The 121,577-nt window shown below is 36.2% G+C and overlaps 4 protein-coding genes and 1 pseudogene across 29 annotated transcripts; 4 read left to right on the top strand and 1 right to left on the bottom strand.

The window, feature by feature from the left end:
* The first annotated feature begins 33,792 nt into the window (after positions 1–33,792).
* Positions 33,793–41,214, top strand: LOC145815448 (calcium-dependent protein kinase 26). 2 transcript variants are annotated; one of them, XM_082912145.1, is made up of 9 exons: positions 33,793–34,369; positions 34,781–35,642; positions 35,988–36,131; positions 36,217–36,369; positions 36,873–36,988; positions 37,978–38,145; positions 39,511–39,735; positions 40,051–40,199; positions 40,712–41,214. In XM_082912145.1, exons 2-8 carry the CDS (start codon positions 34,874–34,876, stop codon positions 40,171–40,173), a joined length of 1,698 nt encoding a protein of 565 aa, XP_082768271.1. In that variant the 5' UTR covers positions 33,793–34,369; positions 34,781–34,873; the 3' UTR covers positions 40,174–40,199; positions 40,712–41,214. The 2 variants fall into 2 exon arrangements, with proteins under 2 accessions (XP_082768271.1, XP_082768272.1); XM_082912146.1 differs by having other exon boundaries at positions 33,811–34,369; positions 34,777–35,642.
* Positions 41,215–52,309: 11,095 nt separating this feature from the next.
* On the top strand, positions 52,310–62,141 carry LOC114288931 (CMP-sialic acid transporter 4). 14 transcript variants are annotated; one of them, XM_082912157.1, is made up of 18 exons: positions 52,311–52,568; positions 52,998–53,083; positions 53,282–53,345; positions 53,467–53,530; positions 53,627–53,738; positions 53,938–54,017; positions 54,138–54,213; positions 54,308–54,408; positions 54,748–54,819; positions 55,314–55,362; positions 55,451–55,493; positions 55,751–55,830; positions 58,852–58,892; positions 59,489–59,548; positions 60,449–60,484; positions 60,626–60,674; positions 61,593–61,687; positions 61,841–62,141. In XM_082912157.1, the coding sequence occupies exons 2-18, from the start codon at positions 53,081–53,083 to the stop codon at positions 61,890–61,892; spliced, it is 1,077 nt and encodes a 358-aa protein (XP_082768283.1). In that variant the 5' UTR covers positions 52,311–52,568; positions 52,998–53,080; the 3' UTR covers positions 61,893–62,141. The 14 variants fall into 14 exon arrangements, 10 of the variants coding, with proteins under 10 accessions (XP_082768281.1, XP_082768283.1, XP_082768277.1 ...); XR_014358381.1 differs by lacking the exon at positions 52,998–53,083 and having other exon boundaries at positions 61,593–61,762; XM_082912151.1 differs by lacking the exon at positions 52,998–53,083 and having other exon boundaries at positions 55,451–55,492; positions 55,792–55,830.
* Positions 62,142–74,802: 12,661 nt separating this feature from the next.
* On the top strand, positions 74,803–79,486 carry LOC145815471 (pyrophosphate--fructose 6-phosphate 1-phosphotransferase subunit beta-like; annotated as a pseudogene). The gene is made up of 4 exons (XR_014358401.1): positions 74,803–74,814; positions 76,009–76,105; positions 76,194–76,331; positions 76,817–79,486. The product of XR_014358401.1 is annotated as a pyrophosphate--fructose 6-phosphate 1-phosphotransferase subunit beta-like (transcript).
* On the top strand, positions 74,992–101,265 carry LOC114319034 (putative protease Do-like 14). Of its 11 annotated transcripts, none has more exons than XM_082912161.1 (13): positions 74,992–75,111; positions 76,009–76,105; positions 76,194–76,331; positions 76,544–76,583; positions 79,528–79,801; positions 80,223–80,283; positions 80,391–80,462; positions 80,611–80,659; positions 80,798–80,928; positions 89,810–89,930; positions 99,328–99,420; positions 100,549–100,674; positions 100,984–101,265. In XM_082912161.1, the coding sequence occupies exons 7-13, from the start codon at positions 80,413–80,415 to the stop codon at positions 101,020–101,022; spliced, it is 609 nt and encodes a 202-aa protein (XP_082768287.1). In that variant the 5' UTR covers positions 74,992–75,111; positions 76,009–76,105; positions 76,194–76,331; positions 76,544–76,583; positions 79,528–79,801; positions 80,223–80,283; positions 80,391–80,412; the 3' UTR covers positions 101,023–101,265. The 11 variants fall into 11 exon arrangements, with proteins under 11 accessions (XP_082768287.1, XP_082768285.1, XP_082768290.1 ...); XM_082912159.1 differs by having other exon boundaries at positions 76,444–76,583; XM_082912164.1 differs by having other exon boundaries at positions 76,444–76,583; positions 80,391–80,467.
* LOC145815452 (uncharacterized) lies at positions 84,248–86,365 on the bottom strand. Its single transcript, XM_082912171.1, has one exon. It carries the CDS (start codon positions 84,757–84,759, stop codon positions 84,331–84,333), a length of 429 nt encoding a protein of 142 aa, XP_082768297.1. The 5' UTR covers positions 84,760–86,365; the 3' UTR covers positions 84,248–84,330.
* Positions 101,266–121,577: the final 20,312 nt, after the last annotated feature.

Raw genomic sequence — 121,577 nt, 5'->3', positions numbered from 1 at the left:
ATATGTGTATTTTTGGATTTATTATATACTTAATGATGTCGACTATAATTCTATTACCATATCATTTTAGGTGAATTTATGAGTCTTTAACATTTCTTCCGAATTTATAAAAAAAAAAATTTATGGTGCGTAACTTTTTCTAAGCAGATAAATATAAAACAAATATTAAGATAATTCTCCTATCTAAAAAAAACTATTAAGATAAGTCCCTGAATTAATAAAGAAGTAGAAGAAAAAATAAATATATATATATATATAAATGACTAATTTTATTAATACATAAATCATACTCGTATAACAAATGATCAATTTTATTAATAAATAAATTATTAAGTAAATTAACAATTTCTAATTGTATGAGAAATATTTTTTGATAATTTATTATTACATAAGAGAATTTTTTTCCTTTTGAGTATTGTATTAAATTAAAATTACAACAAATGATAATTGTGATTTTTAGTATTATAGGACCGATTTATATTTTAAACAAACTTTATGTATTTATAATTTATCAAAAAATAAAATATTTATATTTTATAATTGATCAAGAATATTTGTATAATTACAAAAAAAATTATTTCATAATTGATTAAGAATATTTATGTAATTATGAAAAAATTTATTATATAATTGGTTAAGAATACTTATATAATTAAAAAAAAAAAAACCTTCATTTAACATATAAATTATTATTAATAAATTATTCAAAGGAAAGGATAAAATCAAAAACAAAACTCAAACAGTTAACCCCATCGATATACTGGAACTGTGCGCAGTACAATCAAACACAAAGCGAGCGTTATTTGTTTGTTTAGGTACCACCTGGTGGTGTTTTGGAAAGTTATTTTTTGTTTTTTTTAATTTATTTTATTTTTTTTGAGTAAAAAATATAAAAAGTAATGAGATCTAAAATAAGTAAAAAATTTAAAGTTGATTTTTTATTGACTTTTCAAAAGACCCCGTAGTGTTATGATTGATGAAGCCATAATTTTATGTTAAGTGATTAAAAATATAATAAATATGATGATTTGTGATTAATTAAAACTATAGTCTCGTGTGTCCCAGACTCAACAAATAATTTTTCAAGCGAGAGAGTGACGAAGGAAGCCCCTACTACTGAAACAAAGTGTGGGCCAATAGTGACAGCTATCTTTATCAATCCCCATTACATTATTATTATTATTATTTTTTTTTTTTGTAAATTACCTCCACCTCTCAAAAGTTTATAAAAAAATCTATCACTCCTACTTTTTTAAACATAATTACATTTGATTCTTTTGAGATTTTAATTTATATGATATTTTTTTATTAATAATTTATAAATTATATGAATGAAAAGATAATATTTTATATTTTTTTTATTTAAATTTTTTATTTCAATGTCTATTAATTGTATACAGTAGTTTTTATCGTTTTAATTTCACTTAAAAAAATAATTTAATATAATTATGTTAAATTTATTTCAATGTCTATTAATTATCTACAGTAGTTTTTATCGTTTTAATTTCACTTAAAAAAATAATTCGATATAATAATGTTATATCTAGGAACTCCTCTTCTCTGTCTTTCCTCCCTCTATTTTTCTTTTAGGTGAAGTTGCTATCCATTCACTTTCTTCTCTTTCTTTTTATTAACATCATCTTCATTAACACACTACTTAACAAATTCATTGAGGAGAAAATACAAAAAAAAAAAATGAACAAGAAAAAATGTTAACTATTTGTGTAAGATAATTGATGCCACATCCAATTAATTTAAAAAATCTATGTTTTAATAATGTATTTCCACATTTGTTTTTATATAATTTTAATACATAAACCTTTTTTAAGGTAAAAAACATTTTTCACACAAATTTCATTTAATTCTTATTTTTAAATTATAAAATTAAATTATTACATTTTAACTCATTTTTTAACATATATTCTTATTACTCACATGTATCTAAATGAAAAGTACTTACATGAATATATTTTAAAATTGATAACTATTATAGATTTATAATTTAAATGAATACATTTACTTATAATAATATAATAAAAGAGTTAAATCTTATCTAATTGAGTGTATAATAAATTAAAAATTAACACTTAAATTAAAGAGGGAGAGAGAGAAGTAGAAATCTCAAATATTTTGAGAAGAAAAAAAATAGCTCAATTTAGGCTAAAATTCACAAAAAGACAAAATATGCTAAAATAGCTAATAAGACAAAATATCACATCAAACCCATAATCATTTCACTTTTTCTCTCACAAACATCACATCTAACCACAAAAAAATTCAATCATCTTTCCAAATACAAAAATTTTAACCTACTAAAATAGTCAAAAACTAAAATAGCCTATTAAAATAGTCACTTCCCAAACGAGGCCATAAAAACATTCTTAAAATTGAATGGAGATATGCAGCGGGGGTTGCGGGGCCCAAACAAAAGGATTCCTAGGTATTGATTGCTGGTGTGGCCCAGTCCAGTCCAGGGGTTGGTTTGGAATTGATTTTTTAACTTTTTAGTTTTTTTAATTTGGAATTAAAAATTTCACTTAAAATAATTTTTTTGATTTTTTAAAATTTTATGAAAAAAATAAAATAGCTATAATTTAAATGTGATATGTTTTAACGTAAGACTTATTTAGGATTGTTTTGGGAAGATGGTAAAAAATAATTTTTTGACTTTTAACCAAGTTTTTGGTTTTTTTAAACAAATGATTTGAAAAGTTGGTAAAAAGTGACTTTTGACTTTTTTTTATTAATGTTTGTTTATGATGTCAAATCATAATAAAATGACCAAACTACCCCCATTTATTTAACATATTTACAACTTCACCTATGTAACACATTTTGACCCATGAGGGGCAAAATTATAATTTCACCGTTGACTAAAAACTAACTTCCCAAATGAAAAAAGAGACAAAAAAATTAACTTTTAACTTTTGTTACTAACCAAAAAAAGTGACTACAAACTATGTTGTCAAAATAGATTTTTTTATTTTAGTCTCAATTCACCTCTACCCAACTTCCCAAACAAAAAAAATTAAGAGTTCAGTTATAAATAACTCTAATTTCTAATCAGCCTCGTATGATTTCTAATCAGCCTCGTATGATGTGATGTTTTAATTTATTTATTTTTTTTAATTTTTATTTAGACCCAATTATCGATCATTTCTGCTTCCCAAATGAGTGCTGAGTGGGCATTATTTAGCAGCTTACACGCAAGCATGCAGGTGTCGCTGAGGTAGCTGCAGTTACAAAAGTTTAGCGACGGTCCCATCCATCACTTAGCTTGTATTTGATTCGTTATATTTTTGAGCAGCTTGCCTCTGTCTTTAATTTGATTGGACGGTATTTTTTGATTGGTGAGAGTGCATTACGGGTTTTGTTTTAATAATTCAAATCGTTAATATGTAATATTCATTGAGTAATATATAATTCTAAAAAATTACATTAATCAGATATCGATAGCTATGTGATCAAATCAGTTTTGTATAAAAAAAATAAACGGTAAACAAATTAACGGTTAAAAAAACTGATGAGATGAGATAGCTATCGATATCCGATCAACGTAATTTTTTATAGACATATAATACTCGACGAGTTCTACATGTTGACCTGTTTGGATTATTAAAATAGGATCCATAATAAATCTTTACGGACCGAACAGCACCCTCCAATTCGATTAAAGACTGAGGGAGGCTGCTCTGTTTTGATAAATTATATTTACTTTTTTTGAAATTTTTGACAATGGTAGGGATCGTTTTTTATATAATTTTAATAATTACTTTAACTTCTTTTATTTTTAAAATTATTATAAAAATAATCTGAATCAATTAAGTTCGTACAAACGATGTTATTTAAGTATAAGAATAATTATATCACCTTTTAATTTACACATAAAAAGACAAAAATATTCATAAATCAAAAAACCTCATTTATTATCGATATAGGTAAATTTTATTTACTTTTTAAAATTTTTTTTGCATATATTATCAAAAACTCATATATATTTTAATATTATTTAATTAAATTCTTAAATTTCAAATAATATTAAATCAAACCCTTAAATTGTTAAGATATTATTAAAACATTTAATGGAAAAAACTTAATTAATTTTCATTGATAAAATACTTTAAAATAAATAATCTCTCTAAAATTAATATTAAATAATATCTCTATAATTTAATATAAATTTTATTTCACAAACAACATAAAATTTATCATTTTAAGTAATGTATTTATTATTTGATTTTTTTTAAAGTTGAAAGAAATGGATTTATTTTTTCTCAGCAATTTGCATTACTTATTTATTAATATGTAAAAAAAAATATATTATTTTATATTTTCTCAATCATATATTATTCTTAAATTTTAACTTTTATCTTTGAGTCACTAAACTTCTAGTCGACACATATTTAAAAGAAACACAGGTCAATATTTCTTACATGACTAAAAAAGTTAAAAAATAAATATAGAGGTAAAAAAAAATCTGAAATCCCCTGAGGTTTCTATCAATTAAGCCAAACCCATTTAAATGTACTAAATTTAGTTTACCCTATTAAATATGTGAAATTATTATTTATTTTTCATAACTTTTTCAAAATATAAATGTAATTTCGTGACTATTTTTTTTCACAAGAAGTTTTTGAACTTTTATAAATAAAAAATAAAATAAAAATTTAACCATTAATGAAGGTGAAAATTTAATTTTAAGATTTAATTTAATAAAAATAGTTTAAATGATATAAATAAAGATGAAAAAAAAATATTTTAAGTATCATACATAACAAATTAATTTATTATTTTATTTTTCTCAAATAATTTCTCCATTCAAGTAAAGATTAATTTTAATTTTAGGTGTAAGAAATGACAAATTTTTTGAATTGCTTATTATTCTAAAATAATTTCTTAATCCTTCATTCTCTATAAACTAATTTTAATTTATTGCGAGGCAATTATAATTTTTTTACTTATATATTTATCTTTTTAATTTTTTTAATTATGTAAAAAATATTAACTTCCTTTTTTTAAATATGCATCGACTAAAAGTTTAATAACTCAAAGATAAAAATTAAAATTGAAAAATAATATATGATTGAGAAAAGATAAAATAATATATTTTTTTTTTTTTACATATGAATAAATAAGTAATGCAAATTGCTGGGGGGAAAATAAATCCATTTATTTCAACTTAAAAAAAATCAAATAATAAATCCATTACTTAAAATGATAAATTTTACGTTGTTTATGTAGTTTGAAATAAGTTTTATATTAAATTATTAGGATGTTATTTAACATTAATTTTAAAAAAAATTGTTTATTTTTAAATATTTTAACCCCCTGTGATTTACCCCAAAAACACAGAATCCCCTCGTAGTTTTATTTGTAACACTTAAACCCCTAGACTTTATACCACGTTGTAATTTTTGACGGACGTAACAGAAGTGTACAAAACGACATCGTTTTGTGCACCGCCTAATAAGAAATAATAAAAAAAAGGAAAGAAAGAGAGAGAGTGAAAATTAGAGAGAGGGAGATTGTAACCACAGAGAGAAACAAACACTTTCCCTTTCTCTCCAATGGCCAAAATCAAAAACCCAACAAAATCACCACTCAACAGCACCACTAGACCTCTTAATATTCTCTAAACCACAAAAAAGTAGCCCAAAAAAGTACCAGAGAGACAATGAAGAATCAGAGAAGCACCACTGGTCGACCTGCCATATCACATGGAAGACCCGCCGACAACGAACTAACCACCAGTGACACAACCCAAACCAACAGAGCACTCACAAAATTGCCAAGGTTGTTCTACAACCCAGCCGAAACACCAACTGGCCGGAGAGCTACCAAGACCCATAGAAAAGACTGCTAGAGCACAAACCCAGAGACCACACTGTTAATATAATCCTTCTCTCTCTAGAACTAGAGAGAGATGCACACCTTCAGTCGAACCACAAAATTGGGACATGAAAGCCTCCCAGACACAACTAGAGAACTCCCAAGCAACTATAATTCATAGATGGCTATCAGAAAACAGACCGCTGGCGAACTCCTTGAACACCTAAGCACGCAGAAGAGTACAATTATGAGCTCAAACAAGCTGACAACCCAATTCACCCTAGACCAACCCACTAACAGGGGCAGGCCAGTCGAGTTAAAGAAAGAACACAACAGCCATAATCGAACAACCTATGGCCAAAACAAAGGAATAACTGCGAAAGCGAAGGCTGTAAAGAAAATGAAAGCTTTGGCAGTTGTGGAGTTCTTGAAATTGGGTAAAAAGGCGTGGCCAATCAATTAAAGCGTGTCGTTGGTGAGTTGGATGAGACCATTGGTGTGGATCTCTGCAACACCGCTTTGGCTTATGTTGTTGTTGGTGGTAAAACCCTTGAAGCCATTGTAGATGAAGCCATTGTTGAGTTGAGAAAGAACTTGGTTTGTTGAGAGGAAGAGAAAATGCAAGAGAAAGATTGATTTGGCCATGAAAAAAAGGACAGAGCTTAAGCACATGAGGGAGAAGACAGAGCTCAGAATATGTTACGATGTGATATGATCTACTCTGTTCCTAAGAGTGATTGTAGAAAAAAGAAATCTCTCTGGCTACAATATCTCTCTCTCTCTCTCTCTCTCTCTCTCTCTCTCTCTTATGTTTTTTCTTTATTCTTTTTTATCAGGCGGTGTGCACTTCTGTTACATCCGTAAAAAATTATAACATGGTATAAAGTCTAGGGGATTAAGTGTTACAAATGAAACTACAAGAGGGTTCCGTGTTTTGGGGGTAAACTATAGGGGGTTAAATTATAATTTACCCTAAGTTTTTATTTATTTATTAAATGATTTAATAATGTCTTAACAATTTAAAAATTTTATTTAATATTGCATGAAATCTAAGAATTTTATTAAATAATGCTAAAATATGTATGATATTTTGATAATATACATACAAAACTTCATGGAGGTGAGTGAAATTTATTACTTGAATAGATAAGATAACTAATGGGCAATTTTGTTATTTTTTGTGTTATAGCCTATGACATTAGTATTGTCACGACCCAAACCCGCTCCTATAGGTTTAACGTCGTAACCAACCAGTAATCCTTGGATTACCCAAGGCCTCTGAACAGAATAACATATAGTTAGGGGGTTGCGGAAGCAAATATATGAAATATATGTAGTCCATTGAGCTGTGTTGACATACATGGAACATAAATTTAAAACTTGTATAAACTATATACATATATGACGTCATATCCACATAAGTCTTGCAACACCGTACAAGGCGTGAGGATGAACAAAAACAGAAAAAAAAAAAAAAAAAAAAACATAAACGTTCTCAGCATGATACACAAAACAAACTCTTAGCATGGTCCACAAAACTTGACTTCTATAGATAGGAACCTCCTCAGGAAACACGGTGGCTGGCTGACTCCAAAAATCTCCAGGCAACAGCCTAGGCCTGGTTACGCGCCTACTCACCTACATATATAATATAAACAGTAAGCGGAAGCCTAGTGAATAATAACAAAATAAAGGGTTAAATGAATGATGTCCCACCAGATTTAGAAAATATAAACAAATTCATATTCATATTATCGTTTGAATCATATATAAAAATCAAAATTTATGCTTGTTCATATGTGGTTCATCCATTTGCGCTAACAAGTACAGAGCAATAAGGGTTATACTTGTCAGTTCCATAAAGGAACCTCCGGTACCGGAAACAGATAACATGCTTGCCAGTTCCACAAAGGAACCTCCAGTATTGGGAACAGATAACATACTTGCCAGTTCCACACAGGAACTCTAATACTGGGATACTTGCCAGTTCCACAAAAGAAACCTCCAGTATTGGGAACAGATCATACACTTGAACCACAGAATTATTGCCATGAGTGCTTGTTAGAAACTGGACAATCATTCATTGTATAGAGCATAACATTTCATAAAACAGTTCTTATTTCACATACAGAAAATAAATAAAGTTGAATATAGTTTTATTAAGTTATTACTCACAGATCGCTCCAAAGCAAACAACAGAGCAAACAAATCAGGTAACTTACGGCACATGACCTACACAGATACAGAACGAATACGTACTGAATTACACACCCGAAATTATTAACTCAGTTCTTTCTTTTTTAGGTGTGTTTCTACCTCTTATTCTCATTATTATGTCTTAACTAAGGCTTAGGAATGCCTAGGATGCAATGAGGATGCCAAAACATGTTATACAACACTTAGACAGATTTGTTGAAAATAGGGTCCTCGCTCGAGCGCAGCTTCCATCGCTCAAGCGGAGGTCTAACAATATGTGTGGTCACTCGAGTGCAACTTCCTTCGCTCAAGCGGTCTGTAAACTCTGCAAAAGTATTGGTTACTCGATTTTCTCGCTCGATACACGCTTGATGGTTGCTCGAATATGTGACTGAAATCTTCACTCGAGCGCAACTCTTGTCACTCGAGCGGTCTGCAAAACATGGAAACTTCCGGAATCATGCAATTTACGCTCAAGCCAACTTTTTGTCACTCGAGTGGAAGTGCAAAATACTGAGTAGTCGCTCAAGTGAAGGTTTTGTTGCTTGAACGGAGAGGCAGAATCCTGGAATTTCCAGATCGTTCTTTCCAGCTCAAAACTCAAATTCAATGTTGAAATTCATGTTCTCTTGGGCCAAAAACTCATGGAAACTTGTGTAATCTTGGAAAACATTGGGAATTCAAAGTCATTTCATAAAATCAAAGCCCAAAAGCATGCCAATTTGAGCAAAATAAAACTTGAAATTCATGATATACATATGTATGTAATTTCTTCAAATTTAAACTTTCAAAGCATGCTCAAACAAGGGAAATTAGTGGAAAACATGATAAGGTCTCATGATTAAAGCAAAAACATAACATGCGTGGAAGAATTACTTGAAATCAACTTCAAATTCATGAGAATTATGCATGCATGAAATGTATGAGTCAAATTCCTTAATTTCTAACTTAATTCTCAAGTTAAACAGTTTGATCTCTTGAATTCATGCAATACACTCTAATTTCTTGTTGATTTCACATGTAATTTAACTTAAGGTTACAAAATGCGAGTTGAATCCTATAACAACCCCGACCTCTGATTAATGTTAACCCATGAATAAATAAGTCTAATAAGAAATAAGATGAAATCTTGAGTTAATTACTTGTGCATTGCATTATTTGTGTTTCTATCTATCTATCTGTAGACACCCCAATTTTGACCGGCCCCAAGACTTGGGCGCTTTCTTTTGATTATCCGATGATGACAATTAGAATGTGTTTCTCACAGAATCCTTAGTAAGAGAGATGGCATTTGAACTTTAATCCTAACTTTCACCATTATGGCCAAATTGTTTTAAAATATTGAATATTTCATTAGTTTAGTATTTTTGTAATAATTTTATGTGTTTGTTCATATTTTTGGTATTTTTATATAAATTGGCATAAATGATATATTTTATATATATATAAGAAAATAATAAAAAGCCGACAGCCAACACGTAAAAAAGCCACTCGGATCCCTTATGAAAATGAATCCTACTTTGAATCGTTTAAATGCTAGGTCGTTCCCCTCAAGTGACGCGTTGCGCCTGCCTCTGGGTGTTTCGAAAAGTGAGCAAGGGGCGCCGCATCGACGCCTGGATAAGTGAAAAATGGGCAAAGGTTTCCGCGCTTTTCTGGACGAGCGCGGGTAAAGAAGCTAGTCCAATACTATAGGTTTAGGGTAGCCACTTGGAACATAGGAACCTTAACTGGTAAGACGATGGAATTGGTAGATGTTATGATTAGGAGGAGAGTTAATATAGCTTGCATACAAGAAACTAAGTGGACGGGAGAGAAAGTTAGGGAAATTGAGGATACCGGTTTTAAACTATATTATAGTGGTAAGGATAGACGCAGGAATGGTGTAGGAATCATAATTGCCAAGGGTCTTGTGGAAAGTGTAGTGGCGGTCACTAGGAAAGGAGATAGGATTATGCTAGTTAAACTAGTTATTGGAGGGAATATAGTGAACATTATTAGCGCATACGCCCCTCAAGTAGGGTTAGATGATCAAACTAAGAGGGATTTTTAGGAGCAAATGGATGAGATCTTACAGGAGATACTCGTAGGAGAGAACCTGGTTATAGGTGGAGATTTTAATGGCCATGTGGGCATAGATAAACTAGGTTATGAAAGGGTGCGTGGTGGATACGGTTTTGGTGACAAAAATAAGGCAGGAGAGAGTATCTTAGATTTTGGGTTGGCTTCTGACCTGGTGGTGGCCAATACTATGTATAAGAAGAGGGAGGAGCATTTGATAACCTTTAAGAGTGGATTAGTTAAGAGTCAAATAGATTACTTCTTAGTGAGAAAAGTGGACCGCCTAAAATGCAATAATTGTAAGGTGATTCCTGAAGAGAGTCTGGTCTTTCAACATAGGATTTTGGTACTAGATTTATGTTTTAGAGGGCAATACCAAGCTAAGAAGGCTGGTGGGCGTCGTAGGACTAGATGGTGGGACCTAAAAGGGGATAAACTATAAACATTTAAGAGGAAAGTACTTGGGACTTAGAAGGTGATGCTAACACTATGTGAAACTCGATGGCCAATTGTATGAGGAGAATCTCAAGGGAAGTGCTTGGAGAGTCGAAAGGAACAGGACCCAGCTCTAAGGAAACTTGGTGGTGGAGGGAAGAGGTTCAAGCGATAGTTAAGGCAAAAAAAGAGTGCTTTAAAAAGTGGCAGAAGGATAAAACTGAGGAAAACCTTAAGAGCTATAGATTAACTAATAAGGAGGTCAAGAAAGTAGTGAGAGAGACCAAGTTGAAAGTATATGATGACCTATACACTAGACTAGATAGTAAGGAGGGAAAGAAGAGGGTATACAAATTTGCTAAGATACAAAAGAGGAAAACAAGAGATTTTAATCAAATAAAGTGCATCAAGAGTGAGGATTCTAAGGTATTGGTGAAGGATGATGAGATTAAGGAAAGATGGAAGAATTATTTTGAGAAACTATTAAATGAGAAACATGGAGGTACGACAATAAGGGAAGAAATAACTAGTAATACGATAAACCAAGACTATAGGTTCTATCGCAGGATTAGGAACTTTGAAGTGGAAATTGCACTTAAGAAGATGAAATCAAATAAGGCTTTAGGACTCGATGATATCCCTATTGAAGCTTGGAAGTGTTTGGCTAAAAAGGGAGTTGGTTGGTTGACTAGGTTGTTTAACAAAATTCTATTGACTAGGAACATGCCAGATGAGTGGAGGAAGAGTATTTTAGTGCTAATCCATAAGAATAAATGTGATGTCCAGAATTGTAACAACTATAGAGGAATCAAGCTAATGTGTCATATAATGAAAGTGTGGGAGAGGGTGATGGAACGCTGATTGCGAGATATAACAAAGGTGTCAGAGAATCAATTTGGGTTTATGTCTGGTAGGTCAACAATGGAAGCGATCTATCTTTGGAGGAGAGTAATAGAAAAGTATAAAGAAAAGAAAAGAGACATTCATATGGTGTTTATCGATCTTAAGAAAGCATATGACAAAGTGCCCCGGGATATAATATGGTGGGTGTTAGAGAAGAAAGGGGTGACAAAAGGTTACATTGACGTGATTAGGGACATGTATGAAGGGGTGGTGACCACCATTAGATCGCCAACTGGAGAGACAAATGAATTTCCTATCACTGTAGGGTTACACCAAGGATCTACCTTAAGTCCTTATCTTTTTGCTTTAGTTATGGACGAGTTGACGATAAATATTCAGGATGACGTGCCATGGTGCATGCTTTTTGCAGACGATATTGTGCTAGTGGATGAGACTAGAGAAGGAGTTAACACAAAGTTAGAGATTTGGAGAAAAGCTCTTGAATCTAAAGGATTTCGGATAAGCAGAACTAAGACAGAATACATGGAGTGTAAATTTAGTAACAGTAACAATGAAAGTAGAGGAGAAGTGAAGATTGAGAACCAAGAATTGCCTAAGAGTGAACATTTTTGTTATCTAGGGTCGATTATCACAACAGCGGGAGAGATTGATGCAGATGTGGCCCATAGGATTAAGACGGAATGGTGTAAGTGGAGAAGTGCGTCTGGGGTATTATGCGATAAACGAATACCCACTAAACTAAAAGGTAAGTTTTATAGAACGGCTATTAGACCAGCTATGTTGTATGGGACGGAGTGTTGGGCAACCAAGAAACAACATGTAGATAAGATGAGTGTGGCTGAGATGAAGATGCTAAGGTGGATGTGTGGTAAGACTAGACAAGACAGGATTAGGAATGAGTGTATTCAGGAATGGGTAGGAGTAGCACCGATAGAAGATAAGTTGAGAGAGAATCGTTTGAGATGGTTTGGTCACATTCAACGGAGACCAATAGAAACAGTAGTGAAGAGATGCGATACTGTAACGGTAGATGAAAGTGTTAGGGACAGGGTAGGCCTAAATTAACGTTGACTAGCATTTTAAATAGAGATATGAATCTACTTAATTTGACTAATGAAATGGCCTTTGATAGGGCCGCGTGGAGAAGAAGGATTCATGTAGCCGACCCCATTTGATGGGACTTAAGGCTTGGTTTGGTTTGGTTATGTTTAGTATTTTATATATAGTTATATTATTATATTATATGTTTAGTATTTTGGTATAAATTATATATTTGATATATTTGATATATGATATTATATATATTATAAAAAAATAATAATAATAAATCATTTGGTGTCGATCGACCCTCGGCTGCCAACATCAAACATCAGGCATATATATATATATATATATATTTATATTATTATTATTGTCTTTATATTATTATTATATTATATGCATATAGATGAGGCATATATTATTATATTAGTATTATATTATATTTTGCTTATATAAGGACAAAGAAGACGAGGCTCAACAGAGGGCAAAAAAAATTGATTAAAGAGAGAGTTAGAAAGAGTTTGAGAGAAAAGAGAGAAAACATTAAACATTTCAATCTTGAGCCAAAATACTTCCAAGCTTACATAACTACTGAAATTCCTCATTTCCATACACCAAAAACACTCCAAAAATTCTGATATAGCCAAAGATCAATTGCCTTGATCATAAGGAAGAGTGTTTAGTGATTGAAAGTGAGAAAAATTAGGGAGTTAGCCACTTTCTACACCATAAACTCCATAATTTTGAATTGAGGATTTGAGAACACACTTCTTACACTTGAGGGTGATCAAGAGGAAGTTTGTGAACTAAGGAGTTCATCATTTCCTTAGAAGGTGAATTTCACAAACCTTTCATTTTCTTGCATTTCTTACTTATTTGGCTATTTTATTTTGATTTATTATTATATTGTATATTGTTGCAATCTAATTGAAAGTGGTGAATTGATGTCCCATATATGTTGTTTTTAGCATGAGAAAGAGACCTTCCATACTAAATGGTTTAATCTCTTCGGAGGTTCATTACCAGGGCATTACATCTCTCTCATACCAAGAGCAACTCTTTGTTTGACGTTTTTTTTCATTTAGAGGATTTAAACTCACCATTAGACTTAATGAATTAAAGAATGGATGGTAATTTAAAATTGAATAAATAAAATTGAGGCTAAAATGTGCAAGATAATAATTTGGCTGTGTTCAATTGGACGTTAATTGAACACATGGAAACTTGAGGCAATTTATACTCATTAATGATGAAATAATTCAAGTTTCCAAGGTCACTACTTCCCTTGATCAATTCATGAAAGGGATGATGTTAGAGTCATATTTTGTTGCATTTATTAAACTTGCACACTTTGATTCACAAGCCATCATGCAATGAAATTGCTTGAGTTAGTGGTTTGTAGCTTAAGTTTACTTCTCCTTTGATTCGTTCATGAAAATGAGGGGTGAGTTGTGCAGACAACCCTAGGAATGCCCTGTGTATGCTCTGTTTGTCCTTTGTTGCAACAAAATGAGCTGGGTAGCAGTGGCCGGCAAGCCACTTTCCATGGCTAGCAGTGGCCGGCAGACCACCTTTGATGGCTGGCATTCCTTACCAGTAGCCATCCGGCCACTGATGCAAAATTCAACAGTGTGTTCCTTTGGAGGAGTAAAGTCATTCTGGAAGTAGGCAACAGTGTATGTGTTCTATTATATAACAGAGGCTCTCTAGAAACAAAACAATGGCTTTTCGGGTGGAAATCGGGCATGCGCATGAACATTCCTCGCTTCCCGAGGCGGAGTAATTAGTTGTTTAGCTTACTTACTTCTTTTAATTATACTTGTGTTGTTGTAATTATTTAATTAGCTAAAGTAGTTAATTAGTTATGAGTTAATTTATTTCATTTGGTTTGTAATAGTTAATTAATTAGCTTAGCTTAAATAGTTAGCTAGTTAGTTTATTCATTCGGACTTTCCTTCGTAAGAGCATAATGTTGTAATAATATGTATATCTTCCAACACCACGTCTTTCTCCCTTTTATTTAACTGCTTATAATGGTTTGTATAGGGACATTGCGTTTAAATTAGCATTCTTCATGTTTGCATCTATTTGTATTGCATGCACCGAGGCTCGGTTCATCATTCCACCTGCATTGTTAGTTTAATACTTATTTGAATACGTGCTTAAACCACATGCTATCAATTGATTCATATGCCATGTTAAGTAACCGAGCCTATTTTAGATTGCATATCTCATGTGTTGCATTAGTCATATTGCATAGTTAGGAATCATATATTTTTTCTAACTCTCTTATGTCTTTTTGGCTTAGAGTACGAAGTGAGCCTTTACTTGCTTTAGCATATTGCATGAGTGTGATTGTTGTCATATCTAGCATGCTTACCATGAGGCTAAGTGCTTAATTGATATACCTGCTTGTATGCCTGTGGATGAAGGCTAATTGCTTGAATTGGAATAATTTGAGCCATGCACATTTAAGCCCACTTTTTAAGTGGCAAATTCAAACTCTTTTCAGAAAACAAACATAACTCAAGTATTCCAATTTTTCCAAGTTAGTCTATACTTGTATATGCGCATCACATAGTAACGCTAGATTAATAACCGGAACAAAAACATATAATGCAAAGAGTTTGATCGAGGGAGTAGGGGTGCTTAATTCATGACCTTCCCCTCTCGTACCTAAGTTCTCGAGCCGAGACAATCTTGATGATGACGGATACATGGCCTTTGGCACGAGTCATGGGTTTCCTAAATTTCTCCAAAATAAAACATTTAGGTGGTGACTCTGTATCTAGCAAAACAGTCCGTTTTTGATAATTTGATTCAAAATTGATTTTCCAAAAGATTCGCCGAATTTGAACTCTTTGGTGTCTATCTATTTCACATTGTACTTGTGGAATCAGATTCAGAACCGCAGGAGTCCGATACTGTAGGGCTTATTTCGACTTCTAAAAGATGGCGCAAAAAAGTCGAGCTACATTATCGTAGAAAGATCTGTTTGCATTTCTATTTCTTCTTATGAATTGAAGGCCCTATCAGTATCCGATCATGAAATTGACTTGATATATGTGTCATTTAGGAATTTTAAATTTGATTTGGAGCAATTAAATTAATGTCCAATTGAGTAGTTTAATCAAAATTTAGCTAAGCCACAAACTAAGCCTATATAAGACCCATATGAACTCATTAGCTCACTTTACACTCTCCCATCACCCTACCTTGAAGAGAAAACGTGGGAGAGAGAGAGAGATAGAAGAAAGATTGAGTTTAAAGCTAGGAAAAGGGGGAATTGCTAAGAATTGTTGGAGACTTGAAGTTTCTACACTTGTGCAATTAAGACTCTAGGCAAGAATTTTGTCCTTAAAATTTGTAATCAAGACTTTAATACAAGAATTCTTGATAATTAGGCTAAGTTATTGTCACGACCCAAACCCGCCCCTATGGGTTTAGCACCGTAACCAGCTAGTAATTCGAGATTACCGACGGCCTGCATAACAGTAATATAGTAATACACAGTACAGGGGTATGGCGGAAGCCAAAACAGTAAGTAAACAGTGTCCAATGAGCTGTGACAATCTGTATGCAAAAAGACTTTTCATACATATATACAATCAGTGCAAAATAGTTTGTACAACATTTACAATCATCTAGGTCAGGGACTTAATCCCTATTAAGACAGTACAGTACAGTGTTATCAGTCTATACAACATTACAAAAATAGATACAGAGACAGACGGGGGAAATTAAAACACCTCTAAGCCATAGCATGACAGGCTTGGAACCTCGCAGTGAGGCACACAGGTTGGCTTGACAAAACTGAAATTTACCCCGACGCTTCTAGCAACGGTCCGGTGCCTGTACACCTACATATATATATGAGCAGTGAGCTAAAGCCCAGTGAATAACATAATGCGTAGAGAGGTTAAGAATGAATGTCCTTATAGTTTTGAAAACAATCATTTCAATCAGTATGTCAGTTATTCAGTCATTACAGTCATATGTGGTACATCCAGTAGCAAAACAATACAGTAGGTCTTATCAGACCGAACAGTCAGTTGATGGCCATCTTATCAGTAAACAGTAGTGGTTCCAACATGGGAACCAACAGAGATCTCTGTAACAGTAGCAGTAACAGTAACAATAGTTGCTAAGGATGCCACAATACAGTTCATAATTAGTACAGTTCAATTGTTCAGAAGATAATCATATTTGAACATATCTTTACGCAATTGTTACTCACAGAGTTCTGGGCTACAGTTAAGCTAGAGCGCGTCCTCAGATGCCAACCCTACACAGTTACAGAGTGAACACACACTAAGTTCACAGTTGGGAAAATAATAACTTAATCCCTATCTTGACTCGGTGTGGTTCTACATCTATATCCTCATTAAGATGCCTTAAACTAAGCCTAAGAATGCCTAGGATGAAATGAGGATGCAAAGATGCACTTGAAAAGCATTTTCAGAATTTTCAAAAAACTGGGATTTACGCTCGAGAGTAGGTTACGCCGCTCGAGCGGACATGCAGACAAAGGTTTCCGCTCGAGCGCAGACTTACCCGCTCGAGTGTACTGCAAAACAGTCAAAAGTGCTGGATAGGTGAAATTCACGCTCAAATGGGCGCTCGACTCCCGCTCGAGCGTAAATTACCCCACTCGAGCGGACTTCAAAACAGTGTAAAGTGCTGGGAGCACGAATTTCACGCTCGAACGCCAGTCACCCCACTCGAGTGTGAGTTCAAAATCTGGAATTCTCAGATTTGAACCTTAAGCTCAAATCAAGTTTTAAAACATGAATTTTGATCCTCTTGGGCTAATTTGCTGGAAAAGATTTGTAAACTCATAGAACAACATGTGTCAAAGGTCAATTGTAAAACCAAAGCCCCAAAGGAAGATCAATTCAACTGAATTTCAAACCAAATTTCAAGAACATAACTTCAATTGAACATGCAAGACTTTAAACAACTTTCAAGCTTCAATTAATTGCTCTAATGAGCCAATTGTTCCAAAAAACAAGATGAATTCATGAACCTTAGGTAGAACTTGGACATGCAAGTAATAATTTTCCATGAAATCGACTCAAATTTCGACAATGAAAGCATGCATGCAAGATCTATGCTACAATTCAACACATTAAGCCAATTCTAGACTCAATCCCCTAATTTTGACATGAATCATGCAAGAACAAGCTCAATTCATAAACAAGAGGGTGATTATACTACCTTAGGTCTCCAATGCAAGATAAGGAAGCTCAATTATGCAATCTCTCTTCACTTCCTTCAAATCTCCAAACTAAAATTGATGAATTCAAGTTGAAAACACTCTTTTCCTCTCACTCTCTCACTCTAGTCGGCTATGCTCTCAAAATGGCTGAGGAAGAGTTGTGTAATGCAAGACTAAGTCTTAGACAAAGTTTGGTGTAGTGGCCTACTCAAATGGCAAAGTTGTAATTAAAGCCAATATATGTAATTTATCAATATTGATCCAATGTAATCATACCAAATCAGTTTTCAAATAAACACACCATAAAATCATGTAAATTCTAATGATCAGAAAACATCAATCGATTCCGGATTCGGCCGCCGATAAGGCCTTCAATTCGCAATTTAAACATAAAACATGGACAGATAATTTAACGGTCAAACAGATAGAAATGCATTTAAACTAGTACATTCAATCAGTCAGTTCAGTATTTCAGTCGATTCAATTATTTAACACAATCAGTCTCAGTTTAACAGTAATCAGTGGTGAGGGTTATTACAGTTATGCAAGAGATAAGCTAATGAATTAGAAATGAGGGTCATTCCATGCATGCATGCATATATCATGGCATTTTGGGTTTGAATTTCACTCAAGTCATACTTGCATGTGTCCATCTTGGACTTGTTTTGAGAATTCATCACATTTCTTACCACATGACCTTAATTGATCATGTTTTGGAAGCTTTAAAGTCAAGATAAAGCATGCATGTTATGTTTTCAAAGAATGGAGTGTTGTTTTGCACAATTGGTAGGCTTTCGGCCCTTGATTATGTGAAATGATTTTGAATTCACCATGTTTTATCCATTTACAAGTGTTTTCTCAAGTTTCCTTAAGTTTTTGGCCCAAAAGACCATGATTTGCAGTTTTGAAATTGAATTTGCACTTGGCAGAGCAATCTGGAAATTTCAGATTTTGCCTCTCCGCTCGAGCGATAGATCCTGTGCTCGAGCGACCACTCCGTGATTTGCACCCCCGCTCGAGTGACCTATAGTTGGCTCGAGCGTAAAATGCATGCTCTTAGAAGTTTACATATTTTGCAGACCGCTCGAGCGACAATAGTTGCGCTCGAGCGAAGACCTCAGTCACACGCTCGAGCAACCATCGAGCGGTCATCGAGCAGAAATTTCGCATAACCAGTACTTTTGTAGAGTTTATAGACCGCTCGAGCGAGAGAAGTTGCGCTCGAGCGACCACTCACATGTTTGGACGTTCGCTCGAGCGAAGGAAGTTGCGCTTGAGCAAGACCCCTGTTTTTAACAAATTTGTCTAAGTGTTCTGAATCACATTTTGGCATCCTCATTGCATCATAGACATTCCTAAGCCCTATTTAAGATAGAATAATGTGGAAAAGAAGTAGAACACACCAATATAAAAAGGAACTAAGTTACGATTCCGGATATGTGATTTTGTATGTATTCGTTCTGTATTTGTGTAGGTCATGTACCGCAAGTTATCTGATCTGCCTATTCTGTCTGTTTGCTTTGGAGCCATCTGTGAGTAATAACTCTGTGGTCGTCGGTATCGACTATGCAAATTTGATATGTTATGATAGTTAAACGGATGTACTACAAATATCTACTTATGATTTATGGATAAGTATGTGGGTCTGAATTTTGTTTCTGATATGAAATCTGATATGAGACATCATTCATTAAACTCTTTACTTTGTTATTATTCACTGGGTTTCGCTCATTATGTATGTATATGTAGGTGACCAGGCGCGTGACTAGGCTCAGTGAAGATTGCCTAGAGAGTTTTTGTCAGCCAACCTTTGTGCCTCCCGAGGAGGTCTCGTACGTTTTGTAGTCATGTTTTGTGAACGTATAACACTTTGTTTTCTCTCCGAATTGTAAACAAGTTTCCTGTTAACTGTATATTGGGCTAAGTCCCTTTTGGCTATATCTGTAATCAATGTGACGTAAGACTACTACATTATGGCGTCACGTCTATGTGTATAAGGTTTAAATTTTTTTTGTCTCATATATGTCTCCACAATTCAATGGACTATGCATGTTTCTTTATTTTCTTCTGTAGCCCCTAATTATAAGTTATTCTATTCAGAAGCCTTTGGTAATTCAAGGATTACTGGCCGATTACGACGCTAAATCTTTAGGGGCGAGTTTGGGTCGTGACAAATCCTTACCTAAAGTTGATGTTAAGTGTATAACTAGCTACAGTTCTAAATTGCCTTCAATGCTCCAACAATTCCTAGTAATTCTCTCATTTCTCTAGCTTTTTTATTTCAACTTTCCTTCTCTCTCTCTCTCTCTCTCTCTCCCCCTACGTTTTTTAGCTATAAGGAGTATGAAATGAAGGTATAAAATGAATTAAGGGAGTCAAAGTAGCCTTATATAGGCTCAATTAATTATTCTAATTTAATCGTTCCGAATTGAATTTTAATTAAGCCTATCATAAAATTCTAAAAATTCCACATAACACATATACCAAGTCAATTTCATGATTGGATGCCGATAAGACAGATATAGCCTTATATAAACTTGATTTGGGTTAATCACATGGACACTAATTATTCTAATTTAATCGTTCCGAATTGAATTTTAATTAAATATATCATAAAATTCTAAAAAATCCACATAACACATATACCAAGTCAATCTCATGATCGGATGCCGATAAGACAGATATTCCTATAATAAACAGATAGAAACACAAATAATGTATCACACATGCAATTAATTCATAATTTTATCTTAATTACTCATTAGGCATGATTAATCATGATTTATTGGTTAATCATAGGTGGGGATTGTTACAAGTATGATATCAGCAAATTCAGTTAAATAGCCTAACAGAGGGTAATACCATTTTATATAATACTCACTTTCATATGAGTGAGTTGGTTCCTCTTCTGTCCGCAATCGAATTAGAGGATACTGTTGGCCTATAATGGATCTTGTTTCAAGTTTATCTTAAAGATTGAACTTGTTTAATGTGTAAAATTTATCGAACACATTATTTTTATAAAAAATTATGTTGATTAGATATGGATAATCACTTAATCAAATTATATTTACGTCAATGGCAAATATAATTTTCAAAATAAATTGTTGACACAAATATAATTTAATGAATGTAATTTTTTTAAGAATAATATACTTAATAGGCCTTATACATTAAATAATTTGAATCGTCGAAAAAAATCTTGATATGGGCTAGATCAATAGCTCCTTCCAATCTATAAGTGATGGCGGAGAAGTCATTGTCCATATTAGTGGTGTGCAAAATTTTAAATAATTTAGCTGAAATCTCTAACATTGCATAAGCAAAATTTTAAATAATTTAGCTAAAATCCTTGACATTGCATAAAATGAAATTATTCGCACTTTAATGACAATCATATGACTTGTTTCAAACTTCAACTTTTATTTTCATATTCAAGGTTGTGTAACTGGTAGCATATATATTTTTCATATTTAAGTCAAACTAATCGGCAAGTTTTTTCTTCTTCTTTTTACTATACATAAATGAATGACATGTTCTAAATTGCAATAATTTTTTTAGACCCAAAAAAAAAACCTAAAATGAAGTTAAGCTGTTTTAAAGTTTCATGGATTTAAATACCTTTAAAATATTATTTTAAAATTTATTCACACTAACATAGATTATTACAGGTAAGTTGTTGATTAATTTATAAATTAACTAATTAAATCTCAATCTATTGTTACATTAGTCTGAGGCCTCGTTTGGAAAGTGAGAGGGTAATTTTTGGTGCAAATTGGGCCGAGCTATAAGATGAATTTTGTGGCCCAAAGTACGGAGGACTGTGTAAAAGAGGCTGTAATGTTACTTCGGCCCAATAGGGACAAAGTTACTCCGGTCGAAAGAAGAAGAAGTTACTTCGGCTTAGGAGTTGTAAAGTACTTCGGTCCAGAAACAATTTGGAGTTATACCGGTCCAGAATCGTGGGTTCAGTCTGAACGTACTATGGGTTGAACAGGAGAGAACCGAGGTAAGGAAGAGTGAAGGGAGAACCGAACCAATGATAGTCCGGCTTAATCTGTGGCTCGGCATATCCAGGTTTATCTCGGTTGTATGGAAGTTCGGCCATGATGAAAACCATCCCACTTGGTTTAAGCAGTGGGGGGGGTGTAAAAGGATAAGCATTATCCTTTAGGAGTATGAATCCTAGGAGGACTCTGCATGGAGAAATAAAAGTCCTACTAGGATTGGGCCACTCGAAACCTATAAAAACTCACAAGCATTACCTTGGAAGGGGGTAACAGCACACAACTTACAATTTTGCTTCTTGAATACATTGAGCTTTGTCTATTTGTCAAGTTTTCTGACTTAGGCATCGGAGAGGTTTCCGGCACACACCCGCCGGCTAGCTCACATTTGTGTTTTCAGGTGACAAAGCGACGTCGTACGGAGGAACGAGGACATAGTCAACAGGATTATACGAGGAGAATTATTTCTTCCCCGTACAATTGGCGCCGTCTGTGGGAAAAACAGACAAGAACAAAAACCTCTTGACTAAGCTTCTCCTTTTCTCAATCAATGGCACACATTGAAGAACTACCGCAGTCCGCCGTCGACGGGCTAACTCCAGATGGGGGTGCAAGGCGTGAAGGATTACCCTCTGTCCCTCCTATGGCGGATTTGGAGCCCCAACAACATAACTCCAGGAGGGGTGGCAGGGGAAGGCGGAATAACAGTCCTCGTCACTCTCAGAGTCCCGACCGGCAAAGACGAAGGATTGACCCTCAAGCCCTGGAAGATCGTGTGAAAGAGCAAGATGAATTGATAAGAAAGATGGCGGCGGACATGGAGGCCTTGAAACGCCAGATGAAGAAAAAAGAAGTGGCGACAGGAGAGGGGCGCAAAAACAAGACCCTCCCTCACCACTCAGAAAATCGTAGTAGGAATACTACACCCTCACAAGGAGAAAGCAGAAGCCTCAGGACAGGCGACACTCAATCCTTTTCTTCCAGAACTCGTCACTCCAGGTCTGAGAGGACGAGATCTGAGAGATCATACACTGAAGGGAGCACGTATTGGCCCTCGCACTCGCACCAAACCAGATCTAGACAGACAGAATTACCCAGATCATCCGACCTACGAACCGTGCTCGAAGAGAAAGCACGATGCAAGGAGGATGCCAGGGCAAGGGATCCACATAGGGTTTCAGCCTTACAGCGGTTGGCTCCTCGGACGCATGGAAGCGTCGAGGTTGGAATGCCAATATCGCGCCCTGCCTATGAACCAACGGACAAGGCATTAGCAAGACTACAGACTTCACCGTTTGTTCCAGCAATCGAAAGCGCGCCCCTACCATCAGGCTTCCTTCAGCCGAAATTCACCACATATGAAGGGAAGACGGACCCATACTCACACTTGAGCCACTTTCGCCAAGTCATGGCTGTATACAGGCGAAACGAAGTCTTGATGTGCATACTCTTCCCGTCAAGTCTTGGAGACCTCGGCCTGACTTGGTTCGAAAAACTCCCTGAGGGCAGCATAGCTTCTTGGGCGCAATTGGCAGAAGCCTTAGTAACAAGGTTCCGAACAAACACTAAAACCCCGGTGGAGATCGACCAGCTTCTCTCCATCGACATGGGTGAAAAAAAGACCCTCAGATCTTACAACAGTCGCTACTGGGAGACATTCAATCAGATTGGAGACTGCCCCACCAATCTTGCCATTGCGCAGTATAAGAGAGGCCTTCCAGTCGGGAACAGACTAAGGGACTCGATCACCATGACGCCACCCCTCACTATGGAAGCCCTGATGGAAAGAGTGCACCAGCACATCAGGGTAGAAGAGGATGGCGCACGAGCCAAAACAAAATCAAGTGCGACCGCAGTACCAGAAAAGAAGACCTCAGCAAAGGTCAATGCTGTAGATCGCCAGAGCAGAAACGGACGTGGCAGACGAGATAACGGAGAAGACCCAGATAAAAGGTGGTTGAGAATCCGAACTGCCATAACCACGGTGTTTAAGAAACCGATATATCGGATTCTTAGCGAAATAAGAGATGAGCCTTTCGTCAAGTGGCCAGCCAAGCTGGGAGAAGCTCAGAAAGACTATGACGACAGATCACGGTGCACCTTCCACAAAGAAAAGGGGCACTGAACTGAGAATTGCACGCCACTAAGACAACACATGGAAGAACTGGTGACAGCAGGCCACTTGGACAAATATATTGAAGGAGGGACACAGCCAGCCCCCCAGGATCATAATAACCCCAATGGGATGCCGATCGACGCCCCACCACAAGGCATCATCAATGTAATACATGGAGTCTTTGAACCTGAGCGTGTATGCGAGCTCAGGGGTTCAATCAAGAAGGCTGAGCACTTTAAGGAAGTGTTAAGTGCCCAACCTGCCATCAAGAAAGGAAAGACAGAGGCAACAAATGTTATGTCCTTTTCAAATAAGGACTTGGATCGAATATACTGTCCTCACAATGATGCTCTGGTCATCACTCTCCGAGTCAAGGATTTTGACGTCAAGCGGATTCTGATTGACCAGGGTAGTTCATGTGAGATCATGTACTACGACACATTTAAACAACTGAAGCTGCAAGACAAAGACTTGGCGCCTGCAGTTTCTCCCCTAATTAGATTCAACTCCATGCCAGAATGGCCTGTCGGCAAAATAATTCTTCCAGTCAGAGCAGGAAGTGTAACAAAACAAGTAGAGTTCTGGGTGTTGAAGGTCCCCTCCACTTACAACATCATCTTGGGCAGAACATGGCTGCATGCCATGCGTTCGGTGGCGTCATCCTACCACCAAGTAATGCGGTTCCCCAACGACACCGGTATAATTGAAGAAGTATATGGAGATCAGATCATGTCAAAACAGTGTTTCGCCACGGTAAATGGCAGCCGCGCTACCAAAGGATACGTTCATTCGGTGGAGGAACCTGAAAGTAATGAACTATTCGCGGACGTCGGTAAAGAGGCTGATCAGAAAGCGGTGGAGGACTTGGTGGAGGTAAAAATAGATGAGAAGAACCCGGATAAGTTCTTCTTGCTTGGCTCATCGTTATCCAGCACTGAGAGATTAGAGGTCTTGGAATTCTTGACCTCTAACATCGAAGTGTTTGCCTGGACGCCCTACGACATGCCAGGCATTGATCCAAACTTCATCAGTCACCAACTCAATGTCCACCCATCCGCCAGACCAGTCATTCAACGCACGCGTAGATCGGCACTCCACCACGCGAAAATAGTGGCGGAAGAAGTAGGCGGCCTGCTGGAGGCAGAAGCAATTAGAGAAGTGCACTACCCAAAATGGATCTCCAACACAGTCGTAGTGCCAAAGAAGAATGGCAAATGGCGAGTCTGCGTCGACTACAAAACAGTCAACAAGGCCTGCCCAAAAGATAGCTTTCCTCTACCAAGGATAGATCAACTGGTGGACCTGACAGCAGGGCACAACCGACTTAGCTTTCTGGATGCATACAGAGGCTATCACCAAATCGCCGTGCATGAGCCAGACCAGGAGGTCATGTCTTTTACAACTCCAAGAGGACTATACTGTTACAAGGTCATGCCCTTTGGCCTAAAGAACGCAGGGGTGACATTCCAACGGATGGTCACCAAGATGTTTGAACCATTGTTAGGCAGAACAATGAAGGCTTACATCGACGACATGGTGGTCAAAAGCAAGGATGAGAATGACCATCTCAAGGACTTAGGAGAGATGTTTGAAGTCCTGAAGAAGCACAAGTTACGCCTCAATACATCCAAGTGCGCATTTGGAGTAGGATCTGGCAAATTCTTGGGCTTCCTTGTGACCAACCGGGGTATAGAAGCAGACCCCTCCCAGATCAAAGCAATCCAGGAGTTGGAGAGACCAAACTCAGTCAAAGAAGTGCAGCATCTCACCGGCATGGAGGCTGCGCTCAACCGGTTCATAAGCAAGTCATCAGACAGACTACGACCATTCTTCCAAGCTTTAAAGGCCAAGTTTGAGTGGGACGAAGAATGCGACCGAGCTCTGGAAAGCTTGAAGGAGTACATGTCTTCCCCACCATTACTTGTTACCCCACTACCTGGTGAAGAACTCTTTTTGTACCTGGCAGTCTCTCAGCACGCAGTTAGCGCAATGTTGGTTCGTGCAGAAGGAATACAACACCTGTCCATTTTTTATGTCAGCAAGACATTGTTGGGAGCCGAAACAAGGTACTTGCCCTTGGAAAAATTAGCATTAGCCTTAATGATGGCCTCCAGGAAATTGGCACACTACTTTCATGCCCACACCATAGTCGTCCTCACAGCCTTTCCATTAAAAGCTTTGTTTGAGAGGGCGAACTTTTCTGGGCGAATTTTGAAGTGGGCAGTAGAGTTGGGACAATTCGACATCAAGTTCCAACCCAAGACCGCAATAAAAGCCCAATCTTTGGCAGACTTCGTCGCAGAGTTTACTCCTGGAAGTCATCATATCTGCCCAGTCGACCTAACTAACACAACCGAACTAGGGATGGAAGTTGACGCCGGAATAGCGCAACCCCTAGAAGAAGGTAGTCAATCAAGCGCCAAGGCAGACCAGACTAAGGACAACAAGGAAGAGTCAAACAAAGGCTCACCAACAGTACAAACAGAGGACGAAGGGCAGACAGCAAGCATGGACCTTGAAAAAAACACCATCCTTGACCCCACGACATCATCTGACCCCTCCACTTGCTGGAAACTATTCGTTGGAGAGATGTGGAAGCTCTTTGTGGATGGAGCATCCAATCGGCATGGTGCAGGACTTGGCATAGTCCTCATCTCTCCAGACGGCCTGGTTGTAGAGCAAGCAATCAACCTTGGCTTCCCAGCATCCAACAATGAAGCGGAGTATGAAGCGCTTCTCGCAGGACTCAAGTCAGCACATTACTTAAAGGCCACCGAACTAATGGTCTACAGCGACTCGCAGCTGGTGGTAAATCAAATTTCTGGCGAATACGAAGCAAAGGATGACAGAATGGCCAAGTACCAAGAGCTGGTCAGAACAGAGATCAAGAAGTTTGATGTAGTAAGGATAGAACAAATTGGTAGGGAGGAGAACAGCAGAGCGGACGAACTAGCAGGCTTTGCCTCAATGGCTGATACATCCATCCCTCATCCATTACTCATCGACTACTTACCAAGACCAAGCATAGAAGACCCCAAAGCAGAAGAAGTATGTTGCGCAGAATTAGGCCCCTCTTGGATAGATCCCATCATCCTGTTCCTAAAAGACGGCATCCTACCAGAAGAGAAAAAAGAAGCCAACAGAATAAGGGCAAAGTCGCAGCGATTTTGGCTATCTCCATCTTTGGCATTATACAAGAAGTCATTCTCTGGGCCTTACCTAAAGTGCGTCCATCCCAGCAAAGTATAAGCATTCTTGTTCGAAATACACGAAGGAGTGTGCGGAAGCCATCAAGGGGGAAGGTCGCTAGCTTACAGGGCCATTTCACAAGGTTATTGGTGGCCATATATGCAGGCAGACTCAGAGAAATATGTAAAGAAGTGTGAAAAATGCCAGAAATTCGCACATCAAATTCATCAACCAGCAAGAGAACTCCTACCATTGACTAGCCCATGGCCTTTCGCAATGTGGGGCTTGGACATAGTAGGACCACTTCCAACAGCGCCTGGCGGCAGAAAATTCTTTCTCGCAGCAACAGACTACTTCACAAAGTGGGTAGAAGCAGAAGCATTGGCATCAATCAAAGAAAAAGATGTGAAGAAGTTCGTTTGGCAGAATATCATCACTCGGTTTGGCATACCAAAAGCACTGATCTCAAACAATGGTACTCAGTTCGACGGCAGAATCTTCAGAAGCTTTTGTGAAGAATACAAGATAGAATTCTACAATTCTACACCGGCATATCCTCAAGCAAATGGGCAAGCAGAAGCATCAAATAAAGTCGTCCTGGATGGACTAAAGAAAAGGCTAGAAAAGGCAAAGGGCAAGTGGGCGGATGAACTTCCTCATGTTTTATGGGCTTACCGCACCACACCTCGGCGATCAACAGGAGAAACACCATTTTCCTTAGCCTACGGAATGGAAGCAGTAATCCCACTGGAAGTTGGCCTCCCCACAATTCGAAGCGAAAATTTTGATCCAGACTTGAATGGAGAATCCATAACACTGGAACTCGACCTCGCAGAAGAAAGAAGAGAAAGAGCACTGGTTCACATTGCTTCATACCAACAAGAGTTAATCAGAAAATACAGCAAAAAAGTACATCCAAGACAATTCAAGATCGGCGATTGGGTACTGCGAAAGGTAATGGGAAACACCTTGGTACCAGGAGATGGCAAGTTAGGGCCAAACTGGGAAGGTCCTTACAAAGTGGTTGGGTTAGCAGGCAAAGGGGCATACCACCTAGAAGACAAGGACGGCAAAGCAATCCCTAGGCCATGGAACACGGCCAATCTCAAGTTATTTTACTTTTAGCTTTTCCTTTTCAAAAATGTGTAATTTTTTCTTTCTTCAATAAAACAAGCGATTCTTTTTCAGCATAAAATTGTTCTTTGTAAAAGTTAGCTTTAGTAAAGATAGGAACATTGTAAACATTGTTCTTTAGAGGTTGGCTGGATTAAACCAAACCTTTATACTCTTCGGCCAAAGTATAGGTATGGCTGAAGAGTGGTTGGCTGGAATAAACCAACACCCTTCCTAAGCCCAGGATAAGGATCCAGGCTGCAGAACGTTTGGTCGGAATAACCAAACATTGTTCTAAGTTAGCTGGAAAAAACTGACTTAGAGGTTGGCTGAAATAAACCAACTCTTGTACTCTTCAACCGAAGTATGGATATGGATGAAGAATGGTTGGCTGGATTAAACCAACTCTTTGTACTCTTCAGCCGAAGTATGGGTATGGCCGAAGAGTGGTTGGCTGGAATAAACCAACTCTTGTTACTCTTCAGCCGAAGTAAGGGTATGGCTGAAGAGTGGTTGGCTGGATTAAACCAACTCTTTCTACTCTTCAGCCGAAGTATGGGTATGGCTGAAGAGTGGTTGGTTGGAATAAACCAACTCTTGTTACTCTTCAGCCGAAGTAAGGGTATGGCTGAAGAGTGGTTGGCTGGAATAAACCAACTCTTGTTACTCTCCAACCGAAGTAAGGGTATGGCTGAAATTGGATCGGCTGGATTAAACAAACTGAAAATTCCTCAGCCGAAGTAAATATGTCGGCTAAGGAGTGGTTGGCTACTGTAAGTATAGTTTAACCAGCTAAAACCGAAATAACAGTTGGAGTAATAGAAGACATTACAAGTGCAAGCATATGAATCAGAAACCGGAATAAGAGTCCAACAAAATTTTCATTCATTAAACAGTAATTACAGAGGGGCATAGCCCGGTTACAAAGGCAAAAGGCAACAAAAAGAGAAAAAGTACAGAGTCAAGAGAAGAGATCTTCAATTTCGGCGTCAAAGGCAGCATCAGCGTCAGCATGAAGACCGGTTTCAGGCGGAAGCTCGGTGTCGGTAACAAGGGTGGTTTTGGTCGGAACCACGGCTTCACCAGGCTGATCAACAGCTACGTCTTCCACCATAGGTTCCGACCGAACTGTCTGATCCACATCAACAACGGAGCATCGTCAGAAGCAGAATCTTCATCTGAGTCTGAGCCCTCAAGAAACTGTTGCTGTATGACATTTGCATACTCCGCAAGGGATTTCGGTATAAAGTAGGCTGGAGGGTCGAAAACCTCGGTTTGAGGATCATGACCGAGCTTCTCAACGGCTCCCCTCCAGCCGCACTTAAAGAAAAGCTCCTTGGCGGCCTCACATTGTTTGACATAAACATCTTCTGCCTTCTGGAAGCCTCTCTTTTCGGCCTCTTTGGCGCTCTCATTCGCCTGGGTTATTTCGGCGTCTTTTTTCTTTTCAAGTTTTAACAGCTCGCGCAGGTACTTGTCCTTCAGAACAATGGCAGTCTTTTGTTTTTTGGCTTCGGCCGAACTAACCATTCCGGTCAGTCGGCCAACCTCACCTTGGAGTTCGGCCATTTCCTTTCTGGCCTCCTCCAGCTCGGCCGCTTTCGCCTCAGCCTCTGCCGCTGCTTGCCTAGTTACTTTCCTAAGCTTCAGCACTTTCCTATGGGTGATTTGGTTTTTCTGAAGGGCCTGACAAAGCAAAGATTTCCCTTTAAACCGAAGTAGAAGTTGAAAAAAGAAAGTAGACAGCAAAACGACCGAAGTTGCTTACCAGAATCATGGATTTTGTCGTTGACCGGATGGCCTTTAGTTCGGTATTCAGTTGTTTTTGGTGATGCTCCATGTCTTTGGGGAGGCACACACCCTTGGCCAGATTGAGGGCCAACAAATGGTCTTTTTCAGCAACAACCGAATCTGTATCTCGGATGTCTCGGTCGTTGAAGGTAAGTTTTGGGGCCCAGCTGCCGGTAGTTCGGTCAGAAGGTACCAGTTGGGGGCTCGGTGGCAAGCTCGGCGGAAGTACGAGCTCTGCTTCATCAACCAAAATTTGTTCGGTCTCAGCAGTCCGGGCGCGCTTGGTTCGGCGAGAAGAGGACGGCTGTTGAGAAGGGAGGGCCACAACAGCAGGTTGCGATTGGCTGGGTGGTGTTACTTCGGGCCTAGTTGTTTCGGTCAGAAGGGCCCTGACTCTGCTTTTCTTTGCCATCTCTTCTTCTGCAGTTAATGGAACAAGTCGTATTTCGGGCAGGGTTGGGTCCGGTTCAGATGCGTCTTCAAGGAGGAAATCGGTCACTCGGGCTTTTCGGCGACCGCTATATCTGTAGGTCGGCTCAAAGTTTAGAAGCTTAGCCCAACTCCTTTCTTCAACACGTAATGCGGCTCGGAGTATGTTCAGACTTGGGTAACTATAATAGGAAGCAAGATGAGCTAAGTCTGCAAAAAGGATACAAACTGTTAGATCGGTTGTGACATTCGAAACCAAAGTACAAGAAAAAACATAAAACCGAAGTAAACTCTACCAGGTTTTCCTTTCTTCCAGTTAATACTTCGGCCTGGGATTTGGGCTTGCTGATCTTCAAAATTGCCCGATACCCAGAAAAAGTCGTCATCATTAACGTCCTTATCCGGCGTGTCTTGTATTATCTTTTCTCTACGGCGGCGTATCCTAAGGTAATAAACCCAGCCATCTTCTTTGGAACCTATGGAGTACTGGTGGAAGATTTCGGCTAAACCGAGGTTCAGGCCTGCTTGGCGGTTTAGCTCGGCTATACCCATTATTATCCGGTATGTATTGGTGGATAGCTGGGTTGGGCATAGTCTGGTTTGCCTAAGAAATTCACAAATTAAAGGCTGGACTGGGAACCTTAGTCCGGTCTCTATTATTGAAAGCATGGTAAAGGGTACAAAGCCTGCCTCACCCCAGGGTATGATATCCTTCTTGGCAAGGGTAAGGTGTACATCGTCTGGAATACCATAATCCTTTCGGAATTCGGCCATGCCACCAGGGGTCTCTACCAAATATCTATACTTACCCATCTGGTGTATAATTTACGAATAAATTATATCGGTGCAAAAATCGTGCTCAGTAGCTCGGTTGAGCGCACACAGGAGTGCCTGGGTAACCTAAGTCTGCAAAGTAGAAAACAAAGGGGTTAAGCACTGATCATTGGACCATGCTACAAATTAAAAGCAAGATACAAGAGCCCTACTTCGGCCTTGCGAGCTGGTTCTACCTCGGTTCATCAAAAGGATTGATAGCTCGGTTTGAGCAGTTCATCGTCTAGGGGCAGCTTTTTGAGTTCGGTCTAAAAAACTAAGAAAGCTGGGTTAGCCCCAAAGGCCTAAACCGGTTGATGTATGAATAAAGTTACTTCGGTTGAGCCTCTAGGGGCAGCTTTCTGAGTTCGGTTTAGAAACTAAGAAAGCTGGCTTAGCCCCAAAAACTTAGTTCGGTTGAAACCAAGGTTCCTAGTTTAATATGTTCAAACCTCGGTGATCTTATTTCGGCTAAGGTGAATCAGGAGTTGGTAACCCACTGAAACTACTGATTCTTCCAAGTTTTAGTTCGGTTATTTGCTAAAGTGATCTACCTATATAAGACGAACAGTATCCTAGTTTGGTTGCTACAGGATTTTGGATCTAAGACTAGTTTTCTACGAAATAAATCCACACACATGTGTTCTACAGTTGAAGTTCTTCTTATAGAAAAACAGCAACAGCAAAGCAGAAACGGAGGAAAAATGTTTCGCAAAAACATAGAAAGCAAAATATGAAAACAAACAAAGCGAGGAGGTTAGATTTGCTTACCAGAGTAAGAAGGAAGGAGCTTGAAGATGGAGGCAGTGACAGCAATGGAGGGCACGAACACAGCTAGCTCAAAATCAGGGCTCAGGAACAAGAGAGAGAAGAAGAAGGGAGTAGAGTAAATGATTAGAAAAATGAAAGGGTGGTTTTGTGAAAGAGGAGAGAGAAAAAGCGGCAAAAAGGGGATTTCGAAGTACGAAGGCGGCGTGGTGACAGCTCACAGCCTATCAGAACCTGCCACGTGTCATTGGAAAGTGAAGCGTTACAGTTAGTGATTGAAGAGACGTTTTGACCGGACAAAACAAAGCCCGGAGTAAAAATTAGCTCGGCTTGAAAGACTTAGGAGTTTTTTTAGCTCGGCTGGAGACGCTAAAGGGTTTTTAGCTCGGCTGGAAAAGCTTAAAAAACTCCAGCTCGGCTAGTAGACTGGTAATCCCAATCATGCTGTGCAGATGGAATTAAGGGGCAATTGAGAGGGTAATTTTTGGTGAAAATTGGGCCGAGCTATAAGATGAATTTTGTGGCCCAAAGTACGGAGGACTGTGTAAAAGAGGCTGTAATGTTACTTCGGCCCAATAGGGACAAAGTTACTCCGGTCGAAAGAAGAAGAAGTTACTTCGGCTTAGGAGTTGTAAAGTACTTCGGTCCGGAAACAGTTTGGAGTTATACCGGTCCAGAATCGTGGGTTCGGTCTGAACGTACTATGGGTTGAACAGGAGAGAACCGAGGTAAGGAAGACTGAAGGGAGAACCGAACCAATGATAGTCTGGCTTAATCTGTGGCTCGGCATATCCAGGTTTATCTCGGTTGTATGGAAGTTCGGCCATGATGAAAACCATCCCACTTGGTTTAAGCAGTGGGGGGTATAAAAGGATAAGCATTATCCTTTAGGAGTATGAATCCTAGGAGGACTCTGCATGGAGAAATAAAAGTCCTACTAGGATTGGGCCACTCGAAACCTATAAAAACTCACAAGCATTACCTTGGAAGGGGGTAACAGCACACAACTTACAATTTTGCTTCTTGAATACATTGAGCTTTGTCTATTTGTCAAGTTTTCTGACTTAGGCATCGGAGAGGTTTCCGGCACACACCCGCCGGCTAGCTCACGTTTGTGTTTTCAGGTGACAAAGCGACGTCGTACGGAGGAGCGAGGACATAGTCAACAGGATTATACGAGGAGAATTATTTCTTCCCCGTACAGAAAGTATAGCAAAAAAATCATTACACAAGTCAAAAAATTAACAAATTATACAAAAAAAAGTCAAAGATTTTGTTTTTTTTTTTATATATTTTTTATACGTTTTTTTGTTTTGTATTGATAAAAGTAAAAAAATCACCTCAAACATATTAATTTTTTTTTAATTTCATATTTTAATAAAAAAAAATTAAAAAATTAATAAAATAACATATTTTCAAGAAAGGCATAAATAAATTTAAGAGCAATATTTGAAAAGAATATTTTGAAGACTTATTACAAGCATGCACAGGATGAAAGTTGATACGAAGTGAGGTGGTAGGAGGAGGAGGATAAAACGTCAAAGGGTGTGCTTAAATTTGGGAGAGTAAAACATGCTGCCCGCCCATCTAAAATTAGCTGGGTGGGCAACATATTTGACCAAGCAAAACCAAAGGCAAAAAAGGCCATCCATTCCTGGCTGGCTATTCATGTTCTACTTACTTACTTACTGCGCACGTGGAATAGGGAAATGAATAATGACTCTTCCCCCATTTTCCAATCAATGGCTGAGCAACACTCCAACAGCACAAATTAAACATTTTATTACAATTTACACTCCGAAATATACTCTCTCCCTCTAAACTCAAAATAAACAAAACAAAAAAATAAAAATAAAAATAAAAAATCCAAAATTTGGATCGAGGTCAAAAATAAAATAACATATGCAGAGGAACCAAAGTTTTATACCTCTCTCTCGTTCCTGGAAACCGAGTAGATTAGATTGTCATTATTAATCACTTTATATTTTACTATTTGATTAGATCTTGATCTGTAAGTAAAACAACAACACATACAGACTACAAAGCTGTGCTGTTATGTTATGATGACGTGAAAAATACATAAAACCGCGTTAGGATGATATATTTATTGATATAAAAAGAAAGAGTGAGAAAGAGGCAGAGCAGAGCAGAGCTGGTCAGCACTCAAAATCCTCCGATGTTTCTTGGCAAAACGGCCTAATCTAATCTAATCTAATCTAATATAATATAATAGGAAAAGAAAATATAAATATTACTCCTATATATATATATATATATAATACACACAGAGAGAGAGAGAGAGAGAGGCCTTGTGAATTCACGGATTTATTAATAAATGTGGCGGTGGAGAACTTGGAGTTGGAATTAAGAGGTGCTGGAGATAGACATCGATTATCATAAAAATCATCATCATCATCATCTTCTCCATCGTCATCGTTCTACGTGATCTTCGCATCAAAACCCTTTCGTTTTTTCCACTCACCTTCTTCATTTCACCTGGTATTGTATTCTCTTTCTCTTCTTCACTTTTATCATCTATACATTTCTATTTTTTTTGCTTTTCCACGTTTTTTTTTTTAATTTTAAAATTTTCTTGTGTTATTGTATCTGGTCTTTAATCAGTCGTAAATTATTTGTAATTTCGTAGTATGTTGTTGTTTGAGAATGAATCGTTCGCATTTTGTTGTTTAAATTGATGTTAACCAGTCCGGTCTGATATCATAATTTTTCATTGTTACTTGATACTCATTTGTTTGCTTTCCAAAGCATTGAATTGAGACAAGGAAAGAAAAGAAAGAAAGAAAATAAAAAAATAAAAAAATAAAAAAAAACCTGCTATATTATTTGTTTCTGAGTTTGTGATCGGAGAGATTCAGGCCTTAAATTTTTTAAATTTTGTTTTGAAGCTAGGTTCAGCGTAATTGATGAGGAAACAGTGGAATTGGATGAGAGAGGGTCTCTGAACAATATAGGGAAAGGGGAGGGGGGAATTGTGATTGTTTCATGGGCAACACATGCCGTGGATCTTTTGGAGTAAGAACTTTTCAGGGCTACAATCAGCCCGAAGACCAGTCCATCTCCAAGCGGAACACTTCTTCTAGCCACTCTAATCTTTCCGATGACTCACCCAACAGCTTGAACACTCAACAGCTTATCGCTCAAGAATTCTCCAAGGATTACCCCAAGAAATACAATAACAGTAAACCCTCTTTTATTATTTCTACAAAAGACGGCATCATGAAGCGTAACACTGATAACCAGGCTTATTATGTATTGGGTCATAAGACTGCCAATATCCGTGATCTTTACACATTGGGTCGTAAATTAGGGCAAGGGCAATTTGGTACTACTTATTTAGCCACTGAGATTTCCACCGGCATTGAATACGCATGTAAATCTATCTCCAAGAGAAAGTTGATTTCGAAAGAAGATGTGGAGGATGTCAGGAGGGAGATTCAGATAATGCACCATTTGGCTGGTCACAAGAATATTGTGACCATTAAGGGCGCTTATGAGGATACCTTGTATGTTCATATCGTGATGGAGCTTTGTTCCGGGGGGGAATTGTTTGACCGTATCATTCAGAGGGGACATTACAGTGAGAGAAAGGCTGCTGAATTGACAAAGATTATTGTAGGGGTTGTTGAGGCATGCCATTCACTTGGGGTTATTCATAGAGATCTAAAGCCTGAGAATTTCTTGCTGGTTAACAAGGATGATGATTTCACTCTCAAAGCCATCGACTTCGGACTTTCAGTTTTCTTCAAGCCAGGTAAATTTGGGGGCATTAGGATTCCCCTTCTGAAGCATTCAAATGAACCAAATCAAAAAATTTTGTCATGCATATTCAATTTTAAAATCCTTTTGTTGGACAAAAGTTTTATTCTCTAGGTATACATACCTTCCATTTTAATGGCATACTTTCGATTTGTTGAATGATTAAAAGCAGAGCATGTGCTTTTTAATTGAAATCTGCTATCCCTAGATGGTAAAGAAAAGATTAAATCCAATTTTGTTGGTGTTCTTGCATGTAGTTTTCAGATGTCATAGAATGTACAATAAAACAGTGAGTTTAGTGTTTTTTTAAAACCACATGCTGTTCTTGATGCTACTTCAGGTCAGGTCTTCACTGATGTGGTTGGAAGCCCCTATTATGTTGCTCCTGAAGTGCTTTTGAAGCATTACGGCCCAGAAGCAGATGTCTGGACAGCAGGTGTCATACTATATATACTGCTAAGTGGTGTACCACCCTTTTGGGCAGGTATGTTTGCTTTGTTACATGAAACCAGCATAAATTTTGATTTTTGCCTGCAATGTGCTAAATGTTTATTCTATTTGGAGTTCAGAAACACAACAGGGGATATTTGATGCTGTTTTGAAGGGACACATTGACTTTGAATCAGATCCATGGCCCCTTATATCTGACAGTGTTAAGGATCTAATACGGAAGATGTTATGCTCTCGACCTTCAGAACGGTTGACTGCTCATGAAGTATTGTGTATGTTTAACTTACTTCGTAATTTATCTTCAGCTATTATTGTGACCCTCTAATTTGGATGGATATATCTAAGTTGGATACCCTTGTGATGATTAGTTGCCATGAAATTCAGTTCAAAATACTGACCAATGACCATATATCTGTAACCAAGTTATTGATTAATAGCATAATTGTCCGAAGGCATGTGTATATATTTGTGGAGGGTTTTTCCAAAATAGATTTATAATCACCTTTGAATTTATACTTAGATGATGACACAATGTGGTGAGATTATGGTGCACTCTTAGGCACAAGCTATTGATTGTTGTGATTTGCACCTATTGATTGGTGTGATTATGGTGCACTCTTGTACTTTCTGAAGGAACTTGTTAGGTCAAGGAAATTGACCATAGAAAATATCTATGGTTGACGAGATCATTCTTGTATTTGGCAATGCTCTTTATTTTGACTGAAGTAAAACATTGATCGGATTGAGATATATTTATTTCATCACAATTATATAGGTCATCCTTGGATTTGTGAAAATGGAGTTGCTCCTGATAGATCTCTGGATCCAGCTGTACTTTCTCGCCTCAAACAGTTCTCTGCAATGAATAAGTTAAAGAAGATGGCTTTACGGGTATGTATATGACAAGATTATTTAGTATGAATTTTGTGATATGTGGGGTACTTCTTCTACCATTTGAGGGATGGAGTGCCTAGATCAGCCCATTTGACTCCTTGTAATGTGTCTCTGACATTAATTTAGATACTCAACAGTATCGACAGAGTTCACTACTGTTATGTCTCTAAACTGTGATTGGGGAACCTATTTCATTTTTTTACTTTATTCATCTTTTCCTTGGTTGGCTTGTAGCTTACACATTAGCATTCATACGTATCATATTGTTTTCTAAAGTAAATTAATAAATACCCAGATATGTCTATATCTTGGATAGCTGATGTGCTCACTCCAAATGCTTATAAAGCATGAACAGCATGTCTGTTTGCAAGGATAATCGTAAGTCTTGTATAACAAGTGATCCAAACTTGGTAGTTGGTGCATGTTGAAGCATACTAAACCACCTATTATTTTTTGCCTTCTCTATGGACCCCTATGAGGCTGCACTCCCCATGCTTCTGAGTGATTGTGATGATAGGTACACTTGCTGATACTGCAAAACATGGCCACCCTGGATAATTTGTTATCTGTTTGGAATATTTGAAATGGCTATTATCTGCAGCAGCATTTTGGTCTGATGAAATGGGGGGATGTAGCAAAACTCCTCTCGTTTTGTGTGATGTCTTTCTTAATTCTGAATAATTGGAGATCAAACAATTTTTATAGAACGTTGTAAATTAACTCATGCACATGTTTACGTGTATAATTTTTCGATTTCTTCTGCTTGGGGTTTTCAGTTGTTCCTTATATCTTTCTAATTTTTTAAATCATGAACCCATATATAGGGAATTTTTAAAGGCTTGATTCACTTAACGCGTAGTTTGGCTTTCAACTTAACAAAACAATTTATACTTAGATGTCAACTTGTAGCAATTTCCTTTATTGAGACATTAACTTGGACCTCTATATGACACAAAATTTGAACTTTGTCTGTTTTGTGCCATCAGGTAATAGCTGAAAGCCTGTCAGAGGAAGAGATTGCTGGTTTAAGAGAGATGTTTCAGGTAATGGATACTGATAACAGCGGTGCTATCACATTTGATGAGCTCAAAGCTGGTTTGAGAAAATATGGCTCTACCTTAAAGGACACGGAGATACGCGACCTTATGGATGCGGTAAGACAGTTTTGCCTAGTATACTCAGTCTCTTTTGTTCTAAGTTTTGAATGGTATGCACCCGTTATTTCCTACTTTGTTTTATTTTTAATGTGTTATCCTCTGCTTCTTTCTTTTCTTCTATTTCATAATTTTTTTTGTTGATTAAGGTTAAGTTTTGTGATTCACTGGAATAACGTACATAACCTTGGACTAACCCTCTCCATTTAGGAAGATTGGGAGCTGTATCATTTTATTGTTTTCTTCAATAAAATTTTACTTTATGATAGTAATTTGTCTCATGATGTTAGCTACGGGGAGGGGATTAATAAATATTGTGTTAGTGGATTACATACTTTAATATTGTGGTAGGAATGATTGGTTGTTTATTGTTTAATAATATTTTAATGTGATTGTAAAATCTTCAGTGATGTAGGCAATAATTATGTATGGAATATGGTGATATTTTCCAATTATGATAGATTTCTAAACCATTAAGAGCCTGTTTGGGTCGAACCTAAGCAAGATGCCATGCAACATGTTGATTATGATGTATAATACAATACAGACATCCTCCTTTTTAATGGTCTTAGGCTTGCCTTACGGAGTTGTCTGCTAAGAAGCATGAACAAGGATACGTGACAAGACATTGACATGTAAAATTTCAAAAAATGCATGACGCCATATGCGGGAGATACGTCAAAATATATATATATATATATTATGTGTCATATATTTGAATATTATACATTTATACTATGTCAGATATTTATTCTGATTAAATTTATCAACCTTGGGTTTGCTATTCCGGTGAAAACAAAAAGAGGAGACCGGGCCTTGTTTAGTTTGTTTTTCAGAAAAACTTTTGAGAAAAATTCTCTACAAATAAAATTTTTAAGAGTAATCAAACTAAACAAATTTTTTCAAAAAAAATCTCAAAATTTTGTTTGGTTACCTACTTTCCGAAATCACTCTCTCTCATACACATCAAATCAATCACTTTTTTTAAAACTCTCTCTCCAAAACAGTTTTCCAAAACTATTTCTGAAAAAAGCCAAACCAAACAAGTTTTCGTACTTTTTATCTCAAAAATTACTCTACAAACACAAACCAAACACACCCATGTGTTCCTAGTGTGTCCAACTGAAAGAATAAAAAAATTAGACACTTTCTCCAGTGTGTTTGACATGTGTATGGAGCCTGTCCGACATGTGTCGACACCGGTACATGACCTCTAGAGAGTCGTCCATGCTTCATAGGTTGTCTGTAAATTGCCTTGGGGATTTTGGTTATGAGGGTGACTATGACCTATAAGGTTATTGTTCTTGTTTTGTGTATGTGCATGTTACACCATTTGCATTTCTGAGCAGTCATAGTTGTTTCCAGGCTGATGTGGATAACAATGGGACCATTGATTATGGGGAATTTATTGCTGCAACAGTTCACCTCAACAAGCTAGAACGAGAGGAACATCTCATGGCAGCATTTCGATACTTTGACAAAGATGCAAGCGGTTATATTACAGTTGATGAGCTCCAGCAGGCTTGTGCGGAACATAACATGACTGATGTTTTCCTTGAAGATATAATTCGAGAAGTTGATCAAGATAATGTAAGTCCACGTACTTGAGGGGATCAAACCATTCTTATCTTATAAAGATATTGGCAACTGCTGAGATACTGTTTACTGATTAAAATGGTGTACATTTTAAGTTAGATAAATTATTCTCTTCATATGTGGTCAAATTAAACTTGATGATCCTTGGACACACTTAAATATCTTTTGACAGCACATTGTATGTTTCAAACATGTTGAACTGTGGATCCCTTGCAAACAACTTTGATATCATGTATTGCAAAAAATTGCATCATTGTACAGCATTAAACATATTTATAGTGATAGATTCTGATTTACGTGTTCTTTCAGGATGGAAGGATTGATTATCAAGAATTCACTGCTATGATGCAAAAAGGTAATACAGGAATCGGAAGACGAACCATGCGAAACAGTCTAAATTTGAGCATGACAGATGGACCAGGAACCCATTAGCTTCCTAGTAGATGCATAATGTACAGGTACTTTTCAACTGAATTTGTACATTTTTGGGTATGAGGACAGGGTTTGAAGGGGCTGAAGGTTTAAGTGTTAGAAGACATCTACTTGGCTCAGAAAAAATGTAAAATTCATTGTAATGCTTTATTTCTGAACACAAGTTAGAAAAAAAAATTGGAAAATTTTGTCCTGCATGACTGTAGTGTCATAAAGATCTAAAGATCTAAAGATGTTCATTTGTTGAGTATGAATTTTGAAACTAAAAAGATAAAATGGCAGCATTTTGCTTATATTTTCAGCCACTAATAAATTTTAGGGAATTTGCATCAGCTAATTGTGTTATTGATCTTCTCTCCACACACACACAAAAGGTAAGATTGCCTACCTACTACCTCTACCAAATGTTGTTGTAATTAGCAGCCTTGTGCAGACTGGGTACGGCTTTATTTTGGGAAGAACATGTTCACATTTGTCCTATGACTTGGTTGTCAATTTCGTGATAAGATTGCATTCTCATGTTCTGATACATTTCCAGGTTGTACAGCAAGGCAAGTATGAGATTTGGCAGTAAAGTTGCTGGAGATCATTTTTGGGTTCTCCTCTACTTTGATAGATTTGGAAGTTGGGGTGTTACTGCTCAAGCATCTGAAGAGTCTTGCTTGAAGTTGCTGTATAACTGGAGAATTTGTTGTGAGCATTGTGAAGTTCAGCTTGAAGTGATACAACTGTTCGGGCTGCCAAGTTATTTTGTGGTGTTCTTTGCCTTTGCCCTAGGCATAGATGACTTGGGATCTGAATGGTTCCACTATATTAAATGTTTTTTATTTTTGTTTTTGTTTTTGTTCCATTGTTTGGATTAGTCAATCAAGAGACCTTTGAAGATCAAACATCTCATGAATGGGACGTCGTGTGACGGACTGCATGTGGAAGTTTATTTATTAAAGGCTATACTGGAACATGAAACTAACCAAAAAAAAGAAAAGAAAAGAAGATAAAAGTAGCCATTACTACTTTGCAATGGTCATTGTGGTTTTGTAATTCCTTGTATTGCTATGATGTTTTACATGATTAAGTTTTTTTAAAGACATCTGAAGGGTCACCGTACTGTAAGTATTTTAAACAAAACTGTATATTAGATTGCCTTGAACAAATAATACATCACACAAATATATAGAATGCTAAATCCTAATCCTAAGCAAAATACACCATTGATAGAGAATGCTATTAGATATAGAACACTAACACTAATTCTTAATCTTAAAAGGAAAAGGAAAACGAATACTACTATTCTCACATCCCCGCTCAAACTCAAAGTGTTTGAGTAGAAAATACTGAGAGTTTGTCAAGAAAAAATTGAAACCGAGCAGTGGTGTGAGTCTTGGTGAAGAAATCAGCAAGTTACAGAGTTCAAAAAACAAAAGGAAGCGAGATAATGCCAAACTGTAGATGCTGACGGATGAAATGACAATTTGAATAGTACTTCAGTTGTCACAATAGAGAGAGGTCGGGGAAGACTGAAGGACACCCAAGTCAGATAAGAGACCACGAAGCCAGACAATTTCAGCAGTAGCATGAGCCATAGCACGATACTTAGTTTCAGCAGTAGAACGGATAATAACAGTTTGTTTCTAGCTTTTCCAAGAAATCAGGGAATCGCTAAGAAACATACAGATACCAGAAGTAGATTTACGATCATTAACATCGCCAGCCCAATCAGCATCAGCATAGGCCACCAAATCTAACAAAGAAATAGAAGAGAATAGCAAGCCCTGTAAGATAGTACTACGAAGATAGCGAAGAATTCAAAGCAAAGCAATCCAATGTGTAAAGCGAGGAGCAGAAACAAACTGACTGACCACATGGACAGCATAGGTAAGATCAGGGCGAGTAACTGTCAGATAGACTAAACAACCCACAAATTCGCGATATAACATAGGATCGTCCAGAGGAACACCATCAGTAGTATTAAGCTTCACATTAAGCTCAATGGGGGTATCAGAAAGCTTAGTGTCAGTAAGTCTTGCACGATGGATAACCTCGTTGGCATACTTAGCTTGGGATAGAAAGTAACCCTTGGGAGAAGAAGCCACTTCAATACCAAGATAATACTGTAATGGTCCCAGATCCTTCATTTCAAAGGTGCGGAAAATATGCTGCTTGACCTTAGAGATAGCAGTAGGGTCAGAGCTAATGATGATCATATCATCCACATATAGTAAGAGAACAACAAAACCAGTCGAGGTATGTCTCAGAAATAAAGCAGAGTCGGAAGCAGAAGGATGAAATCCAAGCTTGGTAATAGCAGTTTGAAAGCGATCATACCAAGCACGAGGAGACTGCTTCAGACCATACAGAGCACGCCGAAGACGACAAACTTGGCTAGAGAAATGGTGAAGACCAGGAAGAGGACGCATGTAAACCTCCTCAGTGAGATGGCCATTAAGAAAAACATTCTTAACATCCATCTGATAAAGAGACCAAGAACGAATAGCAGCAACAGAGATCAAAGTACGGACAATAGTCATCTTGGTAACAAGAGCAAACGTCTCCTCATAATCAATGCCATATTCCTGGAAGAAACCTTTGGCAACCAGATGAGCTTTGTAACGCTAACCATCAGAATGAGTCTTGACTTTGTAGACCTATTTGCAACCAACTAGATTCTTACCAACAGGCAAAGGAACCAACTCTCATGTATTAGTTTTCTGTAGAGCAAACAACTCATCCTCCATAACTTGAACCCAATGAGGATCCTGACAGGCTTCCTTGTAAGACTGAGACTCTACAAAAGAGTGAATAGCAGACAAAAAGGTACGATAGGAAGCAGAAAAAAAAGTATTAGATCAACCCAACCTGTTTGGAGGATGACGCGCTCGAGGAGGATATCAGTGTGCAGCAGGATCAGAGTCGTCGGAAACATGAGGATCAACAGTAGGGGGTAGAGACAACTGGTGTAGGAAGAGCCTTGCAACGAGAATAAACTAACAATGGAGAAGGAGAAGAGGCCAAAGGAGGAAAAGCAGCCAGAGGTGAAGTAGGAGGAGAAGATAGAATGAGCTTAAGAGTAACTGTGGAGATGTACTCATCAGACGAAACCTCAGAAGGAAATGGATCAATATGAACCAAATCCTCTTTGGAAACAGGGGCGGTGAGAGGAGGAAGTTGAAAGTAAGATAGACGTTCAAGAAAGACAACATGGCGGGAGACATAAAGGCGACGAGAAACAAGGTCATAACAGCGATAACCTTTCTGAGTGAGACTATAACCCAAAAAGACACATAAGACAGACTGGACACTAAGTTTAGTCTTATCTTTACATGGTAAAAGGACAAAACAAGCAGACCCAAATACATGAAGGAGAGAGTAATTAGGAAGTTGAGAAAACAGAGCCTCATAAGGAGACAGACTAGAAAGAAGAGGGGTAGGCATACGGTTGAGAAGAAAAGCAGCAGTAAGAACTGCCTCACCCCAAAACGGAGCCGGAACGGTGGCGTAGAAAATGAGAGTCCTAGCTGTCTCAAGGAGATGACGGTGTTTACGCTCAGCTCGACCATTTTGAGCAGGTGTATCAGTATAAGAAGTTTGGTGAATAGTACCCAATTTGGCCAAGTATTCACAGAATTCAGTTTTAAAGTATTCCCCACCCAAGTCAGACCGCAACAATTTAATAGTAGACTCAAACTGTGTAGTGACTATAGACTGGAAGGTACGATATATCTGGTAGAAGTCAGATTTATAAGTCATAAGATAAACCCAAGTGCAACGGGTGCAGTCATCAATAAAAGACACATAATATGCAGAGCCCCCTTTAGTAAGAACAGGAGAGGGTCCCCCAGACATCAGTATGTACAAGAGAAAAATGAGAAATAGAAATAGAGGTACTTTTATTAAATGGTAAGGTTGACATTTTAGCAAGTTTACACCCCCGACATTCATCAATTTGACTAGGAGAAACTTTACCCAACAACCTTGACTGAGCTAAAGATTGTAAACGGTCAACAGACAAATGACCGAGGCGAGAATGCCATAAGTAAATGTGACGCCCCAAATTTTTTTTTGGACATCATAATAAGATTTAGGACTTAAAATCAATGTTGCCATCAAACATCACTAATATCCATTAATTAACAACCCAAAATTTTTAAGGTTTTCAAATTACAATTCCAATAGAACTTAAAACTTGGTCTCGGTACACAAAAAGAAATTTAAAACCACTGCGAAAGAAAAGGTAGAGAAATATAGGAAATGGCTTGTGGAATATAGGGACTCTTCAAGCTAACCAAGGCTGAATGTCACCTTGCACGGCCTCGGCGTTTCCTTCGTTTTCTTCGGTACCTGGCATAAAACGCCAGGGCAACGAGAATGCCAATGAGCGACGAGCTCAGTAATATACTACAACCCGAAAATACCCACCCCGATAATAATACTCATAAATAATAAATATCGTATAATAACAAAATAATAAGCAGCATTTAATAAGCATAACAGAAATGCTAATAGTTAAAATAATAACAATAGACAAATAAATAAAAATGACAAATGGAAATAGTGATTCATCATAAGGAAAATGCATGCTTTTCTTTCTAATTTCTCTTAGATTCAGTTAATCAGGTAAATTTAAGTAACTCCCCGCGGAGCACTATTTCCACTCAACCGCTAAGCAATGGCCACGGGCAATTCTGACTCCCCCTTGGTCAAATATTCAAATGTTACTTACTGTAACTACCAATGATGCCCACGCACCAGGGTTATGTACCCGAGTCGTGACATCACGGTCTGCCCCAAGGGAACGGTCTATGTTGTGACACCCGCACCACCAACCTTATATCGCCTACACCGATAAGAGCCGAAATACCTTCCCGTGCCATGTTAGGGTTCGCAACTCACTTGCGCAAGATTCTAAACCGGGCTCACCCCATCACTTGTAAACTTTAATGCATCTATTCAATTTCGTGTTTCTTTACTTCATCAAATTCACATTTTGATGCATGTGTGAGTTTTAGTTTGAAAACTACAGTGACATAATGTTTATATAGCACAACACAATCGTGTATGACAACCAAAATAAATATGATAGAATGTCTTAGGAATTATCACCAAATTCCGTAGGAATTTACACACTACTTCTTTCAGCACTGTATGGTAAAAAAAAAAAATATGAAACCCATACCAAACGATGTTCAACCATTACGATATTTTAAATGGTGCTAGTTCATTGAGTTAGGAAAATATTCCGAGAAGAATACCAGAGCTAAAAACGATTTTAAAAGGGAGAATTAAATTTTGGAAGAAAACTGGTGTTTCTGGGACAGTGAGATATAGTACTTCCAGCACAGGTGATCTGTGTTGGAAAAATAAAAAGCGGCCTCAAACGGTGTCAAAAGAAGGTATGGTTTGAAGGGCTTGTTAGATACTTGAGTTTATAACATATTTCCAGAAGGATTCGAAGACTGAAAATCAACGGAAGATGGTCAAATAATTTTTCTAAGAAAACTAGACAGATTCTGTCACATTTTGGAAAAATTGACGTTTCTCTCTCCATACTGAATAAACAATTATGAAACTAGCGGCGTTTGAAAGGTAACTTAAAAATCTAATTTTTCTGATTTGAATCACTTGAAAATTTATTCTGTGGAATAAACGGTGACCTGGTAAATTCAGCATTGCTGCTGCCGCCAAACAGCAATGAAGTAAAAATATGTATCCAGGCCATGAAAACGTCAGCTCAGGTGTTCTGTGTTTGAAAAATAAAAAGGGTATTCAAACAGTGTCGAAAAAAGGCATGGTCAGAACGGTTTGCTAAATTTTTGAGTTTAGAACATATTTCCAGAAGAGTGTGAAGACTGAAAACCAGTCGAAGGAGGTCAAATAATTTTTATAAGAAAACTGGACAGATTCTGTCACATTTTGGAAAAATTGGTGTTTCTCTCTCAATACTTAATAAAAAATTATGAAACTAGCGGAGTTTGAAAGGTAACTTAAAAATCTAACTTTTCCAAGTAGTCGTGCAGAAAAATACTATTTGTAGAGAAAATGGGACCTGTTTGAAGTTGCTGCTTCTGCTGTGTTGTAAGTGATGCTTAGGGAAAGTATTTGTTTTGGTAAGAAAATGGTGTCCGATAATTTTGTAAAAATTTTACACAGTGTACAACATCTAAATATACTTCCAGTATACACAGATTTTTAACATCAATTAATTTCAATTTATTAGAGCTCTCTTTTCGCCCGATAAAGTCTAAAACAGTGAGAAAAATCTATACTTCAAGTAAAGGGGTCATTCTCATCTCATTTTACTCTTTTTTGCAAGATTGTTTCAACAATGGAGAATATTAATTACATAAAAAGAACAATAGCTAAGCCATATATTTATATCAAGAAGGAATATGAAACTATAGCACAATGAAATTCTCATCCTATCAAAGTTTTAAACATGCATGGACTATGTTGCTATAGATGACTTAACCATGCTTAGGCTTGCATATATATTACATAAATTCAGTTAGAAGAATCTAAGGGAGGGTAGAGGTGATGTATTCTTACTTTAGTGAGGTAAAACGATCCCAAGTGTTGGCCCTTCTTCCCTTCTCTTCTTTCCTTTCCCTCCCTCTCTCTCTTTTCTCAGCCGTGTAGTACAAAGCAAAGGGGCTGGATTGTGTTCTATATGTAGGAGAGCTTGGAGAATTTAATTTATTTTTATTTTATTTTCTCTTCTTTGCTTGGAATTGTCATCTACAAGTATGGGCTAGGGGTTTAGAGTATGCTTGCATGCCATAGCATGCCTTGGCAGCAGCTTTATTGGGCAGAAATCAGCCCAAAAAAATTCTGACTTCTCCTTCTATCTTAGGCACTCTCATCCAATGGTTTAAATGGTAGCTGGCTGCTTGCAGGTTGCTGCCGTGGCTGCCTTATCAAGGCTTGGAATGCCATTGCATGCTCACCTCTTAGGGAGGTTGAGTGTGCACTTGGGGAAAATAAGCATGCAAGCCATGTTACCTAGATAAAGAGAAAAGGAAGTGGCAGTCAGCCACTTTCCTTGCAACTTCGTCATTTCTTTTTTTCTTTTTTTTTTTGAATTGAATTGAATTGAAATTGGTGTTAATACAATATTAATATGTATATATAATTTATTTATTTGTTTACTTATTTATTATTATTATTTTCAACTGGATGGTTTTCTTCCTACTGAATTCTAGCTAGCTTATTTACTATCAATTTGATCCATTTAGTTTTCACAACTGTATTTTGATACAGAATTTTAATCACATCAAGATAAATAATTTTATTTAAAAGAATTTAATATTGATATTAATTATGGTCTTACTAATATTATAATTTAAAGGTTTAACAATCACTATAGATTGGCTTAATATTATTATAAATAAACTAATTAGTTGTCTAAAAATTTAGGTTCTTACAGTAAAACTGACTCGACTGAGAATCTAACTGAAATGAGAAAAGTGCAGCTGGAGAGGTGGATAAGGGGAGATGCAAGCTTTCGATCACATAGAGGTCTCCAATTCTACGGCCAGTCTCAATCTGCTTCTTGGACACCCAATCCTGCACACAACAGACAAAAGAGGAAAAGATAACATCAAAACCAGGCGCATCAAGTTCACTGATAGATAATAAACTGACAGATAACTGAGGAACATAAAAACAGAAGAAATAGTAATAACAGACATGGCAGAGGGTAAGACAGGCCCAACAGATATAACAGACATACCAGATCCATTAGCAGTATTAATAGTAATAGGAACGGGTGGGGGAATACAATTTTGAAGTAAGGAAATGTGAGGAGTCATATGATGAGAGGCACCAGAATCAAAAATCCAGACAGAAGAAGAGATACCTGAAGAGGACCCAAGCAAACTTGAATGAAGAGAGGTAAGAGCGGAGGCAGATGGGGATGACTGAGAGGTGGACAGAATATGCTGAAGTTGTGCATCCTGAGCACTCAGGGAAGCCAAGACAGGATCGGGAGCCGGAGTAGATGCAGTATAAGCAGCAAGAGGTCGGAAAGTACCCGAAGTAGGACTACGGAACTGTGTCTGAGAAGACGGAGCAGGCAAACGTCCCTTTTTGGAACAATTGTTCTTCCAATGACCCCTCTGATGGCAGAAAGCACACTCATCTGGCCCTAATGGTCCTCTCTTGGGTTTCGCAGTGGCCTGAAGCTGATGAGCAGGAGGGGTCGATAACAAGGGCGGCTTGGTAGGAGCCAATAACACAAAATGAGGCAAAGTCTGACTGGCTGTCTTAAGACGGGTTTCCTCAGAGAGGAGTTCACGAACAATAGCATCCATAGAGGGAAGAGGAGATTGGTGAAGGATGCCACCTCGAATAGCCTTATACTGAGGGGAGAGAGCTGTTAAGAACTGGACTAAACGACCCTGTTCCCGAAACTCAATATAAGCGTCTAGTATCTTGAGACTAGGTGGTTCCATAAGAGCCAATTGATCCCAGAGACCTGCCATCTCAATATAAAAGTCCTGAATTGTTTGATCCCACTAACGAGCACTTTGAATAGTTGTTTCCAACTCATACTGCTTGGCAAAGTTGGACTGCTGATAAACACTAAGTAAATAATCCCACACTTTCTTGGCAGTACTGTACTTGGAAAACATCATTCCAATGCGGTCATCCACAGAATTATGAAACCAAGTTAGAACTTGGGCATTATCACAATCCCAAGTGTCACAAGAAGACATATACCCTTCTACCTTCGGGTCCGATGGACGAGGAGCAGAACCAGAAACATAGTCCCATTTTTTTTGACCAAGAAGAAAATTCTTCATGACACTGGCCTAATAGACATAATTGCCACCAGTGAGTTTACATTTGATGGCTTGGATTTTAGTATCCGATATTGTAATAAAACAAAATTTGTAATAAACAGACAAATATGAGACTTTAGTGCAATAATCCTGAAATAGGGTTTTAAATAGAAATAGCCAAGTTGAAGATAGAGAGAGAGAGACTGAGGCTGAGAAGCGAATCAGACAGAGATCGTGAGGAAGAGAGAGGCAGACGAACCAGAAAGCCGAAGTAGATGGCTGCGAATCGGATCAGACAGAGATCGCGAAGAAGAGAGAGGCCTTCGTGAGACGAACCAGAGAGGGCTAGGGTTTCGAACCCTCGTGAGTCTGGAGGGAGAAAAGTCGCGACTCCGATGGTGACAAGCCAGTCGAACCAGAGAGGGTTGATGGTGATGACCCAGACAAACCAAAATGTCACCACTTAGGGCTGATCACGAACCAGAAGAACCAAGGAGGGGTCAAGATCGATGACCCTTTGACCAGCGAACCACGATGGTGATAAGCGAAGCAGCTAGGGTTTTGAACCTAGCTTTGATACCATGTAAGTTTTCTGAACAAAACTATATATTAGATTGCCTTGAACAAAGAATACATCATACAAATATATAGAATGCTAAACCCTAATCCTAAACAAAATACACCACTGATAGAGAATGCTATTAGATATAAAACACTATCACTAATTCCTAATCCTAAAAGGAAAAGGAAAACGAACACTACTATTCTCACAAGTACATGTCTCATTAACAAGTAGTCCCACCATGAAACTGGCCGATAATTTTTGAACTTGCATGTTCTCTGAAAGATTGTTGAAGTACTCGGGTGTTATGTGATGTGATATGGCATGGGTATAAATAAAGTTCTAGACAAACACATTTTAGTTACGTTTAAATTATAAATTTGAATAAAAATTTAGAAATTAAAAATTCGGTTAAGAATTTAGAAAAAGAAGAAATATGTGAATGAAATATAATTATATTATATTTATACTTCATTCATTTTTAAAAAATTTATCTAAATTCATGATCTAACTCATTCTAAAGATGTCTCTTGAAATTGCTAGAACTAGGGAACCATTCAAACACAAATTTTTATCAAGAAAAATGCTATTCATAAAAATTTCTAGAGTTTTGTTCGCAATTTTTGTACAAAATGATATAAATATGAATGTGAATTTTTTTATTTTAAAACAAAATATCAATCTTGTAATGTTTGTTTTGATTCATTTTCTTGTAATGTTTGTTATAGTTATTGTTTGTATCAATATAATTTTTTCGTAAGAATACTTTGCATAAAAAAATTAAAGAAAATAATAAAGAGTAAATATGAATGCTGCTATTAGCATCTAATTTATTATTTTAAATTTTCATTTATAAATTTAAACTCTTAAAAAAAAAATTCCCCTCCTAAATAATATCAAAATTAGTCTTTTGAAAATTTTACTCCTACTCAAATATACACCCCTAAAAATCATAATCTCCCAAACCCCTAACAAAAAAAAAACTCCCCAAAACTCGTTCAGTGTGTTTTGTTTGAGTTTTTTGAATTAAGCTTTTTGAAAATTAAGTTTTTTACTTTTCGTATTTTTTTAGTGAATATTTTTAAAATTTTAAACCTTTTTTTTTTTTTTACTTTTTTAGATACATCTTACTTAGATATGTCTAAAAAGTAAAATATTTTTAAAAAAATATTTTAAAAAATTAATAAATACACAAAAATATGAAAAATGTACTAAATTTTTGTTTTTTTGTTTTATTTATATTTTTGGTATTTAGTGAATCTTTTAAAGATTTTTTTTTACAAAAATTATACTTTTTAAGTGTATTTATGTTAGGTGTACCTAAAAATTTTAAAAAATACTTAAAATATTTAAAAAATTCAGTCAAAAAAAAAACAAAAAAATGAAAAACAAGAAAGTAAAATTTTCTGAAAAGTGTTTCTAAAAAATTCAAACCAAGCAAAGTGATCTCTCATAACGGTGGAAGAAAAATATTTCTAAAATGAATAGATCGGTAATTTTTATAATTTTTTTATTTAGATTTTTTAAAAAATTAGTAAAACATATCTTTCCAATTTTATAAAGTAGGAGAAATCCAAAAATAATTTTTTTATTATCTAAGGTTTCTCAATGAAATTTCTCTATGATCATATTAGAAAAAAAAAAATTTCTCTGTGATCATATCAGAGAAATTTTTTATGTGAAAATTAAATTTCTTTGTGTCGGGGCTGAAATTTTTTTGATTCGGACTAAAATTTCTTTGAATCGAACACAAATTTCTCTTAGTTAAATTTTTTTGTGAAAATATTGAGGGATACCAACTACTATAAAAATATTATATGTCATCATCTTATAAAATCTTAATATTAGAGATTTGTAAAAAAAAAATTCTAGATTTTTTACAATATTTCTTTTGTTTTCAAATTATATTTAAATTTAAAAAATAACTAAAATATAAGAACAAAAGTTCGTTAATGACCACAACGACGCCGACGAAAAAAAACTAAAAAATTGTTTTAAAAAGTTTTGGGTTCGTTTGGTTTGTATTTCTGAAAATTTTTTGGGAAATTTTCTCTACAAATAAGTTTTTAAAAGTAATCAAACCAAACAAATTTTTTCAAAAAAATTTCTCAAAACTTGTAAACCAAACAAGTTTTCCAAACAAATTTCTCTCTCTCACACACATCAAATCAATCACTTTTTCCAAAACTCTCTCTCAAAATAATTTTTCAAAATATCTTTTGAAAAAAACCAAACCAAACAACTTTTCGTACTTTTTGGCCTTGTTTGGTTTGTGTTTCTCAAAAAATTTTGGAAAAAATTCTCTACAAATAAGTTTTTAAAAGTAATCAAACCAAACAAATTTTTTCAAAAAAATTTCCCAAAACTTGTTTGGTTTACAAGTTTTTCAAACAAATCTCTCTCTTATACACATCAAATCAATCACTTTTTCCAAAACTCTCTCTCAAAATAATTTTCCAAAACATCTTTTGAAAAAAATCAAACCAAACAACTTTTCGTACTTTTTATCTCTAAAACTCATCTCCCAAATTCAAACCAAACATACCCTTTACTATTTTGTTTTTGGAAAACATGCATTCCAACTTCACCACGGCCACCAAGGATTTTTTAGAGTGAAATTTTACTAAAATTTCTTAGAGTATTATATTCTATGGTTGAAATTTACTGACAAATCACATTAGAAAAATTAATGTGACTTGCCAATAAATTTCAACCCTATAATATATCACACAAAATCTTTTAAGTAAAAATCACTCTAATATATCACACAAAATCTTTTAAGTAAAAATCACTCTAGCGGATCGTTGCTCCACCGGGGCGGCACCACAATTTAGATCTTTATTTATGTTCTTTCACATTTCTTTGTCATTTGATTTGAGATCTTTGGAATACTCTGGATGAAAACAAAAAGCTTGCAGTTCAACACTACGCTTACAACACTACACCCAGAGAGAGAGAGAGAGCGAGAGAGAGAGAGATTTGATTTTGGAGGGAGGGGCAAGAAAAGAACAGCTGATTCGCTCAGTCCAATGGAGTATCGAAAAATCAAAGATGAGGTTTTGCCCCTTTTTCTCCTTTTCTTTACTCTAATCCGTTGATTACATGATTACAGCTTGCAATCAATTTAAATCAACCCTAATAAACAAAACTTAGCTTCCATTTCTTGTATTGTATCGTATCGTATTGTATCTTCTCAATCTTATAATCATCGTTTGTCCAATTCGATTATCTGCAATCTCACATGCTTCTCTTCCCTCTCTGCTCCAATACAATTGATCAAGTTTTGATGAATTCATTTCTGATGCCTACTACAACTAGTTGTACTTCTTTTGATTCATTCATCCTAATTTTCATTTTTCTTAAACTTAGGCCATGTGAATTCCTCTTACTCTTTTCTTTTATGCTTTTTGAAGTTTTTATGCTGCTTGCTAATAATCTTAACAACTGTTTTCATTTTTTGTTGTTGTTGTTGTGATTTCTTCAAGTTGCTTAACCTTGTGGGTCTTAAGATCAGGGGCGGAACCTACCAGCCCTATGAAGAAAATGCAGGGCCAGATTAAGCCAGTACATGGTACGGGCTGATTCTGTGTAGATAGATAGATAGATAGATACACATACCTAATACACTTTAGTTGAGTTATCCCCATTGAATAGTCGTATATATGTTTTTTTGGTCTGTCATTTTCTTTATGTGCCAAGAAACTTGGATTATTTCAAGCACATTCAGCTCCTTCTGCCTTGTGTTTCCATTGATCTATGGAACTTTTAGGATAAAGATGAGGATGCAATCAGTGATGATATAGACAACTTACTCGGAAAAGCTTTTTCAGGTGGTATGTTTTCGTTAAAGCTCAAACTTGAACTTGATGAGCAGCCCCGCCCAATGAGTAACCTATCATGCTTTTCATGTAATCTGCATTCCTGTAGTCCTCATAATAACTATTGACCTTGCAGTTCCTGTTGGCAACATGGCCACCTTAGGAGGCAGCTCTAGTGAACAGTTGAAGTGGAGGTGCAAGTAAGACCCATTATTCAATTCTAATGCATCACGCCACTCCTATTGGTCAGATTAGAGAAAAATCATCTCTTTAACAATACTTCCTTATTGTTATAGGTCAATTGTTACACTTGCATTGACTGCTCTAACAAGTTCACAGGCTATACTCATTGTCTGGTCCAAGAGAGCTGGAAAGTACGATTACAGTGTTACAACTGCAAATTTCATGGTGAGGAAATAATATTCTCCGGCTGAGATGGTTCAAAAGACATGAACTAAACTAGCACTGTTAAGGCTATTATGATTATTTTCTATTGATAAATGTTAAGGCTGTTATGATTATTCAAGTTATAGTAGGATAGGATGATCATAGAATTGATGTTATGAAAGTTAAAGTTGACTTTCTTGCTTCATTCTTTTGGAATTAGGTAGAGGCTTTGAAATGTGCATTATCACTTGCAGCCTTGGTAAGAATCTGGAGAAATGAAGGCGTTACTGATGATAACAGGTCATTTCTTTCATCTCTTTCTCTCTATACATTATTGTTTTTTTCCTGTCCCTCAGTTTTGGAATATGTGAATCTGCTTTGGCTAAAACTGTGTTCTTATACATGTCCTGATGCTATTAGGTTGAGTACGACATTGGATGAAGTTAGTGTATACGCCATACCAGCAGCGCTTTACCTCATAAAAAATTTGCTTCAGGTAAGTTGCATTTCTTTTCTTTTCTTTTCTTTTTTTTCACAGGTGGCAGTGGCTTTGGCCTTCCTGATTTCTTAAACATGACTTTATCTGGCAGTATTACATCTTTGCTTATGTGGATGCCCCGGGGTACCAGATACTGAAGAACCTCAATATTATCAGTACTGGTGTGTTATACAGAATTATTCTTAAGAGGAAGTAAGTCCTCCTGTCATTTGCACTAGGAATTATGTTCTTCATATGAAAGAGGAAGTAGAAAAATTGAAAAAGTACAAATTTTTGAGGTTAAATTCCATGTCAACATAAGTTTTTTGGTATCATCACTAATATCCATGAATAGAAGGATCCATGAACCGAGCTTTTTACCAACTAATGAGAAGTAAACTGAGCTGGCAATGCCAATCTGAGTAGTGAGCAAAGAACAAAATATTTTTTCTTTTCTTTTCTTTTCTAGGTTTACCTAAGAAGAAACACTGAAATGAACAGGACATTAAGATTCTTGTTAGATGTTGTGCTCTAGTTGTTATTTTCTTTCAGGTTAAGTGAGATTCAGTGGGCTGCCTTCATTCTATTATGTGCAGGGTGCACCACAGCACAACTGAATCCATCGTAAGAGTGACCTTGATCATCTTTTAATTGTGCTCTTGAGGGGTCTTCAAATTTTATTAGTTCAGATTTTGCTGACACACGTCATTGTTTCTAGTCTATTTAGTACAATGGCCTTGAAACTCTCTTTAAGGCTGTTGCTCGATGTTTCAATTGGATTTGCATGTATGCTGAATGTACATGGTAACTCTAGCTTGTGGCCTGAGTGTTGATATAAAGTTTTGTAAAATGTTTAATGTAATATTCTGCTTATACCTAAAAGTATTTCTTCAATGTCAATTTCTCTAATCATGTTTTTGTGTTTGAGGACGGAGGAGGATTGTTCATTGCTTTCTAGTTTTGGATTGTTTTATCATTTAGAATTTCTTGTTGTGTTTTTATTTGCTTTTTCTTACAGAATGACATTGTTTGTGCAGTTCTGACTAGTAGTTTTGGATTGTTTCGTCATTTAGATTGTTTGTGTCTTTATTGGCTCATTCTTACTATTGTTTGTGCAGTTCTGATCGAGTTCTTCAAACTCCTTTTGAAGGTTGGGTGATGGCCATTGTGAGAAGCTTGATTCACTAATTGAAGAGAAAGCTTGAGTTTTCTTATTTTTTCGTACTTATTGTAACATTCAATAATTCCCATGCAGGTCATGGCACTTCTAAGTGGTTTTGCTGGAGTTTACACAGAGGTAAATACTTTGACAATGTTTCTTTTATTGTCTGGAACTGCAGTTCATGTTTAAAGCATGATTACTGCTCAAATGAATTGCTCAGCCAACAGTATATAATCAGGATTGCTTGGTTTTGGTTGGTACATAGTTAGTTATGTTAGAACTCCCAAGTGAGTATCTTAATTGATGCTGTGCCGGAAGGAAAGTAGTGGGAAATCTCAACTGAGTACCTTAGTAGTCATTCTTGTTATTATGTTTGCTTCTGTATTCTGCAAGCTATAATTAAAAAGCGTCCTTCAAGGAACACAAATGTGCAGAACTTCTGGTTATACGTCTTTGGGATGGGCTTCAATGCTGTAAAAATATATGTATTATTGATTGATATCTGATTGATGTTGTACAAGATTTATTAATTACAATTCCTATACAATCTATATATAGAAGAAAATGTGGTAGTAGGTGTAGTGGAGGTGATAGTGGGTTAGGTGAAGGTGTAGTGGAGGTGATAGTGGGTTAGGTGAAGTGGAGTGTGTGGTGAAGTGGAGGTAGGAGAAGTGGAGTGTGTAGTGGAGTAGGTGAAGGTAAAGATGGGAAATTCTAACAGCCCCCCGCAAACTCAAGGAGGAGAGAAACTAACCAACTTGAGTTTGGAGAGAGTAACAAAACAAGAAAATACATAAAAATAAAAAAGGATAGGAGACACTGTATGGTCGTGTCAGACCGTTGGTGAAGACACTGTATGGGGTGTCATAACGTTGTAGAGGACACTGGTGGTGTCAGATCGATGTAGAAGACAGTTTATGGGGTCATGTCGGACCGTTTGTAGAAGACAGTTTATGGGGTCATGTCGGACCGTTGTAGAAGACAGTTTATGGGGTCATGTCGGACCGTTGTAGAAGACAATGTTGTGACAGTTTACGGAGTCTTGCTGGACCCTTGTAGAAACTAACCGGAATCAATGTCGGGACAGTTTACAGAGTCTTGTCGGACCCATAAAGGAGCTAACCGGAATCAATGTCGGGACAGTTTACAGAGTCTTGTCGGACCCATAAAAAATCGCATCCTCAAAAGGTGCGCTCAATTTTTCAAAAGGCGTGCCATCAAAAGGCGTGCCCAATCCATAAAAAGGCGTGCCATCAAAAGGCGTGCCCAATTCATCAAAAGGTGTGCCGGACATGATGGCGAGGCACGTGGGCGCCTTGGCTTGCGTGCCCGTTTGTCGGCTGGTGGTAAGAGGCGCGCGATGCGCGTGGCTGCCTCGACTATTTAACCAAGGTTGAGGCGGAGGCTGTGCAAACCAGTCTGAAACCGCCGAAAATCCTTTGAAAAAACTCTTCCGTTTCTGAGAAAGAGATTCTGGAACACTCTGTTGCCATTCTGTCACCAACCCTTCCGAACATTACCAGTCTGAAATTGCTATTTCGCTGAAACACTTAGCAACCCAAAAAACATGGCCTCGTCTTCCCGTCCAGCTACCCAGAACCTGCTCACGCTCTTTCCAGAACTGAACGAGCCCACAGGAGAAATAACTGGTGCGGTGTCCAGTGAACCGCAACCAAACACCTCTGGTTTTGCTCCATTGAACTTTCCGATGCGGTCGGTGGAGCAAAAAATGGCGGTGCAGTCGGATGTGGAGGCCAATCAGTATACTCTGAAGGCATGTGTGGAAAGCATGACGGCGGTCACAAACTTGTCGAACCGGCTGCAGAGTAGAACAAATGAGGTGCAGCATTTAAACTCCCAGCTGGCTCTGCTCCAACGCATGTATAAGGATGCGCGAGCAGAGATAAGTGTGCTAAAGACAGAAAACAAGGAGCTGAAGCGGAAGGCCACCGTGATGTTCCGATTTGGAGGGCCGCCATATGCTGCAGTGGAGGAGTATGGGGGAGTGAACGTGCTCGGTGGACAAGGAAGCACTGAGGCAACACCGGCAAGGGCCGCCCAGGACGGAGGCAAGAAGAAGAGACCTGCGGCAGAGTAGAGAAGAAAAATCCCACTGTTTCGATTTGTGTTGTTGGTTTTTTTTTTTTTTTTTTTTTTTTTGTGTAAAATGGTGATCGGGATTGATCCCCGGCATGAAAAAATGACAAGTGTGTGGAATGTTTGTGGTGTTATTTGGTGTTGTTGTTTTGTTTAAGAATAAAAACAAAATAAAATAAAACAACGGATAAAGAAAATAGATAAAAATATTTGGAGATGCTCACTAACGAGTTGTAGAATAAGGAAATATTGATGGAAAAAAAAGAAAATAAAATAAAACAAACAGAGAGATAGGAAAAATATATTATAATAAAAAAATATAAATATATATATATATATTAAAATAAAAGAAAAGGGAGAAATAACGTGGTTGTTTTTTTTTTTTTTTTTTTTTGAATAAAAAAGAGAAGATAAAATAAATAAAGAAAGATAATGTTGGGGGGGCGGTGGTGTAGTTGTTTACGTGTGGCTTTGTGTACTCATGACTTGACCAAATAAAATAAAGCAAAAGAGGGGACAATAAAATAAAGCAAAAGAGGAGACAAAACCATGTTTACGTGTGGCTTTGTGTACTCATGACTTGACCAAATAAAATAAAGCAAAAGAGGGGACAATAAAATAAAGCAAAAGAGGAGACAAAACCATGTGCTCTGCTTCACCATCTCCAAACAAGAGAGAGAAAGAGGGAAATACTGGCTTTCAAGAACAAGCCGCTTTCATTTTCGTAAGAACGACTGTTAAGAATGCAACTCTCTAGGCCATTATATGTCATTATTCTCTCTTGTTCATCAAAGTCAAGGCTAATCTCTCTGTCCCGAGAACAGCAAGCCAGTCTCCTTCTCATGATCATCATCTTTTCTTGTACCCTAGTTGATCTTCACAGCAAATTTCAGCGGAACCCAGATAACTGGTCTAGTATATTCCAAAAGCTATGGCTATGCACCAACCCCTTAGATGAAGAAATCGAAGAACAACAATCTGTAGAGAAGTCTGGAGTCGGGACTTGTTTCAGAGCTGCATCTGTAGAGAAGGTATGTATAGAAAATTTTAGTAGACTAGGTTGAGGTCCGGCGGGCGGCTAAGGTGAGGTTGCCGCCCGCCGGGGAAGCGAAAATATTAGGTTCTAAACCTGCTCTGATACCATGTAAAAATATATGTATTATTGATTGATATCTGATTGATGTTGTACAAGATTTATTAATTACAATTCCTATACAATCTATATATAGAAGAAAATGTGGTAGTAGGTGTAGTGGAGGTGATAGTGGGTTAGGTGAAGGTGTAGTGGAGGTGATAGTGGGTTAGGTGAAGTGGAGTGTGTGGTGAAGTGGAGGTAGGAGAAGTGGAGTGTGTAGTGGAGTAGGTGAAGGTAAAGATGGGAAATTCTAACAAATGCTATTGCAATACTGATTCAAGATTTTGATGCTGTCATGAACAAGTAATTCTGAAATGCTCTTTGTTTTTATTCTGCTTTTGGATTTGACCATGATGACCTCTACAAAGTTTTGAGTTCACCTTCAACACATAGCGGGTTAAACACCGCATATGTTAAGAGTTTAGGTGGGTTACATTTGCATCATGTAGTCCTATGATTGTATTTAAAAATATTGAATAAAGTGATTTGGATGATAATTGGGATCTTTATCAATGAGAAAGTAACTTTTTCTCTTTTCTCACAATATATAGGTATGTCTCCTTGTGGCATGTTATTTTCTATTGCATCTCATTAGCCCTGCTTTGAAGTATCTCGATACTACAATTTCCAACTTCCCTGCCTTACAACTACTAGAGAAAACTAGAACAGAAACTAAATGTCATTTCTTTTGAGGAAAACAGAATGGTGGTTGCATTCTCTCTCTCTCTCTCTCCTTTTCCTTCTTTTTGGCTTGACTTCATAAGTTGGCAGATTCAATATGTTTTTGACATGTTTGTCTATGACTAGTTTGTTACTTAACTAGTCCAGTTCTCCTGTTGCGGTGCTTAAATGAATTCATAATTTCTTTATATTTCATGAGTAAAAATTTTCTTTTACAGGGGGTTCTTCCACGGATACTCATTAATTACAACTCTCATGATTCTTAACCATGCACTAAGGTAATAAGATTGAATTGGTATCATCCATCGATAGCTTTTTTCCTTTCTAGTTCCAAATTTTCTGATTTGATAGAGATCACTCCCCCGTAGGAATGTGAACATTTGGCAAATTTTGTAGATTATTATAAACTCACTTCAAACTTCTTGAGGTCAGATATTCAGACGGGGTTGAGGAAATGTTTATTGCTTGCATTGTTGGTAAACATTAATGGACACTAGCCTGTGCAATGTGTGGTAGTAAAAGACACAACTTGTACTAAATTCATTATTTATTATTCTAACGGAAATTATTCCACTACCTTAGGTTGGGTAATCTCAACTATTAAGTGGAATAAAATTTTCAAGCATGTCAATTTCTACAATTATTTTATTAGACAGTACCATCTCATAGATATATGTGTAGTATATAAATGAAATGTGGTCCCAACGGAAAAGTCGTTTCCATCAAGGCCAATTTTTTTTATAAAGAATTTTACAAAGAATACTGTATGTCAGAACCACTTATTGGACCATGGTGAGAGTCCATGACAGTTTTCTCGTACATTACTGGTTTTACATCATCTATTTGACTATCAGTTGTGACTTTGATAAGTGAGATGGTCTCTAGCATGAACTGTCCTTTTTTTAGTTTTCTGCCATGCATAATCTTGTACTGAATGTCCTTTTTCTGCATATTACTTATTTAAATAAAAAAAATCCTTTTTCCCTCTTAACATAATCTAATACTGTGAACTTCATAATATAAACTAGTTCCTTTTTGTAATTTAGTTTTTAGTTGAGGGATTTTTTTTGCTCCTTTTATTTGTAAGTTTTTTTTTTTTGGGGGGGGGGGGGGGTTTCATTTCCTTTTCTGAAAGGAAGAAAGGGCATCCATAAATTTTTGTTGATTGTTGGCTGTAGTAAAAGAATGCACCCTGTGGAGCGCCTGCTACTTGAGTAAATCAATTCACTTAGCTAAATAGCTCAATTACATATGAACTTTGGTTTTTCCTGTTGACTTATGATTAATTTAAATAGTTCCATTTTACATATCTAAATTTATTTCTTCCAGTATGAATTAATTTGTTATCTTTGCAGTGGCATTGCTGTATCGATGGTCATGAAGTATGCTGACAATATTGTGAAGGTGTGTCTATGAATATTACTTTGTATTTGTATCAAAGGTGCACTAGTTCGCATACTGTGCCTGCATAATGTTCTACATTTATTCATTTATGATGCAAAGAAAAGAACTAGTGTAACTAGTATGTGTTGGCTGGAAGATGGTTAAGTGTCACTTCAGTGTGGAGGCATGCTCCGCCAAACAGTATGCTTGCATGGGGCTTTCCTGGATATTGCCACCTAGTGCTGTGCCTTGACTTGAGGCTAGCCTTGACTAGCACACGTGGCAATAGTTAATTGATCTAGGTGTCACCTTACAAGGTTGACATGTGGAATCAAGATCTCTTGGAGGAGCTAATCTGGCAATGGCGTGGCCAAGCCACATGCATGGTGGACCCATGTACCTGCACTTGTCAAAAAGAAAATGAATTCTTTGTGTCAGTACACACTGAAAAACGTGTTATATTGTTTGGTTAGTTAGCTACATATATTGATGCTTCATTCTTTAGCTAATTTTTAAAAAAAAAGGTGAAAAAAGAACAGTTAGTAAGAACTAACAAGTACATGCCATGGATATTGGTTTCTGATAGTATTTGACAGGGCAACCCACAAAATGAATGAACAGTGGAAGTGATTCCTGAGATCTTGTCCAACATTTATTCATGTTTTAATTTGCAAAAAATTGTTACAGATGGATCAATATTGCATGGAAAGAAAAATTTACAACCATGTCGATGTGGCTGCATTTCTCACTTTATTGTCAGTCCAGTGTATGTCCATGTAGCAATAACTGAAATCTTACTGCTTTTGTCTGCTCATTCTGCGCTCAGATCATCCATGTGTTTGGATCTTTGAATACGATCAGTCCATTCTTCTGCACACTATTACTTGTTTTATAAGTATAGTACTCTTATTTAGCTGCACTGAATCTTGCGGCTTGCAGGTGTATTCTACTTCAGTGGCAATGCTGCTGACGGCAGTTGTTTCTGTGTTCCTATTTGGGTTTCATCTCTCCCTCGCCTTTTTCCTTGGCTCCACATGAGTACTTTTAGGCTTAGTTATTCAGTGGATTTAGAGCATCATGCTTGGTATTCATTCATTTGTACATCAATGGTTTGTACTAAATTCTGCACTTCTGCCATGTTCATGAAATGCTATGGGACTAACTAGCCTTTTTCCATTGTGAAACAGCATTGTGTCTGTCTCAGTATATTTACACTCTGTTGGGAAGGCACAAAGATAGTGATGACCCTTCGGCTAAGCCAAATTGCATTGTCAATGTACCGGCTAATATTCTGCAATATATTTGTTTCTTTATTGTTTTTCCAACTAATTTTCTTGAATTTACCAGTACAAAGCATCTGTTTAGATAACACGTGATCAAGATTTTATTTTATTTTTTCCCTAATGTAATAGCTGCCATTTTTTGGAGAACAATATTCTTTTTGACTGTTCATTATTTACGACCTTATGCAGATTTTTCTTTTAATAATTTCGAGCTGTCTAGTCAAGTCTCATTTTGCTGGTTGTATCACTTGCTAAATATTTGGAGTCTGATGTCTCCCTGGATTGTAAAATAAGTTGGTTAACAAATGACAAGATTCAGATTACATCATATCCTCTTCTGTTGCATCCGTGATGTACGTTTATCTTACCCCTTAAGAGGACGGAATTGTCCAAATGTTGATGGCATTTTTGCTTGGGGCAGATCTCAAAATTGTACAATCATGATTTCCAAATAATTTAGAATTGGACTTCTTAGAATTTCTCATTCTATTACTATTGATATGATACAATAGCCCCGTTTGGTACAATTTATAAGTAGCTTAAATAAGTTTTTGGCTTAAAATAAGTCATTTGAGAGTGTTTGGTTGAGCTTACAAGAGATAGATTATAACTTAAATTAATTGATGTTGAGCTAAAAGTTGTAAGCTGCTTTAGAGGCGGCTTTTTTTTTGAGCTTATGCGTGCAGCTAGTTATAGAAGGGTGAAATGACTTAAATGCACCTTCAAAAATTCAGAAATTATCGAAATACCACTATATAAACTTGACATTCAAACATTGTTCACGTCCAGAGAGAGCGTGAGAGGCGATTTCCGGCGTTTGAGAGAATTTTTGGCGACTATTTTCGGCTAAGATTTCAAGGAGTTCTCTTTCTATCTCTCTGGCGTTGGTTCGTCGCGACGTTCTCTCTCTGTCTCTCTCTCTCCGACGTTGGCTCGTCGCCATCGTGATCTGTCTCTCTCTCCCTTTTTGAACCGTTGCAATCTATCTCTCTCTCTCTCGCCATCGCGATCTGTCTCTTGTTGTTGGTTTCTCTCTCTCTGTCTCTTGTTGTTGGTCTCTCTCTTTCTCTTTGTGCCTCCGTCGTCGTCCCCCATCCCCCTTCGCTATCAGCCGTGCAGGGCTATCTCAAATCCTAGTGCCGGCTCATTGTAGTTGTGCCTGCTGGAGCTAGGGTCTCAGTTTGTGTGTGTGTGTGTGTGTGTGTGTGTGGAGGTTTTCAGTATTTTTTTAATCAAAAAAATAAAAAAAAAAAATAATAATAATAATAAAGCATTTTAGCTATGAATGAAATAAATTTTATATTGATTGAAAAAATGAAAATAAGCCATTAATTGACACTAATTAATTTATAATGAAAAAATGAAATAATTTTATACTAGTTGATTTATAATGAAAAATTGAAAATAATAATTTATAATGAAAAAATGAAAATAAGCCATTAATTGACACTAATTAATTTATAATGAAAAAATGAAATAATTTTATACTAATTGATTTATAATGAAAAAATAGAAATAATAATCTATACGAAAAAATGAAAATAAGCCATTAATTGACACTAATTAATTTATAATGAAAAAATGAAATAATTTTATACTAATTGATTTATAAAGAAAAAATGGAAATAATAATTTATAATGAAAAAATGAAAATAAGCCATTAATTGACACTAATTAATTTATAATGAAATAATGAAATAATTTTATGCTAATTGATTTATAATGAAAAAATGAAAATAATAATTTATGTAATACTACTTATATTAACTTTTATTAATGAAATAATTTTTAAAAAAATTAAAACTGAAAAAATTACAAAATAATCATTTTTATATTATATAAGGGTAAAAAGAACAATTACATATCAAAAAGTTATTTTACAGCTTATCAACCAAACACTACTCTACTGCTTAAATTCATAATGTCACAGTTGCACCAAACAGATTAACAATCTATGTTCACAGTTATAAATTATAATATGTTAAGTTATAATCTATAATCACTTTTTCATAATTCTACTAAACGGAGTAATATATCTCGTTATGGAGTGCCACATCATATACATTATATATGATAAATATTAATGGTAAAAACAAATGATTGGCCTATGATTTTTGTTTTTAAAAAATATTACGTAATGATGCCTTCAAAAGATTGCAGATAACAGTTGCTTGTTTTTACTTTCATCGTTTAAAAATATACATTATACGACATTGGGTCGTTAACTGAGGTCTCGTTTGGGGACTTACTTTTTTAGTTAAAAAGTCAAAAAATTATTTTTTTAGCTAAAAAGCTAACAACTCATACCAAAAAGTCAAAGATTCTCTTTTCTTTCTACTTTTTGCACATCTTTTCGTAATTAGCCAAAAAATCATCCCAAACATATAAGTTTTTTTTATCTACTTTTTAACTAAATAGCCAAAAAGTTACTAAATTAGCCTGTTCCCAAACGAGGCCTGAGTGTTCTATAAAATGATAACAATGTTGAGAAGAGGAAGCATTGCATTGGGGAATGTTTTAATCACTTGTAGCATTTTAGATTGCATTTGATTTAGGTTGTTGATCCATCACATTTATGGATGACAATTTGAACCCGGTCCGATGGGGACTTGACCCCTCAATCTCAAATGGAGCGGGTTTTCCCCAAAAAATACCCTCGACGGGACAGGAATGGTATTCAAAAATCAATTCCTGCCGGTAACGGAAATAAGTGTCCCAACCTCGTACCCGGCCTGGTTTTATCCCCGATGTGAAATTACTATTTTACGCACATATACATATATATATATATATATATATATAAACCAAATAAAGGGTCTCACTTTTACTTCTCTCTCTCTCACAGTCGCGTCTCTCATCTCTCTCTACCTCACTCACTGACTTCTCTCTCTCTCACACAGATCCACCACAACCGCCGTCCAGCTCACACCACCACCACCGCGTCTCTCATCCACTCCCTCTCTTCTCGACGTCGCCGACCATCACTCCCGTAGTCGCCCAATCGCCATGACTACCACCTTCACAGCCGCAATCTCTTCTGCGAAACGACCTCATATTCTTTGCTTCGAACACGCACAGCTGCCCTACCGAACACATCGCCGACCACCACTCCCAGAGTTGCTTAGCTGCAAGATCAGATCTTTTTTTTTTTTTCAGATTTGTTTCAGATCTGTTTCACAAATTTCAAATCTGTTTCAGATCTGCCTCATTATACACAAATTTCAGATCTGTTTTCATTATTATACAGACCCCAAACAATTTCAGATCTGTTTCATTATACACAAATTTAATATGTTTTCATTATTATACACATCTGTTGTTCTTGATGATGATGATGATGTTGTTGTTGTTGTTGTTGATGATGAATTGTTGTATTTTCTGAAGTTTTTTTTTTTTTTTGGCCAAGGAATGTTTGTTGGAACAATCTTCTGTGTAAAATAAAATAACTTGAAATAATTCAAACAAAATAAAATAAAAATTACAAAATTTATTTTGTTGAACCGAATAGATAATTAAAGGCCAAGTTGAGTGTGTGACACTCTATCCTTAAGACAGATTCGCCCCGCTACGGTACTTACGGTTGAGTAGCGTCTATCTCCTAGGATACAATGATCTTCACAAATTGTAGTAGTACTCCAAACAATTTGTTCGGCGAACCAAACCTGTGTTCTAACTCTCTGAAATTTATACTAAAACTAATATGAAGAATAATGCAAAAAATGTAGAATTTGGGACAGCAAAAAGACAACAATCTGACTGAATTTTTCATCCTCCGGACTGCTAGAAAAAGGCTGTATATATAGCCAAATATTTAACCCGAACAGGTACAAATGAATCCGAATAGGTACAGTTTGAAAAAAAGAACAGACCGTTGCTAGAAACAATTTTTCAAACTTTGAAAAATGTACTGTTACAGACCAAGTGCAAAACTGTTGGAAATATTTTATTATTAAACTATTTAAATAGTTTTATCAAACAAGCCATTAAGTGGAACAGTGTGTACTAACTATTTGGAAAAATATTATTAAACTATTTGAATAGTTTAATCAATAAAAAAAAAAGGTACAAACTTTGGGAAACTAAAATTTGAATTTAGAATTAAATTAAATTCCCACAATTACAAATTTTAGGAAACCACTTAAGAATCCAAAATTAGAATTTAGAATTAAATTAAATTCCCACAATAATTTTTATTGAAAAAATTCAAATGAATTTTATCTGAAAATTAATGTTAGACCTGAAAACGGCATCAACTTTCCACTCACTCATAAATGGTTTTGACGTTCCGTCTTCACCGTGTGACTTGCCACGCGGCAAGGAACACTTCACCTCTTCGAACCCATTTAAAAATTATGCCTATATTAAACCATTAAAAAATATGCTTATATTAAACCATTTTTCCAACAATCCCCCACATGAATGGAATTTGACTGAGAGAAAATGCAACAACATGATCTAATAACAAAGAGTACAGAAATTGGAAATATTCTGCAAAGGATAGGTAGCTTTTGGCTTCGAACCTTCCCTTGTGAGACATTATCGGGTTTACTAGTTAACCAGTGAACATGATGTCTTGAACTGTTCAGCCGTTTGTATAAACCAAGACAATAGAACTCACACAGTATATCTCCAGACACAGTTTAGTTCTCACTATTGTGTTCATTTTGGTCCTGAACAACCTGGTCTTTCATGAGTGCTCTAGAGAATTGTAGCCCTTCACAAATCTCATAGAACCGGCCTAGTTCACACTCATATAGGTGATTCTTATGAAGAGTATCCTATCATACCCCACTAGGTTTACCTAGATATAAGAATCATTAAAATTTTACTTAACCTAAAACACTGCAGACATCACTATTTCATTCTAGAAATGGGTAAGAGTTAGACTCCTCAGTGATCCTTCTAAGTCAATCACAACTTGGTTGTGTCCTTTGAACCTTGATCTTAGGATCTCCAGTCAACTAGGTTAAGTTGCCGTTGTGGTAACTCTTATTTAATAGACTTAAGTTCCATTCCCCTTGATGAATTCTCAACTAACTCTCTTGCTAACGCTTTGGTTAGTGGATCCGCTATGTTGTCTTTAGACTTAACATATTCTATGGAAATAATTCCATTAGAGAGTAGTTGTCTCACGGTGTTATGTCAACGACGAATGTGTCGTGATTTACCGTTATACATATGACTCTGTGCTCTATCAATTGCAGATTGACTATCACAATGTATGCATATAGCAGGCACCGATTTTGGCCACATTGGAATATCTTCAAGGAAGTGGCGAAGCCATTTTGCCTCTTCCCCAGCTTTGTCTAATGCTAAGAATTCTGATTCCATAGTAGACCTAGCAATGCAAGTCTGTTTGGAAGATTTCCAAGATACAGTCGCTCCACCAATAGTAAAGACATACCCACTGGTGGACTTTGAGTCTCTAGTATCCGATATCCAATTTGCATCACAGTATCCTTCAAGTACTGCTGGATATCTTGTATAATTCAGCCCAATGTTACGAGTGAATCGGAGATATCTTAGAACCCTTATAATTGCTTTCTAGTGTTCTACTCCCGGATTACTCGTATACCTACTTAATTTACTTACTGCATAAGCTATATCCCGGCGAGTGCAGTTCATCAAGTACATTAAGCTTCCAATAATTTGGGCATACTCTAATTGAGAAATACTTTCCTGTACATTCTTAGAAAGATATAAATTAACATCTACAGGTGTTCTAGCAAGATGATCATCATCTTTGCTGAATTTGTCAAGTATTTTCTCAATGTAATGAGATTGTGACAAAGCATATCCTTCTGATGTTTTGGTAATTTTCATACCAAGAATTACATCAGCAATGCCCATGTCCTTCATGTCAAAATGTTTATTCAACATTTTTTTGGTAGTTTTAATCATGTCATTATTACTACCTATGATGAGCATATCATCTACATAAAGACATACAATGACATAACCTTTGTCTGTGTTTTTAATATAAACACATTTGTCACACTCATTAATTTTGAATCCATTTGACATCATTGCCTTGTCAAATTTCTCATGCCATTGCTTTGGCGCTTGTTTTAAACCATATAATGATTTAACCAATTTACACACTTTCTTTTCTTTTCCTGGAATAGAAAAACCTTCTGGTTGTTCCATGTAAATTTCTTCATTTAATTCACCATTTAAGAAAGCGATTTTCACATCCATTTGATGAATTTCTAGATTGTATAGAGATGCAATGGCAATTAGCATTCTAATGGATGTTATCCTAGTAACCGGTGAGTATGTGTCAAAGTAATCAAGACCTTCTTTTTGTCTAAATCCTTTGACCACAAGTCTTGCCTTGTATTTGTCAATTGATCCATCCGCTTTCATTTTCCTTTTGAAAATCCACTTGTACCCAAGAGGTTTACAACCTGGTGGCAAGTCCACTAATTCCCAAGTGTGATTTTGCAAGATGGGTTCAACTTCACTGTTGACACCTTCTTTCCATAAAAGAGCTTCAGGACTGGACATAACCTCTTTAAAAGTTAAAGACTCATTTTCTAACAAATATGTTAGAAAATCTGGATTAAAAGATTTTGAGGTTCTAGCACGTTTACTACGCCTAAGTTCCTCTTCCTCATTTTGATCTAACTCTTGTTCTTGATCATGTTCTTGATCCTGACTATTAATAGCATCATGAGATCTCTTATTGTTACTAGTCTCTTGTCGAGTCTTATTTGGAAATACATGTTCAAATAAAGATGCATTCTGAGATTCAATAATAGTATTTACATGCATTTCAGAATGTTCTGATTTATGAATCAAAAACCGATATGCACTACTATTCTTGGCATAACCAATGAAAATGCAATCAATGGTCTTAGGACCTATCTTAGTCTTTTTAGGACTAGGAATAGCCACTTTAGCCAAACACCCCCACACTTTTAAGTATTTGTAAGATAGTACTCTTCCATGTCACAATTCATAAGGTGTTTGATTCACTTTCTTTCGGGGTACTTTATTAAGTATATAATCAGTAGAAAGTATTGCTTCTCCCCACAAGTTCTGAGGTAATTCAGAACTGATTAATATGGCATTCATCATTTCTTTTAAAGTCTTATTTTTCCTTTCAGCAATTCCATTTTGCTGAGGTAAGTAAGGAGCGGTGATTTGATGAATTATTCCATGTTCTTTACAAAATTCACCAAAAGGTGATTCATATTCACCACCTCTATCACTTTTAAGTTTCTTGATTTTCTTACCAAGTTGATTTTCAACTTCATTCTTATATTGAATGAAAGTTTCCAAAACTTTATCCTTGGTTCGAATTAAATAAATATAACTATATCTAGTATAGTCATCTATAAAAGTGATAAAATATTTTTTTTTTCCCACCTCTAGTTTGAATTGATTTAAAATCACAAATGTCACTATGAATTAATTCAAGTGGTTCCGTACTTCTTTCAATTGAATGAAAATGAGTTTTAGATAATTTTGCCTCAACGCAAATTTTACATTTATGATTTGAATCAATGTCAAATTTAGGTAAACATTCCATAGTAATTAATCTACGCAAAGATCCATAATTAACATGTCCTAATCTACCATGCCATAAATTTGAAGACTCAAGCAAATAAGAAGAAGATGTATTATTATTAATAACTGAAGATACAACGGTCATTACATTTAACTTGAAAAGGCCATCAGACATGTAACATTTTCCTACATACATCCCATTCTTAGTAAGTACAAATTTATTACTATCAAATACTAGCCTAAACCCATTTTTACTCAACAAAGATCCGGAAACAAGATTCTTGCGAATGTCCGGTACATGCAGCACATTGTTGAGAGTGAGTTCCTTTCCAGATGTCATCTTAAGTACAATCTTTCGTTGTCCTTCAACTTTGGAAGTTGAGGAGTTGCCCATAAAGAGTTGTTCACCATTGTCCACTGTAGAATAAGATGCGAACATCTTTTTGTTCTCACAAATATGACGAGTAGCACCAGTGTCCACCCACCATTCTTTAGGATTTTCGACAATATTTGCCTTGGAAACAACTGCAGAAAGATTGATGTCATCGACACCATTGGAAATATTGTCCACTTCGGTCATATGGGCTTGAGCAGGCTTCTTGCTTGTTCTTCTTTTGTTTTTGCCTTTGCTACAACAATCTTTCGCCCGATGTCCTTCTTTGTCACAGATGTAACATTTGCCATTAAACTTATACTTTTTATTTTTCCCTCGTTTAGAGCCTTGTGATGAACTTTCTCCAAAAGACTTTCGTTTTTTGATTTTTGAAGCATGTTCCACCACATTTGCCTTAGACTCCATAGGATGCTTACCAGTCCGCTTTTCAGATTTGCGATTGTCCTCCTCAATTCTTAAACGCACAATTAATTCATCCATAGAAATTTCTCTGCGCTTGTGTTTGAGGTAATTCTTGAATTCCTTCCAGCCTTTTGGTAATTTTTCAATTAAGGCTGTAACTTGAAAAGATTCACTGAGAGATATGCCTTATGCGTGAATATCATGCAGAATGAGTTGGAAATCTTGAGCTTGGCTGATCACATAAATCAACCATTACAAAATCCAGGAATCTGCCAACCACAAATTTTTTTGAGCCGGCATCTTCCGTTTTGTATTTTTTCTCCAAAGACTCCCAAAGTTCCTTTGCTGTCTTGATAGGACTGCAGACGTTGTATAATGTGTTGTCAAGTCCGTTCAAGATGTAGTTCCGGCAAAGGAAATCAGCATGTTTTCAGGCATCAACCGCAGCAACCACTTGCCGGTCAGTTTCATCCTCTTTCAAGATAGGAGCATCTTTACGGAGGAAACGAGCCAGGTTCAGAGTTGTAAGATAGAACAACATTTTCTGTTGCCATCTTTTAAAGTCAGTTCTTGAGAACTTCTTTGGCTTTTCACCGTGATTTACCGGTACTGTTACAACATGAGAGGGGGTTGGCGTCATTGCAGCCACCACAATTGTACTTGTTTGGACATTAATTTCAGTAGTCATCAATTCTAATTTATAAAACAAAATTATAGTTAGAATTTTCTATAAACGAAGAATGAAAAAAGGAAACAAACGAAAAATTCTGTAAACAGAATAATTCAAATCTGTCTTAAGATTGTTGGAACAATCTTCTGTGTAAGATAAAATAACTTGAAATAATTCAAACAAAATAAAATAAAACTTACAAAATTTATTTTGTTGAACCGAATAGATAATTAAAGATTAAGTCGAGTGTGTGACACTCTGTCCTTAAGACAGATTCGCCCCGCTGCGGTACTTACCGTTGAATGGCGTCTATCTCCTAGGATACAATGATCTTCACAAATTGTAGTAGTACTCAAAACAATTTGTTCGGCGAACCAAACCTGTGTTCTAACTCCCTGAAATTTATACTAAAACTAATATGAAGAATAATGCAAAAAATGTAGAATTTAGGACAGCAAAAAGACAACAATTTGACTGAATTTTTCATCCTCCGGACTACTGGAAAAATGATGTATATATAGCCAAATATTTTACTCGAACAGGTACAAATAAATCCGAACAGGTACAGTTTGAAAAAGGGAACTGACCGTTGCTAGAAACAATTTTTCAAACTTTGAAAAATGTACCGTTAGAGACCAAGTGCAAAACTGTTGGAAATATTTTATTATTAAATTATTTAAATAGTTTTATCAAACAAGCCATTAAGTGGAACAGTGTGTACTAACTGTTTGAAAAAATATTATTAAACTATTTGAATAGTTTAATCAATAAAAAAAAAGGTACAAACTTTAGGAAACTAAAATTTGAATTTAGAATTAAATTAAATTCCCACAATTACAAACTTTAGGAAACCACTTAGAAACCAAAAATTTGAATTTAGAATTAAATTAAATTCCCACAATAATTTTTATTGAAAAAATTCAAATGAATTTTATCTAAAAATTAATGTTAGACCTGAAAACGATATCAACTTCCCATTCACTCATAAATGGTTTTGACGTTCCGTCTTCACCATGTTACTTGCCACGCGGCAAGGAATACTCACCTCTTCGGACCCACTTAAAAATTATGCCTATATTAAACCATTAAAAAATATGCCTATATTAAACCATTTTTTCAACAATGTTCGGGGTCGGGGAAACCCGATCCCCGTTAGGGGGCGGGGCGGGGGCGGTGATAGGTTCCCCGTCGGGGATCGGGACCGGGGCCGGGGGAAATTCGACCATCGGGGATCGGGGACGGGGAGTGTGATCCCCGGCCCCGCCCCACCCTGCCCTATTATCCTTCCTAATCACACCCGAGTTTGTCAAGCTCGAAGTGTTTGAGTTCTCCTGGTATTGTTTGTTCATCATGGAGATTAATAGAAGTTTGGAGGTCAAGTGAGATAATTTATTTTTTATTTTTAACGATTATACGTATACCTCCCAATCAGTCAGAGTTCTTAACAAGCATGTAATTTGCTGTTTCCCTCTCAATCCCATTTTGAACTAGTCAGCACAGAAAATAAGATAGTCAAAAAAATGATCATGGTCATGGTCCTAGCCATGTGCCATCGTAATTTAATTAAAATAATCATGGTTGGATGGAGTGATCTTCAATTTCATTCACTGGAAAAAATTCACTCTTCCTCGACTAAAAAGAATTTCCCGCAGTTTACAAAATCAAAGTATAATACTCTCTCTTAATTATTGCACTCAAGTCATCTTTCAAGCAAATAAAATGAATTAAACATTTCAATACTATTTTGTTTTCATTAATCACCGGCCTTTCTTCCTAACACTAAAATAGATCGTAGCTCCAGGTATGCACCACTTGTTCATAATCTAATGGGACCTATATCTACATATTAATCCATCCAACAAGAATGAAGATCCCTAAACATAAAGTGGCTACTGTGAGCCAATAATGTATTTTTATCCTTGGAATTGATTTATAGAAAAAAGAATGGATTTTGTCTAAAAATGTGAACACTTGATTTTTATAAAGAGGAAATGGAAATGGTGTGGGTTTTATGGAGTTGGAATGATGATGATGATAGTGGTGGAGTTGGATATGCATTATCATTCCTATTTTGAGATTTTGGGAAGTATATCTTTATGGGACATTATCTATCTGTTTAGAGATATTTGTTTTAGACTATCGGTGAAGGATAACTATGATTGTTGTAGAAACTGCATGAAAATTAGATGAATTGAAATTAATTTCTTATCCATTTGCATCGAGCATTGTAACATATTTAACACATTAAAAATGTTTATTGTTTTGAGAAAAATTAGTGAAAATATTGGTGAATCTAGATAGGAGTGCAGTTGTGGTACTATGTAGCGAATAGGTGCCGAGTCTTCCGGTTAATACTGGTAAAAATGGCAACTGATAATGTTTATAGCTTACTTGCAGACATGTCCTAGAGATTCTCAGTGTTATATCAACTGCCCTGTTTTCTATTGAAAAGGAAATGATTGCATGAATTGTGATATAAACTTGGCATTGCATGGGTTTTTGAAAAGAAATATAAAATGTTTTGACACGAGTTTTGCATATGTATTCGCCTTATAACTCTGTCAAGATTCATACATTGTATTAGGATATCTTTACTGGGTTTTGGCTCACTCTATGTGAAAAAATATTTTCAGGTGCTGATGATATATCTCCGCCAAGGCCGTAGCATAGGAGGACTTAGAGTCAAGAGCTTCTTGTTTTGTTTTTGTTGTATTTATTTTGTACAAGTCTAGGGCTTTATATCTATTGAGTTTTAAACTCACTTTGGTTATAATCAAGCATCGACTTGGAAAATTGTAACTATTAAGGCATTTATTTATCTGTTTTACTCTTATTTCATATCTTTTATGTATGACACATGGTTTAGATTCAAAGTTAGTGATTATGAATGTATGATTGCATGTGTCATATTTTGTATAACTGGATCATATGAATGTAAAGAGATCTTATTATGAAATGTATCGTTAATGGATAATTATTGTGTAACGAATTATTGTCATTATTTTTGGGGCGTTACATCAACCATTTGATTACCTACACTTCTCCAGTAATGACAATGAGTGAAATTTTTTCCGACAACCACAACTTCATGAGACGAGAGAAGTATAATAATAAAAGCTCAGAGGAGGTTTATAACTTTGATGGTGTTCTTAATTCATAAGAGATAACCTTGTAAGGATAAGTTTCTTTAAAAAAAATGACAAAAATAATAAAAACTATTTGTTATTTTTTCAAGATTGAACTTCCTAACATATGACCAAAATTCGAAAGCACAGGTCTGAACATTGTTTATTTGTTTGAGAACAAATAACCGAATATTTCTTATTTGTTCAGAAAGAGATAACTGAACATTATTAATGAACCTTTTCCAAACTTTAAAATCACAAAATCCAAGTAAAATAAGAACAATAATTGAAATTGTTAGAGAATTCAAAGAAATTCACAAAAGAGATCACAAAACCAAACTAATGGTAATGGAGATCGTAAGACCCAAAAAAAAAGAATTTTAAATCAATAACAAAAGAATATTATATTTATTTTCTCAAATTATGAACAAATATTTAGAGATGGAGTAATAATTACTTTTGTGAATTTTGTTAGGGTTTTTGGGAGAGAAACTTTTTAAGATATGGGGGTGTGCATTCAATTGAGTGAATGTAACGTTTTTATAAGAATAATTTTGGTATCTTTTAAAGAGAGAAAATAAACTTTTTAAGTTTTAAAATTCATAAGTGGAAGGTCTAAAATAATTAAGAAGGTGTTAATAGTGTGACTCTATTATGAATACAAAAATGCTGAAGAGCTAAACAATTCTACAAAATATTTTATCAAATATTTCATATAAATAAAAGACTCATATAAAATTCACATTATATGAGACATTTAACGATGGTACTATATGTACTAATTAATATATAAATATTAATTATAATATTATTAATCACATTATAAATATCAAAAATATCTTAAATTATATCACATATTAATTAATACATCAATTAATATGTATATAACATTATTCGACATTTAATAGAAATTTTAAAAAATATTTTGAGCTCTGTAACATCACAGTTATAATATGAGTAAAATTGATATTAGAGTATTCAAACAAATCATTATAAAACAGTCTCAGCTTCCCTCTCTCGCCTCCCCCTTCCTCTCTAGCTGCTCACGGCGCCGATAGCATCACGGCCCCTGGTACTCTCTCTCTCTCTCTTTCTCTCTCGTTGGAAGACACTCTAGTGTTCTCCCAAGTAGTACTAGTCTTCAAATCAGATGTATACAGTCTTTACTTGCTGTATATATATAAATTCAAACTTTTTATGGGTATTCTTTCAACCCTTTTCTACAGCATTTTTATGGATTTTGTATAGATTTTAAACATCCTTATTTTGATTTGATTCAATCATTTTGTGGGTATTTTTCAACCTTTTTTTCTATGTCATTTAAGATTATATATATAGAGAGGGAGAGAGACAGAGAGAGATTCAGAGGGCGATTTTTCAAGATAATTAATGTTAAAGCTACTTGCTTTTTGCCATTTTTTGAATAACAAGTCGTTTATTTTATTTAAATTGAATTTGGATTTCTGTTTCGTTATTTCTGTATTTTTGTTTTTGGGCTGTTTGTTTTGCTAGTTTTGTTTGTTCAATGAATTATTTGCCTAAAAAAAAGGAATGAACAAGGCAAAAAAAAAAAAAGAAGAATTGTTTTGCTGGAATTTTTGTAGATACCGTGGTTCAATTTTTTTAGGTATTGTGGTTGGAATTTTTTAATATTTGATTCAGATTTTGTAATTTGAATTAGTTTTCTTCTTCTTTGTTCTTCAGACCAAAAATAAAAAATAAAAAAATAAAATTCACAATTCAAAGCCGTACAGTTCAATTTTCAGCCCTAGTCCTCTTCAGCCCAATTCATTTATTTATTAAACTCCAGTGCTGCTGTCAGTACCATCTTATGGGTTTATATGCTTTTTTTTCCCCAATTGGGTAATCTTCTTTTAATTCTGTGTTTGGTGTGTTTTTTCTCCTTTGGGCTTCTTCAGTTTTTTGTTTCTCCCTATGTTGTCTAATATTCTTTTTCTTTGTTCTTCAGACCAAATATATGGAGGTTGATCCTCGCGATCATCGCAACAAGGAAGAAAAAATAGCAAGCATTAGCCCATGGAAACGGAAACACCCTGAAACTTGGGGTAGGTAAAAAAATTGGTTGTGCAAAGTTGTTGATTTTAATTTTGTTTATATATTATTTTAGTTTTTAAATAATGATATGAACAACAGGTCCCTACAAAATTACCATGCATTCTTTTTGGGAGAAGTTTGATGATTATACATATGCTAACATGGACTTGGATATTGATACCAAAAAAACTGCTTTGAAAGCGTCTCCATCTGTTGTCAGTGTTGTATCCCTTACAGGTAGGTATTGAGTTACTGCATTATTATATTAATTGCTTTTCTTATCTTACAAATTTCTACTAATTGTTATTCCTACAATACATTTTTTATTCTTATATATATTTTTGGCTAGGTGGGAATGCATTATTTATGGGCTCGGGCACAATCATAGATTGTGAGAATGTCAACAGTACATATTTCAGTACCATCTTAACTTCTGCTAGTCTTCTTAGGTCTTCTGCGGAATTAGAAGCGGTACCCGAGGATATCAAGGTCATTATTTCAATAAAAGTATTTTTTGTTTTGGGTTGTTAGAATTTACCATTCACACTCACCTACTACACTCCACCTACCACCAATTCACCCTCACCTACTCCTCACCTACTACCCAAACCCTCTCCTATATAATGCCACTCTGATTTGTAATACAATATAACATCAACAAAGCAATCAATAATACATATATTTCAACATGGTATCAGAGCAATAGGTTAGCTCTTGGTGAGCTTCACCTTCCGGCGGGCGGCAACCTTGCCTTCACCGCCCGCCGGACCCTAACCTGTTACATAATCAAATCTCAAACAGACCGGCTTCTCCATCCTCGTCACAGGCGCCGCCGGCTTCGTCGGCACCCACTCCTTCCTCGCGTTGCCAGAACAGCCGTCTCGATCACTCTCTTCCTCTACCTTCTGTTCTCAAAAGTTCCTTCAAGGTCGTCCATGGCCCCCCTAGCTCCGCCGCCGGCAATCCAGATGAGATCGCGAAGCTCTTTCCTGGCCTATTTGGGCAGCCATCGGCAATGTTGGTGCCAGGCGAATCGTCCGAGTTTCCCTCAGGATCGTTGCAAAGGAAGCACGGTGTACGGCTTCAGGGGTGGACCAGCTGGAATCATGAAGTGCAAATATGTGGTGTTGACTCCAGAGTTCATTTACCCGTACAGAAATCAGGGCGGCTTTGATATGATCTGCAGTGGCAGAGGCAAGATTGAAACTCCAGAGCAGTTTCAGCAAGCTCAAGAAACAGCATTGAAGCTTGATTTGGATGGGTTTGTTGTCATTGGTGGAGATGACTCAACCACAAATGCTTGCCTCCTTGCTGCAAACTTTAGGAATAAAAATATGAAAACTCGGGTTATTGGATGTCCAAAGACAACTGATGGTGACTACTTGGCAGATAGAATTATTTTTTAGTGAGGATAAGCTCATGGACTCCAATAGCAAGGCTATCATGATGGCTTGGGAGACACCACTAATGGATGCACCTGCAAAAGCTGTTTGCTCATATTATATAAACCTTTCTTTTTTTATTCTCTTTGCTCACCCCCATATCTGACCAAACACCACTCTTCTTTTATTTTACACTTTTCTTTTATTTTAAGATATATCTCTATATATATTTTTTATAATATATTTCTCATATCCCTACTTTTATTTTATTTTATTTATTTTATTTTTTCTATCTTTCTTTTTCCATTATCTTATTATTATTTTTTTTATATTTCACAAAAAAAAAAAAAAAAAACCTTTACCAATTTGCACAACAAATCATATTTTATTCATCTCAGGAATTTACCTCGGTTCACATTTTCCACCACAACCACAAAAACCAAAAAAAAAAAAAAAAAAAAAAAAAAAAAAAAAAAAAAAAGACCACACAAGATCACCATCACAACAACAACAGATTTGTTTTCTTTTCTGCAGGCCGCCACCCACCGACCTACTCTGCCGCCGGTCTCTTCTTCTTGCCTCCGTCCTGGACGGCCCTTGCCGGTGTTGCCTCCGGATTTCCCACGCCACCGAGCACATTTACTCCCTGCTCCTCCACTGCCGCATATGGCGGTCCTCCAAATCGGAACATCACGGTGGCCTTCCGCTTCAGCTCCTTGTTTTCTGTCCTTAGCACGCTTATCTCTGCTCGCGCATCCTTATACATGCGTTGGAGCAGAGCCAGCTGGGAGTTTAAATGCTGCACCTCATTTGTCCTACTCTGCAGCCGGTTCGACAAATTTGTGACCGCCGTCATGGTTTCCACGCATGACTTCAGCGTATACTGATTAGCCTCAATATCAGTTTGCATCGCCATTTTTTGCTCCACCGACCGCATCGGAAAGTTCAATGGAGCAAAACCAGAGGTGTTTGGTTGCGGTTCACTGGCCACCGCACCAGTTATTTCTCTTGTGGGCTCGTTCAGTTCTGGAAAGAGCGTGAGCAGGTTCTGGGTAACTGAACGGGAAGAAGAGGCCATGTTTTTGAGTTGCTAAGTGTTTCAGAGAAGGGTTGGTTTCCGGGTGTTTCAAGATTTGCAGAGACAAGCTCTCCGAGCGTTCAGAGGTTTCAGACTCGTATGCACAGCCTTCGCCTCAACCTTGTTTTAAATAGCCAGGGCCAGCCACGCGCATCGCGCGCCTCTTGCCGCCCGACAAACTGGCACGCCTTTTCATGGCATATCTTTTGATAAAGTGGGCACGCCTTTTGATGGCACGCCTTTTGAAAAAAAAAAATTGGGCACACCTTTTGAGGGTGCCACTTTTACAGCGGTCCGACATGACCCTGTAAACTGTCCCGACATTGATTCCGGTTAGCTCCTTTATGGGTCCGACAAGACTCTGTAAACTGTCTCGACATTGATTCCGGTTAGCTCCTTTATGGGTCCGACAAGACTCTGTAAACTGTCCCGACATTAATTTCGGTTAGCTCCTTTATGGGTCCGACAAGACTTTGTAAACTGTCCCGACATTGATTCCGGTTAGTTTCTACAAGGGTACGACATGACCCCATAAACTGTCTTCTACAACGGTCCGACATGACCCCCTAAACTGTCTTCTACAATGTTATGACACCACCATCCAGTGTCCTCTACCACGTTATGGCACCACCTTTCATAGTCTTCACCAACGGTCTGACACGACCATACAGTGTCTCCTATCTTTTTTTGGTTATGTATTTTCTTGTTTTGTTCCTCTCTTCAAACTCAAGTTGGTTAGTTTCTATCCTCCTTGAGTTTGCGGGGGGCTGTTAGAATTTACCATTCACACTCACCTACTACACTCCACCTACCACCAATTCACCCTCACCTACTCCTCACCTACTACCCAAACCCTCTCCTATATAATGCCACTCTGATTTGTAATACAATATAACATCAACAAAGCAATCAATAATACATATATTTCAACATGGGTATTATACAATACTATTCAGTGTTACTGTTATTGCAGATTGATGTGGTATATTTCAGATGGCAAATTGTTTGAGGGTCGAGTGTTCGCCTATGACTTTCATTTCAACATCGCTTTTATCAAAATTGAATCTAACGCAACTTTACCAACTGCAAGTCTAAGACTATTGGAAGACTATCAGTATAGATCCAAATGATATCCCTGGTCGTCCTCATTCAAATGTATCTAAACTTTGTCTTGGAGATAATGTTGTCGCAGTTGGTCGCTTCTTTGATGCACCATATAATCTCATGGCTGCTCGTGGTCAATTCAGGTACCCAAAGTAAATTTAGTTTGCATGTTGCAATTTTCTTGATGTTGATCTTAGGCTAGGTTTGGCATAACACAAAAAAGTCAAAAAGCCAAAAAGTCACTATCCTATTTAAGTCACATCATCTTATTAAATCACATCACCTCTTTACCACATCATTTCAAACCCAACCCATATTTCATAAAAAATCAAAAAATGTACTTATTTAGATCATCCCAAACAACTACACATTTTCCACTATTAGAATGTAGAATTCTATGATACTCTTAACTTTGCATAAATTATATTATGGTGCCATTACCTAATTATTGCATTATTTTGTGTTAATCAGAGTGCATAGACTATATGCGAAAGAAAAGGCTTAGTATTAATTATGGTACATTATTACTTGTAAGTGACTTGACTTTCTTTTCTTTCTGTGTAGTCTTGACTGCTGCAAGTTTGATTGTAAAGAGCTTTTCAGGGCGAACTGCAAAATTTCGAAAGTAATAGCTTTTTTCTCTCTTATGTTTACATTTGTGTTGGGCTTTTAGATTAGTAGAAAATGATGATACAACTGTCTTTCAATTTTTTTGGCATCCTCTACATTTAGGAATAGCGACGGGGCAGAGTAAATGGGAAATCTGCCCGATTGCCCCACACTGCTTCTCTTGGAATGTAGTTGGTACGGTGTGGATTTGGTATTTCATTAAAGACTCTGGATTCGGGTCAAAGTTTGGTATTTTCACCTTCAAAGGCCCATTTATACTATTATAATATAAAAATATTTCTAATATATTCCTAACATTAGTTTATATGTGTGCTTGATGTAGGTCTACATTTAGGCAAAAATTATGTGATACAATGCGTGGATCATACATGGTGGACTACAATCTGGCCCTAAAATGTTACATATGTCTTTGTAGTATATATGATATAATGCAATGAACTATTGGTTTTATTTGACTAGATTATATGTATTTAGGCAATCTTTGAACTAATGATTATTGTTTTTGCTAGTGTGGTATCGGCGGACCCCTTATCAATCATTATGGAGAAGTCATTGGAGTCAATTTTTATGATTCGCTATGTACACCTTTTCTCCCAGTCAACATAGTTTCTAAATGCTTGGAGCACTTCAAGAAATATGGGTATGTTTCAAATCTTTCTATGTCATTTCAAAATGCAGTGACTTTTTATTTTTTTTTAATAACTAGTTGGAAGCCACATGCATTCACTTGGGGTTTGTTGGGTAGTTTAACATGCATGCACTTGAATGCTAACCAAGAAAGATTATTTCTTATGCTCAAAAAGGTCTAATCATCTAGAACATCTAGATTTGTAGTTGAGGGAATTGTGCATGCTCAAGGAGGGTGAATGGGTAATATATTATTTTTTTGATTAATCCCCCTTTTAATTTCCTTCTTTTATATGGATCCCAAATAGTGTCTTTATAGATAACAATTCTTATATTTTATTTAAATTGATATTCAAATCTTGTGCTAGTTTATGAATTAGTGAATTCTTTTTATCTCTAACATTATTGAATGATTATGTGAGCCGATGGTAAATTTTCCAATGCTAACTTCAATTTGAAGGATGTAATAAAATAATGGAATATTCAATTTACTGCAAATTGACCAATTACTCAAATAGCTCATTTATACAATATGGATACCAAAGCATGAATGTAAATAAAAGCACAATGGACACACAGATTTTTATAGTGGTTTAGCTTGCAAGCTTGTGTTTACTTTTGGAAACTCACTGGAGTTTTTAATCCACTTAGTGAGTGGGTGTTTGGGGTTTGCTTTTTTGTTGGCTTTTTTTCTTCTTTAGTAAACTTATTAAAAATAAATAAATTTGAGAAGGCTTTTTGGTTCTACTTGACTAGAAGTACTGGAAAAGTAAAAAAATAAAAAAAAACGAAAAAAGTTTAGAAAGGACAAACAAAAAAAAAAAGAAGAAGCCAAAATCACGAGTTAACATTTTTTGCCCACGTGGTAATATGATTGTCACCAACATGTTTGTCTACGTGTCATTGTGCTTGTCCACATGGCATGGTGCTTGTCACTAAATTATATACACGTGGTGACTTTCTTGTCACCAAAATTCTATTTACATGAGCAGGTGCTCAATGCTTGTTAACAAATTAATAATCGTTATATCGCTGATCAAAAAGGAAAAAGAAAAACAAATGTCTTGTGTGCTCTCTCTCTCTCTCTCAAGTTACTTTGATTTTCAAATAATGTCTGTAAGATCTTCATGAAAGGAAACCCTTGTTTTACCACCATGTGTGGTGTATTACTTGATTGACACTACATTGTATGTTTTGGAACTTGAGATTTGTGTGGCTAGATCAATATTAGATGGTGGATTTTGCAGAAGCTTGGGATCTATAAGAGAAGTAGGGAATCACTGGAAATTTGTGTGGGAACTTTCTATTTGGTGCTTTGTGATCTAGGGAATTGGAGGTTTCCCCTCGATGGGTATTAGGCCCCATCAAGCGTTAGTGCTTACTGAAGTTACAAATATAAGAGGAGTAGGAATCATTGGAAATTGTTGGCAGGTTGTGATAGGAATTTTTTAGTAGGATTTTAGTGGTATGGAGAGTGGGCCCATCTTGTTCCACGCTACCATTTGGTAATATAAAAATAAATCTTTTGATGGAAAGGAGTAGTCGATCAGAAATGATACTTATACGGGCCTTGACCAACTAGGCGTAGTTCATGCATCCTTTTGTTACATTGGTGTTTATTTTGATTTTATTTGGATATTTTAGCTAGTAAGATTCGATTGAATTGCTATTTCAATTTGGTACTGCTTAATTGTTCTTTTGTGAGAAAATCAATATACTATATATTTCCGATTACTTAAGCCCATTGATTTTTGCTTTTCTTGAAGTACATTGGGTGGCTGATGCCAAAGTGCTTTACTGGCTTGGTGAGCTACTAAGAAGCATGGACACGACACAAACATGTGGACACATAAATTTTCAAAAAATGCAAGACATGACATGTTGGGAACACGTGAAAAAAATATAATTTCATATATTTATTATATGTCATTTTTTAAAATATTTAATATGCATTTTATGTCAAATATTTAATTTTATCAAATTTATCAACTTGAGGTATGTTATTTTATGAAAAAAATTAAAAATTTTAATTTTTTTAAAAAAAATAGTCCTTAGTATGTCCTTAACGTGTCCTCAGTGTGTCTGCAGCGTGTTCGTAGCGTGTCCCTACGTGTCTGTAGTGTGTCTGTAGTGTATCCAAGTGTCCCAGCGTGTCCTACTCTTTCCAATGTGTCCAACACTTGTCCAGAGCTTGTTCGGCCCGTGTCCTTGTCCGACACGTGTCAGACACTTGTACGTGACCTCCAAAGAGGTGTCTGTGCTTCATGGGTGAGTTGTGCTCTCTTATTTGATGTAGAACATGATTGGTATAGATTAATGTCAAGATAATCAAGGATAAAGAGATTTAATAGGTTCCTTTCATCATTCTTGTAACTCCTGGTTTCTGTGAAGCACAGATACCTCTCCAAAGGCAACGTATGGGTGTCTGACCTGTGTCGGATACGGACACGCGGTTGGCATGTGTTGGACATTCTACCTAATGTGTCTCCCCCTCCCCCCTCCCCCTTCCCCTTCTTTTGTTTTTTGTAGCTAGACCCGCACACTCTTCAGACACTCTTGGACACATTATGGACATGTCAGAGACAAAAACCCTACCTCGTTGGAGATAGAGAGAGAAACCCTAACCATAGAAGACAAAGAAAGAGAAAGAGAAAGAGAGAGAAAAGGGAAAGGGTAAAGAACCTGTTGAAGCCCTAGATTGAGGCTAAATTGAGGTGTGTTCTTCCAATCTGTGTGTTCGACTCCCTCTCTTCCTCTTTTCGGTGCTCTCTGTTCGTCTTCGTCTAACTTGTTCATCTTCTTTGAACCTTCGTCTCTGTTCATCGCTCTCTCTTTTGTTATGTTCATCTCTCTCTCTTTCTTTGTTCTGTTCTCCTTCACTTCTCTTGCTTCTTTGTTCGACTCTCTCTTTCTCTTCTCTTCTTTGTGTTTGATTGTCTGTCTCTCTGATATCCACTCAAATAAAGACCGTCTCTCTCCTCTTCTTTATTGTTTTTACCTATTTTATTTTGGGTAACAAAAAAAAATCTTTTTTTCTGTTAGAATCCACCTACTCTCCACCTACTTCACCCACTTAAACCTACTCCACTAAACCTAACCCACTACACCACTACCACCTCACTTACTCCACTAAACCTAACCCACTACACCACTACCACCTCCACTTCACCTACTCCTTACCTACTACACACTCACCCTCTTCTATATATAGGAATCATGAATCATTGTAATATATATCAATATAAATCAATCAATAATACAATTCTCTATTTCTCGTTATACATTAAATTTCTACATGGTATCAGAGCAAGGTTAAGCACTTAGTATTTTTCGTTTCACCGGCGGGCGGCAACCTCGCCTTGGCCGCCCGCCGGACCTCAACCTATTCCGCTTATTTTCTACACATACCTTCCCATCACTGCCTAAATCCTCTCTCTTGAGGCCAATGTGAATTCCTCTTCTTCATAATCTGCACTAACTGTGGCATCTTTTCCTGGGGCAAACTCTGCAACCCAACACTCAATCTATGCTTCTCCTCCATGCTCATTTGCCTCTTGTTAGGATCCTTCGCCTTCGGCTTTGGTTTGGGCTTCGCCACAGCCTTGAGCTTCACTGCAGCTTTCAGCTTCACGGCAGCCTTCGGTTTCACAGCAGCTTTTGGCTTCGCAGCTGGCTTGGCCATTGCCGCTGGCTTGGGCTTCACAGCGGCTTTTGCTTTTGGCGCAGCAGCTTTTGTCTTAGCCGGAGCCTTCTTTTCCTTTTTCGCTTTTACAGCCTTCGGCTTTGCAGCAGCCTTCGGCTTTGCTTCCCTCTGGTGGCTCCCCAGGTTCCACCTGAGCTGCATGATTCATTTATAGCTGCAATTGATAAGGGAAGTATTAGAACAATGCCCAATAGAAGTATGCCAGCTACTCCTTACCCTACTCCTGGAGCACTATTAATAGGTGATGCTTTCAACATGCGTCATCCTTTAACTGGTGGAGGAATGACTGGAGCCCTGTATAAGGTGTTTTGTGCATCTCCTGATCAAGCAAGGAAGGAAATGCGTGAAGCATGTTTTGATTATTTGAGCCTTGGAGGTGTGTGTTCAACAGGACCAGTGGCTTTACTCTCTGGTCTAAATCCTAGCCCATTGAGCTTGATACTCCATTTCTTTGCTATAGCCATATATGGTGTTGGCCGTCTCTTGCTACCATTTCCTTCCCCTAAGCGCCTGTGGATAGCAGCTAGATTATTTTTGGGTGCATCGGCTATCATTTTTCCCCTCTTTCTCTCACATGGGCTTGTCCCCTCTCTCTCCTCCGTTTGATTTCAAAATCCATTATTTTTATTTATTTTCTCCAAACCACTTTCCTTATTTCCCCCATCTTTCATTTTGATTTCAAATATATTTTTATTATTTCTTTCTTTATTTTTCTTTCACATTATTTTTTAATCTTTTTCAAATTCCATTCATACCATATAGCTTTGCACACCAAACCATCTTTTATTCATCTCAGGGATCAACCCCGATCACAATTTTACCAAAAAAAAAAAAAAAAAAAAAAAAAAACCACCACAACAACACAAACCACAACACCACAAGATTTGTTTTCTTTTCTGCAGACGGCCACCCACCGACCTCACTTTTTCGCCTATTCTGCCGGTCTTTTCTTCTTGCCTCCGTCCTGGGCGGCCCTTGACGGTGTTGCCTCCGTGTTTCCCACTCCACTGGGCACGATCACTCCACCCTGCTCCTCCACTACAGCATATGGCGGACCTCCAAATCGGAACATAACGGTGGCCTTCCGCTTCAGCTCCTTATTTTCCGCCTTTAGCACACTTATCTCTGCTCGCGCATCCTTATACATGCGTTGGAGCAGAGCCAGTTGGGCGTTTAACTGCTGCACCTCATTTGTCCTACTCTGCAGCCGGTGCGACAAGTTTGTGACCGCAGTCATAGTTTCAACACAGGACTTCAATGTATACTGATTAGCTTCAATATCCGTTTGCACTGCCATTTTTTGCTCCACCGACCGCATCGAAAAGTTCAACGGAGCAAAACCAGAGGTGTTTGGTTGAGGTTCACAGGCCACCGCACCAGTTATCTCTCTTGTTGACTCGTTGAGGTCGGGAAAGAGAGTGAGCAGACCACGGGAAGAAGAGGCTATGTTCTGGGTCGCTGAACGGGAAGAAGAAGCCATGTTTTTGGGTTGCTGCGTGTTTCAGAGAAGGGTTGGTTACAGAATGTTACAGAGAACGAAGAGGTTTCAACTGGTTTGTTATGCTTCCAAGCCTCAGACTTCGCTTTGGTTTATAAAGACAGAGACGACGAGGCCGACACGCGCTCTGTCAATCACGTGCATCGCCGCGTGTCAAGCGCCCCTTTTGATGGCTCGACGCTTTCTGTCGGGCACGTCTTTTGATGAAGTGGGCGCGCCTTTTGATGGCACGCCTTTTTATGGATTGGGCACGCCTTTTGATGGCATGCCTTTTGAAAGATTGGGCACACCTTTTGAGGGTGCGACTTTTTAAGGGTCCGACAAGACTCTGTAAACTGTCCCGACATTGATTCCGGTTAGCTCCTTCATGGGTCCGACAAGACTCTGTAAACTGTCCCGACATTGATTTCGGTTAGCTCCTTTATGGGTCCGACAAGACTCTGTAAACTGTCCCGACATTGATTCCGGTTAGTTTCTACAAGGGTCCAGCAAGACTCCGTAAACTGTCACAACAACTGTCACAACATTGTCTGCTACAACGGTCCGACATGACCCCATAAACTGTCTTCTACATCGGTCTGACACCGCCATCCAGTGTCCTCTACACCGTTATGACACCACCATACAGTGTCCTCTACAACGTTATGACACCCCCATACAGTGTCCTCTACAACGTTATGACACCACCATCCAGTGTCTTCACCAATGGTCTGACACGACCATACAGTGTCTCTTATCCTCTTTTATTTTTATGTATTTTCTTGTTTTGTTACTCTCTCCAAACTCAAGTTGGTTAGTTCCTATCCCCCTTGAGTTTGCGGGGGGCTGTTAAAATCCACCTACTCTCCACCTACTTCACCCACTTAAACCTACTCCACTAAACCTAACCTACTACACCACTACCACCTCACTTACTCCACTAAACCTAACCCACTACACCACTACCACCTCCACTTCACCTACTCCTTACCTACTACACACTCACCCTCTTCTATATATAGGAATCATGAATCATTGTAATATATATCAATATAAATCAATCAATAATACAATTCTCTATTTCTCTTTATACATTAAATTTCTACATTTTCCCCTTTTTTACTTTTTTTTTTAAATATATTTTTAATATTGTTATCTATTAAACATTAATTATTTCTATTTGCAAAAAAAAAAAAAAATATTTATGAATGATATTTGATATTAAAATAAATAAATAATATATATAAAAATAATATATATTTTTAATTTTGCATATAATAAATAAAAAAAATTATATATATAGTGCCTATCCCCAACGTGTCGTGTCCCTCATTTTCTAAAATTTTTTGTGTCATGTGTCCATGTCCGTGTTCGTGTTGTGTCATGTGTCCATGTCCATGTCCATGTCCGTACTTCATAACCTGGTTCCCATTTAGATTCGTTTGATTTGAAAATTTGGTATGTGTGGGCACATCTAGATTTCTTATTTGGTAACCCTGTCCAGATCTTTCTTTCTGGATTGCCTTCTTCAGTTCTCCTTTTTTGGATTGCTCCCTCATATTGTCCTTTTTTGGTCACCTTACCTTGGCTTTGTCAAGATCTCCCCAATCGAGTGATCACTATAAGCCGGTCTCTAATTGTTTAATGATCCCCTCGGTTTCCCCAAGGAGATCGCTTGGTGCACCTTCCATCATCCAGCCTAAGACTTACACTACAAGTTACCAGGCTGGGAGCAGGGCAAAGAATCTCAGCACATAATCATTGGAGGATAGTGGCTTGGAGGCTAGAGTCAATGGATTGTTAGGATTGCATTGTGGTGCCCCTCCCTTGACCAGCCTTAGAGAGAGAGAGAGAGACATTGACCGAGACATCTGATATGTCTGACAGATTGAGGTAAGGAACCTCCATTGTTTTTGCGTAAAAGGTGTATGGGAGATAGGAGATACCAAAACAAAGATCTCAGGATAGGAGATTTCTAGTAGTCACACCAAAGGGATTAGGCCGCCTGCCCCCCTTAAGCTGCTCTTAACAGCCCAACTTCCCTATAAAAAGGAATGCTCCCCATGGATGATTAACAACTGCTCATCCCTTTCTCCAACAAAAGCTGAAGGTCACTTTTCAAACTCTTAAATCGTAATTTTTTTTGAATAATTAGTTTTATTTACTGCAGAAATCCTAAGGTTACTTTGTTCGTGAATTAGTGTTTTGGAAAGTAAAGTATGCATAATAAATGTGACAAAGCAGGATATGATTACAAAGAATTAAGCCTACAAAGGCATGGTCATTGATTTGAAGTCTTCGTTACATTTTTACACCCGTTCTCAACATACCATTAAACACTTGCTTGAAGAAAATCGTGTAGGTAGCATGGTTATCAGAATCCCGATCCAGATCTTACGATCCATTTGAGTATAATCGATTCGGATCGTGTAAAAAAATCCTTATAGGTAGGATCTTTCGATCCTAGTAATGGGATCTTATAGGATCGTGGAATCCCGATCCGAATCCGATCCTATTTACAAGTCTTGTTTTGTATTGTATGACATATTTTATTGTAAATTTTATGTTTATTGTCTAAATACCCATTTATGTGGTCAAAATAAATAATAAAAATTAAGTAGTATTAAATCAAATAGACAAAAAAAAAAAAAAAAAAAGGAAACAAACATTCAAATATTGCAGTAATTTAAGAAAATTAACTAGTCAGAAAAACAAACTTAGTTTTAGCAGAGTTTAAGGAGGGTAAGATGATTGCAACTTTATCTAAATTTTTGGAGAGATTATTTTTGTTATTCGAATCCGCTCTACCAGGGATGCTAACGATAAACCTTATCATTCGGTTAAGTTGCTCTTTTTAGTTCTTAATCTATTTTCATATCTAACTTTGTTAAATATTTTTCATCACTTTTTATGCATTATTGTAAATTGTAAAGTATTTTGTTATAGAATTCTTCCTCTTCACCTTCTTTTTTGATGAAATACAAAACTTTTACCATCGAGTTGTCTATTATATAATATTATATGTATATTTTATATGGAGTATTATATTTTTCACAATATCTTCACTTTTTTTTAATAGAATATATGCTCATTTTGTGTATACTTTTTAGAAAATATTTATTTAAATTAAATAATTATGTAATTTGTCTTTTTCGGTAGGATCTTACGATCCTCGATCCGATTCTACGATCCGATTCTATAAACACCTCCAACGATCCAACGTAGGATCCCGATTTTAACAACCTTGGTAGGTAGTTGCTAGTAAGTTTGCTTGATAAATTATTTTCTCCCCATGGTGCACTCTTTTATATGGGAGGTGTTGCTTAGTCTACCATTCCTCATATTCTGTAGTAGGTCTCATTTTTACGGATGCCCCTTGTAATTATAAATATACTCATATTTCGATTTACATTTATGTTGTGTGCGCTATACTTTCAAAGACTTTCATGTGTGCATTTTAAAATTTATTATTATTTTTTGTTATTGCTAACTTTTTAAACTCGTGGCCTCCCTTTTGTCACATTCTGTCTCAGTGGAGGTGAGCCAGGGTAACCGTGTCTTTGACATGCTCTGTACTTTGCATAGTATATGTGTTACTAGGTGTTCTATAGCCTGGAAGTTTGTTAGATCTTTGTGAATTAGTAACTTAAAAAAACTAATAGAAATCATTTTAAAGCTGTCTTAGAGGGTCTGATGGTTTGTATCATGGCATAGGAATTTCTGTCGACCTTGGCTTGGAATGGAAATGACTAATCTTTATGCGGCAAGTGTAGACAAGTTGGAAAGAATTATCCAAAAGTTCCCCAATATTGTCAAAGGTGTTCTTGTTGAAAAGGTATGTTCTCTGCCACACCTTGTTTTAGATAGATCTCAATTCGTTGGGGCAATATCTTCTTTCTAGATGTTGAATGACTTTATGAAAACTACAATAATTTTGACTGCATATCAAGAATATTGAGGTTATTGGTGTCAGGATAACTGCAAAATATATTATTCTGGACCATATGCTGCTTACATCTCTTGTTTCATCAGTGTACTTATGGACTAGAATGCTAAATTAAGTATAAAAGGTATACCAAAGAGTCATTAGGTGTGTTTAGTTTGCTTTTGAGAGAGTGATTTTCAAAAAAAAAAATTTGGGGAGAGAATTTAGAAATTTTTTTAGTTTGTTTGGTTGTATATTTTGAAAGTAGTTTTGGAGTTTGAGAGTTTGGGATGATTTGATATTTTGTTGTAATTTAGTAGATGTGTGTAAAAGAAAAAGTGATTGAAAAGGAGAGAGGAGAGAGAAAAAAATGATTGATTGATGTGTAAGAGAGAGATTGATTTTGGAATTTTTTTGAGAAAACCACAAACCAAACAAAATTTTGGAAAAAAATTTCAAAAACGACTCTCCCAAAATCAAACCAAACAAGCCCATTTTTTCTGTACATTTGTACATATATTAGAAAGGAAGCATACATATGGTACCGTGAGCCAAATTAATAAAAAAATAAATATGAGAAATTACTTAAAAAAGTAAAAAATGAGTAGTTCATAATTAACCCATCAGAACCTCAATTGCTCATCACTGTGAGAAGTTGATCTTACTTCACTTTCTGCATGCAAGTTGTTGTTGTTGTTGTTGGTTTTTATTTTTTATTTTAATTAAAAAAATCCTGCAAGATTTATTGAACAAACAACTAAATTATATGATTGCAAGATTAACAGAAGAAATGAGTACATGATATGGTCACACCTAGATTTCCTACACATATGAGGCCAAGCTACACTTAAGAAGCCACACAATTAGCTTTTAAAGGACAAACATCAATGGAGACTACCATCTCTCCGTTTCAAAATTTTAGAGATATATGAATGAAGATAAATTTTGGTTGATCATGAAGATCAATCCTAACTTTTGCATTGGATTTAATTTAAGGTAGCACAAGCACATCATTTGCCTATGTGCTACTTGTAACAATAGAAATCACCAAATCATGATGTTAAAATTCACCTACTACACACCTACCACTACCACCTACTACACACTCACCTACTTCACCTACTCTCCACCTACTCTCACCTACTCTATACCTACTACACACTCACCTATTCTCTTCCCACATCCTCTCTTCTATATATAGGAATCATTGTAATATATCAAAAAATCAATCAATAATACAATCAATATCTATACAATTCTCTATTTTTCTTTATACATTAAATTTCTACATGGTATCAGAGCAGGTTTAGAGCCTAATATTTTCGCTTCCCCGGCGGGCGGCAACCTCACCTTAGCCGCCCGCCGGACCTCAACCTATTCCGTTTATTTTCTACACATACCTTCCCATCATTGCCCAAATACTTTCAGACTATGTCTCCATTGTGAGTCTTGAGAGCCTTGACAGCTTTACCCCTTGATACACCTACCTGTGTCATCACCAAATCAATGTCACGTGGCTCCACCCCAGTCTCGTCAATCTCTTTCTCTTTCTCATCCACTTGTGCTCCAGCAGCAGCAGCAGAAATGTCTGGCTTTTCAGCAACTCCCGGGCCCTCAATACAAGCTCCTGATTGTTAACAGTACCATCTGTTTCAGCAATTATCATCTGAATTGCATTGCTGAGAGCTCCGTAAGCTTCATCAGCATTGCCAGATGGGCTAGCATCAGCAGAAGTTTGATCGGTTTGGCAGCCACTGATCAAAATGCCATTTTCAGGAAGTGCCCGCTTGCTTGCTCCTGCATAAACCTCTTGCTTGCTGGCCACTTCTGTTTCAAGCACAGGTTTTGCATAGCTTTCATCATTTTCATCAAGCTTTTGCTTCAGGAACTCCTTAACCAGATTTCCAACCATCCCCAGAAACCCACTGCCTTCGTCCCCACATTATTTCCTTTTTTGCTCCCAACCCTCCTGTCACATTATTTCCTCTCCCACATGCACTTTATGATGAAATATTTTTTTTTTTTAATCAACCCACTCCTTCTCTCTCTGGTCCCTTTCTCTTTACTCATTATTCCCCTTGTTCCCCACTCTCTCAGTATATATATATATATATATATAAAACCCATCAAAGAAGAACGATCAAAATCTGAGAAATTACTTCTACAGTTAAAACCAGTAAGCTTCAGCCATTGAAGAGCAAGCTCAGAAATTGTTGCCTCTCCCACTTGCGGCCTTGCCGCTGCTTCTAGCCACGGATCGCTTTGGTTTAGGCCTGCCCTATTCTCTGTTTCTTTTATGATGATGATGGGGACAGAAACAGACAAAAGAGAAAACAGCTTTCTCTATACCCCATGCCGTTAATGTTGCTTACAGATGTGTTTTTCTTTGGCCATCAAGTGGCGAATTGGAGGATTTTTTAAATTGGTAATGGAGAAGTGGGGAGTGTGAGATAATGATGCTGTCCCTGCCTTGGATAGGGGGCCACATGTTAAAACCCATCTTTTCTTTTGCATCCCACTCACCGACTCCCTCACATTTTTCGCTTTTTTTATTTTCTTTTATCTTTCTTTTTTCATTATATAAAAAAAAAAAAAAAAAACCAACACAATTTACAAATTTGCACAAAAAATTATATTTTATTCATCTCAGGGAATCCACCCCGATCACATTTCTACAACAACACACCCAAAAAAAAAAAAAAAAAAAAAAAAAAAAACAACCGATTTGTTTTCTTTTCTGCAGACGGCCACACACCGACCTCACTTCTTCGCCTATTCCGCCGGTCTTTTCTTCTTGCCTCCGTCCTGGGCGGTCCTTGACGGTGTTGCCTCCGTGTTTCCCACTCCACTGGGCACGATCACTATTCCCTGCTCCTCCACTGCAGCATATGGCGGACCTCCGAATCGGAACATCACGGTAGCCTTCCGCTTCAGCTCCTTATTTTCCGCCTTTAGCACACTTATCTCTGCTCGCGCATCCTTATACATGCGTTGGAGCAGAGCCAGTTGGGCGTTTAGCTGCTGCACCTCATTTGTTCTACTTTGCAGCCGGTGCGACAAGTTTGTGACCGCCGTCATGGTCTCCACACATGACTTCAAAGTATACTGATTGGCCTCAATATCAGTTTGCACCGCCATTTTTTGCTCCACAGACCGCATCGGAAAGTTCAACGGAGCAAAATCAGAGGTGTTTGGTTGAGATTCACGGGCCACCGCACCAGTTATCTCTCTTGTTGACTCGTTGAGGTCTGGAAAGAGAGTGAGCAGACTACGGGACGAAGAGGCCATTTTCTGGGCAACCGAGTGTTACAGAGTGTTTCAAGATTTGCAGCTCTTAGAGATAATCTCTCAGAAAACGAATATTTCTCTCAGAAAATGAAGAGTTTTTCAGAAGTTTTTTTCACAAGGTTTTTTTGTCTTCGCTTCTGCCTCAAGCACAGCCTCCGCCTCAGTTTATAAAGACCCTGACGAAGAGGCAGACACGCGCATCATGCGCCGCTCGGTGCTCGCCGACAACTTGGGCGCGCCTTTTGATGGCACGTCTTTTGATGGCACGCCTTTTTATGGATTGGGCACGCCTTTTGATGGCACGCCTTTTGAAAGATTGGGCACACCTTTTGAGGGTGCGACTTTTTAGGGGTCCGACAAGACTCTGTAAACTGTCCCGACATTGATTCCGGTTAGCTCCTTCAAGGGTCCGACAAGACTCTGTAAACTGTCCCGACATTGATTCCGGTTAGCTCCTTCATGGGTCCGACAAGACTCTGTAAACTGTCCCGACATTGATTCCGGTTAGCTCCTTTATGGGTCCGACAAGACTCTATAAACTGTCCCGACATTGATTCCGGTTAGTTTCTACAAGGGTCCAGCAAGACTCCGTAAACTGTCACAACAACTGTCACAACATTGTCTGCTACAACGGTCCGAGATGACCCCATAAACTGTCTTCTACACCGGTCCGACATGACCCCATAAACTGTCTTCTACATCGGTCTGCCATAACCATACAGTGTCCTCTACAACGTTATGACACCACCATCCAGTGTCTTCACCAATGGTCTGACACGACCATACAGTGTCTCCTATCCTCTTTTATTTTTATGTATTTTCTTGTTTTGTTACTCTCTCCAAACTCAAGTTGGTTAGTTCCTATCCCCCTTGAGTTTGCGGGGGGTTGTTAAAATTCACCTACTACACACCTACCACTACCACCTACTACACACTCACCTACTTCACCTACTCTCACCTACTCCATACCTACTACACACTCACCTATTCTCTTCCCACATCCTCTCTTCTATATATAGGAATCATTGTAATATATCAAAAAATCAATCAATAATACAATCAATATCTATACAATTCTCTATTTTTCTTTATACATTAAATTTCTACACATGAACTATGAACTAACATCGACCTCAATTTTGGAAGAATCGCAAACAACTGAAACAAAACCATCACAGATTCCCCTGTTTTAGACATTTTGTTTAAAAAGTTCTCAATCCCTACTAGTAGTAACAAAACATTAAACGAAAAATAGAAAAAAAAAAAATTATTCTTTCCACAATTTCTTGCTGCAAGTTGCAATTACAAGCCTCTACAATTGCTACAAGAGCCTTTTCTCTAAGTTTGTCACATATACTTCAAAAACCTCCAGTTACTCCTAGAAGATAAGCATAGAAAAATATGCAACTTGGTGTTAAAATTTCTAGAAATCATTGCCAAGAGTTCAGAAGAAACTGATCAGTTTCACCCTACGTGATGTGCTTGTTCAGTGGAAAGCTGTTCATGCATAAGCAATCTGTTACGAAATTAAAATCTAGGCCACGTCCATTTTTCTTCCTGAATTGAGTGATTTAACCATAAATCCATCTGTTGACTATGTAAGCCCCTAATATTTCTTTTTTCCCCAAAATGAGTGAGCCCTAGAAAGTAAGGGTGTTCACGAGTCGAGTCAGGTTTGACTCAAACCCGCTACTCGACTGAAACTGTTCGGTTTGGAAACATGTTCAATTGTTTCCGACCGCATGTTAATTCAAAACCGTCCGTCCATCTTCTTTGGTTTGGTGGTCGGATTCGGACGGTTTTCGAAATTACAAAGCCAAATATCAAAAAATTCAAAAAAGCAATTGTAGATTCACGAGGTTCAACAGATTCAATGACCAAAAGAAGAACAAAAAACACTTCCATATAAATACGATTTCTGGTATACCAAAAACAATTAACTAAACTTAAAAAAAAATAAAACAAAAACTAAACTTAAGGATCAATAGATCTAGATCAATCGGCGTCACTACCGCATCCAACCATCTGCATTTTTACCATCATCGTTCTTGAAGCTTCAAGATCAATCAGTTGTTGTGTATTCCCAACATACAATTGAATCTCTGATAGAATAGTGAGAGAGAAGAAGAGAACGAATGAGGGAGAGAGATACATGGGAGAAAGAGAAAGTGGTTGACAGTAGGTGAGAGAGAGGAGAGAGAATGAGGGAACAATAAAGAGAGATACATGGAAAAAAGAGAAATCTGTTGACAGGAAGAGAGAGAATAAGAGAATGATAGATACAATGATTGGAAAAAAGATAAAGTGGTTGAGCATTTTGAGACTGATTTTTACATAAAAGAGAAACGTGTTTGAGAGTTTTCCAGATATCATAACACGTGTGCTGCGCAGATAATGTGCAATCCCGAAGACCAGTAAAAACTTGATAAGAGGAAAGTTAACGTTTTTACAATATATATTCAGTTGGTTCGGTTTCAACGGGTCCCAAATATCTAAACCCGTTAATCGAACCAATACTCGAAAAATTACATTTTAACAAACTGCAGCTGACCGCATGGTGTTTCGAAACCGTCCGTATGCTCATCGGGTCGGACGGTCTGTTTGGGTGGGTCGGGTTTCACGGTTCGGTGAACGCCCTTACTAGAAAGAAAAACAACTCATAGTGCACCATCATACAGTAAGGTTGTGTTTGGATCTTTGATTTGAGTAAGATTTATATTGGGAAAAATAGGAAAGAGAAATGTGAATAAAAAGATGGATTTTACCTTTCAAACACATCCTAAGTGGATTTTCTCATCCTAAGATGGATTTGACCTTTCAAACATAGCTACATAAGGTTCATCAAACTAGAGGACAAGAAGAATGGCCCGTGTTTTGAAAAATATAACTCTAATAGTTTGAACTAGGGTTCTTGCCTTCACTTCTACTGTGATGTTAGAAGAATGCTCAATTTAGGAACTATTTTAAATAGTCTAAGTGAATTGAATCTCAATATGGTTTTACTCTTCCAATCGCCTAAAGCGAATTGGAGTTGATTGCAAGTTTCTGAGCAATATTACAAGTTGCAACATTACAAGCTAGAATAAGAATATAAAACATGAAACTATAATATGAAGAAGAATGGGGAAAAAGTAGCAGTGCATAGGATTTACATTATTTGTTTCCATTTGTTTGAAGAAACACTAACTGAAAGGAACAATATCTAGATTTACTCACACATGCACTTGCTTGTAGCAATGGATACCAATTTTGAAAATGTTCCCCAAGGATAAAAGAAAGTTTTAATAGCTATGCAGTTAAATAATACATAGAATAGAATTAATATCATTCAGGATTTATAATATTGCATAAAATCAATGGCCCCGTTTGGTAGAGTTGTGGGAAAGTGATTATAACTTATAGCCTAATAGCTTATAGCTTGTAGCTGTGAACATAAGCTGATTTTTGACTTATAAATTAAGCTTCTCCTTTCCCACTCAAAGAATAAGTTGATTTTTTTTTTTTTTATTTATTTTTTTTTATAAGCTATATTGTTAAGCTGAACCAAACATATCAAAATAGCTTAAATTAAGCTAAAAGCTGAAATAAGTTGGAAATAAGCCCTACCAAACAGGGCCAATATCATTCAAAGTAGCTTAAAATCATCAATACAGATCTGAAGGAGTAAAAGCTAGTATCAAATTAGCTTCAAAAGAGAGACTTAGAGAAAGGGCTTCAGAAGTGAAACTATAAATTGATCACCCAGTATGAAACAAAATCAAACAGATATGAATTCGAGCATATTCGATTTCATACGAACAGATCTGAGTTCAAAGAAAACATAGGCATCTATATAGGTGCGAAATGGAAGGAAAACGTACAGATCTGAATTTCAGCTTGGTAACAGAGAGAAAGCGAAGGCAGATCGGAGTGAAAGAGCAAGATGGGAGAGAAGAGCCGATGAAAGCCTTCAAACTATTCCATTCATTGAGCCTTCAAACGCAGAGAGAGAGGGAGAGAGGGAGAGAGGGAGACAGATGTTTTGAATACATAGCTAATGGTGTCAACAATTGACTTGAACCAGTGTTGTTTAATGCAACTCTAAGACAGCATTTTGATAGGATTGTTGTGATTGTTTGATTTGTATTAATAGCGTTGTTGTGATTGGTTGACCAATAATGGCGTTTTAGTAAACGCATTCTTATAAATGCCGTAGTTGTTACCTTTTCTTGTAGTGCATGCTTGGGGACTCTGTGTACACCATAAGAAGAGTTGGGCTTTAGGTGTTTATCGTATTCTGTGTTGAGGCCAAGATACCATTTGTTTGTCCCGCTGACCCTCCCTGTTGGATGTTTGGCCCTTGTTTGAGGTGGATCCGCATAGGATTTAGTGACAACACTAAAAGTTTGAAAATATTAAAAGTTGCTAAACTGGTGGGGAAAACTAGTTAATGCCTTCTTATACATAGAGAGTATACACCAAAATGGTGTACACAGGCAGTATACGTAGCTAAATTGTAGACATAGGGAGTATTCAAGAGGCACCAAAATGCAAAGAACTAGTTAACTTCTTATATTTAAAGATCAATTCAAAAATTTGAAAAAAGCCCAAAGACTAGCTTTTGCATAAAACAAAAACTAAGAAAAGGACATTTTATAACTTCATCTTAATCTCTTTCAAAGATTGTATTGTGCTGTCAAAAGCTTCGTGCACTGGCTACACCCTTTATTCTTAGAAAGGATAGAAACAAACTACATAACTCTCTAGGGAAATGTAAAGCAAGATGTTTGATAGGCTTTCCATCATCTTTACGCTAACGTCAACTAATGGCAGTTATTACTTCCATTTTGCACATAAAATGTTATATTTTAGTTTGTTAATATAGAATTAGATGAATTTTACACAGATAAATATCTGAACCCACCCGATGCCTGTACTCGAGTCCTTGTAACAGAATCTAAACACTCCCCCTCAAGCTGAGAGCATAAATATAAATTATACCCAACTTGTTACACTACTCATTGAAATTCCCCTTCCTGCTACCTTGTAAATGCAGCACTCAATTGATCTTTTGACTTAAACATAAGATGTGGCAATTTGTTTCCTCATCACCATATATCTAACTAATTGATCCTTTCATGAAACATTTCATTGGTAGAGATAAAAATTGCCCCTTGGTTATTGCAAGATTTTTGCTAGTTTGTCAAAAATACAAACCCTATCTCTTGCAACAATGACTTCATCCACATCATTTAACATGCAGTATGAGCCATTGCCGTCACTGTCCAAGCCTTGGGAAATGTGCAATGAAGAAATAATTGAGAAAATGGTAAAACCAACTCAACCTTTTATCAAATAGGTGCTCAGCAACCACCCATTTGAGAATTTGCCTAGAAATGCAAATTCTTAATAGGCATGTAAAGTTTGGGGTAAAAAAATGGCATGAATGAGCGTTGTTGATACTCAAACCAATACAATAGGCGTAGCCAAAATATAATGATATGTGGCCGGGATCAATTCAACAAAAACATTCTAGACTTTAGATTCAAGGTCACAAGAGTCCATAACCACCTTTAATATTAAAAGTCCATACAGTCCAGAACATGTGGTCGAGGAGCTTCTGTGGTCTTGGGAAGGAGTTCGAGTTGATATAAGGAAAAAGGAATGCATGGGGAGCTGGTTCCTTTGGCAATATTGTGGCTGATTTGGAGCGAACAGAATAGAAGAATTTTGAGGGCAATGTGATGCCAGTTTTGAAAGTGCCATTTTTCCCCTTTCTATTTTGTATAATTGGTATTATGGATCAGTTGATCTGTTCTTGAACTAATTTTTGGATTTTGTTTGAGTTTTGGAGTAGCGGTTTTCTTTTGTAGCATTTACAACCTCTAATAATAAAAAAAGAGAATTAATTGCCAAGTGTGTGTGTACATGTGTTTGTATGTATATGGATGGATGTATGCATGCATGTGATGTCTCTGTTAATCGAGATATTTCTACTAATTGCATATGGCACTGCATAATCTTCCAAACTGTCAACTAGGTTATAAAAGAGTCCCCTGCTGAACATGCTGGAATATGCCAAGGTGATGTCATTGTTCAATGCAGCGAAAATTTTGATCGGAGTATTTTGGAGGTATATCATACTTATCATTGTTGTTTGTTCAATGCAGCGAAAATTTTGTTTGGAGTATTTTGGAGGTATATCATACTTATCATTGTTGTTATTAGGGAGGCACTACTTGCATTCCTAAAATAGCTTATCAAGCTTCTTTGTAATACTTCAATATATAGAAGTGTCCCCCATTAAAAAAGAGGGGGAAAAGGATAATCTGTTAATCTGTTACTGTGTTTTGTTTTCCTTTTTCTCATGCTTTTATGGAGGTGTAGAATGGTGTTAGATGGGAGTTCATTGATTTTAAAATAGTATAATCTTCTCCTCGTTTGGAATATCAAAATTAGCATGACTATATCTTCATCATCATAATTGCTGTCATTATCATTACTATTAGCAACTAGCATGCATATAATAATAATGAATAATGCTCTATGCACCAATCAGTGTACTAACTAGTGTACTAACAGATGATATGGCACAATTTTAGAGATTTTGGGTATTTGTAATTTGTATAATAAGTGAGGTCAATAATAATGTCATTACACTAGTTGATGCATGTAGCACCATCGAATAATAATTTGTGTCCTTGTGAAACATTCCTACTTTGGGATTCCGAATGCTTTGCTATGGTTCAAAATGTTAAGACATAATGACTAGAGAACAACTATTCTAACTACAGGTGAAAAATGGTAGCAGCAAGTTAAATATTGTATCCTACTTATTAACAATTAAAATTTTAAATTTAAATGTTTTGAGTTTAATAATATCTAGAATGCCCTCCTTTATGTTGAATTCTTGGTTTCGTCACTGATTGTGGGTCTTATTAGGGGAATAGGATTTCTAAAATAATAAATCATTATTGCGAGGATAATTGTATTTCGGACTTGAACCATCTACTTGCCACCGTTGATTGTGTTTTGGGTTTAAACCACCTACTTAAACTACCATTGTGAGAATGATTATTGTAGAGAATTGTAATACCCTATTACGTGGCTGAATGGCGTTTACGGATGCCCAGATGGCCTAGTGACTCACTAACTACATTGCTTTTTCAATGTGGATCTCTTTTTTTTTTTTTCCTCTCTAAATCATTTACCACTTGCAGTATCATATATGTCAGTTTAATCTTTCTCTTCTTGTTATTAGTTCTATGGAATAATATGTGACAAGGTTGGCAAATATGTGGAGGTGGTTGTGATAAGAGAAAGAAGTGACGCCCTTTTGAATCTAACCATGGTTGTTGATGAGACTAGCGCAGACAAATTTAACAGGGTAAATATCTTGTATGCATTTTGGTTAATGTCTAGATATATTTGTACCAATCTTTATAATTGGTGTGAATTCATGTGGTTTTTGTGATATATTTTGTCAAAAAAATTGGTCTGTTCTTTTGATTGTATTTATTATATTTGGGATGAATTCCAGCGATTTGTCAGATAAGTGTGGATTATTTTTTCAATATGCTATAATAAAAAATAAAAGTTCTGAGGTTTGATGTCTCTTCCGTGTGGTGGTTTTATTGCTTTACACTAGCAAATTTTGCTTCATTCTGATTGTGTTCCACATGCCTTGTCTTCTCAGGTGGCCGCTCCCCAAAAGATCTATGCAACCTGTTGGTAGAATTCCATTTCGATGATAGTTATGAACACAAATACTGGGAATTATTGAAAGGGATGTCTGCTTTGCGCCCGCTCAATTTTGTTATGCTGATCAGTTGTGGGCATTTTTTTGGGTACAATCATGCATATTTTTATAGTTTTCACCCTTTCTATTTATTTTATATATATTGGCTTCGTTTTCCAGTTAATTAACTACATATTTAATTACCTTAATCCTATGATGAGATCTAGGTATTTAGTGATTGGTTTCTGTGTATGCATAATTTTTTTGATTGTTGTCGGGTTCACTCAAGGAGGTTTTCAGTTTGCATCCGTGAATTCTTGCATGCCGCCAAAGCTCTGTGGCTAACAAATTCAACATCCTAGAAGCTAGAGTTGTTTGGGTGATCCTTTTTTTTTTTTCTTCTCTTTTTTCGGGGATTTTCGAACAATAAAAAAGAAAAATCAACAAAAATAGAAATTCATAGTCAACAGAAAGCAAGTTTAATTAGTATGATGAAATATTCGATAAGCTCTACATATTAAACGGTTTGAATTATCGGTACGACCTCTGTGGTGGGCTCATAGAGGTCCAATACCACCTTCTAGTTGAAAATTTTAATTGGAGAGAACTGAAGTTTTTTTTTACTAATCTCTCCATAACTGTGCCACTATTTCTACCGCCACGATCACCTTGCCGTCACAACCACCAGCATTAGTGTACAAAACGAATAATTGACGTGGAGGATCCAAGCCTTCAGCTATGTCATATCGATGCTGGCATTTTGTTTTATGACCTGTTGGTAAGGCTAGACCAAATAGGGCATTTTTTACAAAATAATTTTTAGAAAAAAAAGAAGATGAAAATACATAACAGGAGACAAAGGTATCTTCAGGGAGGCTTTAGCTAACCAGCATTCAGGGGCTGGATCCCAATCTGGTGTATAATTATTAAATACATTTTTAAGAATTTATATTTTTAGGTGTTTGATATTAGATTCGACCGTTGTTTTCTTTTGGTTATAAGAACATGGTTAATAAAATTGTTTGATGAGAATGAAAATTTATTGTTTTAAAGAATTTTATTTTTTCATTTTTACTCCATTACCACTAGATCATTGTGGCCTGTTTGCCCAAAAAGTCGTCGAAAATTTCATGAGAAAAATTGACAAATAAGTGAGTACAAGATCTCGTTAGCCACTTCATTATGGTGACATGTATTTAATCGATGTCTAGGACCGATTACTCTAGTTGAAAAATGTTACAAAATGCTCCTTTAAATGTAGCATTATTATGTTCTGATATGAGACTTGTCATGACCCAAACCTGTCCCTATGGGTTTAGCATCGTAACTGGTCAGTAATCTTTGGATTACCAAAGGCCTCTTAACAAAATATCATATAGTTAGGGGATACGGAAACAAATATACAAAATATACGTGGTCCAATGAGCTGTGATGACATATATGAGACAGATAGACAAATAAGTTAAAACTTTTGAAACTTGCGAGCGAAGTCAAAAGATATAATATTTACACATCACTCAATGAACATATAAACAGAAATCTTGCCCGCACTTAAAAGGAGCAAAGTCTAGTACATCACAAAATCAGCCACTAAACTTATTTCCATCCGGAACCTCCTCGGGAGGTACAAAGGTTAGCTGACAAAAACTGAAACATAAGCCGTCAACTTTGGGCCTGGTCACGTGTCTGCTCACCTACATACATAATATAAATAGTGAGCTGGAGCCCAGTGAATAATAATGGAGTAAAGGGTTTTAATGAATGATGTCCATATAGATTTAGAAATCATAATTCAGATTCATAACAGATTCATATTCATATTCTTGTTCAGATCATATATAGAAATCAGAGTTCATGCTTAATCATACGTGGTACATCCATTAGCGCTAACAGAACAGATATATAACAGATGCATAACTTATGGTGGTTATGAATAACTAGTCTTATAAAGGAACCTCCGGATCCAGGTAACAGAGAATATACATGCTAAGCCCCATGATGGAGCTTCTGGTATGGGGAACAGATTGCAGACATATTAAGTTCCATGATGGAGCCTCCGATACCGGGTAACAGCTAACAGATATCACATGATGCTAAGGATGCCACGAATACATTGCTAGAAATTGGACAGTCATTCATTGTACAGAACATATCATTTCAGAAAACATATCTTAATTTTTCATACAGAAAGTAAATAAAGTTGAACATACCTTTACTAAGTTATTATTCACAGTTGGCTTCGGGTACAGACAGACAGAGCAGGCTAATCAAACGGTCTACGGCACGTGACCTACATTAACACATAACAAATACATATCTGAAACACACGTTGGAATACATCTAACCCATTACGTTCTTGTTCTTAGTGTGTCGCTTCATTGATCCTCCTTATCATGCCTTAATCTTGGCCTAGGAATGCCTAGGATGGAATGAGGATGCAAAAATGTATTTGAAACACTTTTTCCAAAACTTGCTGAAAATAGGGTCCCCGCTCAAGCGTGGCTTTCCTCGCTTGAGCGGACATGCAAAAAGTGAGGGTTCGCTCGAGCGTGACTTCCTTAGCTCGAGCGGACTGTAAAATCTGAAAAAGTACTAGTTGCTTATTTTTCACGCTCGACAGACGCTCGATCTCCGTTCAAGCGTGAGACTCAGGCCCTCGCTCGAGCGTGACTTCTGTCGCTCGAGCGTGCTGCAAAACACATGAACTTCTGGATACATGCATTTCACGCTTGAGTTCTCATGTCGCTCGAGCGGAAGTGCACGTATTCAGAGTGCTTCGCTTGAGCGTGAACTCCTACGCTCAAGCGTAGATTCAAATTCTAGAATTTCCAGATTTGATCTCTAAGCTTCAAACTCAAACTAAACACTTCAAAACTCATCTTCTTGGGCCAAAATTCTGGAAAACACTTAGAAACTCACAAAACATCATGCTTTGAAGATCATTTCGTGAAATCAATGTCCAAAAGTATGCCAATTGTTCAAAAATTCAACTTAAACTTTAGGAATGTTTCATGAACATAACATGCATGAATTTTCTTAATCTTGAGCTTCTCAAAACATGATCAAATGCCATAAAACAACATAAAACATGATAATTCCCCAAAATCAAGGTGAATTCAAGACATACATGAGAGAATTCTTGGAAATCATGCTCAATTTGTAAAGGAATAGACATGCATGCATGGTATGGTTCTTCTACCATCTTATTTAACTCAAGTCTAGCTTAACTCAACATAATCTTCATGAATTCATGTTCTAAATATCATAATTATATAATCTAAGTGTTGAATTTATACCTCAACCTCTCAAGTAAGATCTAGGTAATGAGCACACTAAGGTTCCAAGCTAATTCTTTCCAATTCCAACAATTCTTGTTGATCTCAACTCTCTCTCACTCTTGGTCTCTCATTCTCTCACACGTTTTTGAGTTCAAGGAGTAGGAAATGAGGGTGTAAAGTAAAATAAGGGGGTCTAAATAGCCTTAGATAGGCTTAATTAAAGTGGCTTAATTAAGATTGACTTAGGTTAATCACATTGACATTAATCATTCTAACTTAATCGTTCCAAATCAAATTTCAATTAAACTTACCATAAAATTCTATAAATTCTACATAACACATAAATCAAATCAATTTCAGAATCAGATGCCGATAAGGCCTTTAATTCGCAAAATATAGCAGAATCTCAAACAGATATTCCTACAATAAACAGATAGAAACACAAATAATGCAACACATATGGAATAAATCCAAAATTTGATCGTAGTGACTTCTTAGACACATGAAATCATGAATTAACGTTAATCATAGGTCGAGGTTGTTACAAGACTGATATGATAGATATGTATGATTGGTTTTCTGTATATGATATGATTTGGAATTCATTCACTAATCTCTTTACTTTAATATTATTCACTAGGTTTTAGCTTATGGTGTGTATGTATATGTATAGGTGAGCATCAGGAAGCACAAGCCCAGAAGAAACCCGTTAATCGAGCCACTGTGTAAAGTCTTTGAAGTTCTGTTTTAGTGCCTCTGAGTTGAGGATAGATCTAGAGGACCGTTGGCTAGTTTTGTGCTTTTGTTGTGGAAATTTTGATAACATGTATTTTTTGATACCTGTGTATATGTATATAAAGACGTTTTGTATAAGATATTATGTATGTGATACTGGATGGGTAAATTAGCGTTATGTGCATATGTCTTCATATAGATTCACAGCTCATTGGACTAGTCGTTGATGTGACGACTCGGACATGTATTTGATTAAATAATTGGTTAATTACATTTTTATGTATTAATTGCTTATGTGTTTGGTGTGAATTATGAGGATTTGAATTTATATTTGTTGATTTTAGGAAAACTTGTTGAAATTACAACTTTAAACTGGAAATTGAAGGCCTTAGAGACATTAGAAACCAAAATTAATTGCAAATTTGCGATCAACGTGATTTTTAGGGCCTAATATGAAGTTTTGTAAAAATCTGATTCAGAATAAATTTAATTAAATATTATATATATATATATATATATCTCTATGAGCATAACTTTGACTCAACAAAAAGAAGAAAGAAAAATCTGGGGGGAGAGAAAAAGAGAGAGTTCTAGAGAAAGAAAGAAGCAAGGGGAAAGAAGAAGAAAAAAGACACTTAGAGGCAAATCCCCATAAATTATCTATCTAAGGTATGATTTTCCTCATAATTTCTTTGATTTGAGTCATCTACATGCATATCCTCTTGAATCTAAGCTTTATGAAGGAAATATCATGTGTAATTAAGGGTTTTGTAGGAAAGGTTTGAGTTAAAAGCTATCTGAGCATCTATGGTGAAGAATTGGAAGATTTAAACTCAAAATCTTGATATGCATGCATATTCTCATGGAAATCATGTTTCATTACTTACCTCCTTGCATGCTTTTGTGATTTGAGAAAAGAAACTCCATGAATTTCAAAGATTGAAGGTCAAGCTTATGATTTTGTTGTTTAAGTACAAGGTTTTGAACTCCTTTCATGGAATTTGAGTTTCAATTTCAAGTTATGATTTTGTTTGAAGCTATAGATAGTAAATTCACCATGTTCTTAAAGGTTTTGGGTCTTGAAGTGCATAAAAATAAAATTAGAGTTGCACACTTTGAGCTTCAACATCATGATAGATTTTCGAACAATTTTTGGCCCAGAACCGCATATGCGGCAGGAAACCCTGCATGCACGATTTTCAAGGCAGGCTCAGAATTGTTTTCTTTCTGTTTTTTGAACTTCCGAGCCTCTATTTGCATGGTTTTCATATGTTTTTTACATGCTTTCGCATATCATGAGCATGAACTAAATGAGAAAAAGAATGAACAAATAACGATGAACCGAATCGAATAGGTATAAGAACTGACGGAATGAATTGATTATGTGTTGAATTGTTGTGCTATGAATGTTTGAGTTTGTAGGTCAAAGTTGGTAGACCGGGAAACCGGTTCTGGAAGCCACTGTGAGTAACATTTCTGTAAAGATGTGTTAATGTGTACTATACTTGATATGTAATACGAAATACTATATAATATGATATGATTTTGATTCTGTGAACGAATATCCGATTTGCGAATCTAGTATGGTATCCAAGGATAGTACCAAGTCATAGGGGAATGACACGTTAGTGCGAGTCCATGACAAATAAGTGAGTACAAGATTTTGCTAGCCGCTTCATTGTGGTGATATATGTTTAATCGGTGTCCGGGACCAAACCGGATTATTTACTGAACCGGTTGCTCGGTTTACGAACTTTGACCTACAAACACAAACACAAACATTCATAAGCATGGACATAAACACATGACACGACACAATACGAACATGCAAATTTTTAGAAAATGCAAAGACACAACGCATTGGGAACATGTGCTAAACATATAATTTTATATATTTATTATGTCATATTTTAAAATATTTAATATGTATTTTATGTCAGATATTAAATTTTATTAAATTTATCAACCTAGGTATGCAATTTAAGTAAAAAAAAATAAAAAATCCTCAGCATGTCTTTTAACGTGTCCCCAAAGTATCTTGAGCATGTCCCCAATTTGTCTACAGTGTGTCCCAAGTATCTAAGTCTTTCCAGTGTATTCGACAAGTGTCTGGAACGTATCGACACATGTCAGACACCTATATGTGACCTCTGGAAGAGGTGTCCGTGCTTTCATAGCTCAAAAGTACACAGTTTGCATGCATGAAAGTGAATTTACAAGAAGACAGCATAGGAAACTAATTGAAACTAAAGGTAAACACGTAGAAATTCATTAATTCAACTTATTCTTCCACAATAAAACCCAAAAGAAACTAAAATATTGAAAACTCTTCTAATGAATTATCTCCAATCTTCATTGAATTAATCATGTTCCTGCTTTGTCTTAATGTTGCCATGACACGGAAGAACCTTGTATTCTTGTCTCCTTTTAGTGCCCAGTCCAACCTTGATTTCAGTAACCATAGCCACTTTTTTCTCTTCCTGAATTTCCAGACCAGACCTACCACCTCTTTTTTTCTAGCAACTTTTTCCTCATTGAGAATTCTAGATTCAACCAGCAGATCAATGGTATGCAACTCTGATTCAGCATCTTTAATTTTTGATTCAACATTCCTAAACACCTTATGCTGTGTTTGGTTGGAGGATTTGGGAAGGGATTTGGAAAGGGAAATGGAAAAGGTAGGTGAAATGTAAATAAAATATACCTATATTTCACCTAGTTTCACACACCTTTTCCCTTTCCCTTTCCAAATCCCCCTCAAAATCCCCTAATCAAACACAGCATTAGAGTTCTATTTTTTCAGGGCCAATTTCAATGCTCTCAGTTTGTCCATGAAGATATACCCAACCCACCCTTCAATCTGTGTGTTTTCCCAGACCTTTTTAACTTCCTTAGAACAAATAAGATGTAACACCCAAGCATTAATAAACATGAAGGATTTGGGACCCCAATCTCTTTCAGCCTCCTTCAATATCATGGGACAATTGTCAGATAACATTCCAAGTAAACCCCACACCTTAAATCTGAACCACTCCAACCATTCTGGGTTTACCAAAAATTTGTCAATTCTGTTTCAATTATGTGAATTACCCCATGTGTACTGCCTCCCTAGCATTGGCATATCCATCAACTCTAATCTGTTAATGAAACTGTTCAACCCATACATTCCTCTATTCCGCGTTAGGCCTCATTTTCTCTCTACTATGGATGACACTTTATTAAAGTCACCATCCAAGCACCATGGTTTAGGAAATGATTCTTTCAACCTAGACAGCTGAGTTTCTGAATAGAATTTGAGTATTGAGGGGTAATGTTGATTCATCTTGTGTATTATGTAAAGGGGAAGTGGAGTCTCAGAATCATATCCTTCTTTTTTGTCCTTTTGTATGGGAAGTCTGGTCAAGTATAATGCATTGGTGGGGGGTGCCATGGGTAGTTTCAGGGTCAATGGAAGGGTTGCTACAATGGTGGATTGGCTGGAAATTTAGGAAAAATGAAGGTCAAGTTTGGAGAGTAGTTCCTGCAACTATGATTTGGTCAATTTAGAAATGCAGGAATGATTGCTTATTCTTTGGTATACAACCTAACCTGGTGGAATTATGTGATCTCATTAAAGAAAGGGTAGCTCTTTTGTAGAAATCTTTTGATCCAGTTTGCCCATTTTCTATCACTGATGTTGCTTTTAATATGTAGCAGGTGAGAACTTGTCATTAAGCACAGGGCAAGGTATAGCAGTGGGTTCTTATGTTACTGATATATCTTGTTGTCTTGTATGTTTGCTCCTTTTGCTACTGTAGTTGGTTGCTCACCAACTGGGGGGTGCTAGCATATGATAGGATGAGTTTTATGGTGCCAACTTAGTTGAGATGATTTAGCTCATCTTGATGTTGTTTGCACTTGCCTCTCTTTACTGATGTATTGTGCTCTTGTACTTGTATGGTGCTATTTCATCAATAAAGATTCTCTTTTGCTGATAAAAAAAAAGAAAGCAATAGTAAAATGAAATTAATTGTGCCTATTCATTTTTTAATGGGTAACCCCAAAAAAGAGGATTTCTTTAATTCTTTCAGACCCTATTATTTTCCTTTCATTTTCCCAACCAACCAAACAAGAGCAAGCAATATTTAGATTCTATCATTACCTTTCCTTCTCCCATTTTCCCTCTCCTACCTTCCCTTGATGAATTCAAGAACCAAAGAGGCAAAGAATGTAAAAATGTATCATTCATATTGTAGCAAAATGAGACTAATTTTATAGTGATTATGTGATCCGTTTATCCAAAAATAAGTCACTTTCATTTTTGTTTGTGTACTTTAAATTATACATTCCGAGTGACGATAAGAGCTAGCATAGTAAGAAACAAAATTAATGGAAAATAATCTTCAACTTCCTTATAAGTGATTTAGTACACCATCTGACTGCACACTACACGTGACCCAATTACCAATGCTAACCAGAGAAAGTTAGAGTTTTTGCTAATAAAAATTGAAAAATATTATACAAATCAGTGTTGGTCATACTGTCGCTTACTTGTGCAAGAACAACAATAGCTAGCTGTATGCAAAATACTTGTACAAGACAGGTATGGCATGGGTATGGGGCGGGTGCGAGACGGGTATGGCTTGGGTACTTTTATGGATACATTACATGCCTATTTTTTAAAGCTTTAAAAATATGCATTTTTAAAATTATTAAACATAATAAAAATACTTAATTATTTTTATATTTGATTTTTTAATTATTATATATCATGTCATGTACTAATGTAAATTATAAAATAAAAAAAATTATAGATGTACTGGACTCATACCGTACCTTTTTTTTTCTCGTAAGTTCCCAGTACTCGTACACCAATATTTTTGGAGTATCCATATTTCATAAATAGAATCTAACATCAACTAAATCTATCCATACAAATCTACTAAATGTGAAATGAATATTTTATTGCTATTTTATTATGAATTCTTATTAAAACCCCAATGCACACATAAGAAAATTTTCTTTCATTCTCCAAGGAATATTTCATTATAAATGTTTATTTAAACCACAATACACACATAAATTTTTTTTCAAGAAAATTAGTGCTACATGATTAATTAAGAAAAATGATAGCACATGCCTTCAACTAGCTTAGCTTAAAGCTAAAAGAAGATAATAGAAAAGCAAGAAAGAAGAACAAAAAGTTATTATTTTCTAAGATTTTTTTGAAAATTTATAATCTGATTGAACAAAGCGTATAATTTCATAAATCAAAGGGGAGGTCAATGTAATTTTATAATTATTGCTTTTATCATGGTATTGGACGATGTTAACTAACATGTGGTGTTAGTGTAATTTCATATAATAAGAGGGGTGATAACTATATCATAAGAACCCAATGGGTGTCAGTGTAATTTACCCTTATTTTTTTTTAATAACAAAACTACCCTTCTCTGTATTATATATAAGAATTTTAGGGTTTCATCTTTCTCTCCTCCTTCTAGATTTGCCATCCTCCACCCAACCTTGTTGCCATAGTGATGTAATTTTGAATTTTTGACAAATCTTTGTTAGATCATTTTTTTTTTTTTTTGGAAAGTGTTATTTTTTCCATTTTTTTAATTATCTTCCTTTGTTGATTTGGTTAATTTTGTTTTATTATCGTCGTCGTCGTCACCACCACCACCATCATCATCATCTCTTTCTTTCTCTCTCTCATTTTTAATCTTGTGGACAAGCCTCCTTTTCTATCTAGCCATAGATTTAATTACCTGCATGGTTATCAAAATCTCGATCTGGATCACATTAGAATCTTAAATTCGTTAGGATTTTAAAGTGACTATGATCTTTGTCATAAAATCATGTAGAATTGCACTATAATCTACAATCTACAATGATCTCGGTCCTACCACTTATTATTTATTTTTTCTTACAATCAGTTTCAACATTGCTACATTGTAACAACCCCAACCTTTGATTAACGCTAATTCATGGTTAAATAAGTCTAATCAATAATTAAGGTGAAATTTTGAGTTAATTGCATGTGTGTGTTGCATGATTGTACTTATATCTGTTTGTCGTAGAAATATCTGTTTCCGTTTTTGTTTCGTTTTGTGAATTAAAGGCCTTATTGGCATCTGATTACGAAATTGACTTGATTTATGTGTTATTTGGGATTTTTAGAATTTTATGATATGTTTAATTAAAATTAATTCGGAACGATTAAATTAGAATAATTAGTGTCCAATTAATTAGCTTAATCAATAACTTAATTAAGCCACTAATTAAACCTATATAAGGCTCATGTGAACTCATTAGTTCACTATACACTCTCCTATCACCCCACTTTAGAGAGAAAAACGTGAGAAAGAGTGAGAGAATGAAGGAATTTGAAATCAAAGCTAGGAGAAGGGAGAGTTGCTAAGAATTGAAGGCATTGGACTTGGAAACTCAAGAATTAAGCTTTTAACACACACCTTGGGAAGCCTAGGTAAGAATTCAACCCTTGAATTGTACAATTATGATGTGTAGGACATGAACTCTAAAGAATTAACTAGGTTGATACAAGAATTGAGTTAGAATTAAAGAGAAATGAACCATATCATGCATGCATGCTCATTTCATCATAATTTGAAGTTGTTTTCAAAGAATTCCCTCTTACATGTCCTCATTTTGGCCTTGGTCTAAGAATTCAACATATTTTTGAGTTAGACACCTTATTGGATCATGTTTTGAAAGCTTGGAACTTGCACCTTTACATGCATGATATATATATATATATATTGTTATGTTTTCAAAGATTTGGGTTTTGTCTTGAACAATTGGTGAGCTTCTTGGCCTTGACCTTGTGAAATGATTTTGAATTCACCATGATTTCACTATTTACAATTGTTTCCTTTTGTTTCCTCAAGTTTTTGGTCCAAAAGACATTGTTTTACAACTTTGAATTTGAGTTTTGAGTTGAAAAGAGCAATCTGGAAATCTCAGAATTTTACTCTCCGCTCGAGCATCAAAACCTACGCTCGAGCAACCACTTTGTGATCTTATACTTCCGCTCGAGCGACCAGAAGTCCGTTCGAGCATGAAATGCAAGCTCCTAGAAGTTTCGTGTTTTTGTAGATCGCTCAAGCGTCCGTCGAGCGTGAAAATCACATAACTAGTACTTTTTCAAAGTTTGCAAACTGCTCGAGTGAGGGAATTTGCGCTCGAGCGACCCCTCACATGTTTGTATATCCGCTCGAGTGAAGGAATCCACGCTCGAGCGTGACCCTTGTTTTCAGCAAGTTTTGTTAAGGGTTCCAAAGTACATTTTGGCATCCACATTACGTCGTAGGCATTCCTAGGTCATGATTAAGACTTAATAAGAGGTTAAGACTTAGAAACACACTAAGAATGAAATGAAAAGGGTTAAGGACCAGCCGAGTTTGTGTTTCATTATGCCTTTTCTGCTATATGTGTAGGTCACGCACCACAAGTTATCTGATTTGTCTGTTCTGCAAGTGGAGTCATTTGTGAGTAATAACTCTGTAAAGTTATGTTTAACTTTATTTATTTTCTAATGCTATGAAATGATCAGTTTTTTGAGATGCGATGTTTTGAATGAATGAATGATTATCCAAATTTCTGAAATATATTCGTGGCATCCTTAGTATAAGGCCTTTGCCTGGACGTAATAATGCCGTGGTTTACAAGTACAAGGCCCTTGCCTGGGGGTAATAACACTGTGGTTCTCATGGCCCTTGCCCGAGGGTAATAATACCGTGGTTCTCATGGCCTTGCCTAGGAGTAATAATATTGTGGTTTTCAAGGCCCTTGCCCGGAGCTAATAATACCGTGGTTCAAGCAAGTTACAAGTTCCTGGTACCGGAGGTTTCTTAAAGGAACTAATAAGCATGTTAACGCTAATGGATGTACCATGTATGATTAAGCATGAACTCTAATTTCTGTATGTAATTTGAACAAGAACATGATTACAAATCTATATTTGATATGAACTCTGATTTCTGAATCTGTCATGAACATCATTCAGTAAAACTCTTTACTTTGTTATTATTCACTAGGCTTCCGCTCACTATTTATTTTATGTATGTAGGTGAGCAAGCGCGTGATCAGGCCTAAGCTGCTACCTGGAGTGTCAAGTCAGCCAATTTGATTACATTTGTGCATATGGGTGACGTAAGACTAATGTACCTACGACGTCACATATATTTATATAAGTTTGTTTTGGAAATTTTCGTCTCATATACGTTATCACAACTCTATGGACAATGTGTATTCTATAATTGATTCTGCAACCTCTTATCATATGTCTTTCTATTAAGAGGCCTTTGGTAATCCAAGAATTACTGGCCAGTTACAACACTAAACCTATATGAGCAAGTTTGGGTTGTGACATACATTGGGTGGGTACAGAATTTTGTAAAAAATTTAACAAATTCATCAAATTAGTCATGTTCAAGAATACAGAGTTGAACAAACTTAATGTGTTCAAAAAATTTATATCTGAACAACAAATAAAAGTTTAATTTACCTTTACCAAACTAACTTAAAATGTTCAAATTTTTATGTATGAACATTTAATATTTGGTCAATCTTAATAATTTAAACAAAATTGTGTTGTTCAAATATAAATAATCGAACATTGTGTAAAAGTTGAATTCTAATTATCTGAACACAACGAACAAACTCATCTTCCCAACATATGAATGAGACAAATAAAAAACCAAAATGTTAAGTCATAAACTAACCTTTTTAATATTCAAATCAATGTTTTCAATATTGATATCAGAATCAACCATTTTAGTGCCATCTATGATGTGCAAATCTTCAAAACTAATTGATTTCAATATTCTTAAACCCTAAATCTTCAAAGAATAATGTTTTGAGTTTGAAAAATAAATATAATGGAGAAGAGAATGAAGTGAGCTAATTGATAATAAATGATATTAATGGTGAATATGATAAAGAAATACAATGTTTATATGTTAAAATCCTAAACCTCCCTAAACCTTATAGGGATGATGGTGTGTGAAGAGTATTTTGTGTTTCTAACTATGAAATTTTTAAATAGGTAGTATATATATCATGTTGTCTTTAGTGGTCATTTCATTGAAGGATATTATTGAAATATAAATTTAATCTATTAATGGTGTATACGAAGAGTATTAGTGGTGTGTAAATATAATCACTTTAAATTTTTTAGATTTTTCATTTATTTTCTTTTACCCAAGAAAAGGAAAAAAATAAAAATCACAATAAAAGGTATACATTTTTGTTGACTGGTTATATACTGTGAAATGCAAATACAATATGCTACAAGCTTATGCCTTGTTGAGAAAAATTTAATGTCTATAGTACCGACTATATTTAAGAATATGACTTCAAATATTTATTTTTATAATCCATAGTATAAAACATGCACCGTCTTCTATCTAGATATTCACTAAGCTTGTGAATCTCATCACAATTATTACATGATTTCCAAGTGGTGGAAATTAAGAGGAAAGACAAATTAGGAATATATATACACTTTAATTTACAGTAGTGCTACACGCATAAATTGGTGTATCAATTAGTATATTAATGGATGATGTGTCATAATTTTAGAGGTTTTGAGTCTTTATAATTTGTGTAATCGATATACTAATGGGTCACACCTCTAACTTCTAAAGTGGGGTTTGGATCATGACAAAACTCAGCAAAATTAATAAACAATTTCAAATTTAACCCAATCAAAAAAAAGCAAATTAATGTATGAATAATCTTTATAAATTATGCCTTAGATTAGACAAATATATATATATATATATATATATATATATATATATGTATATGTGTGTAGTTATAGTAATTTACGGATGAAAATATACTAGAAAACTATATGAAGTCATCCTTTTGATTATTCAAATAAAAGACAGTAAAATGAAATAATATTGTTAATTAATAAATTTTAAAATTCATATTAATTGTGCTAGGAGACCAAACAAAAACAAACAGTTTGGTTTCTTTGTAAATTAGAAAATAAAAAAAATTTTAAAAAAAATTGGGATTTACCATTTGCTCACCTGCAACATAAAGTTATATGTAGTGAATATAAAATTAATTGTGATTTTGTTGATTTGCTACCAAATGTGGCATACATATAGAATCATGAACAGTGGTTGTGTTAGCCCCAAGGTTATTCATTTTTAAAATTCTATTGATTTTGATCATGAACAAATATTTTGAACTTATTTTGTTATTTAAAAGTTTTCAAAATAAAAATTGTGTTTCATGATTCTAGAAATTATATGATTCTAAAGTATTATTTTTCAATCATTTTTGGGCCCTCAAAACTTGAGCATCAAAACTTGGTTGCAAAACTCTATCCATACTTAAAACAGGTCTAAGGGTCGATACCAAGATGGTAAGGGTGGACACCAGAATGAAGCTCAAAATGCACAAGTGTTCTAGTTGCAAGGGTCGACACCAAGATAGCAAGGGTCGACACGAAATTTCAGAATGCAATTCAGCAGCAAGGGTCGACACCAAGAAGCACAAGGGTTAACACCAAATTTCAAAATGCAATTCAGCAGTAAGGGTCGACACCAAGAAGCACAAGGGTTGACACTGAATTTCAGAATGCATTTCAGTAGCAAGGGTCGACACCAAGAATGATAAGGGTCGACACCAGAAACATTTGAGACTCAACACAGAGAAGAGAGAGAAGCAAAGGGTCGACACCCAATCTGTAGGGGTCGACACCTGTAAAACTGGGTTTAAAATATTCCACCTGCCAAATCAGATCCAGACCATTGTAGATCATTTCTCAGCCACTTTTTCAGATTTATGTACGGAGTACGTCGTAGTTTCTGACCACTGAGCAGATCCTCTAGCACCATGTCTTCTCCAAGAAATTGACTTATGAAGTTGATCATTAAATAAAAAGCTTATGCATTTAATGAATCCTCTCTTACCAAGACCCACCTATAGTATGCCTTCTTCTTGTTCTGATCAAATACAACTGGAGCAAATCCCTCATGATCTTCTCCAATAGATAGGAGATTCAAATCTTCTCTATCTTTAACAGGTAGAAGCCATTAATATTATAAATATGGAGGTCTCTTTGTTCATTATATACACCACTTGAATGCAACAAGCCTAGAGCATTCTAGAGCAATCTAGAGCTTTTATTATACTCCATTTGTACTTTCATTTTCATATTTGAGTGAGCCTTAAATTACTTGAGAGCTTACGCTTTCATATCCATCTTTTGTGAGAGAACATTTGTAAAAGAGGAAAGTTGTACCTATTATTCTTATTCCTTATTTTCTGAATGACGCACTTGTAAAGTGAGGCATTTAGTTGAGAGGATGTTACGCCCCCAAAATACACACTCGATACAACCCAAAACATATATCAATAATCGCATGAATAAGAGTAAATAGTCATTTCATTACATGAAGTTAATGATTACAAAAGAGTTTGATAGAAGTACATGCCCTATTGGCTTACACCTTTCCAAGTATTGACTTGGTTACAACAAAGAGCTTCGCTCAATACAAATTTAGCCCTAGGCTATACAAAATAAACAAAACATGAAGCTCTTGCTTCACAAAGGTTCCTCCAATGCTATTGCCTTGGTGGAGGCATTCCATCATCACCTGAAAATGTTATTCCCAAATAGGGTGAGCCACAGCCCAATAGAAATCATCTAACACAGTATATGAAGTTTAGCAAAAGTATAAGTACAAGTGCTTAAACAATGCTTGTGATAAAACCTTTCACAAATGTATATACTCATAAGATATCAAGTTTAAGTCTTAATCCATTTTCTTTTAATTCACATTCCGATCACTTATCTTTCTTAATTAATGAGTCAATTTTATTATTTCTCAACAATTGAGCTGAGGCTACAACTCAATAACTTTCAATTCACACAACACATATGCATAAACACTTTAAACTTCCATTTCACGGATATTTCGTCTGCGGGCAACCGTCAAACGGGACCCATGTAAACGTAGGCTATACAAGCACTACAATTGCCATTTTACGGATATTTTGTCTGCGGGCTAGGCACCTATGTATAATTTCGGGACTTTTACCCAGAACACTCCGGCCAACTTAATTATAATGGAGTCTATCTCCTTTCTCCTCCCAAACAAACATTCATATATATGCAATGTATTTAAACATATAATCAAACATGGAGCACATTCTGTTTCCACTCTCAAACAAATATACATATACAATATATATAAGCACGGTCATATTCAATGACAACCATCAAAAGATTAGTTTCAATTTACCTAATCCACATGCAATTTCTACAATAGTCAAAGCTATCCTCCACCAATAGTCCAATACAGTTATCTCTAGACAGATATTCAATCTCAAATAGATAGTTTATTTAAAACTTCCAAAAGAATGAGTCAATACATAACCAATTCCACCATTCATATCAATATCCTCTCAATTTCACATTTTTAATGTCAATTCCAATTATTTGTATAAAATAAAAGTTTGATCCAATTAGGGCAATTTCTCCATTTTTTGCAAATATTAGCCAAGTGCCAAAATAATCAAATTAGACATAACACAACATTATTTTCAAACCCCACAAGCACTTATTTCACCTTAACCCAAAACCCCTCTTTCCATTTTATGCCCAAACCCTAGATTTGTTTAAAATATCCCCAAATCATACCATTGTTACGTAAGAGACAAATAACTAAACTAAATATCATATGAAGGTGTAGAAAGATCCCTACCTCAAAGGAAGAAGATGAGCCAAGCAAGAGTGAGACTTCAAGAATGACGAAACCTATTTCTATTCGGTTCAAAATGAAGATCTTGACGAGCTCTACCTTTTTCTTAAAGGCACTAGAGTGGAAATCCCAATGGATCTAGATGAGATCTTAGAGAGAATGTGAATTTAGAGAGAGAGAGAGGCTCAAGAACAAGCTTTTTGGAAAGTTTTAGAGAGAGAGAGAGAGGAAAAAGTGATTCAAAATGTCATATTCTCGGACTATTATACACGTAGTCCGCTCGAGTGTGGAAAGCCTCGCTCGAGCATTAGACACAAGGCTCTGCTCGAGCGTGAGATTGGGCGCTCGAGCATCTAATGCACACTTCCAGCATTTGCAGACCTGCAAAAGAAATACTGAGAGTTGATGGAGCGGAGGGGCAAAATTTGTGAAGCTCGCTCAAGCGGAAGAGCCAAAATCTGAGCAATAAAGGTTTTGAAAAACAAGCAACCAACCTATTCCAAATGCACAACAACAACCCGAAAGCCAATTCTAAAGGGATACAAGGGGAACAAGAGGTAAACAACAATATGAAAGCATTAAACCCGAGTCTGGGATATAATAGATGACGGGTCAAAACCGGAATCGCTATAGAGGATCTCAATAGATTGAAGTAAGTCCTTGTAAAAATTCACAAGCTAGGCGGAGCTTGGTGGTGCATCTATTCATAGTGAAGAAATTGTCAAGAAGGTGTCTTGAGGAGTGGACGTAGGCTGGTGAGCCGAACTACTATAAATCCTTGGGTTAAGCTCTTTTTTCCTTTCCTTTTATTTTCTATGCATTTATTTATTGTCATCTGCCATTAAATACTTAGTCTTTGTAAATTTATTTTTGGACCAAATTTTTAATTACCCAATTCACCCCCCCTCTTGGGTTGCCTACCTAAATAACAGGTTGGTTCAGTGGATAAGACTTCGAATCCCTTGCTCAAGGCTTGCGTTTGAGTCTCCATAACTTTTTGTTGGGGTTAAACATGGAGCACGCGGGGGCCTAAGCTTCAGCCCCAATATAGGTATGGTGGGGTTCCCTGCAAATATACTATAGGCTCTAAGGGACAATACTCTCTGATGGATATGTTGGAGTAGCCTATCTGCATATCTATTTTATGAATTAAAAAAAAAAAAATCCATACAGAAATCTAGCTTCCACCGACTTACTTTTTCTATCCATCACAACTTATGGCCCAAGTCAAGTAAACTAAATAGCGCTTATTTTAATTATGGATTTTTTAGCACCTTGTTAGTAAAAATTATTTTGGGCTTAGATTGATAGTAACTAAGCAAAATTTTAAACGAACAATTTAAACAGAAAATCAAACGATTGTGTAAAGGTTCTAAATGCCTTGAAAGTACAAGGACTTTTCTGAAACAATTAACAGTCGAAAGAGTGAAGTATCCAAATAAACAAAGATAACTCCAGACGAAAGTATCTACGTTTACAAGAATTACAAGTCACAAATTACAGAGAAAACTATTCCTAAATTAGGATAATATACTCTTAACAAAAAAGGTAGACTACTCCTAAAGATAAAGAGAAAGGAAAAAAAAAAAAAAAAACTATGATAAACTTAATGATTTGTTGATCCCCTTTTCTGCTTGTATCTCTTTGTCTATTTATAATCAACACCCAAAGCTTCTTTTAGCAAGAATTGCTAGGTACTTTCTCCTCCAATATAGTCACGTTTGCCACTTCCTCCATAAAGCCACGTTTGCCACCTCATGCATGCTCCATTACTCCTCTTTGGAACCAACATTCCATCATGTTGCTATTTTTCTCAATTCATGTCACAATCAACTAATTGATTACATTCTGCACTAAACAAAAATAACAATAATAATAAATATAAATATAACTATATGTAGCCATTACTTTATATTAAAAATAATCTATGGTTCAAATTGACATATCAAAATTCACAGGACACAATTAATAAAATTAGATTTGGCCATATTTGACAAGCCACAATGAATTAAACTAAATTTGGCCATAGTGGATAGGCCATAATCGACAGAAAAACAATTTATGGTTCACTGCCTTTTCTTTCTAAGGCAAGGCTGAACTTCACAAGCATTGCTATGTGTTTCTCATGAATTGTTGACCTATATCGACAGGCCATCTTGCCATTTACAACCACTAAATGCCCTCTGAAAATTGGCCCATCATTCAACTGCTCGTAACTGATCCACTGATTGTTTTCACCACATTGCACATACTGTGGCCCAGGAAGTAAAACATCTTCAAGCTTTTTTGCCACATATCATAAGCAACTTTTCACTCCCTGTCGACAAAACAATTACAAAAATGGGTGCAAACAATGCCCCTCTAACTCTTTAAGAATGAGACTTACTCGAATTCTTAAAGAGTTATAAAATCAAAATTAAATCGATGGTAGCCCTTTCAACAAACAAACATATATAAAATATATGCCTTGGGCCAAGAAGTCTGACGGTCAATGACCATATATATTCCAAAGTAGACAATATATATATTTTATAACACTTTTGTTTAATACTGCTAAATGTATATATTTCCAAACAATGTTGGTTGATTAACCATTTTGTTAGAACCAAATATTTATGTGATCCATATATTCAAAAAAGATTTTGAATAACAAAAGCCATAAATGGCTTTAAAAACTCATACATGTTGACATCTTGAACAATGTCAAAAAATTTAAATTCATGAACATATGGTTGTTCATCATTTTCAACCATATTTGGCTTAAGATCACATTTCTTTGTTTCACACATTAATGGGTTAGAAACATTTTTTGAAAATCCAGAAAATATTTCTTCTTTGTGAAATTGCCTCCCTACCATGGAATTCTTATTCTCATGGCCTTTTGTTTTTGCAACCACGACAATTGATGGAGTAACAACACCAATATTTGAAGGTGTCTTGTGGACCTCCACCCTTTTCTGGCATTGCCCTCTAGAAATATTATCAATAACACTTCTTAACTCACCAACCAGCACCTATTTTTTCTCAACTAAAAGAGATGCAAGAGCTTCCTTTAATTGTAAAACCAAACTACTCCTTTAATTGTAAAACCAAACTGCTACTAGGCAGTGCAAAGGGCCACTCGTTTGGATTTGATGCCTCGTCTTTTCCATTGTTCCAAATTAGGATGTGGTCCCATTGGACGTGCCAAAAATTGTTAATAAAAATTATGCTGGGCTTAGATCGACAGCAACCAAGCAAAAATTTTAAACGAATAATTTAAACAGAAAATCAGACGATTGTGTAAAGGTTCTAAATGCCTTCAAAGTATAAGGACTTCTCTGGAATAATTAACAATCGAAAGAGTGAAGTACCCAAATAAACAAAGACAACTCTAGACAAAATTATCTAAGTTTACCAAAATTACAAGTCACAAATTATAGAGAAAACTAATCCTAAATTAAGATAATATACTCCTAAGAATTAAGGTAGATTACTTCTGAAGATAAAGAGAAAGAAAAAAACTATGATAAGTTTGATGATTTGTTGATCCCCTTTTCTGCTTGCATCTCTTTGTCTATTTATACTCAACACCCAAAGCTTCTTTCGACAAGAACTGCTAGGCAATTTCTCCTCCAATATAGTCACGTTTGCCACTTCCTCCATAAAGCCATGTTTGCCACCTCATGCATGCTCCACTAGTCTTTTTTGGAACCAACATTCCATCACGTTGCTGTTTTCCTCAATTCATGTCATGATAAACTAATTGATTATATTCTGCACTAAACAAAAATAACAATAATAATAAATATAAATATATGTGGCCATTACT

Source organism: Camellia sinensis, unplaced genomic scaffold, assembly GCF_055761805.1.
Source record: "Camellia sinensis isolate YWXY unplaced genomic scaffold, ASM5576180v1 Unanchor2, whole genome shotgun sequence".
Classification (NCBI taxonomy): Eukaryota; Viridiplantae; Streptophyta; class Magnoliopsida; order Ericales; family Theaceae; genus Camellia; species Camellia sinensis.
Note: the sequence above shows the minus strand (reverse complement) of the source record. Positions and strands in the feature narration are given on the sequence as shown.

Bases quoted from the DNA above. Each gene is read 5' to 3' on its own strand.
- LOC145815452 (XM_082912171.1), bottom strand. From the start codon at position 84,759: ATGCAGCTCAGGTGGAACCTGGGGAGCCACCAGAGGGAAGCAAAGCCG.
- LOC114288931 (XM_082912149.1), top strand. From the start codon at position 52,410: ATGAAAACAAAAAGCTTGCAGTTCAACACTACGCTTACAACACTACAC. The intron at 52,569-53,281 runs GTTTTGCCCCTT...TGGAACTTTTAG, and splicing joins ATCGAAAAATCAAAGATGAG to GATAAAGATGAGGATGCAAT. The intron at 60,485-60,625 runs GTAAATCAATTC...TTATCTTTGCAG, and splicing joins GTGGAGCGCCTGCTACTTGA to TGGCATTGCTGTATCGATGG.
- LOC145815448 (XM_082912145.1), top strand. From the start codon at position 34,874: ATGGGCAACACATGCCGTGGATCTTTTGGAGTAAGAACTTTTCAGGGC. The intron at 36,132-36,216 runs GTATGTTTGCTT...TTTGGAGTTCAG, and splicing joins TGTACCACCCTTTTGGGCAG to AAACACAACAGGGGATATTT. The intron at 36,989-37,977 runs GTATGTATATGA...TTGTGCCATCAG, and splicing joins TAAAGAAGATGGCTTTACGG to GTAATAGCTGAAAGCCTGTC.
- LOC114319034 (XM_082912161.1), top strand. From the start codon at position 80,413: ATGGGAAATCTGCCCGATTGCCCCACACTGCTTCTCTTGGAATGTAGT. The intron at 80,929-89,809 runs GTATGTTTCAAA...ATCATGGCATAG, and splicing joins GAGCACTTCAAGAAATATGG to GAATTTCTGTCGACCTTGGC. The intron at 100,675-100,983 runs GTAAATATCTTG...TTGTCTTCTCAG, and splicing joins GCGCAGACAAATTTAACAGG to GTGGCCGCTCCCCAAAAGAT.